The sequence below is a fragment of the Toxotes jaculatrix genome, chromosome 5 (genome assembly GCF_017976425.1).
Source record: "Toxotes jaculatrix isolate fToxJac2 chromosome 5, fToxJac2.pri, whole genome shotgun sequence".
Lineage (NCBI taxonomy): Eukaryota > Metazoa > Chordata > Actinopteri > Toxotidae > Toxotes > Toxotes jaculatrix.
The window spans coordinates 3,937,923-4,082,101 of NC_054398.1; the positions used below are offsets into that span (position 1 = coordinate 3,937,923).

Here is a 144,179-nt window from a genome sequence, read left to right on the forward strand (position 1 = left end):
CCACATCTAATATTTATCATGTGCAGACCTAGATTTAGAAAAGGGAGGAATCTTAGAGATATGAAAGAGGACAACTACTACTTTCTAAACACAGACTTCACTTGACAGATTGTTAATATTAAATGTTGTGTTTGCATTTCAAATGGATCTAGGTTTATTTTAGAAGCTGATAATCGCTTTTAAATTTGCATTTGAAATCATAAATACAGAGACCGGGCCTTAGCCAGGATTTTAGGAATACTGGGCCCCCAGAGGAACCCCATCCCCCTAAGAAATTTCTGTCCAGCAAACCAAAACAGTTCTTCCTATGTTTTGTTTTTCACTGTCAAAATATATTTTCTGTAAATTGTAAATTTTCTCTCCCTATATAACTGGAATATTTATGTTTTTAAGAGTTTTGAAAAAATATCAAAACCTGGCTCTAAAACGTCTCTGTTAGTGTGTAATGTACATTCTTCCTCAAGTCAATAAAACCTTTAAATTCCCTAAAATAATACTGTGCGTACATCCTTTTCTAGGGGTTGAAAAAGGTGTTATAGTTATTTAGCTGGATATTTTAAACTTCTTTCCTCTGATTTTGCATGTACAGCTTTGTATTTATGTACATAGTTGAATGGACTTCTACAGTGTTTCGTACACTTATAGAATCAGAATATTTCATGCTATACAACAGCATTTTTGCATTGATTCTGCTCTTTTCAGCCGCGGTTCAGGCTCTTTATAAAAGTGCTCATTTCATTTTAAACTATACTTACTACCTTTACATATCTATCTATACTACCTCTCTGTTCTGCATTTCCTATCTAATATATTCTCATTTGCCACTTTTGTCATAACACTATATATCCTAGCAGTTTTATGTCCACTTGGTGAAGTTTATATATGGCTATAATCTCCTTTGGTACCATCGAACTGATGAGAAGCCTAGCATACAGTGTGCTCATAGATTTCCAGTTGTCCTCAAAAAAAACGAGGGTAAATATAATTTAGACTGTGACATTCTCTGTACCAAAATTGACATTTTCAATATAATGACGATATCAGGTTTGTTTAAACATAAGGAACACTGTAAATGCAGGTTAGATCCGCTTGGCCTGTGCCTTCTTGCTGCATGTCACTCTGAACTCTCCCTCCGTTTCTTCTGTAACATCCGTGATATTTTACTCTCTGTGTTAGTAACACTGTGAAACAACATGAGCCAGATGATACTGAAATGTGTGCATCCTTCAGGAAGTCAAGCAAGTTTCAGAAACAGTCCTTCATCACAAACGCTGTGAAAGTAAATGGAAGAAAAATGGCATCAGAACAATGTCAAGCAAAGTTTCCCTCCCGCACTACTTGCATAAATCTCTTCGTTAAATCATCTGCTATATACAGTAATACATTTAATCGTTACATATACTGCTCATTCGAGCCCGGCCAGTCTCTTGAACAGTACTACACCATATTCCAGCGATCAAATATTCATCCTTCTTCATCAAGAACAAAATAACCAAAAGTTCCTTATACAGTAGAATACAGTAGACACCTTTCAAGTAAAAGAACTGTTTTTCTAAGAATACTGGTGTGTTCACATAATCGTAACAGGCCTGAGTCAAACCAGAACTGAAATCTCTTCTCATCATATTGTGAATGTTTTTTTTGATCCAAGAGTCAAACAATTTCTGCAGCGACTGCAAAGCTACAACTCACAGACGTGCACGTGAGCAGGATTTCAGCGTGCACGTTTGACCCAGGTCTGCCTAATGGTTAGCAGACAAAAAACTTCATAATCAGATGATCGACAGAACATAGTGACTAATTCTTGTTTTCATCGTTGAGTCTGATGAAGGAAAAAGGTAAATGAAGTAATTCTTTTTAAAAGTACAGAAATGCCATCATAACCACAAACAACTAAGCCGCCATTTCTCTGCTTCAAATAATGTTGTTTTTTTTTTTTGCCTTGAAATAAGGTGAGTGAAAGAGAAACACTCACTACATCTTTTTTTTTGTACAGTAATCCATTGATAATAATCAATGCACAAAAGTAAAAGACAAAAGCACACAAATATCCAAAAACTGAAATTGAGACAGCTCAAGACAAGATTTTTTTTTTTTTCCTTTTTCCTTAGATTTTTTTTTTCCTCACTTAAGTTTAAAATACACATATTAACCAGCTGTAGAAGGTTTACATAGGAATTTGGATTCATCAAAAAAAAGCACAGTTTTAAGTCAGTCCAGCATTCCTGGCTTTACAGTGGACCTCAGGGGCAAGTCCAGGATGGTCCAGTCCCGTCCACTTCAGAGGAGTAGACTACTTGCCATGGCTGGGGGCACTACTGTTCTGATAGCGCAGTGCTGGGTGCCATCATGTGCTGGGCAGATGGCAGTTACCGCGCGATGATTGCTGGGGCAGAGAACTTGTCACACTGCATGTCTCACTGTACTGTACTCACCCTGTTCATCCACACTGCACACACGTGTTTCGTTAGGCAGAGAAGCACAGTACAGCTTCACGCAGCTCATCTCAGCTCAGTTCAGTTCAGCAGTGTGAGGGGCCTCTGGCTGTACAGTGGTGGTCACCACAGAAGAGGCAGTCTACGTAGAGATAGCGACTAAGGGCCCTAAGGGGCCACTAAGGGCCGGTGAGGCCGGGGGCTCAGGGAGCAGAAAGAATATAGAGACAGAGAATTATGGCTGAGCATTTGCATTGGTAAGGTGACTGAAGTGGAGCTTCGACGAGGTGAAAGGGTTTATGGGACAGAGGAGGTCTCGGGGATGAGAGATGCTTTGAGCTGCAGATGAAATGGGGCTGAGACAGGACGGACGGAGGCCAGGTCAGAGGGGAGAGGGACAGCTGGACATAATGTGGGGGACAGAGGGGGTCCACTGATGATGAATGAATCAAACAGGAGGAAGGCGGGGCTCAGATGAGGGAGGGGTGATAAAGCTCCAGAGAATCTTCTGTGAGATGGAGGTCCTCTACCCGTCCAAAGAGACACCTGCAGGAAAAGAGAGTGCGCACATAAGACAGATCTGCCACTAAGTTACACCTTTAGGTTCAATTATCACTCAGCTGTGATTATTTGTGAATCCAGTATAAAGTATAAAGATCTGTTTGACATGTGAATTTGTGCTCTTGACCAACAGCAAACATCCCTTTTGCTGCACCATCCATTTACATTTAACCGTTTGCAGACAGTTATGAGACAGGAGCCAATGGTAAGAGTACATTTGTGTGAGCTTACTTTCCCATTAGTGACTGACCTGGAGATACATGGAGAAAGGTTAGCAGAATTTTTGCAGCATTGCAGCAAATTGTTTTATGCTAAAAAGATAAAAATCTATGGTACCAGTCAAACTGACTTCAGGTACAGCATTGCCTTCCTCTGAGCACCACCTGTCTGTCAGCCTCCAGCAAAGCAAAGCGGCTGATTTAAAGACTATAGTTGTTCATTATTTGTATTTACCTTTTATGACCTATTATCCTTGGTCTTACAAAAACATTAAAAAGCTGTGCTGTGGTGCTACTGACATATGTTTGTTTTAAAATTTGTAGTTTAAACTCTATGAAAATCAGAAAATCAGAAAATCATACTATAACTGCAACACGTGCTGTGTACAGGTTATTAATCAAAGAGGCTATAAATAAAGATATATATCTCCCACATAGTCTTAAGTTGTTGGATCTTTGGATGATTTCTCAACAAGTACCCAGCATCTTTGGTTATAAACATAAACAACATTTGCAGAAAAGATGAGATGTTACACAAAATTCCTTCATCGCCTACAAACGAAACATATAACGACAACATAGAATAGCAGTGCTGAGACGAGCTGACCCACCAAGCTTTCAGGCCGTTTCCACTCAGTGTCACAGGCAGACGACTTCAGCAGATGGTTTCAAGGTGACGTGAATTCTGCAGGGAGAAGAGAAGAACTGCTTCACACACTGAAAGAAAACTCTTAACAGAAAGTGTTCACAGCTCATCATGTCTAGTATTAAACTACATCAAAGTGGCGCTCAGCGTGCATGTGTCTCACTGGTGTGTCGTTCCACTGCCTCGGCAGGTCTTCTGGCTCAGGTGGGTAGGACATCCAGGATGGGCTACGGTATGAGGACGGCGGCGACATGACAAAGTAGTCTGAGTAACCCGGGCGGTTGGCTGATATAGCGTAGACTGCTGTTATTGGGTTTCCTGCGAGATATAAAGATGGATTCAGCCAATTAATGAACTTTAACTTTACAGAGCTCTGTCTCCATCTCAGCAGCCTGTCATTCTGTCTTACCTGAGTAGGTAGTGATGGACTGGTCGACAGTAACAGCAGGGAAGGGGGTCCTGGACAGCGGCAGGTAGGGGGCACCGTTGTGCTGCTGGGCCTGGAGGTCTGAGGCCTCTGACACGCGAGGCTTCAGACTAACATCAGGGGTGGAACTGTCAGTGGAGACGAGGGAAAGATGTTAACCTGATATACTGTCATCAGCAAACCAGGAGACATTTTACAGCAGGTGTTGAATCCAGCAGCACAATGCTGCACTTAAGGCAAAAATCTGGTCACGGCAGAATAAACACATAGTGTACGTATATGTGGAGATTTTTAATCTGCTGAAATGAAAAAAAAAAAATGTTTAAAAGACATTTAGCACTTGTCTGTCCTTTACTGTTCAAACTAACTAGAATTCCTGGAAAAACTTTTAAGCTCAACAAAAATAAATAATCAACTTCGTATTTTCCCATCCTAATTTCACTCCTGACAGTACAGAGAAGGCCTTGAAACAACATTTAAACCTTCATATTGTGAAAAAAAAGATTGAAAATACAACTAATCACACCAAACCACAATAATTAAAACATTCTTAGAGACTTTCTTTCTGGTTTTCTTTCCAGGACATTTTCAGTCCTTGAACTCATCACCTCACCATAATATAGATCGCGGCTGCGTCTGTGTTGCAGATCCGTGTCATGTTTTCTGTGCACACCACAATTTTCCATTTTCAGTGTGACAGGTTTTTTCATTATCTGTTTCCACCTCCTCTACACTGCAGCATCCTCCTCTCCATTGTAGAAGCTCTGGCTACTGCACACACTACACTACACTACACTACACTACACTACACTACAGTGAAGGACCGGCGGACAGAAGATATCATTGCCAGACCTCATGACCATAATGAGCTGCGCCTCACGGTGCACGCTAAAGAGGAATTAACATGCTGCACTCTTCTTCCCCGAGGGCGCAGACGAGCCGATGTATGACAAGCTGTGATTAACTACTAAAACATTTAAGTTCTGGTTCTAATGCAAGAATAATGGTCACACACCCACAGTTCTGATTCAAAATGAAATTAGCAATAATTGGAGCATTATAAAACCAGTATAGCTGTCTCTGTCATAGGTATAAAATCCTAATTATATATAAATAAAATCCTGAATCAGTGGTTTGCTAACATTTTCGCATTTTCCTGCAGAGCATTGAGTTTGTTCCTCTCAGTCTGCAGTACGTTACAGGGTGTTTAGTGATATTTTCTCAGCTCATCCACTAGATGGCGAACATGCTCCTCCGTGCAGCTCAAGCCAGCAGGACAGTCAATCACTCTCTGCAGTGCTAAAGTGCCCAGCAACAGGGTGCACACAGCAGCAGCATTTAAATGAAGAAGGTTCAAACAATGCAGACTAACATATATAGGCCTGAGAGAGAGAAGTGAGAGGCACAGAGAGAGCGAGTGGATGCGGAGGGCAGTGAGTTCAAATGATGCCGATTGATATTCTGATGCTTTTTTTCCCACATCGCACCCGCCTGTGCACGAGTAATTTATATCTTTATCTGATGCAGTGATCAGCCTCAGGGCTGCATTTTGATTGGCTGAGGAGTCATACAGGAATGCTTTTAGATGCATTTCCTGTAGGTTTGATCTCTGCATATAATTAGATTTTGCTACCGGAGTTGGAACAGTTTCTTCAGTCTATATTTTCGCTTTTACAGAGAGTGTTCTCTGTTTTTTTTTATTTTTCATTATTCACATTTTTAAAATAGTTTTTAGGCATATTTTCTCATTCAAGTGTCTGTATTTGTCTATATCCATGTGCGTGTGAGTGGTACCGTCGTAGCGAGGTCCCAGGTGGTGGTCCTGGTCTAGAGGGGATCAGTGGCGGGGGAGAACCAATGCCCATATCAGGAAGCTGAGTGAACCGGAAACCCTGCAGAAGCCACAAACATAATTTATAACTCCATCTGACAAGTATCTGGACTTAACACTATAAATACAAGACACACAATACAACCTTGAGCCAAAGCCAAAGATGAAGGAACAATAAAACAGTGCTGACAAATAAAAGGGACGAGAGAATCAGATGGCTGTCTGATTAAAGAACAACATGGAGGATCTAATGGACACATTCAAGTTCAAGCTGCACAAGACAACTTTATTTGCTGGTGGGTGTTCAGTCCTCAGTCTCTCTTTAATCTCTGTAAAGCTTCTCCCTTGCTGATCAGCTGTTGGCAACACACACAGTGACAGTAGTAACAGCAGCTTTTCTGAATGTCCAAACCCTCTGTGCACGTCTTTGGCTGCAAACACATCAACATTTAAAAGGATGTTCTCTACAGATCACTATTCAATGTGTGGAAAAATCGATATAAAAACCCAAATGTGCATGACCTTGGCAGGTTTCCGGGAGGTTTTATTAACAACCTTCAACTTGGTCTGCATGTTTTTTTACTAGCAATGGATTATGTAATTTAAAGAGGTCAGTGAGAGGTGAACCCACACAGAATCATTATCCAGTGTTTTTTAGTGGCTTTTAGCTCATTGTTTTGGTTTTTACGGCCCGCAGCTTTATTGTTTTGGTTCGCTCTCAGGCCTCTCAGCGGTGCTGTTCTCAGCTGTTTGCAGCGAAAAAGCTTTAAAATCCCACTGTACGCTGCCTACCCTGCACCAGGTGGCTGACAAAGTTAGAGATGAGTTGGTGAACATTGTGGTGCTGCCGCAGCTAAAGAGCCAAATTACTTCTCTCAGGAGTTCGTAGAGAGCAAAACACATTTAAAAGGAGAGTGAATATTGGACTTTTATTTGTCAGGTGGATGCAAACACAACTCCAGATGAAGGCTAATGGTACTCCAGTGGTTTCAACTGACTTTGTAAGCAACAGCATCAACAACAACCTCATCAGGTGATTATATGTCAGTGACATGTTTACAGTTTGATGACTGTCAGTTAATGCAGATTTAAGTACATTATTTTTATTAATACTTCTGTATGTTCTTCTCCAAAATCCTTTGCTTTGAATGGTTTTTATCAAAAAGACAGCGCTGTTCAGTTTTGTAAATATTCCTTGTCCGTTGTCCTCCATTGTATTCAAGTGGAGGCAGATGGACGAGAGACATATCTCAAACCTTGAACAAACAGAGTTACACAGCACTACAGGAAAGTTTTTTGGTACTAGAGCCTTTAACCTCCTCCTGGTGCTTACCGGCTTAGGCAGGCTGCACTGGTGCATGTCCTCATAGCCCGTGCTCCTCTGCCTGCCTCCACAGGGATGGTTCATGGTCCCTGGGGCACTGGTCACCCCGTCGCTGTAGTGGCTGGTGTGGGAGGGGTTGTAAGCGCTGTGGGCATGGTGGTGGTGATGGTGGTGGCTGCTGATGAGAAATGGGGAAAGTTAAGAAAAAAGAAGCAGACGTGTTCAGATAAATGTATTCTGCTTTGTGAAAAACAGCTTGGGAGTGGGCTGAACAAACTTCCACTGAGTTCAAACTGTGATGTCAGGGCACCTCTCTCTTTTCTTTCCCACACAATACTGTAAATCATGCAGATGCGCTAATAAATAAATTGTCTCTGAAAAACACGCATTTACTTGGTTGGAGGGGAAGGTGGGTCGTGGTCCGGAGGTGCCAGGCTGAAGGCGTTGCCTAGCAACATATGCATCTGCGTGCGGACCTCGTCAATGGATGGCTGAGAGCTGAGTGTGGAGGAGTCGGAGCCACGGTGAGCTTTCACCCCCAAGCTACCGTTCCCGGTGCCAGTAGATCCACCACCGTAACCCAGAGAGGTCATCAGACGGTCCACGTTGGTCTCCTCAAACGGTTCTGGTTCGCCCTGTGGCCATAATATGGCAGAAATTAATATCACAAAATTAATAAGAACAGTTTCCGGTACTGAAATCCAGTTTCCAATGTTAAAATAACTAAATTAATGTTCAGTATTAATTCAATTGAATTAAATCAGACAAAACTAATATCTCATTTGGTCAGGTTTTAATTAAAATTATAATAAGATAACAAGATCTGATCATATCATCACAACAGGATTCCACTAAAAGCTGATAAATACTAATATTAAATTATTACCCAGCCCTAACAGTACGGTACGGTACAGACTCACACTTACACAATCCAAAATAGCACGCACGCACACATGAACGCACGCACGCACACACACACAAAGGCAAATCAACTGTGACCCCAAACCAAAAGCCCCAAACATAAACACAGAATACAGAAGGTTAGTTACAGCAACAATCCTAAAGCATGAAAACCAAACTGATAAGATTTACTGTATACCTGCTGAATACATACACACAAACACATGCTCACACACAGTCACACTCTGTTCTCCTTGTGCCATTTCAAACACTTTGGCGCATCCAAAGCTCTTAACTGCTATCGAGCCTCCCATCTGAATCCATGAATAGGCTATAATCATATTCAGAGTCATTGACATTCAGCTAGGTAGCACAGTCGCTGCTGTTACTGTGGTGCAGCAGAGAAGCAGCATTAAGAGAGTTCACTCACACACACACACTCTGCCTGTCCCCGTTTTCCTTCCTCCATCTTTTGCTGTCTTTAAAATGAAGGAATCACTTTTTGTCTAATCGTTTTGTCATGTCCCTCCTCCGTCTTACTTTCTATTTCTTTATCTTTCTGATTGGTGTAGGTTTATAGTTTGAAAGGTAATTTGTTAATCCTCTAGGTGTGAGCTCAGAGCGTCACAGTTACAGTGAAGGAGGGAAAGAAGGGATTAAAGTTATAAATGCTCTCAGCAGATTATTTTATTAGTTTGACAAAGAGGTAGAGCTTTACCTCGTCACCACCTTCATGCGACCTGTGGGGAAAATGAACGATTCATCCAGGGTTTCATCATTTCTCTGGATGAGTCACCTGGTCAGAGGTTGGACCTGAACTTCTCTGTTACAGTTAGTTACAGAATCCAACTTCAGGATTCTTCACAGCTTAGCACGGAAAATTTTAAACCTCATCAACAGTTTTATTTCTCCGGCTTTTTCAAGCCTCTTACATGTTCAGCTGTGCTCTGCTGGCCTTATTTCTGTCTCAGGGTTTTATAACACTGTAAGGAACATTAAAGAGCCACAAGCTGTCCATTCACTCACATCGTAGCCGTTGTTACGGATGCCCCTTCTGGATCTTTCTCTCAGCACCAGCAGGTCCATCTCTGTCTCCACTGGGCTCGGGCTGCTCAGAGACTGTCTGCTCCAATAGGTGGGCTCCCGTGGGTGGGAGTACCTGGTGGACATATGTAAGAAAAAACACTCTTAACACTGTCATTACAGCCCAGGGCCATATGTGCTACTAATGACACTGAAGTTATGTCTGTACTGTGGAGGAGGTGGGGATTTAAAAACAAGGGGAGTTTACAACTGAATGCTGGACATGGTGGGAATTTTAGAGGCTAATTCTGGTATTTTACACTAAATATCTTTAGTTTGGTGTGGATAAAATGTTTAAAAGGAAAAATTGAAAAAGGATTTTAGACTCTAAATAATATTTACAAAAAATATGATTCATCTGTTAAGAGAACAATTAAAATTGGTGCATTTGTTTTGGTCACATACAAAACAACTGTGGAGTAAAGGGTCCTAATTTATTGCTGATCATATCTGCGTATATCATTCAGCATATTTCATCTACACTATATCTGAAAGTAGAATTTTAAAAAAGTTGTTAAAAGATGTGGTACAACACCTGTATGACTTGTATGACCTGTAGACTTTCAGTTTCTTTAAATTTTATTTCATCCTCCTGCCCCCCACTGTACTGCAGATTACCTGCTGTATACTTCTTACACTCGCTTCAACAAAGTTTATTTCTAATTAAAATGTATGTCAAATGATTAAAATGGACAGTGACTTAAAGAAGATTTCATTTCAGACACATAATGAAAAATGGAGTAGATGAAATGATCTTCTTCGATGTAAAACAGTTTTATGATTTAGACAGATTTTTTGCATGAAAACCCTGCAGCTGATTAATAGGTTAGAGTTAGCAGAAAAGCAAATAAGTGCTTTCATTCGCATGAACAGCAGATAAAAGGATTCATGAACTGTGTAAAGGTTGAATATGTTAAACCAGTTAGTGACAAAGAAAAGCACAACAGGCACTTATCTGTATGAACTGTTAAATATTAATGTGCTGACCAAAAATCATCCCTCACTGCTCACTCACTCCTTGTGTTGCCTAGCAACTATGCTCTACAGCTACAGATCAACAGTAGACATATAATATGTGGTGGAAAACCTTTAATTTAGATCTTCATTATTATTGATTTAACAAAAAAAGCATAAATTCATAAAACAATTTCGTAAAAGTAAGATTCATTCTGCCTGACGATATCAGTCAGTTATAAAGCACTTAGTTTAATAGTGTACTCCTTGAATAACGATGAAATGAAATGGAGTAAAAATAGAATCATTTCATCGGCCTCAATAATGAAATTGGACTCTGCTTTGATACTAAAGTCTAATCCTCTAATTTTGGGATTGTCAGACATTTTTACATGACTGCCAGGACATATTCAGTGAGGTTTTGTCCCACGGCAGCCATCGTTTTTGTGACTGATTCTTTTGATTTGTTTAACCATCTGCAGTGTAGTTAAGGCCAAAGAAAGCTCTGATTAGAGACATTCTTAATATTTACTCATCATCATACTCAGATTAAACAATTTCAAGTTTTCCTGCTGTCTGTGGAACCCCATTATCACCTCCTCCCATACCTCTTATGACACCCTGCGAAGGAGGCCCTCTTCTCCTCTGCAGTCATTGGCTCCTTGACCCCGTTGTCGTGCCGACTATGCCTGGTGTCACGGTGACTATAACCGTGGCTGCCGCTCTCAGACAGCGAGAACTCTCCATAGCCCTTCCTCCTGGCCTTCTGACGCAGTTTGTTCCTGTAGTGCTCGATGTCCGACTTCTGCTTCAACCCACCATGGTTTGCCTGAGAACAATAAATTCAAATATTGAATAAAAGTAATCACATTTTTCTGGTGCCATTTGGTTAGAGGGCTGTTTTAGATTTTTGTGATGAATTGCCTAATTTTTGAAACTTTTTTTTTTGTCCTTGCTTTCAGTGTTTTAACAAACATTCCCTGCAGTCCTACAAATCAGAGAATGTCTGCTGCCCTAAACATGATATTTTCTGCTAATGTATATTGATGATGTCTGTAACTCTGTCTTGGCTGTGGAGAAGTGCAGAGAGGCTGAGGTGGAAAAAGGAGGAAGGGGAAGAAAAGAGCGAGAGGTGACAGACTGGGTGGGATGAAAGTGACAGTAAGGGTGAGGTATTAGAGAAGGTTAGGAGGGATAGTGATTGTAGCAGCAACAGCTAAACTCTGCATCAGTGCAAAGTGTCCCAGAGGACATGACATGATAATACGAAAGCTGAGGAGGGGCAGGATAACAGGTGTAATGTAACATAAAGCAGTGGTTCCCCAAACAGCCCTGCCAGATCAATTACTTTCAGCCATTTCATACATTTATCAATCACTTTTAGCCTTTTCATACATTTAACCATTGCTTTTAGCCGACTATTACAACTATTTAACAATTACCTTCATTCAACCATTTATCCATCACTTTTAGCAGCTATTCAGACTCAGTATGTGGTTATATATTTTTTATATTATTATAATAATTGCTATTTTCTTTTAGACTAGCTGAGGTACAAGACAATCTTTCAAAGTATCCCTGGGGTAGAGGCACTCCTGTTTGGAAATCAACAGTTCCAAACATAAAAATGAGCCCAGGAATATGACTGAAAAATACCTACCACGCTACACGACGACCACATGCTCCTGTACTGTAGGTATCTGTGTGAATCACAGCGATGGTGTTCTACGTTTTTCTCTGCCCTATACTGTCAACACCACAGACTCACCTCACAGCTGAGTGTGATAAAGCCTTGAAGGTATGGTGTGTGTACATTATGTATACAATATGTGTAAGTGTGTGTGTAGACTCACATCCCCGTTGACGACCACAGAGTCTTGGCTGTGGGAGGAGGAGGAGGGATAGGAGTAGGTCGGCTGGGCCGTCATGGGTTTAATGGTGATGAGGCGCAAAGAACCTGAATGGTCCTCATACGGGTCTGAGGAGAAAAGGAAGACAAACAGGTTAGTAACAAGCAGACTGAGATCGTTCTTCCAGGAAGCTGTGTGATCATCTTGTAATCATAGGAATTATCACAAATACTGCCAATATCCACATCATTCACATGGCAATCTTGCTCAGTCCTATGAGTGTGATTGTAAACTCAGGGGCTTTCAAACTCAGCCAATCATGGCGATTCTGAGGGTACTGTAAATGGATCAATTTAAACTGTACTGTCCTCTGTTCATGTAAAGAATTAGGACAAGTGCATTTTGGGAAATACACTTGCTTTCTAAAGACTTAGCTTTAGCTTAGGTTCGCTCCAAGGTTGTGAACAGGGGCAGCAAGTCTGACTCTGTCTGAAGGTAACAACACTCATATACCTGCAGCACGTCTGAAGCTCACTCATTAACACATTATACCTCGTTTGTTTAATCTGTACTAAAACTGAAGTGTAAGAACAAGTTATGGCTTTAAGGGCTGGTTATGTGCAGAGCCAGGCAAACTGTTTCCCCCTGTTTCTAGTCTTTATCAGTTGCCATGTACAGATAATATTCAACACAAAGTTTGGTTCTTTTCACTAAATGAAAAAGCGGTTTTGAAAAAAAATGGTTTTGAAGTAAGGTACTGAATAAAGTATAGAGACTCTGGTACCATATTGGCCTTGTTGACAACACCCGGCAATAGCAAATGATAAATGCGCTGAAAAGACTGAAAACAAATAAGAACCTGATGGGATTGAAGAGCAGGTATGAACATTGTGTGTGTGTGTGTGAGACAGAGCTGTACGTCCTCGTGTGTCCTCGTGTACTTTCATGCTTTCATTGGCCTCACCATGCTGTCGTACACTCCTAAACAATGACATTTGCCTCATTTTGTTTCCAAATTAGATCCACTAGTTGTCATGGCAACTGTATAAACCAGAGCAATAACACGTTGGATATTTTGTTTAGGTCCCATTGCTCAGGATTTCTCAAAAAAACACAGCTCTGTGCAGTTTAATGTCGTTTCTCCTGATGATAGAACATCAGCTGTACGTGGCGTGTCCTCTGCTTTCTATATTATATGCAGCTTTCTGTATTAACACGTGTATGTTATCGAAGGGAGCAGCAGATGGGCAGTGTTGTGTTGTGCTGGGTCCACTCTGACTCACTGCCTGACTGACATCATATGGCAGACTGCTTCATTGTAGGGCTACAAACAGTCTGCCATGAACTGAGCTCCAGATCCACACTGTCACCATTCATCCTGGCTGGAGCTCAGCCTGCTTCGTTTGTGTCTGTTCCTGCGCTGACGATCGGAGCGTGACAGTTAAGGTCAGGACAGGTGGCGTCACGGGCAGCAGAGGCCGGGAATCAGATTGGAAAACCACGACAGTACATGTAGATAAAGCGCACTCTGAACACTGGCTGCTGCCACGAAAATGTTCCCACAGTATCTACTACGATCACAACAGATGCCGAACACTGGCCTTTTGTCTTAATCGAACACCTGGCGGTAAATACACTTCCTTTCTGTTTGTGGTTGCTACAGAATACATGTTTGAATTACTGAAATAAAATAGCTTCACACTCAGGAAATTTTTTTGGGTGGGGGGGGGGGGGTTACGGTGACTCAATTGACAATCTGTGTACTGTGACTGTTCACTGCTTTATGTCTGCAGTGATCTACTTATTGCTCACAAGTATGAAGATGAGTTTTTTTTTATTCATGCTGATGTGGATATAAGGATGCTGATGTTGGTTAGTGAAGCATTCTGTTCAGACATTAAAAAAAAAACTTTGCATTTGCATCTTGCAGATTACAGAAGCACCAGCGTCACTGATGTTTAGCTGTACAGAAAAAGGCCAAGGACTGATACGAGGATGAAGATCAATTTGATTTTTACAAGGACCTTTGTTGCAAGTCATCCTCCTCTTCTCTCACCTTTCCTGTTTCTCTGTATGGTAAACTATTAAAGGTGAACTGCTATAAAAAGTGTCTGTAATAAAAATACAGATCTTATATATAATCTTATATATAAGATTTTGGTGGGAAATGAAAAACACTGAATTGAAAACAGTTAAATGTGCTTTCTCCTTGCTGTATAGCAGCCACTTTTATCAGCACCATTCTTGTTAGTATAAAGAAATGAAGCTGAAACGTCACTGAGTCAAAGTTTTTTTTTATATATTCACAATATATAAAAGAACTACCTGTAAAAAAGAATATTCTTTACTGCTCTCATTCACAACTATATGCCTAGTTTAATTTGGACCTATTCCCATATTGGGGTTAAAGAACATGACGTCTGTGACCGTTATTATTTATTTTTACTGAATTTGATTGTATTTTATGTGATTTGTGCGCAGTCATTCTTCCTCTCTGAATTGCTCGTCTATGCTTCTTGTTTGGATTTAAGACTTTTATTAATCTTTCATTTTCTCTAACAGAGCTCCAGTGTATATTCTGTCGTCCTGTCCATCTACGGCTCTCTGTGAACAGTAGTGGGAAAATGAAACAATTACTCATCCTCTCCTCTCCTCCCCTCCTCCGGGCATTCATTCATTCGCTTGCACAAACACTATAAATCACACAAATTACTGTGAACACTGGTTTGCTGATGCAAAAGAGATTGAAAATCACAGCGTCCTAGAATGTCACTGAACAGAGGCAACATCGCAACGTTATCAGCAATCAGAGCAATGTTTATGCAACCAAGTCTGCAGAGCCGGAAAAAGATCTGTATGGTAATCTGTTGAACAAGTCATACTGAAGCTGCAGTACATTGACTGCCACCACTGATAACAGGTGCTGTAGATGACAGAATGTGCAGCCTATAATCCTCGGTCTGAAAACCAATCTTTTCTTGTGTTTGTTTTTTTTTTTTTCTTTCTATTTGTAAACTCTATTCACTCAGCACTGGAGAAGTAGTGGTGCAGATGGTAGAAGTATTCCACGCAACAGGGAATTAAGTAAAACTTTCTTCTTTGAAAAGTGTTGTACACCTAGGTCCTGCATTTTTTTTTAATTTTTCTTTTTTTTTATGTTTTGAAGCAAAGCACTGTTCAAACCAGTGACTTAATAAACTAGTCAAGATGGCATATCCCAAGATTCCCTAACATACCCAAATTATGCCGGGCAGATGTTATCAAAAATGTGTACGCAAGATGGGGAGTTATCCGTATGCTGTCGAGATACAGCTCTAATAAATGGCATTTTATCCTTGAACATACTGTAAATGTAACTTAACTTCTGTGAAGCTTTGAACAGGGGAACATGGGAAATATAAAGACTGAAGCAGTACTCTCTGCACGTTGGACTCACGATGGAAAGTTTAAAAAAACCAAAATCAAAGTCAGTGAGCTGGAACCTAAAAAAAGCTAAAAATACAACACAAGGACAATAAACACTAGCTTGAACACACAATTTGGCAACTCAAAAGTTGTTCTTGTTGAAAAGCATGTAAGCCCTTTATAAAGGCCATCTTACTAAAATGTGATACCCCAGACTATGACCAGTGTAAAAGCAAAATAGTTGATGATGAACTGTTAGCATATAAGAGTGGTGTCATACCTGCTGTGTTGTGTGTTTAAACTGCTTGGGACTGACTAGACAGAGACAACCCAGAACCTCACTATAAAGATGGGGGGACAAAAGTAATCATTTCATTAAAAATTATATTTCTAGCATGTTTTATTCATTGCGCATTCATTTTCTCCCTGGATGAGGATCCTTCTGACTGTCACAGGTTTAACGATGAGTCATTTTTCTAATACATAAACCATATGCTGTGGGCTGTATGGATGTGAATAACACCTAACATGACAGTATTGTGTCACAACCCTTTCCACCCACTTTCCTGTCTTTGCTCTGTGATTCTGCTCCAAAGTAACTTGACGCAATGCTCGAGGAACATCCACCGCCAACTGCTGGCTTTTATCTCTATGCAGCATTTCAGCTTTGCATCCTAAAATGAGGTGAGTCAACTGAAAACACCTGAAAACCTGTAACACAAACACCTGAAACGTCTCTTTTGATTCAGCTAACAGTAGTATCCAGTGTGTGTGTGTGTGTGTGTGTGTGAGTATATGTGTCGTCACTGACAGTTGCATGGTGCAGCAGCAGGCTGAGTCACTGTATATATGAGTTCACTCTTTTTGTTCATGTGCACTTCATTAGCTCTTATTAATTATACTTTCGGTAAAATGTAAGCGTGTTTTATTGCAATGACAGACTTTGCCACAAATCTGTCTGTCTGTATATGTATCTGCGTATCCATATCCATACTTTCTCATTTTATTCTCCCTCAAACACTCCTCGGGGTAATAATCTCATCCTTATTTTTTGTATCTTTTTTCTCTTTTTCTCTCTTCCAAACCCACTCCATCTTTCCTTACTGAGCCCCTCTTCCTCCTCCTCCTCCTCCTCCTCCTCACCATTGGTGCTCCTCTTGTGCAGCTCCTCCTTGCCATTCTTGCTACTGCTGCCGGTCGCCGTCCTACGGGCTGACGAGCTCTTGCTGGCATTCAGCTTCCCTGAGCCGTTACTCGACACCGAGCCGTCCTCCTCGCTTGGCAACCGTCTGTAGTAGCCATGGCAACAGAAAGGAGGTGAGGGAGAGAGGAGAGGGGAGGAGAGAGCTTGTGAGTCTCAGCGTGTACACAAACAGGGCATCTTCTGACAGTTAATGCTGGCAACACACTACCAACTTTATTTTAGTGCCTAAAAACATTAATGGAGCATTTAATGAAATAACACTGGTTCAAAAGTGACAGATATGCTGTGTATTGGTCTATATGTGAGTGTGTGTACGTGCAATGGACAAAAACAAATTAGAGGCTACAACCTCAAAGAAATGTGGAATAACTGAAACCCCAAATTAATGTCACTACAAAATACAACAATGAGATAATATAATCTGAAATTCAAAAATATGATTTGCATTCAAAACCACAGCTTCAGCGTGACTGCCTGTCTTTTTGTTCACGTTTCTTCTTTTTTGTGATTCTTAGTTTTTCTTCTTCACTTCTTCTCTTCCACTTCCTGGGGTTGGCGATTCTGTGTGGTGCCGCTCTTCCTTCCGTCTGATAAACTGTCGGTCCCTGCAGTCATATCCTGAGAGGAGTTCTGAGGGAACCCTGACGCTAGCGTCGGGCAGTAGCACTCCCTAAAGTCATCTGCACTGCCCAAGGGTTTTATTATGAGCGAATGCTAGCTAGCTTGTTAGTACAAAAAGAAACAGCTAAATCTATTCTCATCACAGTTTAAAAACTAGTAAAAACTATGTTAAATGTGCACATTTAAAGCCCTGATTCTCTGCATTCTAACATGAAATAATATCTGTAGATATCTGTAGACTATCCATGATACTTATAAGCCAACTATCTATCACTGTCTGATTCAGGGTAGATGGCACCAAAGGGAACACTCAGATTTCAGTGGGGGGGACTGTGCCACCCTTATCCACCCCTCTGGCTCCGTCCCTGGTGATCAGACCACGAATGAGCACAAACAGTGATGTGATTGTGGCTCAGAAAAGCTAAAACTACCCGATAACCAGGCAAACCATGTAACTCCTGTACTGCTGCACTGTACTGTAAAAGAACTAGGGTACAGGTCTTTTCATATTATGTAATCCTAAAGCACAGGAAATGATGGGAGATACAGGACAAATGTGAAGGACAAGTGAAGCAGCAACAATCCTGATTTTGCTGGGCAGGTAGCTCAACACCCAAGGGCCGTGAAGGAGACAGCTCAGTGTACATGTACGTCACAGGCACGCACACACACACATATATATAAGAGCACAATCCTCTAGAAGTGTCAATAAACTCACACTAAAACATGTCTGAAGGATCTCTGTTCTTGCCTCACAGACACCAGGCCCGTAAACTATGTACAAGACACACACAAATGCGCGCACACACACTCTCACAACCTCGAGGCATGTAAGCCACAGCAGCTACACAACGTGACAGGCCTGTCTACAGGTGGTGTGAGCTGCGCAGATCAGTGAGACCGGACATTACAGAGCCACAGGCAAGGCTAACACGCAGTCGCACAAACACATTTACATACACACACTGTGCAGCCAGAGCAGCGGTCAATAGCTGGACAAGTCACAGTAAAAGTCATGCGGTATTAAGCAAAGAGCCGGAGGGAAAAATATGATGTGCGCTCCATGTAAATGTGTCCGGGAAGGCCAGCGAGAGGAGGAGCAGAATCAATAATCACACTGATGGAAAGTCATATTCATCTCCCTGCTTCTCTTTTTTTTCTTTGTGCCTCACACACTGTAACTCTCTGGAGGGTGCACTGAGCAGAATAAATGTGCTCCCTATGAAACCGTCCTTCCACAGACAAGTGAACAATCTGCGGCTGAAATAATTGCTCCCGTTTTTAACAAAGTTTCACTCATGTTAAGTTTTCAACCAACAAAAGATGATCACATCATTCCGACTGCGTTGAGACAAGACAATGGCACAATCTTCCAAAGCGGCTGATTTGCATTGAGCAAAATTATCTCATATTGTTGGAGACAACTTTGCTTGCGGAATGAAAAATACTAAATTAAAATAAATTATTTTAGCAGAAAAATGATCATCACATTTTAGCAAAACCAAATTTTTGGGGGGAATAATGAATTAATTCATTAATAAGTATCAGTGGGTGTTCAAAACTAAATTATCAAGAAAATAATGGACCTGAAGATTGTGCAGAAAACAAACTATTATTGATTTAGAAATTGGTTCATTATTATAGGAGCAAATTTAATTTCTAATACCAATGTGCACACTCAGCACACTTTATTTAAATTTTGTATGCAGTGGCATAGTACCTACAAAATTTAAATTAGAGTACACCTACCAGTGATGACACAACCCAAAAGTATCTGAAATCTCAGTTTAAACCCCACTATAGAGCAAACCACTGAATATCCAATGTATCCTGTGTATACAGGATAGTGAATGAGTGGGTGAGGGAGCTTTCATCTTGTTTCCTGTCCCAGCCATCTATCCTCACTGTCTTGAGCAGTTGTCCTATCTATCTTATGCGTTCTGATGTAAAACTCCAAGCCTGGTGTTCCTGTGCATTTGAAGAGAGAAAACACTTTAGAAGTCTTGTTCTGTGTTCAGTTACCACTATAAAGTCCAAGGATAATTGCATCCTTTGTTGTTGTGTTGGTCTAAGATTACCCCTCATCCTGTAGCACCGCATGCTGAACTGGTAAAAGGATGAGATGCTGGTTCATTTTCTAATTAGTGTACACCCAGGTGGTAGAATAACCTGTGATACCTCCCTCAAAAACTCCCCACAAGACGTCTGTGTGCGTATACAGTGTACAGGTCGGTAAAGCTGATTATCGCGCTATGGCAGCTCTTCCAGCGTTTTACACTGTCATCATTGTTACACTGAATGGCTCCCTCTGGCATGGCTATAGCCAGGGTTATAAATATACATGTGTTTATCATCCTTGAGAAGCAAAGCACAACTAATCCCACCTCCATTCATTTACGCGTAGTGGACTTTAAAGAGGAGGCTCTGTCTTGTGTGTCAATGAGTGTGTGTGTGTGCTTGTTTTACTATAACCGTGGGGTCCGAAAACTGGAGCCAACTATACTTGCAGGCTCCAACAGCTTTGCAGGACCCAAAATAATGGACTCCACAAGTTTAAATGGCTGTTTGAGGGCTGAGACTTGGTCAGGTTAGAATTAGGTTTAGGTTAGGCATGGTTAAGGTTAGGCTAAGGGGCTAAGGAACACAGTCTGTCATTAAGAGGCCCCGCAAGAATAGTAAGGGAAGAATATGTGTGTGTTTTTTTATGTCCTGGTGGGGACGTCAACCTTCCTGCATGCTAACCCATGGAGACTCTGTCACTGTGGGGACAGAAGACTTGATTTTAGGGTTCAGGTTAGAATTGGGTTTTAGTTAGGGTTAGCATAAGGGTGAAAGTTAGGTTAGGGAGTAGAGAATACACTATGTGACTAAGACGTGTGTGTGTGTGTGTGCGTGTGTGTGTGTGTTTCTGAATTTGCATTTCTGTGAGAGGAGGAATGATGCATTTCATTTACGACTCCAAACATCCTTAAGGAAAGATGTTGCCACTGAATGTGAGTGGGTGGGTGCAGCTTGTAGTGGAGAAATGTCTGGGGATGGAAAAGTTTAAAAATGTGTTTTCATCATTCTGTTCTAAATGTTCTTGCATACAGCAGATTTTAACTCATAATCCTAGTCAAGTCTACTGGGAATACTGTTTTGCAGTTTTACATTTAAAATTGTGTGATCCGTCAGATGTTTCCATATTCATCGCTCATGCATAAGAAAGAGGAGACAGTAACAAAGAGGATTAGTGCAGAAAAGCCAGAAACAGATATGAATATATGTCTATCTTTCTACATCTATACCTAAGTATCTTTATCTCTCTCACTCTCTCTCTATATATATAGTGTTTTTATATAAAGGTAAAAACAGTCAGATGCCTTCTTTTATAGTTTGAAGCCTAATTTTTGCAATACCCCTTCTCCACTTTTGTAATCTTACATTATCCCAGACATAAACACTGTACAACCCAGTACAGTATCCAGTAAACCAGTCTTATCCATTATAGTATCTCAGTGCCTGTGAGGACAAATGACCATCTGTTTAGCTGAAAGTCTGGATCAGATTAGGGTGTTACAGGGGCTTGATTCACTTTTTCATAAAATCAGCATAAAGGTTGGCAGCTGATAACTCATCAGTGTGCTGGAACATTGTCCTATCCTCTAAAAAAAAACCTCTGATAATAAACTTCACTCAATCATGTAACATTCAAATGCTAGTTTTGACCTTCTCGTGCTGTAAAAGAAAAATACCAACACTTGAATCAGTTTTGCTCCTCAACGGACTCGTTATTTTTCTGGCTCAGGAAGACATCAGGCTTATTTCTTCTGAAACCTAAGACAAATTGCTTTGGGTACATTTTCTTGTAGACAATTATCTACACACTACCCAGCGGATTTGTCTTTTTCCCTGAGAGTCAGTTAGGGGTTCAGAACTTGGCAGCAAGAAACCATCTAATTCCATGTCACCCGCATATTTAAAAACGTGTGGGCAAGAGCAGAGACTTGACATTCATTAGTGTGCAGGGTGTGAAAATTCCAGTGCTGGTAATTTTTGCTACTGAGAGGACACAGTTTCTGTCCTCACTGAAAATGACCAGAAAATCATTTTTCGAAAGAGTTTTATTTAACCACAGAATCATCTGGGCTTCAGCAGGTGGATCTAGGTTTGTAATGTCTCCAGTGGGATGCTAAACGGATCCTGACACAGGGAAGTGTCAGATACCAAGCTACCATCAGTGTCTGTTTATTTAAAAAAAAAAAAAAAAAGATTGTATTCAAAAGTGGGTGAGGTCTTTGCAAACAACAAATTATTAAACTGTTCATTAGTAAAATTATTTTCTCTTGCCATTTATACTCCTCTTATTATATATATATGGCTTTATCTGTTCACTAGATACATAAAACAACAGTTATAACATTAAACAGTCCATCCTCCACTCCTACTGAGGCTGATTTTTTCATGTCTCTTCAAAAATCTCACTGAAACTCATCTTGATGAAGAGGCTACAGTGGCTGAGGCTGCTTAAACGGACACTAACGGCTGCTACACACTGCAATATTTATGAATAGAGGTGGATGCCAGACACTCCAGTGTCCAGCTTGTTTTCACATCAAATTATACAGCCAGTTCGATCAGGCCCAGCAGATCTATCATGGGGCCTGGGTCATTTAAACTGCTGATGTGCATCATCCACAGTTATAACACACTCACTCACAGCTGTACCTCACTTACAAAACTTGTTGGCCATTCCTGGCTATTTTTATCGGAAATCTCTTGAGTCAAACCTGCAGTAAATTCTGCCCCAAACCTCGAATAGATCCTGTTCATCAGTGGAAAGAGAGACACAGTCATTTACATTTATATCCTGTTATAATTCACAGTCTCCTCGCTGCTCACAGGAAACCTTTCCAGCCCACAAAGATGTATGTGTCAGACCATGGCTCAGAAAGGTGTTAGGCTGTTAACAGCTCAAAATTACTGTGGCAGTTTCTCTATTCATGCTAAAATGCTCCATGTGGCACCTTGAGGTTCCAATATCCTTTTTTTGTTCCAACACAGCAGCACACAAGTCAGCGTTAAACTCAGCACAGCTCAAATCAGAAGTTCTGAAAACCTGCTACATGTGTTTTCTCCTTGTTAACACTGGACTTATCCTCAGATCATTTCAATCTGTCAGAGTCTGCAGTGCTTACTATTGGCTTCTCTCTGGCTTAACACTGCAAGGCACAAACAAACACGGATATCTGGTCCTGCTGAAAAGCTCGGGGTTTTGTCACTGGCTTGTTCACCGACTGAAACAGCTGCTCGAGGACTTTGTGGGTCCTGTTCATGAGGCTTCCAGCTGGGAACAGTGTGTCTGATCAGTCTGTTAGTTCAACTCTTCACCTGTGCAGAATCACAGGTTATAGATGATGATATGAATAAGTAAGCTCTGACAAAACGTCCACGTTTCTGATGAATTATGTATATTAATGTCAGCGGTGTGATGGAAGTGAGCTCTTCCATTTGCCTGAGTCTCTGACCGGCACCTGTCACAGCTGTTCAAACATCCAACAGCAAACCATCACCTCCAAACTTCCTAACAGTAACATCTTGTCTACAGTCTGTCTATAAATATGCAAACTGGTGTCCTCAGGTGTGTCCACAACAAATTAAAACATTTCACCGAGTTGCTAAAAACTAAAACACAAGTAACAGGTAGGATGTTCAGAGAAAAATCTCTCATAAACGTGGTACAAGTTAAAGGTGCATCTCTATTATTATAATTTTTAATACAAATCTATGATATGAGCATGTGACCTGTGTGTGTACATATCTATGTTATCTGTGTGATATCTAAGCAAACTGCCAGACAGATTGTACATTAGATCTACAGTCAACACCACAGTCATGCTAGAGGCTCTGTGAGGCTGTACTGAACATGCTGACAGTGACAACGCTGACATTCATTTTGCTCTGACGAAAGGCTTCACGTCAAAACGTGTCAGCAGATTTGTCAGCATATTGATTGTAAATGAAATTCACCCAAAAGATCAACACATGAGGCTGTTCTTTTGCTGTTTCTGTCCTCTGGACTGAAATTAAACTGATATAACTGGTTCAAAACAAACAAGCAAGGTCACATTAAATCAAACATGCAAGCAAACCAATGAGTCAGTGACTGTCTTACCCTCCTTTGTGTATGTCAGCAGATGGAGGCCTCTTATTGGCAGTGCCATCCTGGTGGACCTTCTTATCCAATGACATTGACAGTGGAGCATCTCGCACGGGCAGCCCCAACACCAGAGTTTCCTTAGTAACGGAGATGGCCTCGTCACCCGTTCGACCCATGTGCTTCTTGGCGTAGTCGAAGCCCTGGACAGGCTGGGAGAGGAAATGATGACATGTACCAAGAGTCAGAAACACAGGCTCAAAGCAGTTTTTTAGATCAATCCAACAAATAACTGAGAAAGGTCCTTGTTTCTTTTTTTTTTAATTTTCAGTTTGCCTGTTGGATTGATGGAACAAAAGCCAGAATAAAAACAACCAGTGGTTTTCGGGATGTTAAGCACATGCAAACACGACAAAAAGATCATACAGACAAAGCAGTATTCAACAGTATGGCTTTCCATCTTGTTCACATAGCACAGGCTGACGAGAGAGGGAAATACAATACGGCAGTCAACAATAATGAGCATGAGAGATAAATCAGCCACACGCCATGATGCATTATGGAGCATTACAAAGCAAAGCTAATAACAGTTTCACATACTGTGGATGTCACTTCATAAGGAATTTTTGAGAAAATGCTAAATTCCAAATTGTTCTGAAAAAAAGTTTATAAGAATCTTAATATTTTATATTTTATATGAAGAACTACTGTTTAATCAGCCTAAATAACAAAGTGGGATTTAGAGAAATGTGCCCTATAGAGTCATAATATTCACCCCAGCTCTATTAGTATCAGATGTGGTATGGCCAAGAAATGAAAAAAAGAGATAAAAAGTTATGAAAAGCATGATAACAATAAAAAAAAACTGGGCAGATTAAAATTATGATAGTAACTCAGAATTATGAGGTTCTTAATCAAATGTGTGAGAGAGTAAATATGATATAATTTGACTTGCCCCTCGTTGGGTTTTGAGCTGTCAGGGTGGGAAAACTAGGCTGATGCAGCTTTAAATTTGAATTCTGTTTTAAGAAGTGTGTTTTGGGATTTCTCCCAAAGTGTGAATAAATAAAGGTCAGTAAAGCCATGAATGGCACGGGAGCTGTCATGAAGTACAAATACTTAGAATTTAAATTGGGGATTGGTAATAAACTAAAAGCTCTAAAACCTCTTTTTAATACAGCATAAAAAACACTACACGCATGAAGTCTAGTCTAATCCTGATTTCATTAATAGCAAAATCAAAGTGTGAGATTGAGATTTTCAGCTTGTGTTGGAGTGCCGAGCAGCCTGACGTGGCTGAACAGATGTCAAAGTTGCTTACAACTAACATGGTAATTGGATGGACCTCCCGCCCAGTCTTTATCAGCCTCCAAACACCATGGCTGGAATAATGATTAAAAAAAAAAAAAAAAAAAGAATAAATAAATAAAGCTAAACAGCACCTTTGAAGTCAGGGGTTTTGGCATAAAGAGACTGAACATTAAAAAGGCAACAGAAGATGCGTTTTGCTAAAGCCTCCAAGGCCCGGACATGTTCTTTGTATCGTTAAATGCCTTTCAATTTACAGAATGGAGAACAGGAGGAGAAAAAAAAAAAGCGGAGAAAGACCCTTTTTAGGTTACACAACAAAGCATACGAAACCCTGATTTGTTGCCTCTCCTTTTCTATTCTGAGCCGCTCTAAAATGGGACGCCTAATGCATCTGATGATGCATGCTAAATTCTGAATGCATGTGAGGTTAGGCAGCGTGGGCATCCGGCTGTCGGCATTGTTAATAATTTATCAGTCATACACACCACTGTGCCATCAGCTAGCTCCAACACACGTGGCTGCAGACGTGGATGAGTGTTGGGGCAATTGATATATGCTCATTTAGAATAAACACACACACACACAGACACACATTAGAGAGAGAAAGAGTGGGGATAGGTCCTCTCACCATGGCATGAATATATGGATTGAGAGTGTGTATGTGTGTGCCTGCACGCAACCTCTAACCACTGAAGTGATGTATGGTGACAGTTGTGGCTCCTTCGTGTGAAAGATGTATGGAGAGTGCAAACGTTAATTTGCCTATGGCCTCATGCTGTTCACAGGTTGAGAGGGGACTGTAACTTTGTGTGTCTGTGTTTGTGTGTGTGTGTGTGTGTGTGTGCGTGTTTCTGACAAGCGAAGCAAGAGAAGCAAGAGAGGGAGGAGGGAGGTGGTGAATTAAATGTGCTGTTCCAAATATATCCCTCCACCAATCTACACCGTGTGTATGGATTATCGAGGGGCAAACATTAGACGTGGTGGTGTCATGTGTTGAACTGACACGCACTGCACATTGACAGGTAAAGATGCGTCACTCAGTGGCTGATGGGTAAAAGGCTGACATGCGTGGAGACGGTATGGATTCTTAGAAACGACAGAGCTGAGGGCTGTAACCTTGAAAGCGCGCCTGACATTTCACAACCGAGTATTTTACTGCATTGGCTCAAGGTCTTTCTCCTCCTCTGTCTGTTCTTCTCACATCTTAACATATCCTTCCTTCCTAATTCTTTCTGCCTTGTCTTCCCTCCTCCCTTTCTCCCCGTCTCCACCACCATCTCCCCCCTCTCTCCCCCATGTCCACTAACAGCGTGTTGACTTAACAAATGGCCATCTTTCATCTTCTGCGCACAGCTCAGTTTAATGAAGACTTTGGCTACAGACAGGGCTTGTGGTGTGGCATGAGTCTCTGATCGGTTTGTCAGAGATGGATGTTGGTTTTCCCCACAACCATTTATAACACTGACGGAGAAAAGGAGTGGGCGAGGCGGGAGAGAAAGACGGTGAAACGGGGTCATACCATTTCTTTTACTTAAAGATGTCATGTAAAGTGAGCGAGAGCACGACCCTGCTGCACCGCCAAATTATCCACACTCATTTTCCTCGCTCGCACTATCAAACAGAAGCTTCTCCTCTAATTTTAACTCACAGCAACAGCCAACAGCAGCTTGATGAGGTACAGCAGATGGACGAGATATGCTGTATTCCCCCCGTGGCCATATTGATTTAAATTCAGCTCTAGCAGTGCGGATGGCGGAAGTGCACAGAGCAGAGCTGCATGGGAAAAAAACATCCTGAAGAGTGGGTACATTTAAGAAGTAAAATAAGACACGCAGCGGGGCAGACTGGAGTGCACATCGCCATGGTGCTGCACTGATTAGATAAACTCCTCCTGGGGCAGGCTGAGGCATGATGCAGCAAAATGCAAACTACCTTCAGTCCTTTAAATGGCAGCCACAGCATTGTACTTTCATTGGACACCTTAGAAATGAAAAATGGATTGCTTCTACTTTTGCTGATTCCAACCCCATTGTACTCCACGTGGAAGTGGACTGTCTGAGGCTTTCATGCCGACACCAGAAGGCACAGGGGGGAGTGAAAGCCATTTTGAAGAACGTTGCGGCCGCACAGCAGAGTGATGAAGTGAGGTGGACTCTGCAGAATCACTCTTTAATGATTAAACACACACGCACACCTAATTTAAACCGAAGAATTGATCGGCAGCTTTAGCTTGTCTCGCGTGGTGACTGATAGCAGTGTGGGCTGGGAGCAGATCACACACACACACATGCATACACACACATACCCACAGTAGATTAACTTGGTGTAGTTTATTATGTTGCTTAAGTCTGGTTAGTATTCATATGACTTTAACAGAACGTCATGTGCTCGTTATCTGGATTTCTGATCCAGATTAGGAAAAATGTATGTTAATTCTAGGTGTATGCAGAATGCATTAAGGTCAGAGTAGGATCAGACTGGCCAGACCACATCAGAGCTCTGCCAAGTGTAAATACAGTCTGTACAGCTCGACCACATCCTTAGGAAAAAAATTCACCCAGCAAGCAAAAAGGGTCACCCAAGGGCCAGTTTATGGTCTCTCAGAACTAGTTTGTGAGATGTGCCTTCCAGTGGGACATTTGTAACGTTGCATTCTTCTTTTCACATTAAAAGTGCCACACATAGTTATGCAACAATGGAATAAGAGGAATATAGAAAGAAGTACAATGCCTGGTGGCTGTTTCCTCACCTCCACACAGCTGGCTAATCCCAGCGTCACTCATGATATGCACAGGGGCATGGAAGAAATTAGGGTTAAAAAAAATCCACAGTGCTCATTCCATGGAAAAAAAAAACAGCATTGTGAAACTCAGCCAGGGGCATAAAAGCTTCTCAAGTCAAATGAATCAAATCAAGTGGATATCTTCCAACAAAACAGTCTTTTCAGTATGAAATTGCCTTTTGTGTTTGTGTTCCTTCTCTCAGCAAGGCAACACTATCTGTGGGAAACACACAGAGGGAATTTTGTACTGAAAAGACCATAACTCTTGAAGATACAGGAGATGTTGCACAGACTGAGGACTGTAGATTTAGTTCCCCATCTCTTATAGTGGAGTCACTTTAGAAAGAGATCATTCTGCGTGTCTTGGTGATTTAGGGGTCTAAGATGCTGACCATGTAAACGCAGCCTCCCCTGCATGTCATCCCCTCCGTCTCTCTCCTCATTTCCTGTCACATCTTTTATTGTGACTTGTCTAATGTAGACAAGAAGACCCCAAAAAGTACTTCACAGCCAATATTGGCAGCAGATTACGGCAATCAATGCGCTCGGTATACAAGTGAGCATTTGAGCATATAATAATACAGAGTCGAAAAATTTGAACCTATCCTTTAATCAACTACAAATGTTTAACTCCACTTTGCCACACTGCCACAAGCTCTTCCCAAATCCCTTTGTAAAATATTCATCTCATTTGCTCATGCATGCCACTGCTCAGGATTGGGAGAGGGTAAATACCGCTGTGGATAAGAGCAGCGATTGTAGCCTCACGGCACCACTTGTGAAATCTCATATTTCAGGACTCTTTAATATTTGATGCTCTCTCTCTCGTAAAACACAATATAAGTAACATTAAATGTTTACAAATGATAGTGAAAGCAAACAGAACCTCAAAGCTTGGAAACTGAAATGTTAATGTTGAATCATAAGGACATGCAGTAAAGCAGGGACAACACACACAGTTCATGTTTATGTGCAGTATTTTCTGGGCTGTTTACCGTGTTGCTGTGTGTGAGGTATCGCACCGGCTCCTTTACCTGCCAAAAATGTCCCACCTACCCATTCTTCCTTCCACCCATTCACCTTTCCCTTGCCTCACTTTGCCTCCCAAGGGGTGAGGAAAGGCCAGACCAAAATAAACCACAAATCAGCTGACATGCTCCACCACAGCAACAGTAACCACAGGGGCGGCCTCTGCATGGTTCTTTTGTTATTTAAAGCATTTAAGCATTTTATTTCCTGTCGTCTGCTGCCACTGCTTCTCTGCTTCGGATCCATGATAAGGTAGCTTGCACAATCCAGCGGAGAACCTCATATTAAAAAAAAAAGATTTGGATTGCGGGTCTGTGTAGGGTTCCTGCCGAGCCACTGTGGAATGAGAGTGGCTTCGTCTAAGAGGATAAAGCGACTGGCTTGAAAGGGAAAGGCACAGGCAGAGAGGAAGTCGAGGCTGATGACACAGGCTTGAGTCACCTTTTATGGATGCTACAAAATAAAAATAGATTGGTTTGGTTTGCAGGTGTTGAGCTTCCTTCCTGATACTCATGTTTATGAGCGCAGATTAAAAATGACTTCCTCCGTCCGGCAGAATTGAGCTCATTTGCCCGTGTTTTACGAGCACAGCCTCTCCGTGTTAATTCAGTCCATCGACTCAAACAAAAAACAATTTCAATCTTAAGGAACGTGCTTATGAATTTTACATCCTCGTTATACTTTTTTTCTTTTCTCCTTTCCTCATTTCCCCCTCCTCCCTCATCCTATTGATCTCAAATGGCCAATGAGGATGGTGGAATAAGTCATGTCCACAGCACAGTAGCCACATGCAAGACTTTACCCAGTAACAGCCACAGGCAGCACACACAGCAATGAGCAGCCAACAACGCAGGTGCACACCAACTGATCACCCCTGTCAGTATGTCAGGATGAGAAAACAAACCAGTAACTCATTCATTCATTCATTCATTCATTCATTCAATCAATCATTCATTCATTCATTCACTCAGTCAGTCAGTCAGTCAGTAATCCACCCAACCAGTGTCTCAGCGAATACCTGGTGGTGGTAACTGCCCTCCCTTCGGTATGAGGTCTAAACAGAGAGAGGGTCAGAGGGAAAAGGTCAAGGAGGGGTTAATATAAAAAAAAGATGGAATAGAATAGAATAGAATAGAATAGAATAGAATAGAACAACATAGGTATAATTTTTAAAGGAAAAGATGAAAGGAAAATGTCTTTTTATTGCAGTGTGCCTAAATCATATAGTTTTGACCATCACTCCTGATAATAACAATCCACTCAAAACTTCTGAGATCTGGAAAAGCAGGGTTTTCATCTAGATTTCTTTAGAATCTAGAATAAAGAGTCAGAAAAGTCTTATAGTCTTATAATTTTTTTGTTTTATATAAACACAGTTGGATTTGATCACATTCAGAAAATCAGAAAGTTGGTCTTCAGCCATATTCCAGGACTTCCTATGAAATCAAAACATCATACTGCTTCACTTTCAGTTTTCTTACCCAGAGCAGCAATTTTCTTGCTCCATCAGGATATTTGTCAGCAGTACAAAAAACATTGTACAGATATTTGTAGAGATACCTTTTTTTTCCCCTCTACTGCTCAGTTGAGGAGGGAATATTTTTCTGATGGTCAAAGCTTTTAAGCTTTTCTTTGATCTCTAAACAGAAAAAAAAAAAAATCAGCGTATTGGTTTATTAATAGCATTAGGGAGGTTTCCTTTGCTGAGCATCAAATGTTTATGTGAACCGTTTGACCAGAATAAGACCTTAACCAGAGTGTGGTCAATAGGTGGGTTACTCAGTGCATGAGCAGCCAATGACAGGAATTCTCACTAGACTAGGAAGTTTAATCGTGATCTCATATGCGAAACGCATTTCAAGATGATGGGATTCTGAACAAGGCCGAGCCACATCGAGAGCCACTTCAGGACAAACGAGGCTGGCCAGCTTATTGCTTGTTTACCACATTCACTGACTGCAGTGACAGAAGCAGCTGTTGCTCTGGCGTCACGCGCTGCACTGTGTCCAGCAGGACACAGGCCCATTTGAGATGATTGATTTTTCTTTTTTTTATTTAACTTCAAATGAACTAATGTTGAGCGAATGCTGCTATTCTGAAAGGGCCGACATCACCCTGAGGTTCACTTCCAGCACACTGAGCCCTGCCCATTCCTTTCAGCCGATTAGTCTTCACAGCATGCATGATTAGCAATGATCACGGGCTATTGGGCTGAGAGAAAACAAATGAGTAAGGCCCCACACAGATGGCATTCAATTTTTCTGACCTGAAGGAATAACTTAACACAATCGATTTGCTGTGCGACGTGTCACGTATTCAGAACCCGGTTATGTAATCTCAGTTGAAATTTCACAGTAGATTTGGTTTCCGGGATAATGTTAAGGTGAAGCAGTGATGTTTGAACATCGTGGGGTGAGACTTAACACCCCAGGAGGGATTTGTAGAACAAGGAACAAAGAGTAGAAAAGAGGAGAGGAAGAAGGAGAAGAGACGAACTAGGTAATATAAAAAAAAAACAGCAGGTGATAAAGATGGAGTTGGATGACAAAGTTTGAGAGGCTTACCTTGGAGCGAGTTTTGAAGGTCCTGAAGGCGCCAGTTTTGAAGATGACCCTGTTTCTCTTACACAGAATGAAGGCCACCATGCCGATCACCACCATCAACAGGAAGAGAGGCGTCAGAACGGCCATGATCCACAAGTTGCTGGGCGGCGTCTTTACCACAGCTACAAACATGCAAACGTTTTTCATCAGTATATGATTGTGAGTTCAGTCATTCCTGACCTGTGAAGCTTTAGTGACACACTAAGCTTTACAGTTTTGGACAGAGCCAGACTAAGTGTGTCCCCCTTTCCGGTCTTTACAAGCTGCACTAACATCTCCTGGCTGTAGATTCTTGTTTAGGGCACAAACATGAGACTAGTTTTAATGTTTCCATCTAATTTTTGACAAGAAGGCGCATGTGTATTTCCTAAAATGTAAACCTGAAGGTTTTAACTCAAATATCTTCTTACTAACTTTTTTCTTTGAGCCTCTCTGTCACAGAACAGTTTTCCAAAGGGATGTGTTTTCATTATATGGGCTAATGCATTTTGTTGCCACTGAGCCCATAAAGACAAACTAAATGAATTTTACAAGAACACTGTGTTCAGTTTCTGGCCTGAGCACCGAGAGTTAGGAGGAGCTGTGAAGGGCGCTGATAGTAGTTGGTATCTCGCCAGTTTGTTAATTATAGATTCTGGGAAAATGTGAGGGAGAAGCGAGGGAACGCTTTGTCCTCTCCAGCAGCTACAGTGTGAACATCCTGCTGCACAGGTTAATATTCTCTGAAATTAACATTAGATAACACTGTGGAAACACAATCTTTGATTTTGAATTTGAGAATTTGAATTTGTATTGACGCTCCAAAGCTTTATTGGATGCACAGGACATTATGGAAATGTATGGAAATTTATGGAAAACTCAAATGCTAGGGAATGTCACTGTGAGCCGAGACTGTTATGCTTCAGTTCAGCAGATAAACCCTTAAGGGCAGTGAAACTGGGAGAGTTTCTTAACAATGTGGTGTCTCTACAATAGCTGCTGAATGACATCTGTGCTCTGTGAGTTGACTATGACTATAATATGTATGTGAACTACGTCTGTATTTATTGCTAAACACAAAAAAGTTAAGTAAAGAAAGTCTGTAAATGTGTGAGTAAATATGCAAAATAACAAAAAAGGTTCATCTGTTAATTCATTGTCTTATGCATTAATTTAGAAACATTAGCATAATGAATATAATAAACTAGACCTGGATCCTGGCACTGCAGTTCAATGAACAGTTTGACATTCTGGGAAATAAGCTTACTTTCTTTCTTTCTAAGCATCAGATCAGAGGATTGACACTGGTGATATATCTGGACAATAAATGTGTAGGTGGACTCAGCAGTAAATATCATTTGTTACATGCATCCCTCAGTAAGGAAGGGACATACCAAAATGTCAAAATCTTAAAGTCAAGTGGATTTATTATTTTAAGTTAATATTTTCAGTTCTTCAAGTAACACCTTCATCTACAAATATAGAGACAAGATAAATGTTTATTTTCTTATGTAATATACTTAATAGACTAAAATATATATAATATACCATAATACAGCCGGTCATTGACTTACCTATAAAAGCTAAAGTCTGAAAAAAATAACCCAGATGAAGCTTTTTCAAACTTTGGAAAAATTTGGACTTCTCTCAAATCTGTCTCTCATTTCTAATTCTATCAGTCCTCCAGCTTTTGAACCTGCTGATATACGACTTCAAGTTGTAAATTAATTTTTATTTATTTATTTACAAAGCAAAGTGATATTGTGGATAAAACTAAGAAACTATCCACAGCTAATGTTAATGTTATCCCCAGTCTCCTTTCTGTGTTCACTGTCTGGTCAGGCAGGTATAAATATGTCCCCTTTTGTCTTTTTGTCTCTTTGTTTTTTGTGTCCTCAGTTTATAGAACTGCACTACTTTGTTAATCACGGACAGTGACATCTGAGTATATAAAACCCTTCCTTTGCACTGTGTCTCTTGTGCTTGACTTGCTTGGTCCCTCAAACATATCACACAGGACAATGTAATATACAGTCTGACACTGGTACAGTAAGATAACAAGCTTACGTTCAGCCTGCACTTGTACGAAGTATCCCAGAGTCAGAGCCATGGTCTGGGAGTCCAGACTGCTGAGGGTCTTGGCAGCAGTGGTTCCAGTGATGGGTTCTCCATTCAGCTGGGCGTAGTAAGTCATCTCTGCTGGGTTCTTGGGACCAGGAAGTCGACGCATGCTCACCATCTGAGAAAGTAGTAAAGTATCTCAGCCTGATACTGGAATGTTCTTATTGGACTATATAGAAATACACCAGCGATACATAATTCTGGATTCATTTGATCCAAAGAAAGTTTAAGGTTTATTTTAAATATATCAGCACAACGTATCATGTGTGGACAGATTTAATACAAAACCCCTTATCTCCTCAAACCTAAAGATGAAATATCCCTGCTATATCTACAGTGGCCCAATCAAAATTCTGGATTGGCTCGCTTTCTTTGATCATGTCGAGCCATTTGCTGCAAGATAACTGCACTGGGGGAAGACACTCAAGGATAACTGAGTCACTTGAAATCTAAATTTCCTTTCATCATACATCAAACACCTTTTTTTTAATTTGATGAACACATCACACAATTTAATCAAGTCTGGTAATTTGATTTTGTCATAAAAAGAAGGGATGTGTGTGATTAAACGGCTGGATGACTTCTCCCCTGACTACACCCTGTCCTCCCTCTCCGTCTCTGCAGCTACAAAACTGGTCATCTGCGACTTCCCATTAAACATTGCAGGTGTGTAAGGCATAAAGCCCAGGCGGAGTCAATCGTTGCCTTAATTTGCACAGTATGGAACATCAGGCAGGGAGGTGACACATGCAGAAAATAACATACACACAAACCTTTGCACCTCTGAGCTTATGGAGACAAGTCAGTTCAAGAAAATGCATTCCCTAATCTTCATCCCACACCACCACCTCAACTTAAATCCCAGCACGGTCTAACCTTAAAGCACCATCAGTCACAACAAGTCTTATTCATCAAACCATGACAGACAGCAGAGGGCTTCATTCAGTACACAATGAAAATCTACTTGCCAAAACCTGAAATCTGTGTAACATGAATTGTTAAATAAGTATATTTAAATATATTTATGTTTTTTTTTTCTTGAAAACAGGTGATTTATCAATGATGAAAATAGTTACTGATTGATTATCTGTCAATGAATCATTTCAGTGCTAGTTCTCACCATCAGCTTTTGCACTGCGTATGTTTCTTGTTCCTGCGTTCTGTTTCTGACAGCATAATTCATGAGCACTCGTCTGCAGGACATTACTAATATAACAGTTTTCAAAACCGTCCTTGCTCACAAGCAACAACAGGGTGCTGTCCATGGTGTTGAAAGTGGAGCTGTCCAGAGTGTGAACTGATTTCCAAGCATACACCAGCAAGACTGAGGTCCAATCAGGCTAATCATCTGTCTCACCTGATGCCCTCACTGTACATGTGTAAAGTTAGCTCCACACAATCCCATGACATTTCATGTAGCGCCATCATCAGGTCAAATTTAAACTGTGTTTGGTTCATGGTCAACTATATGCAAAACTAATGACAGTACCTTGAGCCTAGCTTGTGCCAGCTAATCATCACCATTTGTACACTGTCACTGTGGGTATGTTAGCATGCTGACACCAGCATTTATCTCAAAGCACTCCTGTGCCTCAGTGCAAACTCACAGAGCTTCTAGCTCTTAGTATTGTTGTATTTTTAATTCAGTTTGTGATGTGTTCTTTATACAGAGCTCGAGAAAAGTCAGGAAATGTTTTACAATTTACAGAAAAAAAAAATCCCACTGGAAACTTTTAATGTCTTCAAAAATCAGGATGACTCTGAAACATACAAATAATTAATTAACCGTGTTGAATTACCTCAAACAAGTTTCAAGTCTTTGCAAGTTGATAAATATAAGTAAAAACTTAGCTCCCCCAGAACGATGACAGTCTAAAAACCTGTGAAACAGCTGGAAGCACAATTAACGTAAAGTAATTTCTGTCACTGTAATTACTAAACCTAATTTTAACTCTAAGTTTAACCTTAGACCTGAGTCCTCACCATAAACACCTCGCAGAAGTGAAGACTGTCTATAATTTTCTTGTTAGCAAAGACGTCATCACTTGGACAGGTGCAAACTGGTACAAAAAAATGAACACAGCCTTACCACCTCCATCATATCAACAACACACAGTGACACAGAAAAATCTCACTCCCACCCACCTGCACGGTGTAGCTGCCTACAGTGGTGGCCCGCCGGGATCGTGCAGCCCGAGAGCCCTGCCTGCCAGCCACCAGGAAGAGCTCAGCCAGTCGCTGCTCCATCAAACTGGCGAAGCTCTGGTAGTTGGCCTCAAGGGAGGAGCTGTCCACATCCTGGATCACTGTGAGGAGAGAGAAGACAGAGGAGGGATTTAGAGGGTAAAGAGGCATTCAGGCAGGCAAAGACGGGCAAAAGAGGAAACCGTTGAGGGGATGGAGGGAGAGGAGGAATGGGGTGGGCATGAAAACACGAGGCAGGAGGAGATCAGAGGGAAGGAAGGAGAAAATGGGTGAGAAGGGGATTTGTGAAGAGAAAGAGAGTGTGAAGACAGAGCAGGTGAGAAAATATGAGAGTGAGATCATTTGATGACAGTGTTGATAGTGAGGAGAAGAAGGGAGGAGAAGAGAAGGGAGAAGGAGAGAGAAACGAGAGACAGGAGATGAGCGGGATATTAGAGGAGACTGTTCATCCACAAACTTCTATTACTGACACTGTGCAGCAACACACAGATCACACACTGTCTATGCCTGCCTCACACACACACCTACACACACACACACACACACTTGTACTTAATCGCAACAGCTGTGTGACCTGTGTACCTGTGTGGCACAATTTTTCTTTAGATCGGTTTATGAAATTTCATTTTAGTTTGGGCCTGTTTATTCTGACGGAGGTGTTTATATGGAGCGTTTTTATTTTATTTTATTTGTGCTTTTAAACCCATTATAAGCAGAATATCAGGCTCCATGTAAACGTACCGATTCACACCCGGCCGTGATGTGATGTGAAGTGATCTCTCCCTCTGCCCCAGTCAGGAAGTTGTGAATTATACATCAATAGGTTTTCCCAGGAACAGAGCAGCTAAAGACACTCTGAGCACAGAAAGCGAGCGAGGGAGCAGGCGAGGGAGCAAGTGAGGGGGGATGTTAAGAGGGGAGGGAGGGATGGTGGGAGGAAAGGAAAATGTAGAGAGTCAATACTATTGTGCTGAATTGCACAACAGTGAGCGCCAGGGCATTTAACTAACTGCTGTTTTGTCCAGTCGATGCGGCTCTTGATTACCACTGATCACCCAGTAGCACTTTTGTCTGTGTGTGTGTGTGTGTGTCTGTGTGCGTGCGTGTGTGTGTGTGCTTGTAAGAGCAATTTTACCTGTTATCACCCAATAGTTCCTGGTTGCCGTAGACGTGTTGAGATTATGGTATTCAAGGGCTGGAGAGAAAAAGAGAGAGGGAGATAAACGTTCAGGTATCTGTAATCTTTACACAGCCTAATTTTAAACTTCCTTATCATCACCTCGTTTGATTTTAGGAAACCAGACCAGTTTTCGATGTAGTTCCTAAACAGAACATGTGGACAAATGTTAAAAAAAAAAAAACTTGAAGAAGAGGAAAGCATGTGTGTACTATTAACATTCCACTGAAACAAAAGCCCTAACCCTAACCACACATGGGGCTGAGGATGCAAACGTCCTGTGCTTTGTTTGTCCACCATCCACCATGACCCCTCTACATCTTCTCTGCAGTACAAAACACAATTTCTTTAATGGAAAAAATGCTGCCAATAAACAATCCACTGACTGACTATATTTCTCTCAAAATGTAGTTGATACGGGAACTATTTGTGTTGGAAACACACTGAATTTTTTTTGTGTATGTGCAGTGAGTCAAAGATTTATTGAACTTTAACGGCCTCGACATCAAAATTTAGAGAAAAAAAAAACTGAATAATAAACTAGATATACCTGTTTTAGTTTCTGTGTTTTAACAGTTCTTAGTCAGGTTTCGACTCGATTAATTTGATTAAAAGCGTCCAGGGAACCAGTGAAGCCATGTAAACGTGACAGCACTTTGTCTGTGTGCTGCAGTGACTTGGCACAGACGATAAAATCAGATTAAACACTCCTTGTCAGGTTTCATTATCAACCTTTACTTTTTTACTGCTCACTGTCTACTTGCACTATCCATCTACACCAGCTCTCCCCCGTTCCTTCAGCCTGCGAGCCGCTGTACCTGTTTCATTCTCTGCCTGTTTACCTGTCAGCCTATTCGTTTCCGAACACGCCTGCTCCTTTCCATCCGACCGACCGCCTCCTTCCGCCTTTATCTAACCATCATCACTCCCTCAGTCCGTCGGCCTCTTTCTGTGCCCTATTCATCTGTCAACCTATCTATCCTTATTTCCCATCTGCCTGTTTCACCATCTGTCTCCACCTAACTCCTCCAAGCTGGCTGTCTGCCGAGAGTTGTGCTTAGCTCCAGTCAATGGTGCTGCAGCAGCGGTGGCTGTTAATACCAGCCAGTGTTTCTGCTCAGCTCTCTGACTGTTTTCCACTCCCTCCCTGATGCATCTGTACGTGAGCACATGAAGTGTTAAGGTTCAGCGTCATTTAGACAATCTGTTCAACGGGCAGACAAATCCAGTGCATTCATTTCATCAGCACACCAGCTGGAAAATTAAGTTGCATAATTCCAAAGAAGAGAGAAAAAAAACATATAAAAAGCTCCTGCACCAATGTAATAATAAGCAAATCTAAGGTGATGGGTTTAAAGGATAAGGCTGCCATTATTCTGTATTTTTCATTATTCTGTGTGTGTGTGTGTGCATATATGTGTGTATATATATATATACACACACACATTTTTCCAGTAAAAATACTCAGTAATTTCCTGCAACAGCTGGACACTGCAGTTTTTAAGCAGAAATTAAACACAAACTAGAGTGAACAGTGCATTTGTTGGTCACTGTTTGTGCTGTTTACTTATGTTCAGTGACAAATCCCTCTAGCAGCAGATTAATTGTGATGGGAGCAAAAGGAGGGTGTAAGGTGGCGCTTAAAGAGCAACAAAGTCTGCACAGGGACAAGGTCAGAGTGGAGGGAGGGTCACTGTTTGTTTCTAAATGACAGCCAGTGCTGTTTTTTTTTTAAAAGCATGATCAGGACCATTCACAGACCTTAATCTAATGTTTTTCACTGCAGCCATGTCGATGAAGGTCACCAAATCCTAACAGAGTACTTATTTTATCCCAAATCATGAACTTTCCCAAAACCTAACCAAGCCAAGATGTATTCATTCTAAAATAAGATCATCTTACTTAATAATAATCTTTACTTTCTTTAACCAGTAACTGTTTTTTTGTTGGTTTTCTGTTATTGAAGTGTATAAATTTGAATTTGCTGGGAACTGACAGAGAGCTGATGTGCTGTTTATCCTCTGAAATACAGATTGTGAATGAATCTCCTTTTCAGTTTGGCACAGAGTTCTCTGCAGTTAAATGATTACGTGCAGTAGACATGGAGGCAGCTGCCCACATAGGTTCCTATGCATATACAGATGGAGAATGTCTTTTAGCACATGAGCAGCAGAAGTGAGCATCCAGTTGTGCTCTTAGTATAACCACAGTCAATGTGTCAGGGCTACTCTCTGATTTGTATTTGAATTCTTCGAACAGCCATATGATTCTATGATCACTTGCTCATTGTGTCATGGTTAGTAAAAGAAGCTGTAAAAGGGGATTTATGGTGATTCCAAGTGGGTTTGGATATGACCAGGTGAAGTGTGATGTTTTGGCCCTTTGGGTGTCGAGAGCACGCACAAATAGATGCTAATCTAATCTCAATAGGCTAAAATTAGCTCATTCAGGAGACATGGACAACAGACCGCCTATGGCATGATTCGGGCGATAGGAGCTGTACAGCTGTTTGCCCTTTTAAAATCTCACAGATGGCGTTAGAGGCCGCAGTGGAACACAAACAGAGCTCGCGCGGCTCATCTTTGGGGTCTACGGTCTTTCACTCATGTTTGTAATGGACGGAGCCAAATAAAACAAACACAATCTCTGTGTGAACTGCTGCGGTAAATAATGTTTACAGTGATTTATGTTTTGTTGTGAAATGTCTTTTTAAGATGACTGATGCATGAGAAACAGGAAAATTGTCCTTTACAAAACAGACGGCTGCTCATGAGGCAGATGATGTAATGACGATAGAAAATGACAACAAATTTAACTGGAGCCACTTGGCCTACACCTCCTGTAGGCAGACTTAGGCCGACCTACAGCGGCACATTACGAGCACTTTACCACAAGTTCTTCTGCCACATTGTGTTTTGTATTTGGAAAAACCAATTAGCAGTATATTTTGTAGCAGATAAGATTGGAGCGTGAGGTTCCTCTTATGTCATATTATGGTCTGACATGCTCCTTTATTTACATAGCACAGTGAATTACCCGCTCTGAGAAGCAGGTCAAACATAAGCGAAGTCATGAATCATGCATTGCCCTGTAGTAGACTCAATGGTTCTCAGTAGTCGGTGTTGTTAAAGGCACCCTACATATGCTATGTAAGTCTGTCTCAGCCCAGCAGCAAACTGCTCCACAGACTGAGCAGGACAACAACTGTTACGTAACAACTATAAAATTAGCATGAAGAAACCGTATTGCTCCTGATGTCCAACTCTGTGGGCAGAAAACAAGCAGCAGTGGACTCATCACCAGAGTCGCTGGGCTGGTTTAGGCCATGTTCTGTCTCCTCTTTAAGCTGCAAATATTTTTGATCCTCCTGTGTAAATACTGACATCCCTCGCCGCTCGCGGTTCTCCATCCTACCTCCAACTGGTCTGGGTAGCCTTTCAAGACTGAAATAAAGCTCTGAGCGCGGTAATCTTTTTTTAGGATTCAAGCTCAGCTCAGTAAACTCTTTCCCTTCCTCCTCACAAAAATACGCAGCGCATGGATGTGGGCACTGTCACTATCCTTCTTACATTTTTAAGTCAGACTTCACACCTTGAGGGTACCGCTAAAGCTAGTTATGAAAAAAAAAACACATGCCTCCCTCACACTTTTCTGGCACATTAGTGGTTTAGGATTTTTGGCTGTACCAATATTTTTATGCAAGACGTACATCAGCATGTTCAAGTCTGTTAGTGTGAGGTTTACCTCGGAGGAATATAACGCGAATGGTGCAAAAAATAAAAAATAAATGACGTAACGGAGGAAGAAAATGAGCTAATACAAGTTAGAGAGATGATGCAAATTTTAACAAAGATTTCTGGCTCTAAAAAAAAAGTCACATTTTGAACTCGAAATGAACACAGACTGTAATGGAGGGAAAATCTTTCCATTTTGTCAGAGTGAGCTGAAATCACACCCATTAGGACACAACGTCAAGTCAGCAGAATGTCATCAGCAATCCTGTTTTGTAATGTACGTGCTTAAATGTCACTTTGGATAAAACTCTTAAAACAGCAGCCACACATAATGTTGTTTTTGATATTGTTGTGGGAATGAGCTCTGGCATGGTGCATCCACTGAAAAAGGTGACGTGTTACTGCAGCGTTCAGCTAAACATTTCACATTGTTGATTTACATTACACATTTCAACCATCAGAGCCCCATTCCTCATCCACAGATAAACTGCCCGTTCATTTTCACTTACAGACCTCTGTGTATGATTACAAATTCATCATAATTGTCCACCGGTGCCTCTGAGAGGATGGCTTGGAGATACATCAACCGAATGAGTACTGAACACCCTGACCGAACTGTGATTTGTTGGCTCGTCACCATTAATTGTGGGTTACACGATGCTAGCCAAGTCTTTGTGAGTCGCCACAAGAGCAAAGCAACTCTTTGTTGCTCTGATTGCTCAGAAATGAGCAATGAGCAAGGAATAAAATGTCCAAGAGCGGTGGAGCTGACTCATGTAGCTGCTGGCTGCTCAGAAAATGCAGACAAGTTGCCAGATGACCTCACTCTGCATATCAATACGTGTAACTTTTCATTGTGTGGTCAGTGCTGTGATCATCAGGCCTGTTAGGATTAAATATAAAGCACTATCAGTGTATGTTTAGAAGTATCAACCTTACATGAAGTGGAAGTCAACACATTAAATTCACCCAAACAACAAAAAACCATATTGTCTCACTGGCACCTGTTCTGTTTGTACAGGTTTTAGGATATCAGCCTGATTTCTGCCCGGGATTTAATTTTTGGTGCTGGTATCACATGAGCTGCTCCTGGTTCCAAACTGCTCCACTGACAAATATTTATTTGCAGTCACTGGGAAAGAAACTTTGTAATGTGACGAACAAAGCTGCGTTAGGAGCTTTGCTGGTGCATTAGGAAAACGAAGACTCCAAGCCAACAAACATGGATGTAAACAATGCAGGATTTAAAACACTCACAAAATCAGCTCTGCAAAGTTTTTATGAGGACGGGACTAAATTCAATATGTTTAACACACAAAAACACTGAACGAAAACTAAACTTTTGTTAATATACAAGAAGTTTTTTAATAAGAATGAATTTGTTAGCTACGCTAGCTAAAAATGACTGCACTTAGGAGTAAGAACATTTGGCTTCTGAATTAGATCGAATGTACTTCAACAAAAAAGATTTCATGATTCCTTGTTTCTAAAATCTCAAATTGTTTATTTGTTCAGAGACACTGAGACTCTGAATTGTGTACATTTAAATAACAGATGGAATAACTGAAGTGCTCTAAAACTTTTGACCGGTAGTGTACGTGGGATCACCACAGCTTTGGACCCTGAGATGTGCTCATGTGGTTTACTTACGCTCAGCGATGACGAGGGGTGGATAGAACAGGAAGTAGCCCACCAGCTCAGCAGTCAGCTGGTTAAGGAGACCGCTGGAGACCGTCCCGTTAAGAACTGCATCCTGATTCTTCACTACGTACACCAGAGCCACTGACGGAGAGCCCGGCTCCTGGGACACACTCTGGATCTGAGGAGGAACACACAAGAAAGACTTTGATATTTTATTCCAATCAACCACTCAAATAAGTCCCTATGTGCCCCATACGATACAATACTGGAATGATTACTCTTTATTTACACCAAACACACAAACAGGCAGCAGTGGGCACATGTATAATTCAGACATTCATACAGAAATATCTGATGGTATCATACGAAATGTCTAAGATGCCCATGAAGAATGCATAACTGAGCTCCAGACACCGTATGACACTCTGAATGAACAATGTTTTTTCTTTCTATAATAAGACCTGTGTGGTGCTCTGAAAATAATGTGACTGAGTCACCATAGTAAAGTGGATGATGATACAAGATACGAGGAATTCCCATCACATTCCACCACCAGTATTAATATTTCAGAGGATGAATTATGAATGGACCCTATATCTGCCTCTGCTTGCTAAGACCTACTTTATGATTATGTTGGTGTGTGCAAGTATATCCTGCAGTCATCAGAGTGCCCTGACAGCCACAGACAAAGAGATGGAAAATGAGAACGAGGGAATGAAGCAGAGAACAAAAGGAGGAAAGAGAACTGAAGGGGTCTACACATAAATCAGTGCTATAGAAGAGTGAGCTTTGAACTGTGATGTGCCTCTATAGTCACTCCCTCCTTTCAGTGTATATTGCTACTAAACTGTCTGACTTTTATGAGATTTTATTGATAAATTACAGAATACTTTCCTGTGCTTTATGTGTTAAATTGTAGTGAAACACTTGCATGATGGAAGAGCAGCAACAGTGTCTCCACAGTGTGGCAGGCGTGTAGCAGGCTGTTTTACTGTAAATGTCCAGAATTTTACAGGATCTTTATTATTCATTTTAGCCAGATTAGCATGCAACGTGCAACTATAACACACTTGGCTGTCTGCATGTTGCACTTTGAACAGTCTGCCATGAAACCATTCAGTACCTCCACAGTGAGCCTGTTGTAGGTCTCCAGCACTTTGTCCTGAGCTTCATCGAAGGCGTTCTCAAGCCTCTGCTCCAACATCTGGACAAAACTGCAGGAGTAGATGTTGTCTGTCGGGCCGACGAACCTCAGCACTGTGGGGTGAGATAGGGATTCATCATTAATGGTTATATATATATATATGTGTGTGGTTTCCAGCACAATCATTTATCACAGTTTTATCTTCACTTGGTTTTTAAACATAGTGAAGATAAACACTGGTAAATGCCAGATGACAATTTTTTAGTTAGCCTCTTAATCAGGAGTGTGCAAGCCCTCTAATACCATATATTTACAGTTTCTTCAGTAGTAATCACTGTCAGTCAATGGTAACAAATACTTTTTGACATCAAGTAACATCCCCACTGTATATTTGTTCTTCTCAAGTACCATCTGCAGGAAGAGAAACTTCATCAAGCTGTATCTGGACTCTGTGTCTCGGGCTGGGTTTTAGGTATTAAAGAAAGTAGCGCTCTAGATAGATGTTGTCTTTGTGACTGATAAACCTTAGCAGACAGAGAAAGAGGATTATCTCCAATGTCTAGAATGAGAACAACTAAAAAGAGTTGTCTGTCAGCATCACACAGCTCTACACCGGGAGGAGCAGGGCAAACAATATTGAGTCCATCAGCAGATTATAGAGGATGTTATTAATGATGTCTCAGTCCTTTTACCGCAGTCGACCTCCATTCTCTCCCCGCACTCTTTCTCCATTTTTTAAAAACCTCTGAAAGGACTGGGATAGGAGAGGTGGAACAATATTCTGACCTAAATTCAAAATGCCGTGGTGCTCATGAGTACGGGCTACATCTCCAAAAAGAAGGCAGAAAAAAAAAAAAGACTGGAGTCTTTTTTTTTTTTTTTCTCTGCCTTCACTGGTCTCCTCTCCTCTTCTCTGAAACACATTGCAGGCACAAACACTGTTGACCCAGTTGGTAATCGTATGCAAATTCTGCTGTGGATGGTAAATTGGCATATACTGTGTATTTATGGTTTATGAGCTGAACAAGACAGAACTGGATTTGTGTTCCTTCTTCAAGTCCCTCCTTCATACACAGCTGCACATTAACATGGGAAGAGTCTTTACTGCTGAATAAATCACACTACAGAAAGAAAAGTGTCATTTGGCCATGAACCACAGTTCAGTCGATATTAAACACAGAGGACACAGCAGCAATTTGTTCTTCTCACTGACTTACACTGATTATTATGATTGTTTGTGATCATTGTGATTGTTAAACCCACTGCAGGATGTCTAGGGTCTGAACATATGCAGCTATGATTGCTCTAATTCAAAGCAGTATCAATTACTTTTTTTGGCCACCTGGAAACACAACATTGTACATTACTGTAGGTAAACCTGTGCAGGGTGTTACTTTAGTACTGTGGATTTTCAACCTTCAGGGGAACCTCGTCTGTCTCCTACCATGTGTCCCCAAAAATTTATATCCACCTAACGTGCATTCCCAAATACATTTTCTAACAAAGATTTGTTATCAGCATACGTGTTGCAAATATTTGTATTGAGCGTAGTAGCGTTAATTGTCCACAACTTTTTTCAAGAGTTTCCCCACAAGATCCTGGAGCTACAGCATAAATGTGTGTTTATACTTATGCACTTGGTTAAGGTTAAGGAGAGGCTGTGGCCTTACATTGTCAAAAAGACACAGTTGGTGCTGCGCATGTTCAATATTTGACCAAAACTTCTTTCTCTTCTTTACCTGAAGCTTAAACCAGCACTCCTCAGGTATTTCTGGCCACTTTGAGGCAGAATATCACACACGTGTCATACTATAGCTTTTAAAGAGATGCAGGCCATGAAACCAAAACAGTGAACTGAATGAACAATGAACTAAAAAACACTAACACACTGGGCTGGGTGACAAATCTTTGAGGATTTCTCTCAACCCTTTCACATTACATGCAGTCATTTGACCATTTGTTTGTATAAAAATATATAAAATCATGAAAAAAAACCCCATACAAGTAGCGACTTTAAAATAGTACATAACACCTCTACCAAAGTGGTGAGTCTAATCTGAACACTGAGGAGCAACATGCATTTACAATTCTTAGTTTAGAAGAGTAATGGGTTTCCAATCTGCACAGGCATCTTTTAAATAACAATTTGTTAAATGCACTGATTTTCCTTTCCTTGTTCCCACAAGACTCGATTTAGATGTGTGTGTGTGTGTGCGTGTGTGTGTGTGGGCGCGCGTGCTTGTTCAGAAATGCGTTTTTTTAAGAGGCTTAAGAGGCTGACTAAATGAATGGACCAATTTGCCTTTGCTCTGCAATCATGGGAGTTTGTATGGGATTTAGGGTATCAGAGAAGAGTAAAGGAGAGCAGACATGTAATCAGAATTTTCTAATTTTGTCTCTGCTCTACTCTTCCCCTGTGTCTCCCTCCCAGTACTCTCATTGCATTTTCTCTCTCTTTGCTCTCCCTCCTCCTCTCTGCGTGTCTCTAACCTCTGCTGTTCTTTAACCGTTAGCACTCCACCCCCGGAATGAAAATCATCAGACCGTCAGCGAGCTTTTTTGTCGGGTTTCGGGTTTGCCATCAGGCTCTTTTTCACCTGTTTTCAGCTGCAGGTGAATGTTCGGAGTGGGCACCCAGGTTGCCACGGGAACCAGGACCGCCTTAACCAATGGGATGTGCTGCCTGATGTCCGACAGCAGCTTGTCAAAACCGTAAACGTTCAGCGCCTCAACCACCAAGGAGGAAATGTAGACAGTTTTGCCACTGGTCACATAGTAACCCAGCGTCACGTTGTGGGGGCTGCAGTCGTCACGTTCCACCTGTGACACACAGACAAAGAAAGGAAACATTCATGTTGAAGCCTTTTCACATTTACATTTTCTACATTTACATCTGTATTCCAAGAAAGGCTGTGTGCATATATCCTAAAAACACAGTGCTGCTGGTGTATCTAGACGATCTGTGACCTTGTTTCAAAGCACACACACTGCAAAGAACCAGACAAACAGTATCAGAGAAGAAATCAGAGATACCAGCTGAAACAAGCTCAGAAGACAACACAAGAGACGAGGAACAAAGCATCCTTTCCTCATACATGTAGTATTTGAGCTTTGGGTTTAGAATACAAATGCGTCAGACAATGAATATTTATAATCTTTGTTGTTTTTTTTGTTTTTTTGAGCCAAATCTGCCTCGAGGGCATATTTTAGCTTGAGCCTTCAACAGTCATAAATCTGACTAACTATGTGCTGGAAAAACGCGTACAGACGACAATCAGTGGTGAGTCAAAGCTTGTATTTCTGGAGCTATAAACCGCCCACCTTCCTCTACCCTCTACCTTCAACCACTCTGAGCAGCTGTGGCTGCTGTTACTATGGCTCTTCTCCCTTTCCTCTCGTCTCCTCTGCGAGCGTTAGCTGGCTGCCCTCCGGATAGATTTTTTTTTTCTCAAAAAAACACATCCCTCTTAGTGAAACTGTATCTCATTACCTCTCCCCCTCCTTTGCTCTCCTCCTGTCTTTGTGCAAACTGAAATTAAACAAAACTCACCATGTTTTATCAAACTATACCTACCTGCCATCTATTTAAGTCACTCTCTGTTGCAAGCCCTTGCCAAAGCCTTAGCCCCAGTTTTTCAAGCAGCCTTTTAGTTTTTAATTATACTCAGCGACACATTCTTTTATTCCAACAACCCATCTTTGGGTTTTGCATTTCATTATAAAATAAAAAGAGAGCATTCAGATCTTTCATGTTAAGTCTTAACTCAAATAGAACGAGCGAGGCATAAATTTTAACAGTTTCCTTTGGGTTTTTTTTTATGTGCTGCGTGTTTTATGTCCTGACTGTAAGGGATGTTATATCATGTGTTGTTATTCCAAGAGCCTCTTGGGTCTCCATTCAGAAAACACAGTGATTGATTTTGTATTTTCATGAAAACGAATGTTGTGAAAAGGTCAATAAAGTTTTGATTTTAGGTAACACTTCAGATTAACCTCATATATTTACCTTGTATTAGGCAGGATATAAACAACTAATAAATAAATGAATTAATCAATTATTATAAATGTAGTTAAAGCTAATGAGGATATATGATTATATGTATTATCAGGACATATGAGAATAAATATTTATACACTGTTACAAATATACTGTTATCACACAATTATCAACAGTTATGGATGCTTCATAAGGCAAAAAGGACTGTTGACAAATATAAACCGTCCTCATATCTGTTTACAGCGACACTGTCATGTGTCATGGCATGTTACAAACAAACCTATATTAATTGTTTATAAGCCACTTATAAATGCTAAACAGTAGGATTAAAATATTTGCTTGCACCATGAAATGCTGCTATCTTTTTTATTTTTTTATTTCACGTTTGCTTTGAAAACCTGAAAAGGAGTGTTGTATGGAATATGACCTTGCCCTCTGCTGTCACTTCTTTTTCCTTGCCGGCCCTTGAAAGCTGTAAAACTGGCATATTTTGCAAGCAATTATGGTTAACCACATTGTACAATGATGCATCACATTAATTACTGCTGCTTGCTAATTTCATGCTGTTTGACAACCCCTGTCCCCACCGAAGCCAATATTTGTGCAACAACAATGCCTCAAAACGCTGCTTACATATCATGGCTTTTAAAGCTCTGGCCAATTTTATATCTTGTTGATGTTTCTGCTGTCTCTCAACAGACTGATCCAGATTGCCAAATAATAGTCTGTGTATGTTATCTGATGGAGAGAATGAGAAAAGAGGTGTATGTGTGCGTGTGTGTGTGTGTGCGTGTGTGTGTGGCAGGATGCAGGGGGTAGATGAAAGTGGACTGGAGCTTAGAGACACTGAGTCACTCCCGGTGCAGGCTCACAAACAACTGGATAAAAATAGAAAAAGCAAGCAGATGAAGACAGAAGACAGACAGACAGTGAGATGAAGAGCGGCAGGTGGACAGACAGAGAGGCAGGCAGGCACGACAGGCAGACCAAAAGACAGGCAAGACAGACAGGTTGGCAGAAAATCAATCGACTTAAACTGAGGGAGCAATCAAATGGGGAGTAAGAGGAGGGGAGAAATTCACATAATGTAAATATTGAAAAATATGAAGGAAGAGGGCTGGGGAGCGATCGTTTGAGAGAGATAAGAGACACAGAAGAAGAAATAGAAGTAGACTCAGGTGAAAAGGAACATAATGAGAGGTTGGACAAATCAAAACAAAGACAAAAACCATGAGCACAGAGCAGTAGAACAGAAAGATCACTTGACTTCAGTGCAGTGATGCAGGAAAAAAAAAAATCATTTATTCTAGATTTATTTGCCATTACCACGTGTGAGTGTGTCTGTAAGAGAGAGAGAGTGTATGAGTATGTGCATAACAACCTCTCTAAGCAAACACTGCCTTACTGTTCAACAGGTAATTTCTATTCAGACCTGAGCACAGTCTGCATTAGTCACCTCTCTGTGTTCGTCTCTAGCACCGTTCAGATGAGTCCTTGTGAGGTGAATAAGCAGAAACTAATGAATACAGTAGGATATTATAAAATGACGGTACCCTCAAGAATAGAAGAAGAGCCAACACTGTGCCAAAATGAAAATGCAAAGATTGGAGTTTTCTCTCATTAGCATCAGACAGAAAAGCACTTCTGCATCTAATTTACATGTGAAACATATAGACCTGATGTAGCTGCTACTGAGAATACTGAACACAAAAATACAACGGGTGTACTATAAGAAAGTTAATCTACTGTCTAAACTCTCTGTAGATGATGTGTATCTAATGTGTCTATTTGTAATGAGGCAACTTTGTATTCAAAGACAAAATGCAATGACCTTCCTATAAGCCACTAACCTGCATTCAGAAGCTACTGACCTCTATAGACCTGCATTAACTTGCCACTGAGCCGTGTTTACCAGCCCCAGCTTGTGGTTACGAGCCTCTGACATGTGTATACTAGCCACTGCTAGCCCTGGGCATGTAGTCTCTGGTCACTGTTTACGTTGAAGTATTTTTCAGGGTCATAAGTCAGTAAAAGTTGGATCATGCACTGATGTAAATTAACCTTATCTAGGTTTTACTTAGCTGAGAAATCCTGATGAACTTGCACCATGCTCCTGGCCACTGACCCATATTTGTTGGCAACTGCATTATGCTTATCAGCTGCTGACATAAATCTACTAGCCACAGATCTGTTTATAACCCACTGACCTGTGATTAGTTACTTCTGTCCTGTCTTTATTAACTACTCACCTGATTGCTAGTCACGGACCTCTGATTACAAGCCAGTGAGCTGCGTTCACTAGCCAGTGAACTCGTAAGACAGACTGACCTGTGCGTAGGCAGTGGAGTCGTTCAAGGCTCTCTGCAGGGCATGGCTCAGTCCTTTGGAGAGATTCTGCTTAAGGATCAGGTCCAGACGGTTCCTGCGCAGCTCAATGGACAAAACTGTGGAGGAAGACATGTTTAAAACTAAAGCTTAGTGACTGTGTTCATGATTGGATTGTTAATATTCTGTGATAACTAGCAACCATTTCTGCTTGTACCACAGATTTAAACTCACTTTGACCACATCTATAGCCAAAAAAAAGCAGTGCCACATCTTAGTGATGCCCTGTAGGATATAGGGACTTAATGTCTCACTCAAAAACATTTAAAATGCATTTCCAGTTTAAACCTTCTGCTGAGCCAACGAAGCTACAGGAAAATTAACTGGTACAGGAAACGCGTCCTCCACCTTTTGGAAACACATGGGACTACAGTTATACACAGAGGTTTACAATAAATCACAATTCAATCCCCACACATTTATTACCATTTTTATTTTTGTTAATCACTGGCACAAACATGTCACTAATAAAGCTTTTGACTTCTGTTGAATTTCCTGCCAACTAGCAGTAAAAACAAGGAACATGAATTTAATGGCTTGCATGTGGACATTGCTTCAGTGTTCATCAGTTCAAGCCAACATGCTTTACTTTTGATTGTCTGCCAAAACTAAAGGAAAGTGATAGCCAATAACTACCAGTCATAGAAATATAAATATAAAAATAATAAAATAAATTACACAGTCCCCCTTGCTTGGGTCTGTATCACAACAAATATACAACAACAGAAATTTAAAACAATAAAAATTAAAGTGCGAAAAAAAAAAAAAAAATCCAACCAGAACCAATTATACTGAATACAGAAGAGAAGACAATATACAAAAGCTGTGACAACATTCTCCACTATGGATAATCAGTCCTGAGTCCAGTCCTGCTGTGTGTCCTCCACCTCCACTTCTTTGTGGTCCTTCGCTTCATCCTTATGAAGTCCTCTGTGGCTGTGTCATCAAATTTCATGACTCCATCTGCATGAGTAGAAAAAGACAAATTATTAGAAATATGCAAAGGCAATCTGCAGTCATACTGTACTGCTCTCACCACGCGTACCCTTACGCACAAATACGGTGACTACAGAAATACATTAAACAGGACATTACGCAAAATGTAATGCGGCTAGCAAACAAACTCCACTAAACAATGCTAACAACACTACACAATAAAAATACCACTTTCAAAACTACACACACACAATACTTACAGACTGTACGTTCACTGGTTGAAACGTGTGCAACCACACTAACCAACTTTACGAGCCCACTTCTATGTTACTGACCGAACTTACTGACAAGCAACAAAACGAAGCGGAGCGGCAAAGATGCGAATTGTAATATTAACAGAAAGAGCGCTCACTCTGTCGCCGTTTCCAAAAACTAAGAAAAGTACAGAACACTCACTCTGATACAATTTCCATGAACCAAAGGAAAATACACATTTTACATTTTATACTTTTTAAACACTTTTAACTCATGAACTTTAAATATTATTTGTAACCCTTAAAGACAGCACACGTACACCAAGTCCCCATATTTGTAAGCAAAAATATGTTGCCTATGCATCCACTACCAATACTGGATTAATACATCTACATCGCCACCTGCCTATATCTTCGTGGCTGGCTAGCATGTAAAAAGCAATCCCCGCCGTGAGCGAGCCGCTAGATACAAGGTTCGCAGCTTGTTCTTTTCGCTAGCTTAGCGAATTTAGCTTAGGCTAGCTACCAGCCTAGCTCTGGTTAGTGAGTCGTGACTTAGCGACCGAACAATGCTTGTTCACATTAAAGCTTCAGCTAACGTGAATATTTTAGGCACGGTCGTTTTCAAAAGTAATTCCAATTCCATTTTAACTATGGCCAATGGTTAGCTAACGTTAGCTGATGGGATGACATGCAATGCCAACTGTAGCCACAGCAGGTTTAGGTAGATTAGAACAAGCAAGAACAGCTAACACTATGAATACATAAATTAACATAAAATGAACAAACATGACCAACTTACTTTCAACTTCGTGGAAAACGGTGATTCTTGATGTACGCTGAACAGAGCCGAGCGGCCACTTGCTTCCACAGAGAGGAAATCCGACACGGAGAGACTGTTGATGAAATTCAAAAAATCGCGCCAAAAGCTTGGCGTGTTGCCTCGGCCAATCAGAGTGCCGTTTACTGGTTGGCTTATGACGACGTGCTGCTTCAGCCAATCAGAGTGGCGTTGACTGGTTGAAATCATAAGAGCTATAAAATCAAGGCTCCTGTGTACCATGGAATTATTTTCTGAAGCCTAATTTCCAACAAGTTGCATTTCCGAATAAGTAAATGAATAAAAACATAAACAAATAATAAATAAATAATTACTAACGAATAATCTATATTCCTATTCATTAATCATGTTGATAACAACAATGTTGATATTTGTCATTAAGACAATTACATTTCTTAATAATGTCAATTTCCTGCACGTGTCTTAGACGTCCACGTGACGTCCAAAAAAGTTACCTAGTCCGACGTTCAAATGTTTAACTGCATATTAACGTCCAAATGGGGTCGTGGTTAAACGTCCAAATATCGGACCTAGTTTGCACGTCGTGTAAATGTCCAGAACTGGTCATGGACCGACGGACGCAATATAAACATGATCTGCATGTCCATCAGACGTCTAATGTTTAGTGGGTTGGTGACTGTGGAAACCTGATGCCCATCTCTTAGTTATACTATATCATTTCTGGCAAATGCAATCAAAGGCTACCGTCTCCAGCTTCTTATCAATCTAATTGTTTACACTCAAGGAAAATCTGCCCTTGCTATTGAGCAAGTTTTAATTAATCTGAGTGCATGCAATTACAGCTCGGTCACACAGTACATTGTGCCTAAGCTTCTGAAATGGTATTTCATGCGTAGGCTATTCATCATTACTTTGTGACCATTTTTCCACAAGAATGGCTAAAGCCTGCATGAACATAAAGTCGAGAGTGTTGTAGGTAATTTGATAAGGGACATGCAGAACCCGAAGTGATAGTAAAGTGTCTTTTACGAGAATGACCTTGATGTCTTAGCCCTTCATCCAGCTCTGTTTACCTTCCTTTCTTTGTTTCCCCCACATCTAAAATAATCATAATAATTTAATCATTTTGGGGAAATACATCATTATTTTGAGTAAGAGAGTGATAATAAATTAATGTCTCGTACCTGTTCTGACCCAATACTTCTCAGTCACGTTGCATGGTAGAGGACCTTCCTCTGCAGTGGTACTGGATGGAGGCTCTGTGGTCGTGGTAGGAGGTGGTGTAGTGCGGCCTGGGATGAACACAGTGGTGGCAGGTACCTTTGTTGTTGTGGTTGTACTTGTTGTAGTAGTAGTAGTAGTGGTGGAGGTGGTGGTGGCAGCAGTAGTAGTAGTGGCAGGTGTCGTAGTAGTGGTAGTGGGAGAAGGTGTAGTGGTGGTGGTGGTTGGGGGTTCAGTGGTGGTGGTGGTAGGGGCGGGTGTGGTTGTTGTGGTTGTTGTAGGCTGAGTTGTAGCTTCTGTGGTCGGTCTGAGGCTCGTCGTTTGCTGCGTGGTTGTTGCTGCAGTGATGTTTGGTGGTGACGTTGCAGCACTCACAGTGGTCGCTGCCCGCGTCGTCACCTCATTGGCAGTCACAGTAAGAGTGGTCGTTGAGGGCGTTGTCGTGGTTACTGTTGTCAGCTGAAGGCTGTCGCTGGTCACAGTGGCCTGGCTTATGGTTTTTGAAGCCGTGGTGGACTCTGGTGGTGTTTGTGCTCTTGCTGTGCTAGTTAATGGTACAGTTGACGTGGTGGTGGGGGACAGAGGGGTCTTTATGGTGGTACTTGATGTGGTTGTCTGCCGTGAGGTGTTTCTGGTGCGCACGGGCACGGTGGTGTTCCATTGGTGGGTGGAGAAAGGGCTGGTGACATTGGCAGGAAGTGTAATGTCATGGTCTCCCACTGTGGACAGGAGTGACTCAGGGACAGTGGGGAGGTCCCAGGCTGGCAGGCTGCTCACTGAGTCCTCTGCAGGGAGGAAAACATTTGGAGAATAGAAACATTAAAGGAAACGAAACGACCAACGAAAAGACCAAAACCAGATATGTCAAGCTTTGCATCCAAAGCTTGACATATCTTATTCCTCTGTACCACAGAGCTCCATTTGACATATGACATAGAAATCCTATATCAATGTGTAAAACCAGGAAAGCATGTTACTGTCAGGGGTCCATGTAAATTATCTCTAGACAAAACACTGATATGACACATGTTAATGAGAGGTGTAAACGAGTCTGAAGTGAACAAGGGAGAGGCAGTCGATGCTTTCAGACTGAAAGAGAGCCGAATTCCCTCTTATGCCTCTTGTCCCCTTCCATCACCACATATGTGTGTTGTATTATAACAGTGACGTGACAGGAAATAATGGGGAAGGAGATATTAGCTTGTGATCATTCTTGTGGTGGAAGTTAACACACTTATGGAGGAACTGCAGTGTTGAGGATGTCACTGTTATTGAGATGATGTCCTGACAGGAAGTGAGGAAACAATGGAGGTGATGGAATAGGACAGAATCATGGATGTATTGAGAAAGCTGGATGCAGCACTGCCACTGAATATCCTTTGTAGCCAAAAAAGTATTTCCCCCAGTGGCAACGTTATAAAAGAGATGTCCATAAAACCTGACAGGACACCTACAATGGCAATTAAGATCTGTGACTATGCATGCTACAGAAAGAAGCTACTTAACTGAGAATGCTAACAATTGCAGTTTAATCAATTCCTTGCACTTCTGCTCTTGTGTTTTTGGTTTTTGAAATGCTAAAAAAAAAGACACAAGCCTACAAACATACCAAATGCAGACTTTAGCTCCTATTACAGTCCCATACACATTGTTTCAACATGTTGAGAAATAAAAGCTTGACAAGACCGTAGCTTAATTAGATGGTGAAAAGTCACAAGCTGCAATATATTTAAATAACAACCCAGCACCATACCTAAACTGATGCTGCTGTTGCTGACGGAGGAGTTGCTGTTGACAGCAACCTGAGAGACGCTGTCTGATCCTGCTGGCTGACTGTCTCTGTTACTGGGTGGGGTGGAGGAAGAGGAAGGCAAAGGGGATGCTTTTGTCGTAGAGGTGGTGGAGGAGGAAGAGGATGACGCCTTGGATGACGATGAAGAGGAGCTTTTGGTCCAAGCAGCTTTAGACAGCAGTCCTAAAGGTTTTCCCACCGCTGGTGCCTGCAGCTCTGCTGTCTCTGCCAGCATGGTGAGGACTGATGAAAAAGCTGCTTGCTCTCTTTGGCCCTCTCCATGCAGCCTCTGCTGCCCCAGCCAGGCAGCCGGGTCCCTGGGCAGGTTTGGCAGGTCGCCCCCCTCCCTATTTGCTGGCCTCCATTCAGCCCCAACTTCAGCCCATGCACCGGTTCCCGTCATAATCCCAGTCTCTGCAAAGACTTTGCCACCTGCTCCAGCGCGCACTCCTGTTTCTGTTTCAGTCCAAACCGCCGTTCTGGCCTCAGCAAACACTTTGCCCTCCGACCAAGCTCCAGGACTGACGCCAGTCCCATCCGTCGCATCGCCGTCTTTAGCCCCGGCCCTGTCTCCAATCACGGGGGTGGCTGAGAGGTTGGAGGGCGCCCCAGAGGCCAGAGGCAATACTGCCCGCCTCACTGACTCATGATGACCTCCCTCAGCTGTGGAAACATAGAGACAGAGGGAGAAGGAGAAAGGGGTGGATGAAATAAAAGCAGAAATAGTATTTAATTAGGAGATCTGGAAAGCAGTAAGATTGTGAGCAGTCTTTGACTCTTCAATCCCATAGTGACTTCTTTGGAAATTCATCCATAATGTACCATTATATGCAGAAACACACACACAGCTGTAGTCCTCAAATCATTAGTTCTCATAATGCCACCACAAGTGTCCACCTGCCGGGAGATTTAAAACATCTCTGCTCACTCTCACACACACAGTCATCGTGAGAGAGCACACACACTTCTCTTCTGCCCTCTGGCTAATACACACATAAGAATACTCTTCCTCTTTCTCCCCTCTGTCTCACACACACTCATCTGAAGGGATTAAAAAAAAAAAAAGCTTTAAAAGTGCAACTGTGGAAAAATAGTAATAATGTCTAAAGTAGGTCACTTATGTTTTTAGAGGATAAAGCAGAGGGAATTAATTTAGATGTTTCAGGGTGCATAAATTAGGACACACATACACACACATATACACACAAACACCCTAATCAGATGTGATTTCACAGATACTAATCTAATCTGTTAGGTTAGCCATGCTAGCCCATGGATTTATAATTCCTAGAACATACACAACCACTCAGGCTTGGGCTCGGCTCACAGCTCAGACTGAAATATATTTCCAGAGCAAAGTTCGGTGTCAGTTATTTGTCAGTAATGACAGCGATTGTGACAGATGCATGGAAACAGAGCAGCAAAGATAGCATCCCGTCAAAGCATTTCGCTTCAGCCATTATCTCCATTCTGAGAACTGTCTTCATCTCCTCTGCAGCCTCAACAAAGCCCGAACGTTTGGCAGACTGAGGCGATTACCCTGCTAATACGTTCAGTCTCAAAGGCACCTTGCCGTAGTGGAATTGAAAGATGAGAAAAAGCAGGACTGACCATCTGACTGGCTCGCTGGCCGCCTCACTGGGTGACACGGTTTGTTGCGTCTGCTCATTTGTTCTGAGGAAGAAAGGTTTGGCTCTGGCGTGACTCCAGGCCGACGTTGAGTTTCTTTTGTTTTCCACGTGAGAGGGAGGCAAATGTTGGGCAAAGTGTTTTTTTGTTTTGTTTTGTTTTTTTGTTAAGCGCACTCTCATTTCAGCCTGCAAATGTGTTAAGTGTGCATGTCTGTCACACACTTCCCACACTCCCCACGTCTCTGAGGAGGATTGGTTAATTAAAAGAGTGATTCTGAGCAAGAGCGGCTTTACAGGACCAGCTCTGGGCTTAGCTGCTGTGTATCCTCCGGGCCCCTGCTATAAAGCCTTTCAACCACCACGCTATTAACTGCCACCACTGAGCAATCTGTTCCTTGTTATAGGACGTGGTATCATAAATGTCATTAAAAAAATGAAATTAATCCGTTGACAATTTATATTTCAGCTTCTTCAGGGTCTATGTTGTGTGTTCATGCCAGCATCCGGAGCTCCATTAGTCAGTTTGAGAGAGGAGAAAACAACAAAGCTAGAAATGGCAGGGGCGATGATTCTGGTACCACAGGGAGAGTCACATGCTCGTTAAACTTAGCTGAAAAGTCATCTTTCTTTTTGTTCCAATTCATCTCATCCAAAACCACGACAGCTTTTCAGCATGTAGTGTTTCACTGGCTCTGAACAGATGGCAGTGTCAAAGGGGGATAAATGCTGATAGCAAGCTCCGCCTGAAAGCAAAGATTCCCTGCTAATATGCATTTAACTCATTTTGAAAAATTATGCATATGTTTAAAGAAAGATTGTTCTGTTAAATACTGCAACAGCACTTTCATGTATTAGCTAAAACTTTGGACAAAGTGTGGATATCTCACCCACGGATAAAGACCCCTGCTCATACAGATAAGCCGTATGTATAAAAAGCCTTCAATAAAAGCTGCACTGAAATTACCGTACATAGCAATTACCTAACAATACAAAAATAGCAGGCACTGTTATTTTAGACCAATGAGATATTAAAGCTACACTAATAAATATATATTGTTTATATATATAAACAATGGGTCAAAAAAATCTGTTATATTAAAGGAGTCGCTTGTTGTGATGATCCTACAGAGCGTTATCACCCAATACTGCAGCACCCTTCAGTTATACAGACCATTTTAGCATCTTTTAGCTTTTTTTCTGGTACACAAATTCTACTCTACGTCACAAAGCCACAGCAGAGTCATCCGGGAACACAAGGGAAGAGGACCCAAATGCAAAAAAACCCCAAGACGGGCAGATGAGTAAACTAAAAGTCTTTTAATAAAACCAAAATCACTGGAAGAGTCCAGGGTCTGGGAACAAAACTTAAACAACTAAAAATCATCCACTCAGGAACAAAACTAAACGAAAATACAAAAGTGCTTACTTGAAAACAAAAGGAAGCTAAGTCCACAAGTGGGAAAACGCAAGGCACAGGTATGTGAATGAACACGAGGACCTTACGAGGCAGAGGAGGCAAGGAAGAAGCACACACGGGAATCAACACAGGGAACCAACGCAGGTAAAGACATGGGCAGACTCGGGTACAGACACAGACGAACTGACAAAGACACAGGGAAACAACAAGACTTAAACACATGAGGAAATGGGCAACAGGTGACACCAATTAGACCGGGGCAGACAATCACAAAAGGCGGGAAACTAGACAAAGACAGGAAGTAGAACAAGACAAGATACACAGGGGGTATGACTTCAAAATAAAACAGGAACTAACAAAACTTAAACTAAACAATAGTCCAAAAAGGTTAAACTGTCCACACAAGTGTTCAAAACAAAACAAAAGGGTTCGGAGGGTTCATGACACTCTACTCGCTGGCAAAAAAAAAAAAAAAACCAAAGAAATGCAGCTTTAAGTAATTTTTCTAATATTGAGTATGGTGGTAAAAAGCAAAAACAGGAGTTCATTTTAATGGAATAATGGATGGATGAATGGATGAATGGAGGGATGAATGAGTGGATCAAGGAGTAGTGGGATAGATGGGAGGACTGTACCATATGCATAACTGTTAGCAGTGTTTTGAGTGTTTTCTCCTCCAACAGTTCACCACCTGCTCTGGCTGAGAGCAACATATGTGATTACCATCAGACCTCTGACAAAACGCTAGGCAAGAAGAACCTCCACTGAGAACAAATATGGACAGGATGGACGGATGGATGGACGGGTTGATGGATGGTGGAACAGAAAGTGCGGATTAAAGATGGATAAATGTGGATCAGAGCAGAACTGGTCTCCTTTATCTGTCTGGACAAAACACACAGGACATTTTTGTTTATTTCCATGTCAGAACATTCAGCTTATAGCAGATTACGAGAATCATCACATGGAAATGGTGCACAAAGCACTACTGGCCATTTACAAGGCTTTAGACCAATGTCATGTTATGTGCTGACTATAGTGCCTTGCCAGCTGGCACTGTGTCAGCTGATGCCCTGCCGAATCTGTGTAGATGCCAACCCTGTAAAGCCTTGCCAGGTCACTACAAGCTTTATGAGTATTCAGACTAGATGTTTTCCAGGTGTGATAATACAATGGTCAATGTGTACGGGCTATGGCCATGGTTTTGCCCTCCTCAGTTGTGTGTTGGGGCTGTGGGCCAAGCAGAGTTGATCCATGCTGCAACCCTGACTGTGAGCAGGACAGGTGGTTAGGAAGTGTGAGATGGTATCGAGCCAACTGGTCTTCAGCTCAGAGGAGCTCAGAGAGAAAAGTAAGGAGGGGGAGCCTGGTTAGCTGAACCTGCCAACTAGCCAACTGGTGGCAAGTTGTCATTATAGTAATTATTAAAGGACCAGATGAAATATATCCCATGCTTTAGTCTCAGTCTTACAGCTGCACATGATCTACAACAAGGAAAACTGTACTGTCACCTCCTTTGTCCAGTTGTGGTCACTGGCAGAAAGCACAGTGAGCTGTCATTTTATGTCGGTAGAGATGTGACCACACCCAACACCAAAATATGTATTTGCAAGATCTTTAGCCACTGACATATTTTGACAAATATTGGCTTATGACCTAGTGATCTTCGGGCTGTGTTCCTTTCCAAGAGCCGTTCAAACGAGCGGCTCATTGTTCTTTTTTTGTTTTTGGCTGGACCCCAACAGCAAGGCAAGCCAGACAGACTGACCGCCTGTTACTCAGGGTGAACATGAGAACTACATTCGTGTTCTGAGACTGGGCTAACTGGCCAATCACAACCAAGTGAGTTTTTTTTCATGCCAATTAGTTTAAACGAGTGAGTTTTCCCCCTTTAAAAACTTGTTTTAAATAAAGCCTTTGTGGTTTGAGTGGGAGTGCTGGTAGCAAGTCAAAGCGGTGATATACTCGTGATGCGATACGAGACTCAGTGGGAGTAAGGATGGTCTCAAGCCAGTAGATTTTGTCCAACAGAGTGAGGCCCGTCCAACAGGATGGACATGTAACCATTTCCTGGAACTATTCAGGGCATCCATCTGTCTGTGTGGTGGCGAGAAAAGGAAACAATTTGGATGAATTGACGAATGGATGCATGGTCAGGTAAAAAGATCAATGGAGGGTAGTGGAAGGGGGATAACTAAAGAAATACACCGCTACACTGAAAAATACATTAGTTTTGTGGGTTCTTTAGTCTTTAGTCTTCATTACTCTGACCTTTTTAAGTTTCCCCATTCCAACAGATTAGTGTGACCAGGACTGTTGCTTTGACAGGATCTGATAGCACTAAAATAACCCAGGGCATGTGTGAATCTGTGTATGTGTGTGTGTGAGAGAGAAAGAGAACAAAACTGCAGTCAGGACCCAAAACAAGCTGATGTATGAAGTACATATCATAACATTACATGGATCCTATCTAAAACACTGTGTCTCCAGCAGGTTCTCTCACCGTGTGGCAACAAACCTGAGAAGTTTGATATTCTCTGACGGGTTTACAGTGAATATAATTTAGGAAAGTGTGCCATTTTTTCTCAGTAATACCCAGAAGAGATGCCAGAATGTGAGAAAAAGTGCCTGACAACAACGTCTACCCATTGTGTGAACTGACAGCAACAGAAAATCATATCAACTAAGCAGTGAATAGAAAGGGGAAGTACATTTTTAGCTTTAACAATTACAGTTGCAAGAAAAAGCATGTGAACCCTTTGGAATTTCCTGGATATCTGCATAAATTTGTCATAAAATGTGATCTGATCTTCAGCTAAGTCAAGAGTACTGACAAATATAATGTGCCTAAAATAATAACACAAAGCTAATTGGAGTCAGGTGTTAGCATACCTGGAGTCTTGTTAAGAAAATGATAAATTTAAGCAGATATCCAGATTCCAAAGGGTTCACATGCTTTTTCGTGCAACTGTATATAAAGTCTGAAAATAGGTCATTTCGAGATAATATCATTTTTTACTTAGGATAACTTTTTTCTTAAGTGTTCTACAAAGACAAACCAAGGTGTAGTAACTGCCATACCCTGTCACAGCCAATTTATTTATATGGATGGATTGATGGACAGACAAACGGATGGATGGAAAAGCTTCCGGCGAAAGGTGAAGCACCTGAGTTTCTCTAAATTGCATCACCGGTTTGAAAGGAACACACACATTCGCATGCTGTTCTGACTATAACTGTGAGCACACTCACTGACTTAATGAATTTCCTAACCCCCTTACCCTAACCGTAATCCTCAGAAATAAATGCCTAACTCTAAATCTGACCCTAACCTTAATCTTAATCTAATTCTGAAGGTGTGAGGATCAGCCGAAAAGTCCTCACCATGTAGAAAGGTTTTATTTTCTGCTTTTCTGCTTTTGTGTGTGTGTGTGTGTGTGTGTGTGTGTGTGTGTCTGTGTGTGTGTGTGTGTGTGTGTGTGTCTGTGTGTGTGTGTGTGTGTGTGTGTGTGTGTGTGGTTTTTGGATGGGGGTGGGGGAGAACAAAAAGTCACAAAATGTCAAGCTGAAATGCCATTTTCACAGCTGTTTAAGTCGAACATTCTGGGCGTTTGGGTCAATTCAGAGCTAAACATAAAAGAATAGCTGTGTCAAGTTGAGTCATGCAGTTATTGAAAATGGTTAAAATGACAGAAAATGCAGGGAATAGTGTCTCCTCTTTCGCCTCTCTGGTTTCAGGCATTTTTCACGAACAAATTCAGAACCTGAGAGCCTTTTGAACATCCATGTTCAGTTTCTACTTCAGCGTAACAAGGCTTTGATAGCCTAATATCCTCCAAATCAAAGAGCAAAAGAAAGAAAAAGAGAGAAGCCTTACAATACGCTGATCATCAGAGATCCCAGCTTATACCTCTACACATTAAAGAAACTTGCTAGCTTTCAACATAGAACAAACTAATGCTATCCAAATGCCAGGTCAGTCAGTAGATGAAAAGGAACAATGCAGAGACTGAACCTATTTGAGGTAACAGTAAATCAACAGCCCCTTTTCAGCTTGACAGCAGGGCTGCTTCTGCTGCTGGGTCTCCACGGCAACCGCAGGGATGCTGTCACCAGGGTAACCATTACCACAGATAAAGAAGAAAACAGAGTGTTCTGTGCTTATGTGACGTCTGTCCTGTCTGTCGTGCATCGCCCTCAAATACAGCTGTAACGACAAGAAGCTGCAGGAAGGCGGTATGACGCTATCAAAACAAACACTGCATCAATTTCACGCAACAACTTTCGACTTTGCAAGTGAGCAGAGCACAAAATGAATTCGTGTCATTTAATAAATGGGGAGAAAATTACGCTGACAAGGGTTTTATGGACCAAAAAAAAAAGGAAAAAAAAAATCTGCTGATAAACGGAAGCAAACACGTTTCAGATAAAGCCGAGCCTATAGTCGCATCAGTGCCCTGCATTTACACAGCTTAGGATGAGAAGCAGCATTAGACTGTATTTTTAATGACGGGATGAAAACACATGTGAGGGCTTAACGCACTGTGGCAACAGTTCAAAGATAAATGATAAATGGGCCCATAAATTGTTTATAAATCTATGATAATAAAATTATGATCACTGGGGAATTAAAGGCATTAGCTGGCTAAATGAACAAGGGACACAGCTGAGACAGGACAGACAAAAACTAAATGTCTGCTTTCATTTGAAATTACTGGCACAGTCTGTAAAAATAGGAAATATTTCAATGTAATATAGATGAAGTGTGTTATTAGGAAGGGTGAGGTGAGGAAAACAAAACTAATAATAGTAGGTGCCAGCTGTAGATTATATTTAGGCCTCAGGCTGTATGGCTGTCTGTTTGATGTGAGTGAGATTTCACTGCTTTCTTGACTGGACAAGCTGCTCTGCTACAGTGAAGAACAACAACAATACAACAACAACAACAACAACAACAAAAAAACCCAACAGACTAACTACACCACCTCAGCTCATGGTAATCAGATCACTGGGTTCACGATTTCAGTGTGTGATTAGAGATACAACTTAAATGTAATCCAAATGCAACTGCACTGCACACACAGCAAACTGCAGTATGTATCGACTGCATTTATCACATCACGTGTTACCACGTTTGATGTATTCCTGACCTTGGAAAATCCACTTAGCTTCGTGCTTCCAGAGATAAACCCAAAGGACTTAACATGAAAAAAACACATCATAGATTTTTTTTTTTTTTTTTTTAATTTCAAAAGAGTGAAGAAAGTTGTCTGGATTAATGATATAGAACAGACTCAGACAAACATCTGAACTGTATACTGATGACCACAATCCATACAACAGGGTCATACAAGGACTGTGGCACCTAATTAAAATAATTCCTCCAGTATGCTTGACTCACCTCGACTGAACCTGCAGTAACACTGTAAATGAGCTGCAGAGAAAAACCTCTTTGTTGCATGTCCTCATCTTCTCTCATACTGCACAGCATACTGGTATACCAAAGGCATCGAGACATATGTTCAAATTCAGCCCCAGTTTTAGTTGGAAAAAAAGCTGATAATTTCCTTCTATACTAACAATAACGAGCAGAACTGGCAAACATATGCAAACGTTCCTGATTTTAAAGTACACTATCTCTATCCTTCCAGATGAGAGTGTATAAGAGGGCTGTGGACACACTCTGCAAACTGAAAGACACCTGTAAGATGGTAGGACAATATATTATATTATTAAGTTTCATCAGAAAGATTAAGAGAGCAGACCGAAATAGATAAACTGATATGTTATCACGCACCGCAAGAGAAGCTCAACAAAATACAAACTGCAGCTGAAGTGGTTCAGGTCTTTTTAAGGTAGAGCAGCACTGCTGGAGGTCGGAATGAATACAGCTGCCAAACAGCTAATGGCAGATCATTATTACACTGCATTTCTGAAATGTCAGAAAGTTGGCAGCAAAGTAACAATGATATCACCTTGCAGGCTGCTGGAAACAGCCAGGTGCCTAACAGGAAGTAAAATAATACAGGGCAGTCTGTTGGGATATCTGTTATTGCTTGGTTGGAATCTGTCTGCCTGGCTGACTGCCCCTGTGCTGCTTTGCTTCTTCTATCTGGCATCTGGTATTGTCTGGCAGTATTTAGACGGCCTGGCTGTAGTTACTCAGTTAGTTAGCTGTCTAGTTAAGGCGATGAGGTGCAGTGTGCTCATCAGCTGTGGGCTGCTCGCTGCAGAGAAAGACAGACCAGATAACCGAGAGAAGGAGGCCGCCCAACAACAGGCCACTGAGTGGGTAATCAGTTGGTGCTTTCACTGAAGGCTTATTAGGTCATAGAGTAATTAATAGTCCCCAGAAGACTTCTTCCCATATTGATTATCATTGCATGTAGTTTTTTTTTTTCATCTATTTCCAGGACATTAAGTTGTATCAGAGAATTATTTAAATCGTGCTTCATGACACAAAACTGACATCGAACCATTTCTCATTTCACTGAAGTGAACAAGGGTTTGTTTCATTTCTATGAGCACGCAGTTTTATATTCTGTAAACTTTACCAGGAGAAACCGAGACATTTATCTGTCTCAGTGACCCATTTTGTGTACTGGATGCCAGGAAGTACTGTATACCAAATAAGATAAATGAATGTCATCGTTGTGACAAACAAGAAACTTCTCATTCTGAATGTCACAATATATTATTGGACTAAAGGAGATGTATTCTTCTCTGACCAGTAAGAACTAATTTGGACAGACTGTTGTACCCTTTTTTTTTTTAAATTAAATTACATATGAACATCTTGTGCTTACAAGCCAGTGGATGTTTGGAAACAATGCGTACCTGTACACAAAAATGAAATCACAACCTAAACAGCCTTAATGTTTCAGAGGAGTTTACCTTTAGGATTGAGTTTGATGATTACGTAAGCTCACACCCTCTGCCTCATGAAAGAGGCTGAGACAGAATGCAAATATTACACATTAAAACACACACACATGCAAGGAGGTAAAAATATTAGTAAGGCAATAAGTAAGCAGTCATGCAATAATTAAGACAAACACACACAGGAAGGCGAGCAGAAGGCAAGCATGACGCCTCATCTGTGCTGCTCTGTCGCAGAGTCCCATGTGACTGGCTAACGCAGTCATGTGACTAGCTCTGGGGCACTCGGTAGGTCAGCCAGTCTAGCATAAACAGAGCTGGGGAGACATCCTGGGCTGCTGCGACGTGCACGTACACATATACGCGCATGAGCACACAGACCTTAATTGACACGCGCACTGCCAACACACACGCAAACACACACACACACACAAGCCAGCAGACATTTATTCAGAGGCGCAGAAGAAGACTCCAGCACAGGAACAGTCGGGCACTCACAAATACTCAGACAGACTCACATTTTCATGGAGCAAAAATAGACACACACTCCATCTCCCCTTTCTGTCTTTATACACAGATATAAACAGACACATACACAAAACACCACTCTACCTCCACTTATTCCTGTGGCTTTCTGTCTGTCACACACACACACACACACACACACACATTGTACACACACCATAGTGGTGTCAACCACAGCAGTGCCGTGACCATCTGGGAGCTGAGTCAGACATAAAGACTGAACAAGGCCAGGTCAAAACCTAGTGTATGGCTGGACCATGTCCTCAAAGTGTGAAATTCATGAAGTAGTAGGAAACTCTTGCGTAACTGTTGGAACAATTACTTTCGATGGAAAGTCGCTAAAGCCTGCTCCTAAAGTTGCTAAATGTTGCTTGATGATGTAATATGCTAATTAGCATGCTCATGACGCAAAGTTGTCCAATTTGCATTCTGCTTGGTCTCAACTGGTTTCAGCCCTTTATCTGTTTGACTCTCTCCTCCTCTCTGTGCTGACACATACGGTATTTTAATGCGGCTGAAATTCCCAATAAAGCTGTTCTCACTTACGTGTTTTTCTGTTTCTGTTGTCAGACGATGGAACGAGTATGAAACAGTGACTGAAACCTGCGGTCACTCCAAGTCATTTCCTGGGTTTATCACCGCAACATCATCTGACAAAATCACCACACGTACAAGTTCCACGGCTGTTGCTGTGATGTAAAACGATCAGTCAGGGAAACAGTTAGAGGCTCATTTACATCTATGAGGTGTGCCGGAGGAGGGAAAGCCCGACCTCACACTTATGAGGCCATACTGGGAACTCTCTAATACAAAACGTAGCCAAGGTTCGTCAAAAAAAATCCCTAGATTTGTTACTTGGTGCTATTTAAAAAAAAAAACAACAACAGGCGCTAAAGGGGTCTGTAAGTTTACTGACAAAGAGCTAAGTTGGCACCGCTGCCTGAAACCCCCCCCCCCCCCCCGATGAATAGAAACTGCACCCATTGATTCTGAAAGAACAATGAATAACGGGGATATTCCAACACTGTCGACCAGGCTGTAACTTCACTCACTCACTCAGTCAATGACAGACGTTCGTGTACAAACACAAACACCGAGTGTAAGGCTTAAAGTTTGTTCCATGTTCAAATTGTGGTTTGATAGGTCTGAAACATTTATCAAAAAATAGTTTGGATTACGCTCAAACCTTTCAGGAGACCAGAGAGATGAAATGCAGAGAGCGTATTGATGGATAGGCAGGAACAACAACTCTGGGAAGCTACTACAAAAAAAAAAAACCCTGAAAGCAGCTTGACTTGAACACGTTTGATAGCATCATCTCCAATCTCCAGCAGGGTTTTAGATTAGTTGTAGCTGTGTACAGACAAGCTCAGGCTGAGCTGAAGCTGTGAAGCAGAGAGGCGACAGATTCTGCATACATTCCTAAACAGTTCCCTCCCAGCTGGCTGGTGCTAATGCTGGTTCTGTGTTCAACAACCTCCCATCTGGCCAGTGTTGTAGCTGTGGCTGCTGTGTGTGATGACCACCTGAAACACTCACCGCCGTGTGTGGCAAACAGCGGGGAGAATCTTTAACATTATGGCTCGTTATCTGTTTCTTCATCAGACCTTTTCAAACACGGTGTCTCACTGTTGAGATCCTGTATCCTGCTCCAAAGACATTAAAAGAACTGCAGAGGGAAACACTTCATAGACCACTACACAGCCTGTTGCTTTATGTATATTAAAATATGTGACGATGAGGACAATGAAAGAGACCTTTTGTTTTACACGTAAGTTGTTCATTTTCTTGAACCAAAAAGAAGCCCGAAAAAAATAAAACAAACGTCTTGTTGTTTTCTCATTTTAAACAACCTTTCATTACAGAGCCTGACAGTTTACTGTTCATCCTGAAAACAGCGGCAAGCAGAACAATCTCCATTCAAAATAATAATCTCTCAAGGTCCGCTTAGGTCCAGTTCATTCATGACCTTGGAAAAGGCAAAACTCTTATGCCAACATGGATGAAAAGGCCTAAATGTGCTCAGAATAGAGGAAGGTTTGATGAAGACTGTGTGATACGGTCAAAAGTTCCAGAACAAGTCATTAAGTGGCTTGAGTACAGAACATCTTAATATTTTCAGGTATTCACTTATTTTTACTTAAATACACAATTTGGACAGTTTTAAAGTATATAGTTGTTAGTATGTAAGTATACACACACACACACACACACACACACACAGACACACACAGATACTAAAGATACTAAAGATAATTCCATCCTAAGGAGAGAATAAGAAAAAAATCTTGGATTGAAATTCCAAATTGATGGTTTCTACACATCGGTATTTCTGCTGAATATTTACTTACTATTTTATTACAGGGTTGCCATGTATCCATCCTCATATCTTAAAAGTCTATAAACCTCAATTTCAACCAACACAGATAGAAGCAACCATAACTCAAGTGTCCATGTTTGCTGTTATTCATTGGTTTTTGGAGACTTGCCCCGTGGCCATCACCACCACCTCGCACCACACGCAGCTGTGGAGGCTCACAAATCGCTGCTTGCTGGTGTGATTGCCTATAATCCTGGGCATCATGGGGCCTTCACACTCCGTGCCTAGAGCATATTTCCCCAGCAGGAGGGGCTGGATGGTGTCGAAAGCATTTGGAGAAACCAAAAAAACAATTCTGAGGCATCTCATTCAAATGGCGGTATGGCTCATGGAGCAAGGAAATTATGGACTATCACCATGGACACGAGTCTGCAGGCAAACCACAGGCGATCAAAGGAAACTTTTAAAAGAGGTGTAAGCTCATCCAAGACCAGTTTTTCAAAAGTTACCAATACTGGTTCATGGCCACTGGCGACTGCGTCACCTTTTCATTTTTATTCTACACCTCTCCTATTTATTAGTCTCAGCTGGTTTCAGCCCTTTATCTGCTTTCAGAAATAAAGAAATAAAGAGGGAATGGTTTGGCATGAAGTTAGATGCTAAAAAACAGAGTGGCTAAAGCAGAGTGGTCCATGGCTCAGGTGGGATTCAACAGTCACAGAGACAGAGGCAACAATATTATTATTATCCAGCAGGTGAGGATGTTCACCTGGACAGCGACCTTCATAAACAGTGAGAGATTAGTGAACTTTTGAACTTGCCATGCCAAAATATGCCAATAAAATCTAAAGCAAGCATCTGCAGCCAACTACTGTGAAACTATAATCAAGGACAGTGCTGCCTCACCCACACGCACACAAACACACAGAGACACAAAGAGCAGGGGCTTGGCTCTGGCTCTGTCACAGCTTTCACTTTTACTATTCCATTATTATTTAACCGTGTGTTGGGCACATCCATTTTGAATTTCATCTTCTCAACCACAGCTAAAAAGCCCTCGTCTTGTGCAATACGGCACCGTGGCATCATCCCCTCTTCATCGTGGAAATGTTATCCACATTGCTGCAGAAAATGGGAGCAGCAAAGGTCAATTGATTCTCTCTATCTAACGTGTCCTAATCCGCTCCCCACACTCGTCTTTCTGCATCGCGAGGAAACGCTGCACCGTGGGTCAGAAGCATCAGAGTTTGGTACTAAAAGCTGAAAGCTAAATAAACTAAGACACGCAAGTTTGTGTTTAGCTGTATTTTCCTAAACAACACCGCTCTGCACATTTCCGTTTTGCTTTCAGCTCAAATTGTGTTGAGGTGATTAAGCACTGCAGCTCGGTGACTGCAGAGCAGCAAGCCGGTAAATACAGAGAAGCCTAATGAAGGTTCAGGATGAAGGATTTCACCTATTTTCTCATGAGCATTAAGTGATGTCAGCTTCAATTATGCTAATTTAACTTTTATGTATTGGCTGTAATAGCTGTTAAAATTCACACCACTTGGCCCCTGGAAATTACACAATTAAATATTGGTCTTCAGTATTGGTGTCACTTTTCCACTGAGTTCATACGCACATTTTTTTTTTTTTAAATCAAGCTCAGCTGCATCATCTGCGCCGATGATGAAATTCTGCATTTTAATACTGCACTTTAAACAATTAGGGATTACGGTTTTGCTAAGCTGAGTACTTCCTGTCTTCTTTTTTTTTTTTCTTTTTTTAATAAATAAGATGCATCTAGTGAAATTGCCCACCACAGACACACACACATGCATGCCCACACACACACTCACATGTAGTGTGTGTCTGCCTCACACTGAACTCCGGAGCCTTTAGCTCATGTGGAGCAACACACAGGGGGACAAAAACTATTACATCATCTGCCTAAATCCATTTACTCCAGTGCACGCACACACACACACACACACAGAGACACACACACAGACACAGACACACACACACACACACCACAGGCAGAGCTACACATGCAGTGACAGGGACAAAAACACATTCAGACATAAACACATAAAATTGTAGCAGCAGACAAGTACAGACACACACACACACCCACACACACACAGACACACACACACACACACACAGACACAGACACAGACACTCACAGACACAGACACACGCACACACACGAACAAGCAGAGCCAAGTGGACCACTCACACACAACAGGAGCACAGATACACTAACAGAGAACAAGTCACAGAACAAGAAACACACCCAAATTTAAGAAACACACACACACACACACACACACACACCAGCTCAGATCCCATCTCTCGCTTCATTTCCCTCAGCCAACCTGGTGCTGCTGCTGAGGCCTCGCCTGCACGACAGCAGCTCTATGATGACAGATGATGACGGATAGCTGTGGAGGTGTTCGTTTGAGTGCGCTGTACGTTTGTGTGGAGGCGTGTGTATGAAATATAGAGTAAGGTGAACAGATGAATGACGGTTTGTTTCTCCAATTATTTCAAAGCCTTCGTCTTTTTTTAGCCTTTACCTTGACTCAGCAACATTCCTCATTTATTCAAGGATTATTTATTGAATGTCAGTGTGGACTTTCAGTAAATAAACATTGTTGTTCCAATGAGAGGTGTCCCACTGACACAGCACAGGCACAGCCATACAACCGGCACAGACACACACCCACAAATGACAACGGCCAAAATGATTGTAGTTACAGGCAGAAATTTATCTGCCAAAGACATCGACGAGCATCTGAGAGAAAAAGGTGGTTGGGCGTGGCCCTTCTGTTGACTCAGGTAAGCCAACAATACCGACTGTTTGCCTCCTGGATCTTCCTCCCAAATCATAAAGTTTGGATTTTAGCCACTTGGGCAGCGTAGAGCAGGTGGCTTTCAGATGGTCTAAGTTTTGTGTACAGAGTTTAGAAAGAGGACTTGATGTCCACTGCAAGCGCCAACCTGTGTTCATCCAGAGGCTCTGAGATAATTTATCACAACCCCATCACGAAAAGATGTGAATTTAAAAAAAAAAAAAAGGATTTCAGCAAATGTAACATAACCAAAGTGTAATCAGGATGGAATTAAAGCAGAAAGCTGGTGCCATGTGCAAAAAGCTGAAATTCAACTGGCTGTAGAGCAGAGAGAAGATTTTTTAATGAACACACTCTGCAGTTTGACATAAAAGAAAGGAGGATGGAGAAAATAGAGCGATTTTTGAAGCAGAACAGAGAACTTGGTACCACTAACTAAGGAGGAAAGAGGAGCCCAGTGTATCATGGGTCAGCGCGGCTCCCTTCTGTGGATCCTCTGAAAGTGTATTTGTCAGGACCAGGACCAATCCCTGAGGCTCAACAAAGCAGCTGCACCGTGCTGTTCACACTGAACGAGCGGAGCGGTAAAAAGAGAGGCAGAGGAGAGAAATATAACCGACATGTTCTTCAAAGCTTTAGCAAAAATCACGGGATTCATAACTCATGTGTCGACCCCATGCAAATGTACAAAATATCCAAAAGTTCAATCTGAATAGAAAGAAAGAAGTTTCCGAAGTTTCAGCAGTGACCCGAGACCTTTCTGCTCCACTGGTCAGTTGGTTGATCACATTTCTGAGAGAAAAATCAAAAACTGGAAAGACTCCAACCCAGTGCACAGCTATGAATATATCCAGGCTGTACTATTGATTGTTAGTGTTGTTTGCTGCATATTTGCATTTGAAACAGTGTTGTCCTGGGGATATAAGAGTTTGTAGATTCGCTATAAACTTCTGTTCCCTAAGGGAAAATTAGAAAGGTCATCAACAGCTGAAAGTTGTTGATGTTAAATCTTTGTCACATCTTTTGTTTAAACACTTCTCCAGGAAGTTGAAGGATTTAAAACTGCTATAATCACTATTTTATGTTAAAAACTGATAAAACTACAGTTCATATACGAGAGTGGCAGTGGGGCTGGTAACAACCCCACAGATGATTATCACCCAATGGAACAGTTCCCCTCACCTCAAGATGTTTTAGTATCTTTCAGCTTATTGTTTTGGTTTTATTGCTCACAACTTACCTGGCTGGGTCTCTGAAAATCCACTATACGCTACCTGCCTAGTATCAAACAGCAGACACACAAAGTTAGCAATTAGCTGGTGAATACTATGAAGCATTCAGCAGCTAAAGAGCCACAAATTTTCCTCAGACCAAAACAGAGCTTTAAAAAAGACACTGTATGTTTTATTCTAAAAGTCATCAGGTAGACAGAAACATAGCATCAAATGATCGGTAAATAAATAGGTAAATGTTTGCTAAGAAGTTCAGTATGTCAACTATAGAAGATGATATTAATTGTAAACAGTATTGTGTTTACAGCTTGTTGTTGCTGCTCCCAGGTGGCCAAAAAAAAAATCAGAAAATGCAGATTTAACAAACCATCACTGGCAAGATTTTCAGAGTTTGGAGCCATTCCTGTCTATATGACAGCCCACTGCGCTGCCCTGTTTGCCCAAATTACAGTCTGTTGCTGGATATGGTCACTGGTGGGAAATCTTTTCCACCCACACAAAACAACAAATCCAATCTGTCTACCGAACACGGAGAGGGGAGAAACTGGACTCCATTACCTTCAACGTACCCTGTAGTCTAAATGTACTGTTCGCTGTTCATTGTTCTCCATGACGTGAAAGCAGCAGAAGCATCGCTGACCAGCTGAGGCAGAAAACACAAACAGCCGAGCTGCAGCTGATAAAACCAACAACAGAATTAACAAACAGAGTAATGGAGTTCAAATTAATTCTTCGGATACTGGGCTGTGATATCTAACTGCATTTGAAGAAGACAGTGAGCAGGGTTGATGGATGAAGCTTTAGCTGTTAGTTCTGTTTTTTTTTTCCCTGTCAGTGGACACCCCAAAATATCTTAGTGGCTTTTACTTGTGTTCTACATTCACACAACAGCACACACTGCAGTTTGTTTTATTTTTAGATTTCAATTTTCAACCCTGGTAAAGGTATAACGGAGAGCCTCAGACTGTTAGATTAAGTAGTGTCTGTTTTTGGAGCAGAGATCTGTCACTGGGGGAGAATTCAGTCCAGTTTTATTGTACGAGGACAGCAACAGCAAAGCCATACAATCATAAAACAGTCTGAGAGGCTCGGTTTCTCCTCACCGACGGAAGGTGCTTCAATTTTGTCTCGCCAATACAAACAGTGACAGTGTTTCATAAATAATGTAAAATAATGTAAAATAATGTGAAAACGATTTATTACAACTAAAATCAGTCCTCATAATTTTACTTCCGTACCAGCAAAGGTACCAGCAAACACTCTGTTTAAATCTGCATTCATGTTTTATTAGCCACTTAGGGGCAGTGCAACAAGCTGTAAACCAAAGCAGTGTGCTGTGGTGAATACGTTAGCTGAAGGTTTTCTGTTTGAGTAACATTAGCTTTCCTTAAGAGTTGTATTTTCTCCTCCGCCTGATGAATGTAAGTGTGAATGTGAGTTGGTGTCCACCGCCTGAGAAAACTGTAAAGTGATAGATGGTGTGAGCGAAAGCACTAAAGTTGCAGAACGTAAAACCAAAACAGTTCCCTCATAGACACTTAAACGCTCCATCAACCTCTCTGCGGGTTCTTCACTATGAGTGATTCCAGTCACATGACACATCATCGTCATTTGATCCACGATAAATATAAAAATATGAATTAGTGCTCATCATGCAGAAGAATGGCTGCATTAATAGTGTGATATTATTGGATTATTATTAACGATGCTTTAGTGCGTGAGCACAGATTTACTGTTATAGCAGGTGAAGATGGAACAACAGACTGATGAGGTTTAATCTACAACTGTGCATCACATTATATAAGTGTATGACACACTTTTTATAAAGCGGCATGAAGTGGAAATACTCAAGTACTTCAAATCTGTATTAAGTATAGTGCTTCAGTATATTTACTTAGTTATTTTCCACTCCTGAGAACATAAGTATGAAGTAAGTTAAACTATAATTGAACAAAATCACAGAAACTTACGTGGCCAGATCAAAACAGATTATGTTCAGAGAGTTGACTTGAAGTTTCATTTCAAAGTTTATTCTTCTAGATAACATCAGTGTAATTTTACTAGTTGGTGCATTGTTCAAACTGTACATCTTAGTGTGCGTTTCTGTGTGAATACCAATGATGTTGCTATAATGTAGAACTTATTTCTACCACATGAGAGATTAAGGTTACAGTTTTATATGCAGAGCAGATGCAGCATGTTTGAAATCCTTTGAAAATACAGTCACGTCAGGATCAGGTTGTGTTTTCACACAACTGTCGCGTGTTTGTCAGCGGGGAACTCAAGTTTTTCTAAAAATGTGAAAAATTGTCAAATTATTGAAGACAGCCATTTCCTCTGAAGAATGTCAGAAAGGAGGACAGGCCTCTTTGTAGTGTGACGCTCAAACACACACACAACACACACACACACGTAAGTGCGCACATTAACACACACAGTAAGTTCAAAGCCTTAATTCGCTTATGAATTTCTATTAGCTCAAGCACGCCCTCAAAAAAGAACACATCACACGCTCATGTCGTCACACGAGTGCACACTCATACACACTCAGACACTCACTTGCTCACTCAGACACACACACACACACACGCTTATGTGAAAGCATAATCATAGTGAATTGTTCTGGCACTTTGACTGATGATTTTTAAACATTGCACGAGTGTGTGTGTGTGTGTGTGTGTGAGTCTGTACACAGTATGTGTGGTTGTGTGTGAAGCAGTATTGACTCTCCAGTAAAACACATGCCAAAACAGCTGCAGGATGCACCATGTGACTGTGCATAAGCCAATGAGTGAACGGAGTGAATGTGATTGGCCCTGAGCAGCCTGATGTGTGTTTGCCCTTACTGTGTCCCCTGTGGTGTGGGTATTAGTGTGTGTTTTATACACATATGGTGTGAGGACAAAGTGCCATTTCATTACTGACAGTAGAAATCACAGACATTAATCTGATTGAGCGCCGTCCTCATAATCCTCAATCTGAATCATACCAGTCGCTGCCTCCACCCACTGACGACGAGACGATGAAGACGGCGGTGTTGATGAAAATAAAGTCTCTGTACTTATTTAAGCTGCAGTAAAGAGAATAGTGCCTACACTAATTAGTCTTCCACCCCTTGTGTAACTGTCTGAACCATGAAAACATGCATATATATACACACAAAGCAGAGCTCAACATCTTCACCGACAGTTTTGCCAGTTATAAAACATCACAGACTTCTACAGTCTCTTAAAAATAAAAAATAAAAGTGATTTTATCGCAGAGAACAACGGCCGCACTTTCCTTCAATCCGTAAGTATAAAAAACACAAATCTTATGGCTCTCAGTCCTCAAAGTCAGGCCCTGGCTTCATAAAGCCTCTGCAGCGAACTACCTCTGATCTTCACAGTGAATTTCACACAGCCATCTGAACCAGCTGGTGCACCGGTCTTAAACATGTCTCTCTCTCGCAAACTCTAGAATCTAATCTGCGTTGTTAAGTGCACGGGCATCTCACAGCTTCCTAACACCTAAACTAGGTCTTGAACAGCATGTCTGATTATGCACGGTTATGAATATTTTATGCAGATTTTTTTTTTTTTTTTTCTCTGGGCTGGTAAATAGACATCAGAGTGTGTGGGGAGGTCAGGACCGTGCGAGTTGACTTTGATTTACCCAGGGGGAATAATTACCTCCCTCATCGAAAGCAATTGTTCCGTTTACACAGCAATGCAACTTCAGTTCACTAGACAGACATAATGAGGAAAATAAGCTGCCATGTGGAAATGGATTCTCTTAATTGCAGCTGATTTTATGACTTTCATTGTAACCACAAATGAAGACTTGAAATTCATGCAGAGGAATGTATTATATCTTTTAAACGATTCTGTTGTCACTTAAGCACGAGATTATTTCTGACTATTACTCTTTGTCTGCCGTCCAGACATTTAGCAGCTTGCATTGCCCTGGTTTTGAAGGCACTTTGGTTTAGCCTCTGTTTATATGCGCTGAGTGTGCAGGATAATAGCTCAAAATCCCGGCTGAGGTCAAAATCATGATAAGCCGTTTATTTGCATCTTCATATTCCCATCAAAAAACGAGCAAAGAGAATTTTCAAATATCACTATGGAAGCAGAAAAGACATCCTGCAATAAACATGGGGGGAAAAAAAGTTTTAAGAAAAGTTCACTGTGTGAATACCAATATTATTACTATAATGTATAACAAACTATTCAATCTCAACAAGATTATTAATATAATTTCATTTCTTTGTGTAAGGTTTGGACACAATTTCCACCAGATTAGAAAAAAGAAGAAGAAAACAGAAAGTTTGTTCAATCCCCAGCCTCCTTCCTAAGGGGGTATGACAAAGCCATGCTGCCTTTGAGGAGTGACTACATAACATGCAGAGCCACAAGCCGTCACTGGTCAACGCATTTTAAACAGGTCGTTTCAACAAATGACTGTCATGCTTCTGGTGAGAACAGTCTGCATTATGGAAAGAACCGAGGATCAAAGTTTAACCAGTGAATACGTCTGTAATGCATCTTTACAACAGGGAGTTTGAGTAATAATTTTACTGTGTACATGTTGGCTGCTTGTGTTTCTGGCCTCATCAGACTTCTTTTTAAAGATTTTCCCAGATCTCAGCAATTAGCCTGGTGAATACAATTTTATTTTCAGAGATAAATAATACAAAAATAAGTCCCAAGCCTCTTTTTCACTGCGGCTTAGGCGATAACAAGAGTGGGAAAAAAATGCAGCTGATACACACACACAACTGTGACTTCAAGGCCACATGACACATCAGACACTCAAACGGAAAGACACTCGGACAGACGGGTGCACACAAACACGCGGACACACAAGCAGAGCGGTGAGCGGTGGGGTAAAGGAGGGAGGTGAGCAGCTGCAGTGATACATGGTAAGTTGAAGGAGAGGAGGCCAAGCAGGTATAAATCCTCCTCTCTCCCAGTCCACCCTGAAGAAGCAGAGGCTGATTAAATTTTCATCCTGTCTCTCGCTTTCTTTTCCTCTCCCCCGTTTTCTTTTCTTTTTCAGATGCTACAGTAGCAATAAATCTCTGCTGCCTGTCTGTTTGCCCGTTTGAAGGCTGAAACAACCTCCTGTGGGTACGAGGAACTCATCTAGCTAACAAAAAAAAAAAAAGCTTCTACCTTACAAGTTTCATCTGAACAAATTGATTCTTCTCACAGTCGTCACAAAGCTGGATCGCATTCTCTGTGTCCTGGAAGATTTCGGAAGCAGCTGAATTTGAATTGAATCGTGAAACAACTTGGGACTGGGCTCGAGCGGATGATACGAACACTTCTTGGAGACAGGACGGCAGAGCGAACGTCGGCGCAGTGGAGGCTTTTGATAGCACGCTACACAATCGGTGCGATTGCATAAAAGCCTTGCAAGAACAGCAGGGAGTTCAGACAAAAGCAATGCACCTCGTTTTTATTTCACTTCATTTCAGAGACAGAAGAAAAACAAATCTTCTTCTTCACAGATCCTGAAGCTGAAAGAAAATTCTGCTTTTATAGGCGATAGGCTTTAACTAAGGCTAACTCCAGACTCTGAAGAGAGAAGGACTGAGCCTTTCTTCAGCTTCAGCTACCTTGAAGACTGAAATCTCTGGTTTTCATTTCTCTGAACAGGCACTGCCACGACAGCGGTGATGATGAGTAGTGCTAATGACAGCGATGAGGACTGCGGTGCTGCTATCGAGTGACTGTGACACTTTTAACTTGCCCCATGCTTCTCTGACTACTGCTGTCTGTCAGCGCTGTAATTCAGGTGTCCACACATCCATCCCGCCTGCTCCGGAGGGAAATTTCCAATTCCAGGGTCGGCACTTTATCCCCTCAGTTGTCATCATCAGGGACAGTGTGTGTGTGTTCTCCATCATGAGAGCGATTCATCATTTGTTGCCTGTACATTGGGTTCACCACCTCGTGAACATCATCTCATGATGGGGTCACGCCAAAAATCCTTTTTTCGTCAATTCAGTCACGCAACGAGACAGAACTAAAAGCACAAAGCCCCGCGAGCGCCGAACAATTCTGTCATCTCGCTGTTATGAAATTGATTTTTCTGACCTTGAAAAATCACTAGAATCAAATGGAAATAATTTTCCATTAGCGCCGTTTCAGCTACGACATAATGGCTGACATGTCACATTCAGAACATCAGCTAAATTCCCTCAGATTTTCCTTCTGATCATCAAATTTCTCGGGAATGTGTTTATGTTTTTCAGATGTTTTTTTTTAAATAAATTAATGAACAGTATCTGTAAGTATATCACCCTTTGAAAGCTATGCATTTTCAAAGTTGGTGATTTAATAAAATTTCACTTTGCTGTGGATCCAGAATTTAATCCTGCCTTTCATCATCTCACACAGCTGATTACACCGCTCCTCAGGTTGAAGGTGGGTGGAGCTCTGCTGGGAATCGCGTGAGGTGAACTCGCTCAGTGCAGGTGTTACTAATAGCTTTAACGATGAGCCAGCATGCACAACGCCACGGCTCTAAAACTGAAGCAGCTTCCTGGGATTCAGACATCATTAAATGCGTTATTTACACCCGTGCTTCACTCACTGTGACGTGAAAACGTCTTCGGTTGAGAAAGGTGTGGAAGAAGGCTAAATGTGTCTCATGTCCCGGTCCAAGAAGAGCAACGAAGCTGATAAGAGAGTCAGGGAGATGTCAATCAAGCACAACAGTCACGCCCACACACACAGTTCTCAGAAGGGGTCTGATCAGGCAACATAACCAAGGCGCAGTCCAAACAGTCCCATCCACATAAGCATTGTTTTACAAAAAAAAAATATATCAGCCAACAAAAACAAGCTGTCAAGATAATGCCAAACCAACAGGTGGCGATATAACCCCTGTAACTATAAAGCCACGTTGGCCAATCAGAAGCCTGAAAAAAAGACACCATCTCCGTAGCTCATTCTGACTTGTATTCCTCAGTATAACTGTACATTTATACACTCTGAACATCACAAACAACATTTCTGAACATCTTTCGCCTGGAAGGAGGTTTTGCAGAAGTTGCCTGAACACAACTCTCTGCTAACAATGTCATATGTCTCATTTTGTAGATGCAAAAATGAATGAGTGAATGAGGGATGAGCTCTGCACACAGACACAGTGTACACATATATTAAAGGTAACTATATATAGATACATGGTTTTCACAGCACTGCAGCGGTATCCTCCTCAGTGGAGGTGATAAAATTTGTCATCCACCCTTACAGTCTCTAAATTTAGACCACGGGTCACCTGTTCCGCTCTGAACGTCCAGTATCCAGACAAAACACAGACAAAACAAACACACACGTTCGGTTTAAAACTGGAGAGAACAGCAGAATATTCTCTAATTCTATCATCAATGGTTGGATATCTCTAAACCTCTGTAAATAACACCCCAAACTACCAGCACTGCTGGATAGTGCTGATGGTAAAGTGAGAAATTCTACATTTTTTGTTTGTGTAATTAGTGTGAATCACTCTTTTCCTTTGTTACACGCAGTGCAGGGGTTCACTGGTCTACATGCTGCACCTTTCTCTCATTACACAACATCTGGAGGTAAGTAATATATACATGCTGTATACACATACAGCACACACACACACAGATGTCTGTAGATTACTGCAAGAAGCTAAGTACCCTTCTGCGTGTCGAGGCCCATACTGTGAATTGTCTATGGGCTTCACAAACCGCTTTGCATGACACCAAACAAACTCCATACTGTGTACCGTGTGCACACATGAATGAGCTCTCGACATGAGAAGTGTTCTCATGTAAAGATGCTTTGTACATCAAAGTGCTTCGCAGATGAGACAGCTGGAAAATAATTAACCTCCCTAAAACACACCGACGAGGGAAACACGCAACCTCTCAGAGTCCCAGCAGATTAGAAAAATACAAAAGTGTGGATAATTAGGATTATAAAATCAATTTATCCAAAAAGAGCTACTGCCTGCCCTGTATGATTTGTAACAGGGCCCTGCCAAGCATAATTTAATGCAGAAGCTGGGGAAATACAGTATTTACGATCTGCACGCGAAGCCTCCCTCGCTCTCTCGATACTCTCTCAGTACTCCTCACTCAAACATACACACACACACATATGTATTCCAGAAATAGATGATTAACTCCAGAGTGCAGCAGAAAGAATCTGTCAGTTACTGAGTGTTGCATTGAGTGTGTGTGTGTGTGCGTTCATGCCATTACGTGCGTAATAGAGGGGAAAAGGCTAAGGTGCGCTCAAATAACAACACTGTCAGAGACGTTCAGCCTGGTAACACAGGGGCTCGCACCAGAGCTGCAACTCAAACTCAGCTGCGTTCATCACATCGCTGGAGTTTAATTTACTTGTATAATAAAGACGCTTGTCTCTGTTTCTGCCTGGCAACAGTGAGTCGACAGCCCTGCCAGTAGAGACGCTTAACATGACAGCAAGCATCACAACACAGTCTACATGCTGTGAAGAAGAGTCTCCGAGGACTGACGACACCATGAGAAAAAAGGTGTAAAAAAAAAAAAGCAATGAGCATTTTATTGTGACAAATCTCTTTCTCTGATGAACTGATGTCGATTATATCCAGTCTCCACTGTCTTCAACTGTCAGAATATTCTCATGATTCTGGTTTAAATCTGGGTCATATGTAAAACCCAAACTTCCACCAGATTCCTCTTTTTTTTTTTTTTTTTGGGGATGATGAGCTCCACCAGTGCATAATCAGAGCAGCACAGAGAAGCACAGCCAAGCAGAGAGATGCAAAACGAGCCACTGCTGCTTTAACGCTGAGAACATGTGCAGGGATGATGCAGTGCTCGGCCCCCCCCCCCATCCTGCCTCAGGGGCCGCATGCAGGATCTTTGGCCTTGGATCGATTCCAGCCAGAATCCTCTTAGATGTGCTGCTGCACCTCTGATCACCTGAGCTCTTCAAACACAGCAAAAAAAAAAAAAAAAAAAAACCCAGAGCGGAGCTGTGACAATATGATGACGCAAAGAGGGAGACAGCTGATGTCTGAGCATGAGCAGCTGCCGTAAATTAAAGGTACAATATGAAACCTTTATCCTTGAGGCGGTAACAGTATTGACAGTCCTGTCCTCCTCCCGTCCTGCCAGGTTTCTGCTCCAGCTCTTGTCAGATGCAGCCTTGTCTACATTAAAAAAGCAGCACTGACCCTCGCTGTGTTTAAAACATTTAGCTTTACTTGAATCTCTGCTGTTGTTTCCATGTGTTTACAGCTCCGCATCAGCTACAGACTCACTATGTCAACCTGCCTTAAAAGCTAAGGCTCACATTATTCTACCATTTCTCATTTTCAACAAATCCCATGAAAATACCAAAAACGGTGCAATAGTCCAACTCAGTACTGTCTCACCTTCCTACCCTGTCTGTAGCACTCAGCCACAAAACTGTTTGTCCTGTAAATCTTTAAACAGAAGACAGAAAAAGTTCAGTGTCACACCCTCCACCTCTGCCTTGTCTGTGGTGTCTCTCCATCGTTGTGTGTGAGTGTGATTATCCGAGTGGAGTCAGACTAGAGCTCCACCGGCTGCACCAATCTGTAATCAAGACGTCTACAAATACCCGGCTCTGACACCACCTCCTGCCATTCTAAAATATATTTTGCTCCTTGTCTGTTATTCTTTGACTGAACCTGTTCTCTCCCTGCAGTCCAGCTCACCAGCTCCTCCTCCTGTCACACCTGCTCCTCCGCCCTGGGCCCCGCTCCGCTCCGCTCCGTTTAGCTTCCTATTCTTCAGACACTCTGCTCAGCTCAGCCCTAGCTTTTGTCCCCGCTCAGCACAACCAGCACCAGCCCAGTCCCCCCACACTCCCAGCCTCCACCCTGGCTCATTCCTGGCTCAAATCCCAATCCTTTGACCCAGCAATAAATATTCTTCAATTCCACTCCAGTCTCCGTGCCTTCCTGTGTTTTACAATTGGGTTCACTCGCCAAGCCTTAACACTCAGTAATTTCCTAAACAGCTGGAGCCGCATTTATAAATCTGTGCGTAGGATCCATATCAAAAGTTCAACTGCACACAAAAGCCAGAAAAGGTGTACTCCAAAAAATAAAACCAGATTTATAAAGCTGTGCACATTCACGCCTCTTCCCTTTATCAATCCCACTCAACTTGTAAATGTGTGCACTTTGACAAGCCTCTGCCCAAAACAACACAGTTAACCATAAATGGTCAATGCAAATCTCTCTTGAATAACTCCAAGTGCAGCATAAAGGTGTTTCTGTGATTGTCACAGTTGATGAGTGCAGGTGGTTGAGAGGTGTCAGGTAAGGTGCTGGAGAAGACAGGGTGTGTGACAGACCTGCTGTGTGAGCTCTGAGACACAGAGCTGAAACATGTCCCTGACAGAGTGTGGTCACTGAGGTCACTTTGTACAAAACTCTATCTGAAAACAAAGTGGTTGGAGAAATACTCACAAATTAGAAGTTTCTGTTAAAAATCAAACAATGTTTTTTTTTTTTATCCTCCAGTTTTATAAAGAAATTTCATGATTATTTTATCAGTTAATGTGGTTGTGATTATAAGCATTCAGGATATTCATGGTTCATTTTGGGTAAAGACGAGTCAGACTCTCCATAACCTGCCACCCAGTGGATCCTGGCATCATATTTGCCATTTGAGCCGCGTGGCGGTGTGAGTGGACCGAGTGTGAGCCTCATGTGGTTCTGAGGGTTTGGGAATGTGATGAGGTGCACGCCGGTTTAATAATAAGTTAATAATGAATCACAGATATAAATGGTTCAGATGTGAGTTTGCCTGTATATTTTAAAATAGAAAGGTGCTTGTGGAATAAACAGTGTCGTACTACAAGCACGCACACACACACACACACACACAACACTGCAGGCCTGAATGTTTATTACGTTGTAGATAAATTATTATCGGTTTAATATGAAGAGAATTAAACTTTAAGAAAGATCATGATGAAATCTTGCTTCACCACCTGAGTCACCAGTTTCCTCTGTCTACAAACTGTTTGCACGCCCGGGCCAGATTTCCTGTACAGGTGCGCTCATTCCAGCTTTTCGAGTGGAGGCAGCGTCTCCATCTTATCATCTCTCCAGCCCTGTTGCGTGCGTACGCAGTGGTTATAAATTAGGCCCCTGGGCTCTGCAGTTTTTTTGGCAAACGTTACTCAAACGAGTAAATATTGCATTTTTGTGGACTAATGCACATTTAATGCTGTGGTGACTGTTCATTTCAGCAGGACAGTGTAAACTGCACTTACTCAAAGTGTGTGTGTGTGTGTTCATTGTAATGAACCAATCAGATCCACACAGAGGCTAATTGATGTGAATTGGTGTGTTTTGAATGGTTTTTGGACAACAGTGGAGACACAGCAGAAAGACAGTTCTTTGAAATCTTAAATATAGTTTCAATCCACACAATCAGCACTCAGTCTATGTTACGCTGCAGGTAGCCATGGCAACCATAAGCTATACAGTCAGTTTCACTGTTTTGTTTTCTTGGGTCAGCGGATACAGAAATGTCCTGAAATAGAAAATAACTGAACGAACACGTGTGCTTTTGCTGTGTCCATTATTTTTATGAAAACAAACTTGGCATCGTCTTGCGTATTAATGCCAACATTATTACCTATGGATCATGAATGCTGGCTGTATGTTGGCTGTATCAGGGGATGAGAAACATCACTGGGTCCCAGTATGCTCCCTGCTTTATATTCCAATGTTTGGTAACATACTCTTCTTAATACATTTTAAGCGATGCGGTTTGACACAAGATAAATTGAGCAGAAGAAAACAGTGGCTTTGGGAACCCTTTGGATCAAATCTTGGAAATGTTATTTACTTCAGCGCTGAAGAGAACAGAGCGTGTGCTGCCATTCATTCTGTTTGTCAGAGTTTCTGAACCGATGAACTGAGCGATCGTGTATGAGCGAGAAATCCTTATGAAGCCAAGTAACTGACATCAAATAAAGCAGGTTGTAGCACAGCGAGCGTTCTCATCTGTCAACCATCATCAGAGTTTCCAGAGGTATCAAGTCTGACAGTCGCCATGCATTAAACACGAGCACTGTGCTTAAGTGCACCATGAACCTGGTGGAATTCACCACAATTATGAGTAAAATCTACTACAACTTGGCACATGCAGGAGCTTTTGTCTGATTCCTCCATTTAAGGCCAAGAAAACAAATAAATATGTCATCTTATGCTCAGCTTGTAGATGAATCATCATTCCAAGTATCATGAAAATCATCAAGCGGTGCATCATTTTTGGTTTTTGAAAATCCTGACCTTTTACTTACAGCACCTGCATCACAGCAACCAGCCATTTTCAAACACCGAAACATGGCCAGAAGCCTGAGTTTTGTCAAATCTGAACCGTTATTTGACAAACTCTTTTGTTAGTTTAAAATTTTGACCTCTACAACTGATGCCGCTATCAGGCAAATATTATTTTTATGATGGCACACATGGGATGCATCAGCTTTCTCTAAAATCCACATGGTGTCTAAGGCCTGGTATCAAACTAAAACACATCTTTGGGCCTGACCAGAATGTGTCTGTGGAACTGTACTTATAGAAAATCACTAACTGTTAAATACCAACTCTAGCATGCATATGTTTGAAGGCTCATCAGATGACAGAGATTCATAAAACTGAGAAAGGATTTCACAGTTATACACATTTATCATCATGTCCTCCGTCTCTACAATTGAGAGGAAAATTACAGGGTTAATGCCACAAAGCTACAAGGCAGGATTTGCGGTTAGTGAGGTAACTGTCCTTAATCCGGATAACTGTTAAACCTCACTGTCAACAGTTTTTATAGGGGCTATTTCTTTGCTAGAAAAAAAAAAGCTTCAAAAACATTCATTAACCCCTGTTGCACTGGGATAATGGCAGAAATCTCATACACCTTAAAACCTAAACTATCTGCACGGGTAGAGAACATTAGAGCTGAGAGAGAAGATTTGTTCTTATTGGAATTTGGGTGAACTGGCCCTTTAACAGTGGTGTCCATTATGATTAAAAAGTAGTCTTCTTACAGATTTATAGGCAAAGGTATGAAAACTAAAGACAGTCCGCCATCTTGCCACTTGCTCATGTTAATTTTGAACAAATTAGGCACTGGCTTCTGTCCAATCTCTTAATCTTCCTTTATACCTCAGAGCCCTCTGAACACTACTGGTAAATCTAAATTACAGCACGAATGCTGGCATGGTACTGGTTACCTGAGAACTGTTTGTAAATGTGTCTGGTACAGAAAAAGGGTGAAAAAGGGCCACATGCACTAAGGATGCTCAAGTCTAAGACAACAACAGCATGTGGTGAATGACCAGAAAAACCAGATGTTTAGCAGCTGGAAGCAGAAGGTCTGAGTTCAGCTGAAACCCCACAAATTTCTCCACTGCATCAGAGAGTGTTATATCTCCACCGGTGTGTCATCTGATGCTGATTATGAGGCAACAGACTCCAACCTGGCACTTACTCAGACGTTATTTCAATCCCTGACTGACAAACACAGACACAGTGAGAAAAGTACGAGATGCAGATCTGTTCCCATGGTAACACGGACCAATAGATCTCAGCTATTGACTGAGGATGGAGATCTCTGTAGACCTATTAAAGAAAACATCTACACACACGCTCTGTACGTGCCCGCAGACACACATACACATCCATAAATCACACTCACACACACACCACCAGCTGGGCATCAGCCCCCAAAACATCTCTTTTTTTGTTATAAATGGAGATGGAAGACACGGACATGCGATGGGAATGTTTTCCCTCTAAAAAAGACCTGAAACAGCTGAATGCTTAAGTAACCAGGTAAGCGAGAGAGAGTCAAATCTCCCAGAGCCATGCTATGAAAACGTTTGCTTTTAAGACGCATAGCAGGAAGATATAAAAGAGGATATTTAAAGAGTGAGTAGGACAATTTGCTCAGCTTTAACTGGGGAGGCTGGAAAGATAAACTGTCTTTTTCCAAATACTCCAGCGATCTTCTCCACATCCTGGATTTCTGCTCTCTCATCCTCAAATCTGCGCTTTAACAAGCGGGTCTGTATTTCTCACATCTGTGCTTATCACAGAGGCACAGTCTTTCTTTATTACACCCAAATAACACCTGGAGGACGGATGGCGTGTGTCAAGAAGAGGAGGCAGCGCTTCATTATTTTCCAAAATGAAAGTTAATAAGAGGTTGCCAAGGTGGCACCGAGAGAGCGTCTACTACATCTGACTCTCTGAACTCTGAGTGAGCAAGTCGGCCAATCAATCACTTAATTAACCATCAGAACATAAAACAGCGGCGAGCCAACAGAGCAGCCGGTAAATCATTCAGCAATTTAATCAGAAACAGAAAAAGGCCATTTGTTCTGGTTTCGTCCACCAATTACTCAACTGTAGGAAAATGGGGATGACTGCGAAGACATGTTATTTTTCATAGTGATCTGGGACTTCTGAGTGTTTGAGCGCCATTTGTTTCAGCGGGACATTTTGCTGGGTGACACCAATTGTGTTGACCAAAGAAGGCACTGTTTGTCACCCCATAAATGCCAATCATCACAATGGATGGAAGCACAGCCTCCCTCATTTATTCACTGAGATCGTGAGACGTTTAAAGTGTCTCCTAATTAACAGATGAATGATTTAATACAAAGAACGATTTCATTGAGACCTGAGATGCACTTATCTCCTCATTGCCAGCACATATTTCAAAGTGTTACTTTCAAAAATAATTATTAGCAAACATGATGAAGAATATTGACGGTTTGAACTGTGATGTCGGTCTGATGTATGTTAGGATATAAAACCGTGGTAAAGAGGTGAAGCTTTTATCTTCTTTTTCTGTCCTTTGTGTGCATTAATTACATTTTGACAGCTGAAGTACTGAGCATACAGACTTGATTTTTGGTCTTTTGGTTTTCATCAGATCCTTTTAATAGAGAAACGTAAAATAAAATCAGTATTTAGAAAACTTCTGCAGCACCTTGCCTTATACTGAAAACCTTCCACAGCTGTCTGTGAACTATCCTCAGTCAATTTTCTTTGAAAGAGACAGAAGATTTGACTTTAAAGTCTGACTCATTTATGTCTGAGTGGCGATTATCCCCAAAACTCTATAACTATCTTAGAGTTAAAATGATCTGCATGGCCACCAGGGTTAAGAGGAGAAAGGAGAAAGATGTTTGTCATTAAGTGGACTGACTATAGGTTTTGGACCTACAACTGGATTCCTAACAAATCTCAAATGCATTTATATCTACATTACTTTGTTTGTATATGTATATCAGTTGTATTTATACTAAATTATCATCTATATAGATTTCTTTCAAGAAACTGTCAAAAAATAATAATAATCGTAAACCTCAGTATGTGTAGTCAAGGCCGGCTCCAAGGTTTAACCAACTCAAAATGAATTGCAAATGAGGAAGTGACGGATGGAGGTTGGTTGGAGTTGAGGTTTATGATGCAAAGAAGCCCACTGAGGAATCTTCCAGTGTTTTAAAACACAAACAAATAAGGATTACAGTCAGCTTCACGTTTAAAACGTGTGAAATATGTCCCCTTATTAAAACCTGTGTCCTCTCAAACACTGCTTCAAACACAAAAATATGAAAACACCTACTCAAAAGCATAAACTGTGGTTTTGTTGTCATTATTCCATAAATATCTTTACAAAGACTAAATGAATTCCTGGTCTTCTTAAAGAGCAGGAGTCAAAGCAACATGACTGAAATATATCTTTGCTGCTATTTTTATGTTTTCCTCGGATGGCTGTGAGGAGACCGTGAATTATTTATCCGTACCGACTATGAAAACGTCCCCTATGGATCTTGTTCGAAGCTGATGACCTCGGGGCTCAATTCTCTATGAATGAATAAAAAGTTTCCTCCTTAATGCAAAGAAGCGGCCGCGGTGAGAGTGATGTGGCGGCGCAGCGCAGCGCTGCGCTGCGGTCCGCCGTGCGCTCCGGCTGCGTGTTTGGGGACGTGACATCGGTTCGGGCCTGGGAGCTAATACACCGATGGTTTAAATACAAAATAAACATATACAAAACACAGTCAGACCAATCGGTCAAATTAATAAGAGTATATAGACTATGAGAATAATAACAAATCCCTCAAGGATCACCAGAGCAGCTCCAGATGCATCAAAATGACTGCCGTCGTACACAACACAGCTGTTGTTTTTACTGGTGAACACTTCCATCTAACAAAGTCTGGTGACATATTCAACGCGCTCACCTGCCCCTAAAGAGGCTAATAAAGATCTACATTAATAATGAGATCAATCAAGACAGCTTAAGACTGGAATGGGAGTCGGAGCAGTGAGCCTCAGCCGGGCTGCTGGTCATGTGTTGTTTGTGGTTTATTTGTATGATTATAATAAATAAAGAGCCACTCTCACAGGCTGGACAATAACACAGCATCCGTGTCTTACCGTCAGCGGCCAAGGAGCTCTGCATCATCAGCATCAGTACCGCGCCGATGGTCACAAACCACCGGGCCATCATCTCATTCAGCGCCCGTGTCCTCTTCCCGTTTCTCGGCGCGCACACGGCCACCATCCCCGCATCCAGGATCCATGATGTCGGGGAGGAAGAGCAGGGGTCTTCTTTATCATTTATCCCTCCGACCCCGGGGCCACTGCTGCCGCTGCTGGAGAGGAGCGCATGTTTGGGAGCCATTGGTCAACCGATTAATCCTGAGTGGAAAACATCTAACGGCGCTGCTGTGGTGAAAGGCATCCGATCAACCTGCCCCCGGTGCGGACAAGCAGGGCTCCGCTCTCCATGAGCCTGCTGGAGGCTGTGAAGGTTGATAAAGAAACAGATTTTTTTTTTCTTTAATGTGTTTCACTGTGTGTGTTTCTGTGTGTAAGCGCGCTGTGTGAAGTCTGATGTCCCTACTGCTACCGAAGAGCGCTCTCCATCTCTGCTGGCAGCTGCATCAATGCGCTGTCTGTTTCCTTCAGAATAAAAGCGTCGGATTTCTCTAGAGGTGAATTTGACTCGACTTGTGACTGTAACAGAAAGACATAGGTTTATGTAACAGCCTATATGGCACTGACTCTTTTCATGATACCCATAAAGTCAGATGTCAGGTGAGAAAGTAAGGAGCTGAGCAGGATACTGGATTATTTGTTGTCAACGACCCATGGTTCCTACTCAGATATAGGCTCGAATGTTTTGTGAATTTCCCCTAAGGAATGCATAAAATATCTATCTATCTAACAGTAATAACCTAAATTAACCTAAATTTATTTTTAACCTAAATTAATCAAAACAATTTAAACAAGGGTTACAATAGGTATAACTTGTAAATGTAGAAAACACAGATATAAGCTATGTCCTGTACTAATAAATTGGCCACAGAAATAATTTTGCTTTGTATTTTTATTATTATTTTTTTCTCAATGTTAATACAGAGTCTATTTACTGAAGAACATTAACTCTGTGGAAAGACAAATGCATAGCTTTCATTTTTTATGAGTCACCTGCCTAACTTCCGGTCTTGCGTCTAACTTCACGCAGCTTCCAGCAGGTAGAAACCGCTTGCGTGTTTGGTGTAATTATGGTTAATAATGACAGGATTAGGCTGGTCCAACGGTCCTCAATTATCCCACCTCTGAGAACGGAGATGGGATACGAGACTGCTCTTTATTCCCTCTTTAATGGACCGCGAGCGAAGCCCCCGCTGCATCATTACTGGACCGAAAATCAAGGCAGGCGGTGACGCCAGCGCTGCGCCGCTGTTAGACGATGCGTTTTTGGCAGATCTGAGTTCAGCAGGAGGCAGGCGGCCCCTGGTGGGAGCTGGGGTCAGTGTCACTCTGCCTGTGCGCGGCCACCAAAACAGGACGGACAACCACACCGAGGAAAACACCACCCATCATTAGACCTGTTCCCATTGTGCCCAATTAACTGTAAAAGAGATAATGGAGGAATCATGGTTTTGCTGCTGGAGCACTCTCCAGGACCCTGCATCTGTAAACACTGGGTTATGTCATCAAAAACCATTAGCCTAAACCTGCACAGGGGAGGGGGGATTATGGGAAACTATTAGCAGCTTGTTAGCTTAAATCTTAAATTACAAAAGCAAAACATGTTAGCCTACCACCAACTTTTGACCACCAAGTTGACCAAATGCAGAACAGCACAGGATGATTTTATTTTCAGTCATCACGACAGTAAAGAAATGTATACATGAGATTTCTTGGTCTGTAAAGCACTGACTCCCGCAGCTACAAACATTTCACTTACACTACACCATCTATGTTTCTTTAGTAGTATCATCGTGGGATTATTATAAACTACTGTACTTGAAGTCTCTGTAAACTTGCTTTTATGTAGCGTGACCACAAGTGTGCAGTATAGAGTAGTGTATGGTTTGCACTGAGCAGAGACATCTTCACTCTGTCTGCACACACACTAAAGTAGCTTGAGAGAATGTTTACTTGTTCATATATCACACAGTGTTGCCTATAAACACCTCTGTGATCTATTTGTTCTGTAATAAAATGTCTGTGATACTTTACATCATTACAGGCGCTACAGACGTTTCTTCTCCTTTGGTTCGACAAAACAGTTGTACCCGCTTCTGAGCAACCCAGAATTCTCAAAACATAATTGGGCCCCATCTTTAACTCAGTGTAACAAACAACTTGATGGGCCAATGATCTATGATTAACACAATTAGAGGCTTTGGAAGCATCAATAAAAAACACATGACTTTTTATATCTATATTTGTTCACAGCGTCCTTTACACACAAGTCAGTGCCATGTTCAGCTTTAAAATCAAACTTGTTATCTGTGGAGTTAATAAACTCTTTTAATCTGTCTGACTGTCCTTAATGACTGGCACTAAATGACTAACTGTCTGACTGCTAACACTGTCTGGTAACAAGCCATAAAATCATAAAGAAGAGCAGCTATCCTCATACCGCCATACTTACCACCATATTTATCACCACTTCTTTTGTTAGCTTGTTTATAGCTCAGTACACCCCGGGAGACATGACCATCAAATCATTACTCTCAGTAATGATTCAGTAACAAAGCCAACAGCAGTGGTGGAGGAAGTACTGAAGCTTAGTACATAAGCAAAAGTACAAATATCTCACAAAACGTCTACTCAAGTGAAAGTGAAAGTACTACATCAAGAATCTTACTTAAGTAAAAGTACTAAGTACTTACTTTTAAATTTACTTTAAAGTATTTTTTAAGTAAAAGTACTCACACAATGGGATGTCTCACTGTTAGGGCTGTGCCTGTTTTTTAAAAAATACTTTATTGATCCCTCCTGGGGTAATTACTATGCATTTAACCACACCAAGTGAACGATACACACAGGCAAGCATGCACATGCACGAAAGACGCTGGGGCAGGGGGCCGCCTAGTGAGGCGCTCGGGGAGTTGGGGTGAATCGGTGCCTTGCTCAGGGGCACCACAGCCATGGTCGCAGAGGCAGAGGCATAGACTGTAAAAAATACATGGACATAGCGCCCGTGACGTCACCCATTAGTTTCGGGGTGACCAAACCATGGGCATTTGAGCTGCGCCATCTTGGATTTTAGTGGGAGTGTACTTTCCATATTTGGCGAAGAGGCGGTTACTCTACGGGTCAGCCGGGGTCAGCCGGCCGAGAACCCGGCCACTTAGCTCGGAGCAACCGAGCTAGCCTAAGGCTAATCAGCTAGGCTAACAAGCTAAGAGGCAGCTACACGCAGCTACATCCACCACACGACAGTCCCCAAGTCCAACAGCGTTCCTAGCATTAGCTGCTCCGGTCCTCTATCTGTATCAGCAGCGACCATAAATCGGCAATTAAGTCATAAGCCAGCGGCAAAATATGCTAATACATGCTAATTAGTGCAAACACCCAGGTAAAATAGTGAGAAATTTACTTACCGAAAAAACTGCGACACAGACTCCTTCGACGGTCGGTTAGTACAGTCCACACTACGACAAGCCATACTGTCACAAAAACCTATCCCAACACTGACAAACAAACACGGTCACTGCAGCCCCTGTCAGCCGTTGGAGGTAGCCGGAGGCCTCTGGATGTACACCCCCCGCCCCCCCCGTTTTCACAGAGGTGGAAACTATCAATAGACACGAAAAACAAAAAATGTACCAGGCAGTAAATATGTATTTTTATGCTGTAAAGTTGGCTATTTTAACATGGGGGTCAATTGAGAATTGCTCACTTCTGGAGCCAGCCCCCAGCAGCAGCCGAGGAACTGCAGCTTTTTGAACGCGGAAGTGATCCTCACTGCTGAAACCTACAACTCCCCCCTTGGGCAGGGGAGGTGCGTCTCCTTCACCAGCACCGTATCCGTTTTGTTTTGTTTTTTTTTTTTGCGCTTGGTCGAGGGATCGAACCCGCGACCCTCAGATCTCAGGCCGGTCCAAAGTCCAAAGCCGCACTCTTAACGTACTGTGCCCCCAAATTTTGATAAAGAATGTAGATATACTGATTTATGCCTCTGCTCATGTTACCGCTCACAAGCAACAATACATTACCTGCTTAAATACGGCCAAAGATGGCTGTCTGATTCTGAGCCGGAGGGCTCAGGCTCACGCTCAGCCGGCGTTCATGTTTATGTTGCCGCTCGTTTCTTCTCGCCGGAATCAGGCAAGTCCACCGGCTCCTGCTGCTACCATATGCGCGCTCTGCCATCATTGGAGGTAATAAAGCCACGTGATAGGTTGGCAATGGCAAACGACGCCTCAACGCAAGCACGGCATAAATTGTAGAAATGTAGTGGAGTAGAAAGTACAGATAATTGCTGCAAAATGTAATGGAATAAAATTAAAAGTATGCATTATTATTTTTTCTTAAGTACAGATACGTAAAAAAAAATACTTAAGTACGTTAACGAAGTACAAATTCTTTACATTCCACCACTGGTAACTAGACAATTCCCCTGCGGGAAATCGCTGGAGTGGTGCATTGCGCTATCCTCTGTGTGTTTTTTTGTGTGTCTGTGTGAGTCTCTGTGAGTGTGAGTGAAAGAAAGAGCATAAGGCATAATACTACATTTCTCTGTTGAACTGGTGCTTTAAAAGCACAAATGTTACCTCGTGATATAAAGTAAACCAGGGAAGGAGCAATAAATTGTGGAATTGTTCTTTAATTCATAGACGTGAATGACTAAGCCATATTAGCAAATTTATACTGTATTCTATTTCCCACAGTCCTTACAGCTGCTGGGCATGTACGTCTAGAGCTGTAAATGTTAATGAGTTGTCTATAAATGGATTTTGGTTCTCCACCAGATAAGTGGTCAAAGTGTCCACTGGAGACATCTTCCTGACGAATTCAAGAGTCACATGAAAAGACAAAGAAAGATCATCCTGGAGGAGGAGTCATACAGTGGCAAGATAAGGATTTTCTGCACTACCTGGCACACTACAAACGGAAAATTAAAGTTTTGATAGATGAAACAGCACTGATCTATAAAATGGACAGACTGTAATCATTATACTCAGAAGGTTTTACCTACATTTTTATTGTGTGTTAATTGAAAAGGCAGATTAGGCTAAATTTCAAAGGTTTAGTGAGCGTGAACGTAACACAGATCGTTTTGCACCGTGCAATGCACCACTCTCGCGATTCTCTGTGTTCAGCACTGTTTATACCTCTGGATAGCACAGGCACATGTTCAGCATTTATTGACATAGCAACAGGTATGCGATGAGTTGTTGCTGCCACATACAGAATGCTCACACGCTCCAATGGAGCTTGCATATCAGCTTTACTCCAGCCATGGCGCAGTGTGCCAGGCCTGACTGATGTGTATGTTTACAAAAGCACTTTACTTGACAGTATGAAATTGTTATGTTGACAGAACTTAGTCACATTATTGGTAAATAAGTTCCTGTCTTTCCCCAGTGATATATATACACCAGAGGAAGTCTGTCAGCATAAAATGTACCTTTTCAGATGAAACAAAGAGGCAGAGTAACATGAGCCCTTTACATCTTAAGCACTGAGCAATAGTGTTCGTCTGATAAATTAGTTCATAGCAGATGTACTGGTACCAGCACAGGTGAGGTGGCCAATAAGTAACAAGAAACTACAGTTAAAGATGTATTAGAGAAGAAGCACTGACAGGTTTACTTTTCAATTACAAAATTTCAGAGTTATTAAACATATCGGTCACAGTTCTTAAAAAATAATTTAAGGGATCCTCATTAAAATGTGTTTCTTAAAAAAACAATCTGTCTAACATTAATAACTGTTACAGGTTGTTCATCTTTTTGAAGCTGATATAAAGCTGTATTTCTTTCTTTGTTCAGAAATATAATCATCACTGTATTGAAACTTTAAGAGGTCACTTTAGACACTACGATGCCCTTTATTGTAGCCACACACTGAATGACTGATGTGGCTGACTCATGTAAGTAAAGAGCTACAGAGAAAAAAACCTTATTTGTAAATGTCATAAATATCCATATGAATCAGCATATTTGTCCACTGATGCTAGATGCCAGTAAATGTTTGCTGGTTCACAATCAACACCCAATACCTGACTTCTGTATCAACAAAGACGACAAACAGTGAATGAAGCAAAAGATTTTTTTTTTTTTTTTTTAAATTCAAAGTGAATCTTGACATAGTACACCATCAACTCATAATTTGACACTCACCAATAAGAGTCACCAAGAAGGACCCGCTTTTTGTGACAAAGTACATAAGGCTTGGTCACACTGAAACTCACTGAGAACTAGAGGGGAGGGGGAAAGAAAACAAACGCAAACTGGTAAGACACATTATTACATCCAAACAATTATCATTTTCCCAGTCCTCATATTGTTTTATATTGCACAGTGCAGTTGCTACATGTCAAACTAGTGTAGCATTTAAGGAAAAAAAAAAATCATAAAAAAAAATCATAAAGCCACACAAATCTACACATACTGAGAACATGAACAGTTTCAATTTAGCAATCATGTCTACATGTTTGTGTCTAAATACAATAAAGGTCAACATGATAATTAGATAGCTGTGGTACAAAATCTACCTACAACGTGTCTTAGGAGTCGAATTTCACACATTTTTTTATTTTTCAGCCCAGTACCCAAATGAGATGACCCTTTTTTGGTAGGTTGGTAGTTTTTAACATGTGGGGGCCCAATAAAAGCAGGCCTGGGACCTAAACACTCATCTCCGGGAGCCAAATACCGAAGGATCGAATAGTTATTTACTGTCATTTGTTAACAGGGACTGGTTTTTAATGCCTGATAAAGGCACTCAAGTTGCTGAAAGCTCAAATTTGCCCTCATGTTTTAAGGGTATCTGAAGAGTACTTAGGCCTGCTTTGTGACTTAAGGCTGCTGGGCCCCCCGTGTGCTTGTTGAGCTTTGGATCTGGGTCTGTGTGACCCTCTGGTGACTTTGATGATGCAACGGTAAGTGTAAAGCTGCAGGGAGGTGGGATTATCTAACCTACACAATCAGCCCAATGAGGTGAGGGGTCACGGTGCCCTGCATCACTGAGAGGTGGAACATGTGTTCATCTCATCACAGGTGCTGAGCTGACGCAAAGAATGGAGATGCGGGGAATCGACGAGAGAGGCAGCACACCACAGGGTTAACAAATGATGCCAGTTAAGTACAGGTTACTGTGCCACGACACACACCCACGGGTTATAATTCTACACTGCACTCCAAGCTGAACAGTGCGCATCCTCTCGTTTGTTTAAGGATCATCAACACAGTAACACATTTAGACAAACACACAAAATAAACCCATTACTTAAGCAAAAAAGCAAAACCATAACAAAGCAGTACAATGAGTAGATGAGGATGGGACGACTTTGGACCGAAGACTTTCAGTATGATTGATGGATAAAGCATTTTGAAAGAGCCCCTGACTGAAACACATGGTGACGTCTACCAATGGTAATAGCTGCATACAAGAACTATCAAACATCCCAATCACAAACTGAGAGAGAAAAACGCTGTGTAGCCATCAGAAACACAACAAACAACTCATCATCTGCAAACCAAAAACATATGTCTCGAGTTCCACAAATACATTCACGGTGTGAGAATAAAGCTCTGCATTTGTGTGTTTTCAGGCCCTATGTTTCTGAGTACTGCACGGTGTTCTTGGTGAGCAACAACAAGACGTTCCCTGACACGTACTTTCTTAGGATTCTGTAAAAAAGAGAGATTGTTTTCAGACCTCATCTTAGTCGTACAAACAACTTTGGGGTTTTGTGATGTGAACACAGGAACTGATCCCCTTAGGAGGAGTCAGTCAACAAATTTCTTAGACTGCTTTGATATCAATGCGAGACGTCATCTTTCAGCCACTTTGTTTGAAGAAAGGCACTAGTTGTACAGTACGAAGAGTTGCAAATACAGTCCAGTAACGGAAATAAAAGCCATGTCATCAGAGGAAAAACTAGAAAAACAATAATACATCAATGACACACCAGTTACAGAATCCAAGAGTGAACCCAGCCTACATTTGAAATACTGATTCTAAATACACGCACAAAAAAAAAGAACACACACACACACGCACACCAAAAAGCAACAGAATAAAAAAAAAGAAAAGAAAACTCATACCTTCCATTTACAGCAGTTTACAATCACTTCAAAACAACAAAGCCAATATACAGAGGCACTAGCATATAGGGATAGCAATCAATATACTCTATGATCAAAATAAAACCCACTTCTATTGTATCTAGTTGTCAGAACTACAATACAAAAGAGAGAATGCAGGATAGAATGAGATTAATCCTCTAAATTCACAGCTACGAAGTGGCAGATAATCAGTACATAGCAGCTTATTATCTATACATTCCAAATACAATTTGCCAAAGATAGCTCAGAAAAATAAAACCTCAACCTCATCTTTAAAATAGAGATCTCACAATATATTCCAATGCTGATAACTGCAACAGTATGCTGGAGGTGAAAGGAGAAATCGTTTCGACCATGCTTCAGAAATGATTAATGAACAGTCTTTGGTGCTGATTGGAGTAAAATACCAGTTGATATGAAGACAGGTAAAGACGAAGCTCTACTTCACACTGGAAATCAAAAACACAAAACCCAAAAAAAAAGAAAAACAAATCAAGGCTATGCATCCACCCTGAAGGAATGTATCAAAACTGACAACAGGCTTCAATACATGGACAAAAGGTTCATCTCACACAAATATCTGAAACAATTACCAGTACACCTCTAACACTCAATAGCCCAGCGATGATACTGTAAGCTGATAGGTTATTTCAAACACTGACAAGCATTTAAAAGTAAAAACATAAAACAATCTTATTTTTATTAGTCTACGCCACTCCCAAAATTCTAAAACAGAAAATGCATTACTGCAAGTCTAACCTAAATGCAAAATAATAAAAACACAGCAACCCAGAGGCTATCTAGATTGTATTGCAGTTACAGTAAACAGTGACAATACTGTTATGAATTAAGTACTTATAGTGAATAGAAATCGATTATCAAAATATCAAATCACTCTTTATGTACATAAAAAGCTCATTCAGTCAAAGCCCTAAAATGTGCAGCCTCTAGCTAAAGTAAATCCATACTCTGAGTTAGAAAGCAAACTGAAGTCCAACATTTGCCAAATATTAAAACATAACCACAAGCATTACCCTCGTATTTATCCAATAAGCCCGTCGTAATCAGAGTCTGAAGGTTAAGTGCCGCAAGCCCATTTAAATTTACAATCTATAAGCTCCTGAAGTAACGTCAAAGACTCTGGTTTTAAGGCACTAGGAGACGGCGGCAGCAGCAACGTCTGCCTGAAACAAAGACAGGAGCATTGGATCCTGGTTAATACAGACTGGGATGGCTTAACAAACAGATCTGACCGGCTAGCACATGCTACAAGGCAACAAAGATAAAGGGAAGGGGAGGCTGAGCCATCTGACAGCAACAACAGCAAATGATTTCCAGCCTCTAATCAGATCATATTCTCTGAACACTACTGAACAACAAATGACAGGAGGTAATGTGCAAAGGACACATTCTTAATTCCAATTTCCTTATCACTGTCATTTATGAATTCATGCACTCTTGCAGTGCTCTCCAGTAAATCTTTGCAGTCTTAATCAATCATCGTTTCCTCCGCTGGCTGACATGATTTCGCAGGAAGTCTTTCATATCTGAAGTTGCTCTTGACTTTTGACTTGAACCTCCAGATTACAGAGGCTGTAAATTTCTCTGTCCTCGAAACACCATAAAACATTATCTTCAGCATGACTTTTGTGTTTCTTTCTCAATCCCCTGTGACACACACATTGTTATCCATCCTCCTCTTGTTAACCATATTTTCGTATTCCTCATCTTCATCATCACAAGTGTCCGTTTTGTGCTCTGCTGCTCGCTCTACCAGCCCAGGTCGCAGCCCCAGTCCATTTTCCTTTGCCCCTCCTCACCAGAAGGTACTGCTGCAGCCCCGTCCTGGTCCTCAGATGTAAGAGAACTGGGGGTGGTGGCTGAGCTTGGTGGGGCTCAGAGGGAAGCCTGTGTAGGCAGCCGGGGAGGCCATGTAAGGGTGAGGAGGGGGTGGCGGAGGCGGGAAGGGAGGCTTGAACTGGTGGGGGTGGTGACCATAGCTGGGCTGGTGGTGCGGGTGGATGGTAGGGGAGGGGAGGAGCCTGTGTGGGTGGGGAGCGGCATGTCCAGGGTGGTGGGGGTGGGCGCTGATGCCCAGGGTTACCTGGTGAACTATAGCGCCTCCTTGGGGGTGGGAGAGGCTGTAGCTGTGCTGGAGGAGAGGGGGAGGAGGAGGGCGAGAGGGCAGGATGGGGTGGGGGTGGGGGTGGTGGGCGGTGGTGAGGGGGCCGCTGGGAGGGTATGACAGCAGGGTGTGCGTGGGCAGGCCCTGGGTGTGTGTATGCGGAGCGGCCGAAGTGTGCGTGGGGCTGCCGTGCGGCAGGTGTGTGAAGGTGTGTGTGTGGACAGTAGGGGGAATGTAGGCGTGCGGTCGCAGTGGCCCATAGTTGCCGTTCCACTCTTTGTTGCTGTGGTTTGAACCGTAAGGCACCTGACAGAGAGAGAGAGAGAGAGAGAGAGAGAGAGAGAGAGAGAGAGAGAGAGAGAGAGAGAGAGAGAGAGAATGAACAAACAATGACAATCTGTTCAAAACAGTCTGTTCAATATAGATCAATGTTTTCTTGCTAAGAGCTACTTCAGAAGATTGACTCTCATGTCTGTTCAGTATGAAGAAGCTGGAGCAGCTGCTCAGCTTAGCTTAGCTAGCGCAGCTCTGTCCGAAGGTAATGAAACTGACATAACAACACTTTGAAATCTCACTGATCAGCACTACTTATTTTAAAATCAGTTCAAAATAAAATGTCATCATGTGAGCTGGTGGGCAGACTGTGTTACCTTTGAACAGAACCAGTCCACTCACTTCCTCCTGCTTCCAGGAGGCTACTGGCTCTAGCTTCATATTTACCATTCAGAAATTAGAGCTGTTTGAATCTTCTCACCTAACACTCTGAATTATCCCTTTAAAGTCTCTGCCTGGTGTTTGGAAAAAGAAACTTTCATCTCGACAGGAAAACGTAGACAAAGCACACAAACCCTCCATGTTTCAGGGACTGACAGGAGACCAGCATGTTGCTGATCATATCAACTGTAACACTCTCCAACCTTCATTTACCTTCATTTACCTTCATTCACTTTTAAGTTATCAATGGTAACACGTTTTATCTCCGGAGAGTTTGCAAACTCAATCTGTCTGCTTCTAACAGCTCCCACTACGTAGCCCTTGGGTTTAAACTTGCTGCAGTGCCTACACTGATTTTGCACTTATGTAAGCTAATTAAAACACCTATTCTTAAGTAACACAGCCCCCATTATTTTCAAATCAAAAGTATTGCAAAATAATTAAAATAATAAATACAAACTTTCTCCATAAGATAAAAAGGGATCTCTGCTGAATAACTCAGGAGACTAGTTTCATCTTCCTGTCCTACAGTTTTTATGTCCTGGAGCTTTGCTGCAAACCAGACGTTATCTCATTACTATTCCCCAGTAGATTTTGAAGGATTCAGCCCTCCCACACATGAAACAGAGAAAGGAAAACAACCAAACTAACCTGCCCAAAGGCCAGAGGGGCCTGATGCTGCCCTGTTACCTTCTGCTGCCGGGACAGGTGGGGGGCGGATGGGAGGAGGGGGGCAGAGGAGGGAGTGCTCTGTTGTCCTATGAGACTGCAGCGCCCTTTGGAGCGGGACCAGGACTCTGAGGCTGGGACGGAGAGAAGACAGAAGTGAGTCAGGAAAGGAGGTATCCACTGCAAAAATAGACGGCAGGTTTCATCCGCATGACCTGAAAGACTGAAGCAGTGATGCAGAGCAACAGCTACCAAGACTTCAAACAACAACCACGCATGCATACCAAAGAGAAAATAGATCCAGACAGGCCATACAGTGACTGAAGAAAATAAGTTTACCTGGCAGCATTTAAAGGACACTGAGAGCATGAGGAAAAAGATTCTCTGGTCTAATGAGACAAAAACGGAACTCTTTGAGCAGAACCCCAAGCTTTATGTTGGGCGAACACCAGGTATTGCTCATCACCTGGCTAATACCATCCCTACAGTGAAGAGTGGCGGTGGCAGCATCATGCTGTGGTGGCTGATTTTTAACACATTTGCAATTATGGGTTATAAAGTGTAGACTGGTGGGCAAAAAACATTTTCAGTTAGAAGTTAAATCCAGGTTTTGTATCTGAAAAGGTTTGATGCCACCAAGGCTTTGACATCTGATTACCACTAACTAGTGGGATAGTTTCATCTTATTTATTTATCTTTGAGAATAAAGGCTGCGTATGTTAACATGATTTGATCAAAATGCCCCAAACCCACCAATAAACATATTAAACTGTTTCAGCAGTGTTACATTCGTGTAAAGTGAAGCTGAATGTGCATTAATAAGGCCAATGTGCCCTCATGTGAATTTCAAATATGACAGAATCTAATATCTGGGTAGCTGTGGTGACCTTTAGGATGAACAACTGCAACATGAATCAATTTGAATTATAAAGAGGAACAAGCACTGGATCATGTGCAGAGTAGCAGATAAAGGCTATACCGACAGGTTAAAGAGCAGCGTGTGATGGAACTGGCTCTATTTGGTCTAAGCACACTACCAAAACCAAAATATTTGGTGATACTTGAGAAATGCAAATTTAACACTGGAAAGCAATGAATTGTTTTTCTGAATGCTGATATAAGACAATTAATGTAGTGGCACCAAACTGCAGCTAAAATGAAAGTTTCTCAGAGGACTGTGCAGTGCACAGTAGAAAGATTTTCACAGACAACTAAACATAAATGTGAAGAGATAATTAGAGAAGCTCAGCCTTAATAGTTGAGTTAACACTGCCGACAATTATTATCATTATTATTATTATCATTAGCATTATTATTAAGGTCTGACACAGACCAATCAACAATAACACACACAATGGGCAAGGTGCCAAAATTCGAGGTGACGCTCCACAGCAGCGAGGAATGGCCGCTCTAACTTGCTAATTTGAGCATCGACATGAAAACCAGGATGTTCCGTGCAGCATGTCCCGGGTGTTTCAGTGGGATTGTGAACACAAGAAAATCACCTGCTTCACGTGAAACGTCTGATTTTGTGGTGTAGAGGAACGGGGATTTTATGGGCTAGGTGTGACTGTAGTTCCTGCTGCTATCGAACGATCAAACGTGTCTCTCACATTTAAACAGGTGAGAATCTCCCATAAAACACGGCTCCATAAAACTGGACAACAACATCCATAAAGTTTGGGAAAGAGAAAGGAAGAGATTGTCGGCACTCAGAACAGGCACCTGAGGAGCAAAGTTGATCCATGGGCTCTGATCTGCATCAGTTTAACATTCTCTCAGCCATTAATCAAAATTTACAGCTGGGGAGAACAGATAAGCGGAACTGGTCTCAGATCAGGGCCTTAGGGCAACTTTTGTTGCAAGGCAAGAACCAGCAGAGAAAACACAGGCCCTGACCAATACCAGATGAAATGCATCCACCTTTCCCCCCACTGCTAGGAACCTACAGACTCGTGTTCAGAAAATATGCTGACTGTACTCCAGTTGAAGTAAACTCTCCCTGTTCTTCCACTACTGTAAAAAAAAAAAAAAAAAAAAGGAAAACAATTCTGGATCATTGATGCAGGATTAACTTGTTGTTGTCAAATAAGGAGGGATTTTAGATACTCAACGAGCAATTAAGATACTCTCTTAAAGACTTTGGTTTAAGGGATTAACAAGAAAAAACGTTGGATGATTTCACTTAATGCTCAAAATCCACCATCAGCCAAAATGACAGCTCAGATGAGGAGAGCTTCCATCATTTCACTCTATTTGCACAGTGAGCAGAATTTGCTTTGCCCTGGGATATCTGCTTCACTGAAGCTTTCACTAGAGGCTGACAAATTTCAAAAGATGCGCACATGTAGACATATCTAAAAGACAGTGTTTACGGACAACCACACCAGCTCTGCTGTCCAAAGATTTTTAGCTTTCATCCTTGGAAACTTTTCTGAAGAAAGCTGCTGCTTCAATGGAGGGAAAGCCATGAAAGAATAATCACAGGAAATGTTAGCATTGCCTGCTATGGATGCATCTCTGAGGTATTAGACTGCAACGGCCAGTTCTCTGCTGGTGTCTCTTGATCACCTGTTAAAGCCTCTATGGCCCACTAGGGGGCGGTAAGCCCCTACTGCTTCCATATGACCTGCAAAGCAGACACCACCAAAGCACAGGTGACAGCCCACATGACAGGTGGCAAGAGGTGGCACATTTACGGCAACAAAATTCTCTAGGTGTTCGTATACAAACAGTACTTTCATGAAAGCATCAAATACTCTTTGCTTGCGATGAAAGAAAAGATTAAAATTCAATAAAACACACTCCTTAAATATTAGTATGTTATAAAAAGATAAGGACTTGTACAAGAATCAGAGGTCATAAAGTACACATGTGCACTGACCTGTTCTCTGGAGACGCTCCTCTGTCCCCTGACTGTTGTTGTTCTGCACTCTCATTGGTGGGACCACCATTGTCCTGACACCACGGGGACTCCTGCCCTGCACTGCAGGGGAAGGCAGCGGTGCTACCATGGAAGCCAAAGGTGGGCGGTTGTTGTGGTTACTGTTGTCAAGGTAACGGTAGTGGCTATTGCCACGCGGAGAGGTTGAAGTGTCAGACGTGGGGGAACCTTCCACTGTCTCGCAGCCGCTCTCGTGGCCATCATCCTCAGACATGCTGAATACAGAAGCAAAAAAAAAAAAAAAAACAATTAACTGGCTGGAACTAGAGTATTTCTATTTTATTTCTATTTGGCTAAAAGGACACACAGCCACAAATGAGTACCTGTTAGGTCTCTTGCATGGTGAAACAGAGGGGCTGGACTGAAGTGAGTTGGAGGCAAAAGAGTTGGTGCTGAGGCTGCTGTCAGGGCTGCTGAGGGAACACACTCTCTCCATGGACACACTGGTGTTTCTGCATGCCTCACACACACACTCCTCTTTACACCTACAGACAGAAATGCGCAGGTTCGTGTTTCTCGGGCTGTATCTGTATTCCACATTTTGCTCACAGCCTGTTACAAAGGCTCATTCAGCTACTGAAAGCTAACAGGTCCTCTGATTTTAATAATCATATGCTTTGATGTTACTCACTCGCTCAGGCGGCACCTCTGAGGATCTTCATCCTCGTCCTCTCCGTCAGTCAGTTCACTGCGGATGCTGATCACACTGGGAGCAGGGCTTGGTGTGTCACCCATCAGGACTGCCACGTCTCGCTGCTGTTGACTGGACAGGTCCAGCTGTCTGTTACCATTTGGCACCATCTCTTTGAAGCAGCTCACTTCCTCCTCTTCTGCATCATCTTCCTCCTCATCTGTGTTCTGAACTTCCAGTTGCCTGGTTTCCACCAGAGGCACCTCCCTCTGGGGCTGCTCCCTTCCTGGCATGGCCTGTCCAACAACAACAGCCATCTTGGGGGTCCGACATGCTGATATGTGGATGTTATTGGAGTGGGACAGGTTCCTTTCAACACAAAGGTTGACATATTAGCAATAAATAAAACGGCAGAGCAGTTTAACTTTAAAGACATGTCAAAGATGCAGAATCTCACCTGTTGTGACTGTGTCTGTTCCTTTTATTGGCTGGCTGGGGCCACACAACATGAGCTATGCCAATGTTGATTGGCTGATGGGCAGAGAGTGCTGGCATCTGATTTGTCAGGAGAGGCTGCTGAAGCACCGAACTGTAGTGGTTGCTGTGGGGACGCACTTTCCTGTAATGTAAGAAGATGTAAAACGTAAAATGAGAGAAACACAATACTGCTTCGTACATTTAACTCTAGCAGGAGTCTAACTGTGGTCACCAGACCAGATGTTTTGTTTATATTAGATCTAGGAAATCATGTTACAACAGAGAGAGCAGTGCATGTATACACCCGGAATGCAACAAAAACATTTTGACTAGTGGCAAGTTGACTAGTCTTAAGCTAGGGAATTTCCCAGACTCAGAGTTTGGTGACTCACCCCCAGTCGCCGATCCTTTGTGGGCCAGCTGTGGTGTCGTTGGTTAGGGAGGACGGGGGTGGTGGAGGGGGGTGAGAGGGAGGTGGACCCACTGGAGCCATCTGCTGCCAGGCTGCTGGGACGAGGAGCTGCTGCCCCCGGTTGGACCAGGCCTGCTACAGGGAGAGAGAAGGAAAATCAGGGACGATGTGTGATCACCTGCTGAAGCCCCATCAGTGTGATCTCTTATCTGCTCTCCCAGACCTAGTCCTGACCCTGGGTTCAGAAGCTGCGTCTGGAATTCAAAATCTTGCTCAGGGAAACATCAGCTGAGTGGCCATGGGTTGACCATGTTGACCTTCCTACACTACACAGTCCCTATTGCTCCAAATGTTGCCTTTGACATGTCTCTGTCACTACATCTAAAAACATTTCTACTTATTGTTACTGTTAGCTCTTGCATGCTAACAGTTTGTCTCCTGTCCTGCAAAATACTGTTAGAAAGAAGGAAGTGTGTTGAGGGGCCTCAACACGGTGTTACTACACATGTCGAGAGAAGCCATGTTTGAATCCGTGTCTTACCTGAGCTATTACACCAGGTCTCACTGTCAGGGGTTGTATGGGAGGGGCCTGAGTTACCATGGGAACAGAAAACCCTGCTGGCTGATTAAGGTTACCTTTGGGGAAAAAAAAGCATAAGACAACCCATATGTCATTCACACAGCTGAAAAAGGTTGTGGCTAAATTTAATTAGTCACTTCAGTTAGCCACTTCATACTGGAACAGACTGAGTAATCTTTAGAGCAGTCTGAATACCTTGCATGGTGGGAGGACAAAGAAGAAGGGCAGGTGGGAACGAGTCACTGCACCCAAACTGACCGTTCCCGGTAGTTAGAGCTATCCCTGGGTGCAACACTGAGGGAGCTGACTGGGTTATAGCCTGCATTAGAAAAGAGCACAACGAGGCCGAGACAGGAGAGATGAGGTGTCCGGCAGAAAAGTGAACACAGAGGAGAAAAGGAGGAATGCAATACGAGACAAAAACAAAGTACAGACATGACAAGATGAGTAACTCTTGAGCAAAATGACTGGCAGTGTCACACGTGTCACCAAGACCAAGGCCGCTCGTTTGAAATGATATGTTGTGGCACTTTCTCTCCAGAAGAGGGCGACATTAGGTCAACAGTGCCGAGACAGTTCACAGAAACATTATGTAACCGAGAATTACACATAATTATGGCTGTTTATTTATTTATGTTCTGTGTCCTGGAAAAACGTGGGGTGTCCCCAACGAGACAACGTGTAGTGGCATAATTTTCAACTGAAATAATCCGTCCACTGCCATGTTGAATGACACGTCATAACTTTAAAGACTCAGTGGCATTACTAGTGGTTAAAAAAAACTGACACTGATTTAGAAGATTACTGATGCACTGACTAATATGGAAGCTAAACATGTCCTGGTGCAGGAAGACAGAAGAAGCGCTATTAGCAAATACACACACACACACACACACACAGAGCTCCAGTATCTGACCTGAGTGTGGACTGGTATGTTGCTGTAGCCCAAGGGGAGACCAGAGGAGGCAGCGGGGGCCACAGGAGGTCTTGAGAAATGAATGGTGTTCTGGTTGAGAGCGTCAAAAACTGCATTGGTGGGCCGGCTGTGGCACATGTCCATGATGCGGAAAGATGACTGCACACTGGAGAGCAGAGGAGTTGTCGTTGAGTGAGCAGGAAACGAGTTCAGACTACACTCGACCATAACATATTTATGCCTTTCATTTGTACATTATTTGTTAGTACAGAAAAGAAAAACAAAACAGCTAGGAAACAAAAAAAAAATATGCAAGCCAACACATTTTATGTGAGTGTCAGCTATGGCAGCCTTACTGGTTACTATGTGGGTAGTCCAGCAGATGAGTCATAGTGAGGAAGGGGTGAATGAGGACATTTGAGGGAACGGTCCTGTCCTCAGCATCGATCAGCAGCATGCTCTTCAGCAGAGACACAAACTCCCTCCTGTCTGCCTTCTCTGCTTGCATGTCACTGTTATCAGGACTCAGCACCAAGTTCACCTGATGGATGGAAGCGGTGCGGCACACGGAGAGAAAACACGGCATATGAAACTCCCACACAGGACAACAGTTCATGTCACGCTTAATTAAGAAACACAGAAGCATGTGAACCCATCAGCTGATGAGTGTTTTACAGCCCATCCACTAGGTTCCAATATGTCTGAGATGTGAGCACCAAGTCGTCTTGTATTTGTAAAAACATTAGTTCCTAAACTTGGCCTGAAAATGTTTGGTAGCCCTGAACATGAACTGCACTCCGGCTGTACTCACGTGTGCTATGTCATCCAGACAGCTGAAGATGTACTTTCTGGCCTCTTTGGATTTAAGCCCCGTCTCTTTCTCATGCTCTTCTGTCGTCTGGAGGAAGGACACAAGTATTAAGGTGAAGAATCTAAAGTATGTAGCTGGAGTGTGTCAAGATTTTTGTTTTAAACGCGCTTTTGCGGCTCTGTGTGTTGAACACTACGCCTGGATCTGTCGAGTTTAAACAATAAGGAATTAAAGGTCACAGTATTAGATCAAATAAATACAGCCAGCGGGAACAAACGACGTGTTCCCATGGAAATCTGTGTGGTCAAAATGCTGGACAGGGCATGTACAGATAAATATTAGGCTCGCATTCATTTAAAATTAATTTGGAGTCAGCTTGGCAGGTAGTCTAAACAGAGTTTCACATTTCCTTGAGCTTTCTTCGGGGTGTGCAGGCTTTGTCCTGTTTTGAAAAGCTTATGCAGCTGTTTCCTATTGGGAATGCACTGCCACTCCATTTTTTTCTGACTGCAAGACTGTACAATGAACAGCTTGTGGTTTTTTTTTTTCCCCCAGGTTAAATCTTATCTTCCCAGTGTATCTGTGTGTGTCTCCCTATCACCACTGGCAGCAGTGACGATCATCTGTGGTTGACAGGAGGATGTGTGCATTGTTTGCAGGTCTTTCGCAGGTTTACATATAGAATGCATGTTATATATGTGTGTCTATGTGTGTGATTTGCATGCAGGTACTTTTAGTCTCCAGGAGGCGTAGGGAGAGTCTGATTCTTTGGAGAAGAAACGAGAGGTCTTGGTCCCCTTGTTGAGCAGCTGCTCGGCAGGCAGGCCCTGAGTCTGAGAGATGTACCGGATCTGTGCAGAGAGCGACAGGAAACAGAGAGGGGGAGAGGCAGAGGAAGGGAGAGGGCAAAAGAGAAAATTAACAAGAAAAGTCAAAAACAAATTCAAGTGTTGTGGGAAGAAGGGAAAGGAGACATGGGGAAAGTGTGGGAGAAGATGAAAAACAGAATGAGGAGAAGAGGTGGAGCGGGAAAAGGCTGACAACGGCTTATATCACAACCACTTAGCTGAAAACAAGATCAGTGACTCGAATGTAATTTAACTCATTTTGCCCAGTGGCTGAAAATACAGTCTTTAGCTCAGCTGATGCACTGTAACCATGTATAAAGCTGAACTTTAGGTCAGCAACTTATTAACGTCAAGGTATTTGACATTAGGCATTTGAGCAGTACTGGTTAACTGATGTGAATTTTTTTAAGGCTGATCATGAGATCACCATCTTCAGGTTTCAGTTATTGTCACTGACTAACATCGCCTGTCTGATATTTAAGATCGGTGGTTTAACGGCAGCCAAACATGCATTAGACTAGTTTTGAAAAAACTAAAGAATGAAATACTTTATCTACAACATGTAAACCTATGTTATACTCTGAGGCTTGGATTTTCTCCAACAGCTGTAAGGTCCTTGTTATCTAATACGGCACATGAAGTTCCTCCACTTCAACCTTTACTGCACTGCCAAACTGACATAGTTCAAGCACTTCACAGGCCCCAGGCGGATGCAGCAAATAAGCCAAACACACAGAAAAGGGAGTGAGAGGTCATTAACATTTGTCAGCAAATTTTAGCACAACAAATAATGTCATGCACTGCAGATTCACTTTATGATGAGAGTGCTTTTAACCCCTGAATTGCTTAGGAAAATTACTCCTTACTGAGATTGGCCTAAGACACAGCACTTTAGCATAAATTAAAAGAAGTATCTTCAAAGCTTCATGTCTTCAATTTTCTTATTGGAACTGAAGAGTCAGACTGAAATGTCTCAATCTGTGATATAAATCTTATGACTGCCGCCTGCATTAAACCAGTGACGGTAAGCAGCACCACATTAACTCTGTCTCACACACACATCGCAAAACCTTCTCGCCTGACACAGACAGTAAAATCTACTGAGAGAGAGAATATGACGCAACTAAAACATGACATTTCATATAACATGTTTTCATTGGAGGTTCCAAACATGACCTCTTCATGGCTCAGCTGGACTGATTCACTGACCATAAAAATGCCTTTCTATTGATCTGTACCTTTTTTTTTTTTTATCATTTGCTAGTTTTTCAGTTCAAGTATTAAGGCCTAGCCTGCACGGTTTGATTTGTTAAGTTCTAAAACAACTAAAACATATTCCTGGTATACTACCATGAAGTGAACCATCTGTACATTTCCCAGATGTGCGCTGGTTTTCTTCCGAGAATTCACCAGACAACTTTCTGGTCTGCCCCATCTTGATTACCCCTCTCAAAATACCACGGTACTCCAGAAATCGGTTGATTGGTTTTACAGTGTGTATGTGTGTGTGCGCACATGAGCACACGTGCACATGTCTACAGCCCAGAACAAACACACTGACTGGCCAGAACCTGCTGATGGTGCACTGAACACTCATCACAGTGTGTGTGTGTGTGTGCGCACATGTCTACCATCAGGCTTATGTTTATAAATACATTTTGCTGTGTAGAGTGGAACTGCAGTGAGCCTTGGCACAGCACTGCATGCTTTTGGGGGATCAATGTGCACACGTGTGTGCGAGTGTGTGTCCTGGCATGGCCCAGTGATACAACAGAGCTGTCACTGCTCGGTGAAGCTCTATCAGCCCCAATCTCTGACTGATGACTGAATAAACTGCTAGTGACACGTCGCCAAAAAAAAAAAAGAAAACCCTCTGAAAACAGATCGGTGCACAGGCATTAAAACAGGGTCTCACCAAACAAGCTATCAATTCTTTACAAAAAATACTAATGAAGAAGAATGTTTGGTGCTGGCATGTACGATGGAAATGCAGCCAATTTCAAACATTTAGTTTGGCAACGAAGGCCAAATAAGTTTTGGAGAACTTTGTAGATGCCCTTAAAAGGTCAAATATCATTTTCTACCAACATAATAAATGCCAAGACACGACAATACAATGACTGGCTTGATTCTGGTCTTCACAGAGCTGCCTACAGTCAAACACAGGGTAATCCTGTACTGGTCTGTGAATGTGATGTGGGCCTTTTCCCATGCTCCCTCTCCCTCGCCGGGGGACTCCATTTAGAGTCCCAGTAGTGTAGTTCAGACCGCACAACCCTGTGGGAAGATCATCACACATTGCCAAGAACAATTTCCTGATTCACTCAGCCCAGATTAGTATTAGGTGGATTTCATGCTGGATTTGTTGGACTTCAGTCATACAGCAAGAGAGAGATCAGGAAGCAACAACAAATAAAGGTTTAACTGTGTAATGAACGTACTGTTGAGTTTTGGCTACACAGGCAAACACAGAGGCAAAAATTCTAAACAGAAAAATGTAATTTCTTTCAGTTTACTGTGTCCTCTTCACTGTCTCCCCCTCAGCAAGGGGATTTATCTTTAGGGTCTCTCCTTCAGCGAGGGAGGGAGGGAGGGAGGGTGTGTGTGTGTGTGTGTGTGTGTGTGAGGAATGTTACCTGGTCATACTCCAGCGCTCCGGGGTAGAGAGGCCAACCCAAGAAGAGCTCAGCTATCACACAGCCCAGCGACCACATGTCTATGGCCTCACAAAATGGCAGGCCCAAAATAATCTCTGGTGCCCTACAGAGAGAAAAGAGAGGCAGAAAAGGTTATGTCTGGAGCTGGTCACCACGTATAATCAAAAAAAAAAACGGTCACGCTGTCACGCTGCCCGGAGGACAACATGTCTACAACTTCACAAGAGTGGGAGTGTTGGGATCTAGGATGCCGTTTTTTGTCGGATGGATTGAGCTGAAAAAGAAAGGCGAACAGAAAAATGTGTCCGCTGAACAAAAAAGGTATAACAGATTCATGAGTGGTGCAAACCCTGTCCGCCATTTAAAATCAATACTAGCAGTGATTCTAACTTTAAAGTAAATACTTTTACAACCCCACATAGTGTTACCTGCATAGAGAACTTAAGGCAGCTAGACACTTTGCGCAACTTCATGGCCACCTGACCACAAACATGTCAGCAATGGCAAAGCATATTTCAAAAGCACTACATCAAATCCATCACTGTCAAATGTAAATCCAACAGCTGAAGCATGTCAGGGAGCTGCCAGGTGAAAACACATAATGTAGCAGGACGATATGTTACCTAATTAGTGCTGACTATTAAAAGCATAATTACAAACAAGTAGTGGCAAATACAGGAAGCTAATATTCAGCTGCACTTATGTTGTTCTTTTTGATTAATACTGAATAATAATACCAATGTATTCATTCATTCAAGTTACACTGAGACACCAACAGGAGGTATTTGGTATTTAGAAACATTTTCAACACAATGCAACACCAACACATTCTGCAGCCTCAGCAATAACCACATACCTTCGTCAACACACAACAAAAACTGCCTAGGTCCCAGATGGTGCTTTCTGAAGGAAGTGAAGGTGTTTAGGGACTAACTTTGGAACTGGTATGTTTAAAAAGGTCATGGTTAAGTTACCACCTTTGACTCATTTCCACTCATCTCATCATCTTGGGTTGGTTTAACATCTTATATAACCTTATTCCACTTCTGCAAATATATCTGATTTAAAAGAAATTGAGTTAAAAACTGAGTAAAGCTTGAGAAAAAAACTGAACATTACACTCATATGACGTGCACACAATGTTTCAGCAACAAAGAACTAAATCTCTTCCCACGGAGGGACTTTGCCACTTATGTAATTCAAACGGGACTAGTAATCTTGCAGCAGTAGTGTGAGGTAGCATATGAAAACAATGGGCTATTAAGCCTGGACACAGCAGCTGAGCAACAGTGCTGCAAATAGCAACCACTGTGGTGATGACCACAAGGGAAATGACTGTTGCCAAGCAACAACCGGACACAAGACCATAATTTAACAGTATTACAGGTGATAAATGGGGCCACTGCTCAGCATTCTGTGTGTTTATAGCTGTGAACAAATGTGTGTTTCTATATGTGCATTTACGCATGCGTGCAAACACTCAATTGAAGCTGTCACATCTATCACTTTCACAGCACAGGCTGTGCTTTCTGCCCTCTTTGGCCTGGAGGAGGAAATTACATTTTGCTATTTCCTATTGCTCCTTCAAGAGGAAGGAGTCATGTTATGTAATACCAAAAAGAGCCTTGGGGGGAGGGGGGGGGGGGGCTGAGACACTGATTGTGGTCTTTGGAGTTTTAAGTGAGTTTTAAGTGCTGCAATCAGCCGGGGTTGATTTGCCCAAAGACAACATTACATTTCAGTTAAAATACCTTTAAACACTATCAAAGGAAAATACTATGAGAAATGTTGATCATGTGAATTCATTCACTTACTCATTTACAGAGAAAAGAAAAAAACAAGTGCCACAGGTGAACAAACTACACAGTTGCAAAACATGCGTCTCCTGTTGACCCCGGGCCAATCAACGCCCCTTTTTAACTGCATTTTAGGTACCGAGTTATGGATGGTAGAGAGTCTTCTACAGCTCAATCAGGGCAACACAAAAATCTTGGTCATTGGTACTGTGACACTAAGCTGTTAGCTCTTAATGGTCTTTGTCCTAAATTCTAGAAGCCTCAGGTCTTCTGGTAGTGGCCTTTTAAGCGTAAGTAAGAACTAAACCCAACGGTGAGGCGATCGTGGGGTGGGATTTGCGTGTAGACCTGATATTGCTTTTCTTACACAGCTTTCAGCACCTCTTAACTTACGCTATTAGGCAACTGCTCAGGATTACAAAAATAAAAAACCAATGTACCAAACTGACTTAAGAAGAGGAAACAGAGATGGGAAGGTTCTGGTTTTGAATGTGCTTTAGTATCACATCTACGGTTTTTGCTGTTGCTTAATGTTTGCGGTACAGATGAAAACAGAGAAAGGGACAAGTCTTACAGCAAGATTTGACCAAGTCTTGCGTCTGCAATAACCTTCTTGGTTTCACTGTTATCTGGTTTTCAGTATTGTTTACTTGTACGCCTGTTGCTGCCGTCCTAGCCAGCTTTCCCCTGAAAAAAGAGGTTGCTAGCCTCGGTGGGATTTTTCTGGTTAAATAAATAAATACTAAACTAAAAAAATATTGTCCACAGGCTGCAACAAACACGGGCTCAGGGTACAGCTGTCCATTACAGACCTATGGCAAAAATAAACAAACATGTACACACACATAGCTGGGGGAAAGGGGATTAAAGGGGACCAAAAAAAAAAAAAAAAAAAAAACCTAAAGAGGACCCTGTTTGTATATGTGTGTGCTGCTGCTCACAGCTATACTGCCAGACTCATAAAAGCGGCAGCAACGGCCCCAGCTTTCCAGAGCCGTAACAGCTCATCACATAACACACGTTCAACACACCCGCGCGCACACACACACACACCCACAGGTGTTTGGCAGCCAGACCAGGTTCCAGAACTAACTAGTCACACTAGAGAGCAGCAGTTACAACAAGAACAAACACCACATACTGTAAGGCAACACACTGCTGCAACAGAAATCATTATGGATAAACACACCTTAGGCAGTATCCAAGTGTGTTTATGCCATTCGGAGTGATGTTAAACATGATGAGATAGGACACGGAACAGGACACGTGAACCCTGTGCTTCTACACCTGTACACAGAGCTTATCCATGATGATCAGATATCGATATTGAGTTACATGACAATGAACAAGCATGTTTAACAACCAGAGAAGCACTGACTAAAAACACAAGTGGCATGTGATTACTTTCCGTAACATTTTCAAAATGTTTGCACAGTCCTTTCCTGGTAAAACATGCAACGCCGTCTGCATTCATACTGCTGCTCTTTAAGGGTACCAAGCTGATCTCTAGTTTCAAGGCTATCAATGACTAAAACCACCTGACTACAAAGTACTTCCACATAAAAGAAGTCTGCAATCCAGGAAATATGGGTGGAGGACTTGGTCATATGGCGAGAGTCAATGAGGCGGCAACAAACAAAGAAATCAATAACAAACCAATAAAATGAAAGCTGTAAGCCCACAGCACATCCCACAGTGACTGCAAGGAAACGTCACCAGTCTGTAATACAATCAGGCCTATTCTGCTCCCGAACCCACGGTTCAAACACTCTGACACTTAATGACTAATTTAATACCCCAGTATGCCTTAAAGGCAGAAAAAAAAGGGTAAATACAAATAGTCTTCTCTCTGTAACACTGAACCAGGTAAAAACTTATTAAAGGGAAAGAGGAGAGAGAGGAGGGCTACTATCATGCATACACATACACACACGAGAAAAAGAAAAACACACAAAGCAAGATGTTAAATACATACACTGCATAATGTGTGAAGTATTATTTGTTATGTAATAATTAGCTCTATCTGCAGGTATGGGCACCACCAGCAAACTGGGACAGACAACATGAATCCACAAACACTGCTACATGTCTTTTCCACTGTTCTACTTCCCAAATCAATAAAAAGTCCCCAGCTGTGTTGGGGAATCCTATTCTAGCCTTGTTTTTTTTCTGAAACTGTGGAGTGAAACTGACAGTGTGGGTCCGTCAGCAAAACTGGCCCAAGGTTACTTGTCAGGGCCTAGTCAGGATCTGCCTTTCCTGTTCCCTCCAAAGAGAACCTGGCAAAGACACGCACCTCTGAATATCTGCATCACACAGCTGAACAGATGTGTGCAGCATGTACAACCGCGACGCAACTGGGAGCTAGTGTAAAAGAGCACCTACTGTGTGTGACAACGAAATCACACCTAGACGAAAGAAGCCTGACACAAGCTGCCCAAATCTGTAAGCATGCTAAGATGATAGCCGTCCCTCCTTCCACCTGATCTGCTTATCTGAATTATTCACATAGCCCAGTGCTCCATTTTCATTGTGGGAGGTTGTTTTACGTCACCGGCCCCCGCAGGACTGAACAGCCACCTCACCAGGCCCTGCTGTGTCATGCTGCCATGGCAACAACACATTAGAGCATGACAGGAACCGAACAGCTTCTGCCAGAGCTGTGTCTATCTGCAAGAGTTAAGCATACGAAATCAACAGAGTTCAAGTTCATATTGCCACCTCTTCTGCAGCTGCGTGGCTGCAGGTGCCTTTCTATGCACAAACAAAGTCCATTCAACAAAACACACTGTTTCATTAGACTGTGTGTGAAATGCATCTACAGAAGAAAACAATTTATGGCAGTATAAAACCTGGCTAACTTGAAAAGGCATTCACTTGAGGACACTTCAGTGTGTAGACAGGACAATCCAGGATTGAAAACACCACCCTGCAGTTACTGGACACGTGAACATCAGCTGAAGGAATCTGAGATCAAAACTGGAATTTTGATTTCACATCGAGCCTTTAAATGAGCGCCGAGACAACCTTATATTTAAGTGACTTTTGCATGAAAGCCACATTTCTGACTATGCCACTAACTACGGTTCTGGAAAATCCAGGGAAAATCCCAGAGTTGTTTAAAAAAAAAAAAAAAAAAAACCCCACTGTGGTCAGGCCAGCATTTATTAACAGTTTCACTATGGCAACAATACAGTGCAGCCATTATACAATATGAGCACTGGAGAGGAGGAGACACTGTGTTCTGCAAACCACAATACTGATGAAGAAATTCACTTTCTCTCTCTCTCTCTCTCTCTCTCACACACACACACACACACACACACACACACACACACACACACACACACACACACACACACACACACACACACACACACACACACACACACACACACCACAAGTGAGACAGACACACAGCTCTGGGGCTCAATCATATAGATAAGAAAACATGTACACTGGTAACTTCTCCCTATGAACACAAATATTTACCTAACTCTGCTAACACGCAGGCCTTCCAGTGCACACTGCACCAAGCAAACTACAAATGCATATGCACTACCAGTCGACGCCATGGCTAAACCAACTCCCACACACACACAAACACACAGTGGAAAGGAGACAGGATGGGAGGCAAATAAAGAGAAAAGATGGAGGAACAGAAGTGCTGGTGTATCACCTTCCATTATTTGGTAAAAGGCACAAAAACAGATGTTTTTTACAAAGCAAGACGTCATCAAAAGAGCAGTCTGACACTGTTGCACACTGCTGATGGCCACAGGAAAAAATGGCCACGTTACACTTCAGAAGATTTCAGGTCAATATAGCTTTGTGGCTCAAGCAGGTGAAGTTACCAATATTGACAGCCCTTGAAGCCCTTTATCACATCTGAATTGAGTTTTTGTGAAGCATGTTAGGGTACACTGTGTAGCCTACATGAAGGATCCAGCCTTGGCCGCTGTTGCATGGACAGGGGCACACATATGAGCACACCCAGAAACACACAGGAATGTCTGAATGTTTTTTCCTGGATCTAAATGTGGATTTTCACATACCACATTCTTCCCTGGCCTTCTGTGTCCTGAGTGACCTTCCTGAAATTCAGTGCCTGCCCGTTTTAACTGTACTATGATCTCAGCGTTGCGGACACTGTTCAAAGACAAAACACGCACACAAACACACATGAGCGCTCACTCATACACACTTAACCAGGTCAAGTGAGAGCAAAGCCTTCGTGTTATGCAACAGCCACAGCTCCACTCTCCTCCTCACCTCTTAAGAGAGAGGGGAGGGGGCTAGAAAGTGGCTCGCTTTTGCTAAAACAGAGAATTTGCATCCAGGGTTAACGCTGGCATTTTGGTGCTCTTACATTTTGGTCTGAAGGAATCTGTTTCAGGACAGGAAGCCCACAGTTCTGGGTCCCAACTTTTTCACCAGAAGTTAACACTTGAGATAACTGCTGAGAAACTGCTGTGTTCCTTACAGGACAATAAAATAAGCACTGCAGAGAGTGAAATGGTGGGTGTGTGCAGTGCATTAGTTGCAGCCATACCCAGTAACTCAACAGCATTTGTCATAGATTGCACAATGTTTGAAGAGTTTGTAATAGTTTACCCAACCCGACCGACCTACTTGCTGAAACTTGTGTACAAAATTGACAACCTGCTGTCCTGTAGTTGATAAAAAGGAAACACTCTGCCTATGGAAACAAGCTTGGACGTCATTAAATGTGTCACCCACCACTAACTTCCACAAGCCAACAAGACCGTGATGATTCATCAAATATTTACAGTCAATTTCAAACCAGAGACCAGGCTTTGATGTTGAACAGATGTTCCACTTTGAACAATCTGTAATTTTTTTTTTTTTTTTTAAACACAGCAGGTAATTAATGTATCATGTGGCATAATGTGAGATTACAGCTTAATAACTTAATAAAGTTCATTTGCACAATAACGTCTGGAAGTTCACAATCCTGGCTGCGTTTCATAAGCACCTTCTCCTTCTCACCCTAGCCTAAGAGACATGCCAAATATTTCATGACGCTGTTCCTCATATAAACATTTCAGTTCCTCTGCATGTTACGTAAGACCAGCCGAGTTTAGGGCGTGGCGCTCTGAACATGGGTCAGACATGTATGCATGCGCCCAAAAAGGCATATGTGCACAGAAGAATAAGGGAGGACAAAAAAAAGAAAGACAGAAAAAGTGAAAGGGGGGTGGGGTGGGGGTTGCGCATGCCGTGGAGTTCCCAGTGTGCAGGTTAATACAGATCACGTCACATTACATAAGAACAGAGAGGGCCTAAACATATAAAGCTGGGGCAAAGCTTTGCTAAGCCCAGTGGGAAACACACACACACACACATAAACAACCATTACCCTCGGGACTAAGTCAGCTCACTGTGCATAACATGGTGACAAATTACATGACATTTCACTTCAAGACTTCTCCAATCCTCCTCAGAAATATTCCACCCTGTTAATCTCGTTTTTTAACACTGTCCCACTTGAAACCAGCTGAGTTTCTCTCTGTGGTGAGCAGCTCTGACTTTCTTTCAACTTTTTCTGGTTTCCCTCTTAGCAAAAGTGACTGGTAGTCAAAATGAAATCCATTTCACTTTCACCTGACACAGAGCTTCCTTTGTGTCAGTGATGGAATTTGACTTATAGCTTATCGTAAATGGCTCAAACGCCTACCCGACGAACCACTGACTGTTGATGCAATGCTAATTCATCACTTCAATGCTTGAGCCAGAAAAAGGTCAGAGCCTGCTAATAAAACTAGCTAGCTTAAAAAGCTGAACAAAGCCATTAATTGGCCTTTCAAACGATGAATTTCTGAAATAAATAGCAATATCTTAATGAATGATGGGCTTTCCATAGATTTAGGTGAAGGCCCTCACCTGTAGTATCTGGACTGCAGGTAAGTGGAGCACACAGCCTTGGAGACATGGCTGGCTGAGCCAAAGTCGATGACCTTGACTCTGTAGGGCTGCCTGGAGGGGTCCACCAGCATGATGTTCTCTGGCTTCAGGTCGGCGTGGATCAAACCCAGAGACTTTAGCTTCTTTAAGGCTGTTGCCACCTGCATAGATTGACCAAAAAAACAGTATATGAGCCCAGCAGAAAGCTATGTGTATAGCTAGGTTATGTCTGTGTATGACTGCAACCAAGGTGGCTTTACCTGCTGTAGAATAGGCCTGATGATTTTGAGTGGAAGTGGGCTGAACTTGTTCTGTTTCAGGAAGTCATAGAGGTTTTGCTCCAGCATCTCAAACACCAGGCAGGTGTGGCTGCGATGCTGAAAGCACTCCAGAGCGCGCACCACATTGTGCTCATCTGCGTTCTCACTGCTCAACCGGGCCAGGATCTCCACCTGGGGATTAAGGGAGAAGTATAACAAAGGTTCAGTTCGGATCATCAAGTGCAAGAAAAAAAGAAGAAAAAAAAAAACAGAAGAAAACTAGAGACATCAGACACTGTCTGTCTCGTAATTAAAAAACAGAAGCAGTGTTTCTGTTGCCATGTGCTGGTGTGATGTCCAAAGAAAACTGAAGTCACAAACAACTAGGGGCACCATTCCAACAGACTCTTCAGTTAATCTACAATTTCAACTGTAACACGGACCATGATTACTGTACACAACAAAAACACACAAATCCTCACCTCAATCTGTCCCTGACGTGCATAGGATGGATGGTTCTTCAGTATTTTTACAGCCACTACTTCATTCGTTCCCCTCTTCCAGCACTTCACCACCTGACCAAAGGTGCCACGACCCAGAAACTCTAAGACCTCGTAGCTGTTCTTCAAGGAACACAGGACCTCATGCTGAACCAACTGGTAGTCGCCATCTCCTGATCCAGCTCTGGAGACTGTAGCTCCTGCCACTGCCTCAGTACTACCGTTACGCCTGATTTCGGTCCCGTCAACCCCGATTCCCATGCCAGTCACTCCATCAACCGTGCTCTGTTGAGCTGGCAGTGTTCCTCCGCCCCCTACTCTGACAGTGTCTGCATTGTTCCCAGTGCTGGTTTGCAACATGGCCACAGGGGGAGGAAGTGAAGGTAGGGCAGATACCTCCTCCACTATCTGCATGTTTCCAATGCAGTTGTTCTCCCGCGGTTGTTCTCTATTTTCACCTGCCTTCAGTTCACATCTCTGGGTGGCGCCTGTGTCTAGAAGGCTAACGTATCCCCCTCTCGCTTGTACTCTTCTGCTTCGGCCCTCTTCCTCCTCTGCTCTGATACAGGCCCTCCTCAGCAGCCCACAGTCCAAGCCTCCTCCTGATGGAGTTCCACCGCTGTTCCTGCGAGGTCTCACTTCCTGTAGGCCTCTGCTCTGCTCCTGATCCTGGATCCCAGCTGGATCTTCTCTTTGAAGCTCAAAGCTCTCCTCTCTCTGTAATCCCGCTGTCTGCGCTGCCCACTCCTCCCTGTCTTCAAGCTGCAATCCCCTGTGCCGTCTTCCTGAATCAGCACCGGCTGAGGATGGGATAACGTTGTTGGGAAAGGCAATTCCGTAGTTGACTCCGATCACGTAGGTCTTGGGTGGGGGTCGGTGCTGAAAGGCTCTGCTGGTGTTATTACTGCGGTGGGCTTCGCCTGTGTGTCTGCTGGTACCACTTCTGCTGGTTCCTAAGGCACTTGTTTGAGCTGAGTGCAGGTGTGATGGGTAGACCAAGACTTGTGAGGCCATACCTAAAACAGGAGATACATAAAACACAAGCCACCCGTACCACTTAGTAAATGTTATGGCAAAGCTGGCACAGTTAGACGGTGTGTTTAGGTATTTGAACCTGTCAACATTATTATGTGAATGAGTCATGTGCACAAAGAAATGAAGTGGTGAACAGAAAAATAGCACCTTCCCTGTCACCATCCCCCTGAGCAAGGCCACAGCCTAAATAAAGCAATCATAAAAGCTGCCAAAGCGAATACGCATCTAAGCCATCATGTCACCCTTAGTGGAAAGAGGAACCGGTCAACTGTAATGGGAGATGGGGGAAGCCCGTTGCATTGCTGGCCTGTCCCTGCATGAAAAACTGGAGGGTCAGTTTCACACAAAGTAGAACAGCAAAGCAAGCAGTGCCTCAGGGGGGAAATGATATACCAAGAAGCATGATGAGTGTCGCTTAACGCTGATATTTTACAGATATACCTATCACACAGAAATGACTGTTGACTGATCTCAATGACTGATAAACCTTTCTGCCTGGGAAATTACTGAAATATATGAATATATGAAATACGCACATTAGTGTTGTCATCGTTACTTCTTGTGATGGCCACCAAGAAATATCCTCAATTTTAATATGCTTCAAATCAAAACCTAAGTTAATCCACCGTTGAAGAACATTCATCTGAAGAGAGCACACTGCGAGCTCGAGTGGTTGCTGCTTCAGTTTATGGTTTGTGCAATGCTGCAGTTCAACTGATACACTGCAGCGACCACTCACGGAGATACAATCATCCGAGCCTCATTTGACTCTGCCTCATGTCATGCAATTTACATTCAAAACCCCAGACCACAGAACGGAGTTTCTTGTTTACATTTCAAGTTGAATTTACGCCTACGTTCAATGTAGTCGTCAACCATATTTACATCTACTTTCAAAGGTGACACACATCTGACACAAAGTTGCTCTGACAGAAATCTAGTTTATGATGTATTTAATATGCATGTTCTGTAAATGTGAACCAAACCTGAACTTAAAAAAACAAAAAAAAAGTTATTCCATGTGGTGCTTACAGATTCAATACTATTTCCACTCCAATTTGAAATTCTACTTTTAAATTTCTTTTCAAGTGTTTTTTTTTAGGAACATTCCTTTCCTTGCAGCAAGTCATGACACCATGATAACAGGCAGAAAACAGCAGAGGCCAAGCCTGTGAGCCACGCATCCCAAACAGAGGCATACATTATGCCTGGCTGAGTTCACACTCATGAGTCAGATGATTCCAGTTTTAAGGCTACGTCGCACATTAAACACACTTGTGAAGTTGGCTCTCGTAAGCACAAAGTTTTGTTCAACAAGTAAGGCCTGCTGAGGGCCTGTGGCCTTCCTCCCTACTCATGCTGTCACACACAGGCTCAGACAAGCAGAGGGGTGTGCCTCAGCGTCAAGATTACAATACAACGCACTTCACTTCCCATGACTAGTAGGGCTTGTGATTTTTAACAGATACACTGCTGCTGACAGAGATTAACAACCACTGTTATGAGCAAGAAACTTATGACCAAACTTTTCTTTCAAACAGGGAAAAACTCTGGATGTGAAAATACGGGGATTCCAGTGTAGTTACAGCAATATTACTCAAAATCTGCTTCCAGAAAGCAGCTTGGAGGTGGTAAGAGAGTATTCAAGGAAGATAACAATATTTTTCCACTGATAAGTAAAGATCAGTGTATACACTGAATAAAGAAGGTAGTTTCTGTCAGAAACTACCTTCTTTATTCACCACCCACAGCTGACAGCCTGACAAATATTAATAATAGCCTGATGATGCAACTGACAAAACTTGTTTGCAATAAAAGAAAAGACCCAGCACCATATGGCTGGTGTGACTGCCGTGATCTGATTTCACTCTGCGTATGTCTGCCAAGGTGCCATACCCATCAGTTTTTGAGGGACACTTGGACAGACACAGCTGTGATGCCTCCTGCTCTATCCTCTCACTGCCAAACTAGGTAGCCTGATATCCCACAGGGCAACAAGATCCAAGCCTGAAATGGAGAGTCATGACACACAGAGGTGTGTGTGTGTGCTTGTGTGTTTGTGGTGTGTTTTGCAGTTGTACAAGAATGCCAGCTGTACACACAATTTGTTACTGATCAATCTAAGAGACAGTTAGCATATGGGAGGAGTGGTTGGTGTGGGTTGGTGTGTGTGGGTGTGTGTGTGTATGAGAGTGTGTACGTGTGTGTTTGGGGGAAGGGCAACTCCAGCCAAGACACCTGTTGAAACTTATGTCGTAAGTGACAAGCAGATAAATAATGGGTTTGTTACTCTGTGTATATGTAAACATACTTAAGAACCAAAATGGCCAATTTATATTTTACAGTGAGCCAAAAGCTGCGTGCTGTCTTATCTCTTTACCTAATAAGTTCAATCTAAGTAAATATTTACAAGGTAACATTAACATCTCACAAAACACAGAGCTAAAGTTTCTCAAAATCTAAACACAGGCGCATGCTATGCACAGACCTTTGAACTGAACCAACTATAAAGTCATTAGCTTTGACTAACTCGCTTTCGCTACTAACACTTGCCAAAGGGAACAAACTGAAGTTGGCTAGCTCAACAGTTAGCTAACTAGCTAGCTACGAAGCGAAGTCCTATCAACGTTAAATTCATTAAACAGCCAAACCACAGCAAGACGCAGAAGATGTCGTTGACAGTTAGTCTGGCCTGATAAGGTGACATACCTTCAGTAAGACCAGGAAATTTTATCACCCAGAGCGTCAAGGAACAGGCTAGCAACGAGGACCCGCACCACAGTCAAATCCTGCAACGATGCTGCTGTTGCTGCTGCCATCTTGTTCAACGACGAGGAGAGACCGAGCGACTTTTCGCACATTTGAAGCTCCAACTGACACAAACAACTCGATCTTACGAAAGCCAGTCACGACCCATGGTTTCGACGGCCGTCTGAGGTTTCGCCGAACGCCGCTCTCGAGCCTACTCAGGACGAGGATCCGTGTTTCTAAACTTTTTCATGTCAATACGCCTCGTCCCCGACGCGGATAGCCGCTGGCTGCTAGCTGCTGCTGCTGGTTCGGTAGCTTGTTGCTTCTCCGCATGTGTGGAATGTTGGGGAGGGGAGGGGGGGGAGAGAGAGAGAGAGAGAGAGAGAGAGAGAGAGCGCTATAAATGTCACACTGTAAAAACATTACACTTCCATGATATGTTACTCCATCAGATAAATTTAGAGATGTTCTAATTAAAACCTTTTCTGAACTTTATTTAAAATTCCTAGTTTATTTACTGCACTCAAAAAATCTTTGAGTGACTGGATACATAAAACATGACTGGATGAAGTTCCCAGGTTCACTTCATGTCAGTCAGCTTTGGTAATTTGACTATTGCAAATTCACGAGGGTATTTGCAAGACTAAAATAGTGGCATTGTGCTGGTATATATTATACTTATGAATAAAATTGCACAAAAGTTGGTCCCAGACAGTCCATTCTGTCCAAGTGTAATTCTGCCAGCATTCATTTTATTATTTACACCTGTGCTTTTCCCGCTGTGGCAAAATGTCTAAAAAGGGTTCATTCCATTATACGGGTAACAAATGTATGAAGACATGCATGTTGGGAGAAATATTCTTGCCATTATTCTAAAAGTCAAATCATATTATCACATGCCAGTAAAGCACAGGGCCCCACCACTAAACAAGAATTTAACAAATGTCTCTCTGGATCTATCACTGAATAGAGTATACACAGTAAACACATGGCTAAACTGGGCCAGTTTCACCTTTTAACTGGGATTCACAAAAGGTCATTCAAATTCCACTCATAAACAAACCAAATCAGGAGGGCAGAGAGGTGCGACTGTCAGCTAGTCACTGAGCTCACAGACAAACCTACTACTGTGTATTATGACATGATAAAAACATAATCAAATTAGCTGGTGAACATCTACTTTTACAAACTTCATGGTTATTCACGACAGGATGCTACATGTCAGCAGCACAACAAAATGCAACACGTCTTTAAACGCACAACAGTGACGAATTCTCCACCATTTGTTGTGTTTACTTTTCTAATTGTGTCTATTTTCTTCTTATCATGTTGTTACACTTTGCATTGTTATAATTGTTATACGGTTCTCTTTGCAGACAAGCTCAAATACATAAAAAGGTAAAAAAAATCTTAAGACATTACATTGGCACATACTGTATCTAGATGTTACATAGTGATCCAAGAATTTTCCATTATTTCAGGCCCATAATGCTGCCAATAAAACTCATTAATTTAAAAATGAGTGGAGTGGAAGCATGGTAACAATTCACAAGTGTGCTTAACATTGTGTTTCTATTATGTCATTAATACAGCTCCCAATTGCATCGGATTGTTAACTGAAGTTATGGCTCCACCTGTCTTCCCATATGTGTATTCCACACTGACAGCTTAAATGAAATTATAGTGACTGGTCCTTTTAGTCATTTTTATGTAACACTCAATGTTACACTGATAGTTAGGTCAGCACTAAATTATTTTCTATCTGAAGTGGTTACTTTATAAGCCTACAAGGTCGCAATCGTAAAATTATCTAGACGTTTATTTCAATAAAAAGGTGATGAAGAATCGTATTACCTAGTTTCACATGGTTTTAAATGGTTTTCTCTCTGGGACAAAGTCTTGCTTTAAGATGTAGCAGGTAAAAATTGACTCAGCTGTTTGGGACAAACAATGCTTTATTGGCATGTTGGATGAACATTCAAAGGCAAATATCAGTGGAGTTGATGTGTTGTCAATGAACATGTGTTATTCATTTGGGGAACAAGCGATGTCTTTATGCCTGGAGGGGTCAGGAAATGTTACAGCCGCTGTAACCGTCCTGTGGCAAGTGTGTAAAATCTGCATTAGAAATGTCAGACCCAAAAGCAAAATGTTCGTCAAAAGTAAATGTTCTAAACATCTTATAAACTTATAAACCATCGGGAGTGTTATAAATAAGTTAACTTAATTTAAAAAACTAAGTTACAATTAAACAGTTCAAGTTGGTCCATAACACCAGTCTGGTGTCCCATCAGCACAACTTATTCTGGTCTGGTCACGTTCATCTGAAAGTATCTTATTTGTGTACATACAGTGGATATAAAAAGTCCACACACCCGTTATGTTCTTATTTTTGTGTGGCAGAGTTTAAAAAGCTGAAGATACACTGCAGTGGTGATTCACAAATTATGGACTGCACTACTCATTTTTAGACCGACTTTTTATGAATTCAATGATAACATTTAGACACTGGTCATGGTCTCTGCTGCACTGCAAATCTTTTAATCACTTATGAGTCAGTACAAATACTCAGGCCCTCAGAGAGACTTTCAACATCCATGTTTAAGGCCACCGGGGTTTTAAGCTACGGTCTGTTAAATAAATGGTTAAAATTTTGGGAAATGTACTTATTTGCTTTCTTTCCAAGAACTAGACGAGAAGATCAGTTCCATTGTCTGTACACAACGAACGAAGCGACAGTCAGGAGTCAGTTAGCTTTGCTTAGTATAAAGGCGGGACATGGCCAAACAGCTAACCTGATCCTGTCCAAAGATTTTAAAAATAAATAAATAATAAAAATATTGGCATGCCACCACCTCTTTAACTCACTTATCAATACATTCACGGAAATGTAGAGATAACTAGTTGTTTTGTGAAAGATGCGGAGCTCTGTTAGTCTGATAAGCCCGAATAAGAATTATTTGATTTAAAACCTGAAAAAAAAAAAGAAAAATAAACGGCGTAAAGAGTCTTTGTATCCACTGTCAAAGTATTTCCCTACAGTTGTAGAATAAAAGCCAGCATGCAGTCATCTGTTGTCTTGTTTGTTCTTTTTAACCTGTATGTGCTATATAACTACCTATCCTTTCTGAGCATCCATTAAACTCTGTCAATAGCATAGAGTCTGAAAATTGTCATCTACTGAAAGCTGTTATTGAATGCTCGGAGAGAATTTGTATTTATCAAATGTCCAACTGTAGGGAATCAGTCTCGGTCAAAAATTTAATGAGCAGTGTCTGTCTGGTCCTACTTTCTTCATAAGAAAAGAATGTTCTTAACCTAGGAAACGACTTTAATCTCTGAACTCTCTCTGAACACAACTCTCAAATACCATGATCCTTCCAAAGACATAATAAGTAATTAAACCACTCATTTTCACGAATGCAGCTGGTTTTTCCAATGCTTCACTCTGAGCGGTGAGGAACATTATTGTATCTGAGATGCTGCTGAGCAATCAAAGCTAAGCTTTATTACTGCCAAAGTACCTGGTTGTAAATTTGTGCGGGGACAGAGAAGATTACAACATTCATATCTAATGTGTTAATTAGCCTTAGATTTGCTTGTGGTTTGATTTTTAACCTTTTGACAGAACGAAGCTTGTTGTCTTCCTGTTCGCAGAGTTTACACTACGCTAAGCAAATCCACTGCTGGCTATGGCTATTTATTTTCCAGACAGACATGAAAGTGGTACTTATGTTCTCATCTAATTCTCAGTTTGGAAGCTAATAAACATTTTCCCCGAAATGTCGAAATATTCTTTTAACAAGCTCACTGTCATCAAACGTTTCAGAGACATGTAGGTACATTCCACAGAGGAGAGATCCTTTATGGAATGTACCTGCATGTCTCTGCCTGAACGCCATCTCCTGGTAACTCCTGACAGGTTGGGACACCTCTGTGACTCTCCTAAATATGGGCAGAGATAGGGGCTTTTTCCTGGGTTAGGAAGGTTGATAAAACACTTCTAGGCCCAAAAGCAAAATAAATACGCTTTGCTCTGAAAATTGTTGACCAGTGAGGACTGATTTCCCGAGACACTTGATATAAGATGGCCTCCATCCCTGTCTGGTAGACTTAATCTTTATTTAGATATCTTAGAATTTACTTCGTTCTTTTGTTAGTTATATACTGTACTTAGCCGTAGTTTTTTTGTAGAAAGAAATATGTTTATACTATACTGCAAATGATGGTAACCATAATACTAAGTCTTGTTTTAGCATTTGTACTAAAACATAGGTATTGAATTGGCACGGGTATCAAACTGCTGGATGATACCCAACCCCACTAACAATACTGAAAATAAGTTTATGCAAGATAACTATTGCGAGGTCACAGTTACGAGGCCTGAGATTTATCAAATAAGCAACACTGTGAGTTAATGCAACTGAGATGACAGCCAGTGTTTTGTTTTTTTTTATTATGTCGGTTTGAGGTGCACGCTCTAGGAAGGTGGCTTTTCTCTGCTGATGACAGATGAGCATCCTCAACTCTTTTCTCTAAATCTTAAATGTTACTAGTGAGGGTACATTGCAAAACTACAGACCACTTTCCACATCACTCTTATTCCACGCTGCAGTGTTTACATCTCCGTGCCGGGACTCTCTCCTGCTGTCAGTATTTTCTGGAGAATTTTTTGGTAGAAGGGGGAGAAGACCAGCTTGTTGAAGTTGACGAGCCGACTGAAGTGAACAGCGAGCTCCTTCAGCTCCCTGCTGACTGGAGCCAGACCTCCTGGGAGCGGAGGAGGGGTCTTATGTTGACTGGACTCCAGGGAAGCCAGGAGGTAGGTCTGAACCCTAGAGTCTGACAGGAGAGGAGAGGAGAGGAATTCTCTGTCATTGCCAAAAAAAATCTGTACATAAACCCCACAGTCAACCACATGCTGTTGGCTGTGCTCCTAACCCTAAGCCATCATAGGTGTCAGTGATTTTACCCATCAGCTTGCGGACTGTGTTGTCTGGACGGACGGTGGCAGAGATTTGTCCCTTTAAAATGCTCTTTCGTTCAGCAGAGAATGGAGAGTAGCCGTGTTGGCTCAGACACTGACTTAGCTCGACACACAGTTTCTCTCCGATGGTCGCTAAGGCCTCCTGTGCACTGAAAGACCTTAGGACAGGCAAGAGGAAGTTATGTAAGTGTAGCAACACAAATGGGTAAGGTAACCCTCACAACCAGCAAAGGTGTCCGGTGTTATTAAACATACAGTATGTGCGATTGTTTACAACAGGAGTGAGTGTGTACTCACGGTGTGTACATGTCCGCAAGCATGGCGTTGACAGTGTTTTTAAGAGTGTCCATCAGCCCCGGCAGGCCCGAGATGGCCTCCCCTGTTGTAGTGTAGACGATGAGGAGAACAGAGGAGAGCAGAACTAACCGATCAGCCTCCTGCTGCATCTCCTGGAACCGAACCTGATCCATCAACACCGTCTACAGGGAGGAGGAGACGAGGGATTCGTTTTACAGAGGCAGATACAAACACAAGAGATGAGAGGAAAAAATCAGTGGAGAACAAGATAAATAACTGAGAGAGAGACCCAGTGATAGGCTTCAGGATTGAGGGAGTGTACCTCTGGGAAGGGGTCTGAGGCGTGGTCCCACTTCAGCAGGCGTAAATAGGCATGGTTATGGACATTAAGCGGGAGGAGTGATGGAGGCTCACATGAGGCAGCACTGGAACCATCCACCTCAGCCTCTCTCAGGCATTTCACCGTATCCTCAAGCCACTTCTCAGTGTAGTCTAAGGCATCTAAAGAACAAAGGATCATTTTACTGTGTGTCATTACTCATCACTACTTACAGTGCATTTGTGTTGTTTTCTTTATTACTCAGCATGTTAAAATTGCTGTATAGATTTTTAAATAAACCAGATTGTACTGTATATCAGTTGCTGCAACAATTACGTTCGCTGTCTTTTAATAATTTCAGTTATTTTTCTGATCAATTGATTGCTTTGTCTTTCAAATGTCAGAAAATGGTGAAATTCACCCAAAGCCAAAGGTTAGGATGTGTTCTGCTTGGTTATTTGTGTTCAAGCTATCAAAGATACCAACCCACAACCAGCCCAACGATATTAAATTTACAGTGAGTAAGCAGTAATTCCTCATATTTCAGATGCTGGAACCAACAATGTTTAGCTTTTTTTATTTATTGATAAACCATTTAAACAATTAATCAAAAGAATAGAAAATGGGGTTGATCAGAGCAGAGTTTGTGATTCAGATTTCAAAGTGCAGCATTTAAGGGGGGAGTAGCACAAATGGATAGAGGAAGTTCTTACAATGCAGACATACACAGGACTGACTGTTATCTTTGCTTTACATTAGATGCAAGCACATAAATAAACAATGGATGGCTAATTTAGTCGATGAAAGCCTCCTTACTTGGTTGTTTCTCCAGAAACTCCTGGAATTTGTTCCTCTCATACTCCACAGACTGCTGCATCAGATGAGGCCTGATGCTGCTCAGAGCAAAGTTAGCCATGTCCACCTTCATCAGGTCCAGAACTGAGAATATAGCCCTTAGAGGGGGAAAAACAGAAAAATAAAGAAACTGGGAAAACACAAATACGACACTTAGTAAGGTCCCACTGAGTCGCAGTTCTACTTTTACTGTAGTTTACTCTCATTAAACCTGTATTAAAACTGGGGACCAGCTAGTTTGTCTCTTATCAACATCAATGTCAGTTAACGTCACTCCAGAACAATCTGATTTCTGCTCTGTAATGGACTGGAATGAAATTACACACTCTAAAAATAAAATAAGGCCTGGAACATGTAGAGCTAATAATAGCTCCTCTCTTGCCTCTTGGCTTACTTCAGAAGAGGCACAATATCTGTGATCTCCTTTAGCTTATTGATGTCCTCGTCTCTGCAGGGGGCGCACAGCGAGCCCATCATCCCAACGATGAACTGGGAAAGACGACCGATGTCGAGAGTTCCATTCTCAGCCTGCTGCTGGATTAGAGGCAGGTCCAGAACCTCCTCGATACGGGAGCGCTGGGGACCATGGCCCAGGAGCAAGAAAGACAGTAGTGTCTGGATAAGCAGAGACAGATTGGAGACAGAATGAGTAAAAGTAGGGAGGGATGGATATCATATCATATCAAATGTCCAAGTTGGGTAAAGTCCTGCTTCTGTGACCTTTTTAAAAGTACAGACTTCTACAGGATCATATTTGAAGAGTGAAGGTTGCAACACTCTGGAAGGTCATCAAGATCAGATCGTTTCCTAAATAAAAGGAACCGCACCCCACCTCTTTGATCTCAGCGAGCAGTTTGATGGCGTGTCCGTAAGATGGCGGTTCCTCCTTCAACTGTGTTTCCAAACAATCCCAGAATGCTTTGTGCATAATCTCCTTCACTCTGCGTTCCAAACTGTACAGGGGCAGAGGAAGCACTGTTACTGTTACAGGAGCAAAGAACTCACTCAAACATAAGGACTCAAGTGACAGTAACAGTACTGTCAGATCAGATTCTCACCTTCCCTCAGGAAGCTCCGCAGGTTTGACTTGAAAAGCCTGGTTGACCATTATTTCATGAGCCAAAGCCATGTTGGTGACTCTTTCAGCCGTCTCCATCAGCTCCTCCACAGAGACAAATCTGGGGGGACTGGCTGTGAGAGAGGGAAAAATCCATCTTTAAAACCTTTTTTTATTCCATCAAAATTACAGACATCAGTTTGCACTTAACTCCAAAAGCTAGAAAGCAGAAACTGTTGCCCCGCCAACAAACTGGATTAAAAAACAATCTGAGTACATTATTTTCTTTACTTCCAAGTGGATTTAGCGTGAATGTAGTGCAAGCACTCACATACCAAACAGAGGATGTGTTAATCCCCTCTAGTCATCCTGCTGTCAGGGTATCCACAAAGCACTCTGTTCAGCACACCTGCCTCAAAGCAAAGCCTCTATTCTCAAGTATCGTCCAATTTATATCTCTGAGCATGAACAAGAAGTCACACTTTCCCACACACACTTGTAATGTCTTCATCTGCCAAGCAGAAAAAGTTGGGAAAACACAATAAAAGTCAAAGTGGACTGAAAAATATTCCTGCGCTAAACATCTCATTTGGATGTAATTAGAGATGACTGTACAAAAAGAATGTCTACTCTCAGTTGCACTGCTCCAAATATTCTAGACCTCATGGACAGGGAGTTATTTGTCAGAGGGTGAGGGCCGTGTCTGACATGTTACAAGCCAAGCACCCTGAAGTCTGAAGTCCATTAATGTGGTGTGTCCTGGTATAACAACTGAGTGACCACTCTGAAAATCACGGTCACTGATAGAAATTATTGCAAACCACGTTGTCTTTATTTGTACACGTTGCCACAAAACCATACCTGTTCTTATTAGCTGTCAGGCCAGAGTTGGACATTTTAGAGAGTGATGATAAGATGAGAATTAGAGGAGCTGTGTTATTGAAGAGTTGAGAAAGGCAAGCTCTGCAGACAGGAAGAATTTATTTGCCAAACCCCTGAAGGAACGTGTTTGTGAAGCTGGTATTTTCCCTTCCTAGAACATTCATGTTTCTTCTCATCTGAACAAAAGAACGATTGTTTGTGTTCCCATCTCTAAGTCCATATTTGCGTTAATAAAGAACTGCTAAAGAGAGACAGGGGAACTGAGCTGGCAAGTTGCAGTATGTGATAAGGAGCAGACTGGATCCCAACTGAAGCCAAGGACTTGACAGCTGTGCACAGCAAGTCCAGGTCTAAAATACAGTATGAACAACAGCTGTGAAACTTAAGCTCTATGATGTTAACCCAGGATGTTTCTCTTTGAGGAGATATTTTCACATACAGTTTTATGAAAAGGTTTGGGCACAACAAATCACGCATTTTGTTGATTTTGAAGAGAAAAAAGAATTGAGAGAATTTATCAGATGTGGAATTGACATCAGCTAAAGAGTAACTCATTTTCAATAAGCGTCTGCTGCAAGGGTTATAGTTACTTTTCACGTCACAAACCTTCGCATACAACTGTATGCAGGTGTTCTCTGTTTATCTCGCAGCTAATGCTCACACACTCACAGGTTTATAAGAGTCCAACCTTCAATAACACAGTTCAGCAAAGGCTTAAAAGGTCACACCAGTGGGGAGCTGTGCCTTCTATTCCCACCTCTAAAGACATGTAGGTTAGTCAAACTGGAGACCCTCAGTCATCTCTCTGTGCGCACGGTTGGATGCATGCATGTTTTTTACTTACTATACTGTTAGTTAAAGCCCGTTCCTCACCTTGTGGGGTGTTCCCTCTGTGTGGGCTCGGAGTATTTGCCCGGACCCTAGAGCTCGCTGTCTCCTCGGAAGCATCCTGCGCCCTCTCCTCCTTCGACTCCTTGTCTCCACCACCCTCAAGGTGATCTGCCTCCTTTGGCATGCTAGAGTCTGCAGGATAACACAAGACCGGTTAACACTGAAATCTGCAGGTACTTCAAACACTTTTAATTGTTGAAAGTCTGTCCAAGGTTTGATGAGCACAGTGAAATGGTATGTAACAGCTGTGACTGGGATTTATTCTAGCTAGGCATGGAGTACTTCTACATTAGTGAACAGTGTTTGTAATGTGGTGGGATTTCATGTTTACAGTCCAAACAGAGGGAGAGATGCGGGTTTGTTGTTGTTATTTACAGATGACGACATCACCTAGACAGGTAGAGGAGGGGGGAGAGGAGTCAGTGTGTCAGTGCGATGCTAAGCCTGAGGCGGAGAACACGACAGAGGTAAACACAACAAAGCCTCATGGTACTGTGACGGTCCTCACAGCCTCATCTGCGGCAACGTTACTAACCTTGTAAGCCGGCAGCCCCGAGGAAAGAGGAGGGTGAGCCGTGGAGCTCAGCTTATCAAGCGTTAGCTTTGGTCTGCGTGAGCACGCCTGTCAACAACAATAACACAGCCTGGTGACACAGCTGCTCGCTCATAACCCAGTCACGGCGAAGTTATCACTGTGGCAAATTTATTCACAAGCTCATCGCTGCCAGACACCGTCTTCAGCAGAGGGAGGGCATCGTTTCATCCCGGAAAAACTCGAGCTAATTTACCGTCGCAGCCCTCGTCTGAAGGGTCGCTGCTAACCAAGACACTCTTCCTGTTTTGGGTGGGGTTAACGTGACGTAACAGTCGAGCCCCCTCCCGCGCGCGCACACACACAAACACATTTTTCTTGGGGTCCGAGGCCAGACTGGAAGGTGCTAGAAAACCTTTGGTAATTGATGTGAATGTTCAAAGACTATCCCCCCATATTCACTACTCACTGGGTCACAAAGTCTCACACTACTGGGGCAACAAAAACTACGTCAACTGACCGCGTGGTGGCGCTATGAGACAACTTCACTTTTTGGTCAGCAACTTCTGAACTGAAGTTAGAATTACCTCTTTCCTCCCTTCTATTCTATTCCATTTGTTTTACTTTAACCCTTATTTCCATAAAAAAAAATACATGTTCAAGCTTAACCACAAGGATATTTATGTTCTATATTTCTATTTAGGAGAAACACAGCCAAGAATATTTCAACTGTTTATTTATTTTGTTCAATAACAAAGAAAATACACACACACAAGTGCAATTATGTCAATCTTTCCCTTATGCATCTTTACATGTATCTAAGATTTGATGTCTTCTTTTAAGTCAGTCAGTCTAACTGACCAACAATGTAAAAGAACTCCTCTGAAGCTAATGGTGAAACTGACATGATGATATCAGAGACACAGGCTATGTGTAATATCATTAATTTAAAGCACACTAACAGCAGAGTCACCAAAGTACTGGTTAAATATCTCTGGGTGGGCTAGGTAAAACTGTCTGAGTAGGCGCTTTCTCTCCTTGGCTGAGACCTTTGTGTCCATGTGGATGCTGTTTAGCAGAGCCCACAGTTCCTGGTTGGTGGTCTTCTTGGTAGAGTCAGCGTAAGTCTTGCTGGAAACCTGCTGACATAAAGTAGAGCCTGAATGGCAGAAAGACAACAGAGAAAAAGACAGGATTAACATGGAGGGAACTCAGGATAACATGTTAAGATGCCATACACATATTTCCATTCACACTTTAAAGAAGCAGCAACTGAGTACATATTGTACTTACACATATATTGTCACGTCACAAATACAAATCCAGAAGTACAGAACAACATTACAATTAATGTGTCTCTGGCCACCTGATGAACATCAGTCCAATACTGACTCTCCTTTCAGCTGGCAGTGAACAAGAACTGATCGTAACTTTTCACTTCAGGCAAAAGTGACAACATCTTACAGGAGATGCTTTTAAGGATCCCCCTGCTTCACAAAAATGTTCAACAACAAAAGACACTGTACAAAGAAAAATTTCACATGTTGAAGAAATTTGGGCTCTTCTCCTTCAGTAATTCCAGACTTTTGGAAACAGTGTAGTATTAAGCAATAAATCATGATAGAAACAAATTATATTGGTTTTCTTTTTGCTTTTTTTTAAATTGTGACATCTGTTACTAGACACATGGTGGTATTGCATGGTATTTAAATTTAAATAATACACATCTATAAATGCAACACGGACACAAAAAGCCATAATGATCGGTGAAATCCTCGATGGCTGAGTGGATCCAAAACCTCAAGCACAGATGTGAAATTTTTATTTTTATCTCTGAGCTGTTCCAGGCTATAAAAAGTGTCATGTTGGTGTGAATTAGAGCTTACTGTGATAGGGTGAAAAGTATTTTTGTTTCCTAAATAGATACCATATTTCTCATGGAATGAAATTTGCAGCTGTTACAACAGCAACAGCTACAACCCAGCGTGATGGTAAGATTCCTAAAGTACTATGCAACAACATAAACTGACTTTTAACACTCTCAAATTTTATGGAGAATGATGTTTTGATCGATTATCAATGTGTATTGTGTTGGACACTGCTGTGTGCTGGATTACTGCTCATTACTACCACTCACTACAAGTCATTATTATTATAGTCGTTTACCAGTCAAGTCAGGCTGCTTCCCCTGTACAAGGCTGGCCAGCTTGTCACTCACTCCTTTGTGCAGAGCCCCTGGTATCTGGAGCAAAGAGAAAAACATCTTTGTGCCAAATGATTTAATGGCAGAAAATGGTTTGTCGATGAAATTACGTTTGAAGAATTGGCAGGCTTTTCCATTCAAACTCCCATTTATCCTTTTCCCCAAAGCCCTTATTCATGCTGTGACAGCAATTTTTAAACTATGTTTGGCAAATCAGTTTGAGCAATTTGTTTACGAAACACTGAGTTACATCACAACTGAATGTCAAAGCTCGAACAAGCACCAAACAGTGTATTCTGACACTGTTCCTTCACCTTGAAGATTTCCTTTATGTTGCTGAGCATGAAGACCACAATCAGGTCCTCTTTCTCCTTTGAAAGAGCTTTGCTGTGGACGATCGCTCTGGAGAAAGACCTCTTCACTGCTAATCTGTTTTCCATCTAAAGGTTCAACAGAAACAAAAAGAAAACAGGCAGCTGTGGAGGTGAAGTTCACTTTTACATGCTGCTTCTCAAGGGACCGCATCGCACTGATGACTTCCAGTGTCCAGAAGCTCTTCCTCTTTTAATATCCAATGTAAGATTTAGTCAGCAGCTCTCACCTCCTTATCCAGTTTTATGCCTTGTGGATCAGCTGCCAGAGACATGAATGTAAGCAGCCTGCACAGCTCGTCTCTGCAGCTGGGTGGCAGCAACTTCAAGCACAGCTGCAGAGCTTCAAGAGCCTTATCCAACTTACCATTCACTGGGAAGGCAAGAGAGAGAGAGAGAGACAAATATAAGTGAAACTTAACCTGGACCCCTGGTTCACTTCCAGTCGAACGATGTGAATCTAAATAAGTGACAAAATCCGCTTTTGTCGTGACAAAGCCACAAACCTAGTTCTTACCCAGCAGGTCGGTGATGGCTGTGTAGATGTCAGTCATGCGCTGCGGCAGCAGTGGAGGTCTGTCTGTGTGGCTGTAGTGTTTCACCAGGGTCCTGTACAGCAGCAGCTTACACTGGGCCAAACCACTTTGGGAGAGATGAGGCTCATCACTGTTGTAGCCTGGTGTGAGTACAGGAATCAGAGACTGCATTAGAGCCAGTGCATTACATACGGCAAATAAATTTAAAAAAGAATACTGCATGTAGTCAGCTTAAGAAAAGAAAACAACCCCCTGAAGCTGAATAAACAAAAATACAGTCACACAGAATAAAATCCTGACTCAAACAGGAATGAGTGATGCCCTACACCGACACCCATCCAAACATCTGCCTCTGTCTAGGGTGCTGCTACCAGCTGGGTCTTGGTCAGAGTTCTCCTGATCTTGAGGGAAACAGAGTGGCAGCTCCCTGCTCAGCTCCACCACAGGCTGATCAGAGAGGAAGTCCAGGCAGTCCAGAGCTGCACAGAGCCATTCATCCTCCCTGAACGTGTACAAGGAAAAATGTCATTAGATTCAAATAAATACACTATACTGCTGTCAAATTAGTGATAAGGATAATTTCCACCTGGTGCTGCTCAAAAAGACATTTAGTTAGTTAAACATTCTGGGAGATGAGGATGCTTATTCACTTTCTTCCTGAGAGTAACAGTAGGAGATGGCAGGTACAGGTACAAGCTGCCATACACTGCCTCAGTTTTGAACCTTTAACCACTGATACATGCTTAGTAACATTCATTCAACAGTCAAAACTGTTGCCAAACATACTGAGTCTCCCTGAAGGCCTTGAGGATCTGTCGGTCCAGGTGGTTGCTGCTGAAGATCAGGTCTGTGTTACTGTGAGCCAGCAGGTGTGATGGAGGTGGAGACGATGGGGTCTGGCTGCATTGAAGCACCCCTTCCAGGAGGGGGAGCTCCACCAGGTTTAGCAGCCTGAGCAGGGTCTGCTCTTGCCACACCTCATCTACCACTGCGGAGAGGAGTGAGACCAAAAATTAAAAAAAAAAAAACACTGTATGACTGTATGTTCTTCTAATCCAGGAGACAAAAACATGAACACATTATTTTCTCTTCGTCTCGTCCCTTTGTTAATGTTTAACAGTTTACACTAACACTTCACCTGTTGGACACCTGCTGCAATTTTTATGAAATGTATTTAGTCACTATATCAGTCAGACTCAGCAACTCAAAGGAACTTTCAGGCATTAAGACACATTCCCAGTGCATGAAGGGACAGGTTCACCCCTCATGACCCTTTGTGTAAAACAGAAAAAAACATACTTTTATTTGCTACATCAATAAAACAAATCTGCCCCCATCTACACCAAAATCTCCACCGTGCTTTAAGGAGGAAAAAAATGGCACAAGGTGATGAATCACATGTGATGCCATAAATGACCAACCTGATTGTGGTAACACAGAGTCAGTCTGCACTCTGCTGGGACTCAGACTCAGATTGTCCACCACAGCCTCCAGTGACAGGCTGGCAGTGACATGAGTGTCCAGCTGGTTTGTTTTTGTGGATGTCTGAGTGAATTTGACAGGCGTGGTCATGTGAACATGAGACGCAGTGGGACATGTCTGCTCTTCCTGCCTGAGGAGCAAAACATAGACAGCAGAGAGCTCATGCTGGGAAGCATTTTGAGCCTTCTAGTAGAGGTTAGACTGTACGATACTGAACTGATAAAGATTTGACTTGTAGTGATCTATATCATTTATAGTGGCAGCTTTCCTTTTAATATCTCTGTTTAAATTAGACCATTGCGGGCAATGTTGCAAATCAGGGAACAGGACTGTGTCATGGCAACACTGGTTTTACAGAATTACACATTTAACAACATTATACCACAGAGTGTTCTTACACACAATTTTGCAAGTACACTACTCTTCACGCACCTTCACTGAAGTCAACCATAAGACTTTTGGAAAGGATAATTTGAAAGCTCATTCAATCCAATCAATCCCAATTTGCAGATTGTAAGAAACACTTCCAAATTACATATAAACTATGTGATGTTATCTATGTACTTTTTGATGGAATATGTGGCACCTAAACTAAAGAAGAACAGTTCATGAAGCTGTGTAGATATACACAGCTTCATGAACTGTTCTTCTTTAGTTTACAGTTCATGAAGCTGTGTAGATATACATGGTTCAAAGTATCTAACACAGTAAGTCTACCAAAAACCCTGTCTCTCTGCAGTAACAGTATTTAGTTTTGACATAGTGTTGCTGGATTATAGAATGCATTATATTGACAGGCATTTCATAACATTTTGTGAGCCTCAATGTATTGAAAACCATTACACATGAAAAAAAACCTGTCTGAGGGAGCACTGCAGAAGAGTTTCTGGATCCCATTCACAGGCAAACCTCTCTCCAGCTCATCAACCGAAGGCATGTGAGCATTTCCAAACCTGTGTGCAACATTTAAAAGGCAGATAGAAGTCTACTGTGTTAACACATTCACTGCCCATATGGATGACAGCTACAAAGTGTGTGTGTGTGTGTGTCTAACCTGTAAAGAGCGCTCTTGCTGTCCTGAAAGTCATCCTGCTTCTTGTCTTTCCCAAACACTTTGGTTTCCACTGCCTCAAACACATCGCAGTCCAACAGAGCCTGGCACACACACACCACTTTGTCCCGTGTCACGTTGGTACCTTCAGTTTTAATCAAACATAAGGTCTGAATGGCAACATGCTGAATGTCTTTGGTGTCATAAATAAAAAGAGAGAACAATGAGAGGATGATTTGGGCCTTGTAAAATCCCCAGATGACCCAATTATTTGATATAAAAGTTGAGGAAATACCACAGAATTCTTCCATTAATAAAATTCATTGTTTGACACACACACACCCTCTAAGCCTTTGACATGGTTAATATATTCTGTCAGCACATCAACAGCCTCTGAGCCCAGGAAACAGTCACTGTGAGACTTGAGGTTTACTCGTCTGCGCTTCACCGTCACAGATGACCTGAGGTGGGAGATAAGGCCACTCCACAGGGGGCAAGACTGCAGAGGCTTACTGACCACTCCACGAGCTAAGAGACAGTCACAGAGAAACACGAGCCAAGGAAAACACACTCAGTCACTGTCTTCTTATTTTACAGGCGACCTGTGCAGAGCTGGAGTACACATAAATGATACAAGACAATTTGACTTTAAAAAATATATTTGTGCGTTTGTTTGTTTTTTGCTCATCGTGAAACATTTTCAGATGCACGAGCAGGCCTCCACGAGCTGCACAAATCACAGCACCTTGCTGAAACGCGTCTTTAATTAACTCACCTTGAGGACGCGCACATAGTTTCTCTGCAAGGTTCAACGCCGCAGCTCTTTCCTTTATTGAAGCCATGTTGGCCCAGTAATGGGAAATCAGTCAGGGAAGCACTTCTCTAAAACAAAAACAAAACAAAAGGGTGGACAAGCACAAACCACGTCCACGTTCCATTAGTATATATCATAGACATGGACGTAACACCCGTGACGTCACCTACTGGTTTCGGGGAGTCGGTTTTGTGACCAAACCATGGGCTGCGCCATCTTGGATTTTAGTGGGAGTGTACTTTCCATATTTGGCGAAGAGCCGGTTACTCTACGGGTCAGCCGGCCGCGATCCCGCCCACTTAGCTCGGAGCAATATTTAATATTTACCGGCTTTCACCGCTGCCTCCATCCACTATCCACTTACAGTTACAGCAGCACACAAACAACATCAGCCGCTTACTGGCGGAGCTGCTCTGTCCAGGCAATGTCGGACTTTTTAAACAGAAAAATGAGACGAAATAAAATTGTAGCCTAGTGTTCCCGCAATAAACGGACTCTGAGAGCACGGAACACACCGCAACAGCGTTCCTAACATTAGCTGCTCCGGTCCTCTATCTGTATCAGCAGCGACCATAAATCGGCAATTAAGTCATAAGCCAGCGGCAAAATATGCTAATACATGCTAATTAGTGCAAACATCCAGGTAAAATAGTGAGAAATTTACTTACCGAAAAAACTGTAACACAGACTCCTTCAACGGTCGGTTAGTACAGTCTACACTACAACAAGCCATATTGTCACAAAAACCTATCCGAAAATTGGCAAACAAACACGGACACTGCAGCCCCTGTCAACCGCTGGAGGCCTCTGGATGTAGCCGCCTAGCCCAGCCGATGCTAGGCTAGTGCCTGTCTATGGAGCTGTCACTCAGCGTAATCATGCCCTAATTTATATAAAACACAGTGTTCACGGAGGTGGACACTATCAATAGAGACCAAAAACAAAAAATGTACCAGGCTGTAAATGTGTTTTTTTTTAGGCTGTAAAGTTGGTTATTTTAACATGGGGGTCAATGGAGAATTGCTCACTTCTGGAGCCAGCCCCCAGCGGCAGCCGAGGGACTGAAGCTTTTTGAACGCGGAAGTGATCCTCACTGCTGAAACCTACAACTCCCTCCTTGGTGTATGTGCCATTTTCAATTTACACCGCTAGATGGCACCAATCACTAAATCAGACAGAACTCACTTCTCTGACACTGGAGTTTAATTCTGCTTCTCACCTTTTACTGTTAAGTCCCACGGTGTTGACTTGACTTGAGAGTAGCAAACAGGCTGAAACACATGCTAAAGAAAGGGACATAGATCTGACATTGATCTCCAAAGGAAAATTTTGTGTTTTCTAAGACTCACAGATGGGAGCATTGCTGTTAGAAGGGATGCAGCGGGCATATATGTCAAAGGATGAGAATAAACGATAGTTTTTTTTTTTTTTGTTATCACTATATTTCAACATATTCACACCTCTGTCAATTGAGTCTGCACAGTGCCTCGTTTCTTTGGTTCTTAGCACAATAAATGATAAAAGATTTAGATCAATTATAGTATTGATTGGTGTCCTCTGTGTATTGACTATTTTAACCACATAATTTGTACTTTGTGTTTTTGCACAATGTTCATTTCCATCTGTCCATCAAATGTGCTCAGTGTCAGTCTTCCTCTGATCCCCTGAGGGCCTTGGACACCAGAGGGCGCCGTTGTGCATCACTTCGGCTGGTGACCCATGTTTGTCTTGCTCGCAGGGAGAATCACCAAAGGTAATATTTACCAACAAACCGCAATTTTTACCAGACTGATTCACTTAAAATGAGCAACAGTTTGATTTCCAGTGAAATTATCATTTTCAAAACAGCATGTCTTAGAATTAATGGACAAACTACATTATTGTTTTTTTTTTTTTATTCATGGCATCAAATTGGACATTCATGCTAGCTAACATTGCTTTTATAGGTTAGCTTTTAGCTTTTAGTTTATTTAGCAATGGTCTGCACTAAGTCTGGTGTTAATGGACTGTGATTTAACTTTTCATGAATTTCGTACATAATTTGTTTAATTTAAGTCAAAGTTAAAAGCCTAACACTATATCAGATTTATTTGAAATGTAATGATTTCTAACTGGAAACTGGGTTCATTAGCTAAAACTGTTGGCACATAATGTTCAGAAAATTTAAAGCAGGACAATGTTATCGATGTAATGTTAGTTTGGAAACTCTGAGGATGAATTTAAACTCACAAAGGAGACTAAAGCAACTTTAGCTTACAGTTAACTTTCCAGATAACTTCTCTAAAAAAATTAAAAACACATCACCCCTCATAAAGAAGAAGTTATCAATTATAAAGATCTTTCTACTTTGCCCTTAGCTGCAATATGATCAGTGAATGGGGCAGTGGAATGTGAGTAAGTCTTCACTGATAAATAGTCGAACACCCACCAACATCATAAGACTCCAGTGTGCGGTGTCATGGACATTTTTAGGAAAAGCAAAGTAGTTTAGGTCTGTATTGTTGTTAGCTGCACTGTGATTACATGTATTACACTCTCAGTGCCTTGGGTCAACTTTCTTTCCTCAGTGCATTAAACCGTTACTAACATAACTCACCCAAAGGTAATACAGACGTCATGTTGTTTGATAGAAACGTTCCCATTTAATGGATGGCAGGTCATTTAATTTCTCTTTTCATGGCTTAGAGACAGTGGCTAATACCTGCTCAACTGAATCACAGATGAAGCAAATAAAGGCATTGTGGTTTACTCCCTCACTCACAGCCACGCACACATTCACGCTGTGCACATAAGACACACGTGCACCATCGCTTTGACACACTAACACACGTTCGCACATCCCCTCCCTCCTCAGCCTGGGGTCACAGTGTCATTTTATGATAGTAGCCAATTCTAGCAGGGATCATTTAATTCTCCAACATGATTGATACCGGCGCAGGTTAAATGGGAGAAAAAAGGTCTGTTCTATTAAGAGATCAGTGGCTAGTGGAGACCTCCCACTTAAATAGTCATATTTTCCAGTTGGTGTGTGTTTGCGTGAATGCAGTGTGTGCGTCAGTCACTTTCTTGGTTATGTTGAGGGGACAGAGACAGTTGCAGAGGACCATCCACAGGTCAAATTAAATAACCTAGATAATTTAAAAAGCATTGACAGTGCAATTTGTCCATTCAGTGTTATTGCTCTGACCCCTATTAGTGTCAATGGGCTGGTTCATTTTAACCTAGATGGCTTATCAAGGTTTTATCTTCTCTCTGCAATGGAAGTGGTGTAAAACAAAGAAAGAAAAAACCCTAATGGTCATTGTGAAGCCGTCAGGTTAGATTGTAGTGATTGAGAAACATTACGAGGCTTTAATGTGCCAGCCTATTATTTCTAATAAAATCATTTAGCAGTAAAAATTGCAGATGAGGAAGTAATTATAAGCGTATAAGTGGAAAAGCAGAGTGTTACTGCTTATTAAACAGCCTATTCTATTAACCTTTTTCAGCTAAGTGTTTTTTTTTCTTGATTAACAGGCAGCAGAAGCCCGGTGAGACCTTGGCCTGCCCTGAAACAACCCGATGGATCTCGGTGCAGACTCTGGGACACTCACCCCCAACAACACTGTAAGTTACGACTTACATCAGACATCAGACATCTGACATCAGAAGACAAAGCAAATAACGTTCATCAACTGATTTGATTATTCATTTTAAGTTTAGATTAAAAAGTTTTTTTCTGAGAAACAAATCATATTTTCTTTGTGTTTCTTGGTATATGGTAAATATATGGTAAATAAACACTGTTCACCCTTTCTTATTACATGCAAGAAGTAAAGAACATGCTCTTTGTCTTACAGTCTCCTCAACTTTTTTCATGTCTTGCCAAAAATGATGTATTTCTTCTGGCTTTGGTAGGTATTTGAGAAGCTAATTTCGAAGCTTTCATTTTTCTTATTTAGGTAGGAGGACCTCCGTTGGAGCTGGAGCTGTCTCTGTCCAGCGCCCGCTGTCAAACAGAAAGTGGAGGCACCATCTTACTGCAGTTGTTGGAATTTAAAACCCATCTGCTTGAGGCTGTGGAGGAGCTGCATATTCGGAAGGTATCGTAGCAACTGTAACCGTTTTTTCTCCATGTGTGGCTGTTTACATTAATACAGCATTTTAAAAAAAATCTCTTTTCTTCTCTATTGTTGTGAAGGTATAACACAACCCTGTCTGCCTACTGCACAATGTTCAGAGTTTCTGATGTTGGTGCTCCTAATGTGATAACAGGTGTTTGGCTGTTTTTTTTTAAATACTTGGTCTTTTGATGTCACCAGCTAACGCAGTGATCACCAACCCCCTGTAGATTGTAATCCTTTGTGATTTTCTCCTCTTTTATATGAATGATTTTTAGACATTGAAGGTGATCAAATTTACCAATGATTCACAAGAAAACAGAATTTAAATTAACTACATTTTTAATAGCAGAAATATAGCGTTAGAGTTTTTCTATCTTGCTTCTCATCTCACAACCTCTAAGATTTATTTTGTGGCCCCTGATTGAAGTTTGACTCCAGCTTGGGATCCACCAATCTAAAGAATTAAATATAATGTATTTACTCATATTTGTTCATACAGTTACTGAAACTGAGCTATAAAGAAGATCGTTTTAAAAGAAATGACAAAATATGAGTATTGTTTTCAGCATTGCTTACTTCCTGTGTTCCTCTGCGTCACATCAGTGTTTACTGAGTAGAGCTTAGACACTAATGGCTCTGCATTTGGTTAAAGAGCAGAGTAATTTCATAGAAGTCGTAGGGGAGTCGGTAGTGTCCTTAGAGGAAGCCAGCTGCCCCCTTTGGCTATCTGGACAAGAGCCAGCTGGATTTGATGTAGCCTTTGTCAAAATGGGGGGACACACAAGCCATTTGGCCTCTGACCAATAAGTAGAAAGTAAATTTGTTTGTAAAAGTAACAAAAATAAATAACGGTTTGTGCCCTCCAGCAAGAGCTCTCAACCTGACAACACATCATGAGTGTGTTTAAAGGTTAGAGGAGCAAAAATGGGATGCTGGTCGTTTGTTGCCGTTTAGTTTTTATTGTTATAGCCATGTTAACTGGGACACAAACATAAGATGGTATATGTGTCTGATCCTCCTCACTGCTGTTATCAGAGTAGCACTTTGTAGTTGTGTCATTCACTGGGTGGAGAGGTTAAGAAGAGAGAGGATGTCATGATGGTGCCGGACATTCCTGAGCAGGTCAAATTCCAATGCTTTTTTTTTTTTTTTCCTTTTAATATGGTACGGCCCACCGCTTTAGTCGGTGATACCGCGGTGCACTGGTAAACTTAACCCTAAATGGGAAAACCCTACATGCAGGAAGACACATTGCTAAAAGTGAAATGAGTGCACACGAAACCCAGAGTGGTCCGGGAATCGTTTTGCAATATTCAAATAAATACCAGTTATTCTAAGTGAGATGTAAATGAAGGCAACTTTGTGACCTGTTACAGTAACATGTATGATGGGAAACTTTAGGACAAACTGTTTCTAACTTCTTCCAAATAAACTATCAAACACACCATCACATTTTTATGCCCAGATACTTTTCTCTTTCTTTTTTTTTTAATGCCCCATAAAAAGCATCCATTCAGAACAGCAGTAAAACAGTAAAGAGATGAAAAGCCATGACAAATATATGATGTAAGCACTCATG

General features: G+C 42.0%; 4 protein-coding genes across 7 annotated transcripts; all 4 read right to left on the reverse strand.

Annotated features, from left to right (window-relative positions):
- Window positions 1-3,869: 3,869 nt before the first annotated feature.
- Window positions 3,870-88,251, reverse strand: kiaa1549la (KIAA1549-like a). Its single transcript, XM_041037673.1, has 23 exons — window positions 88,005-88,251; window positions 54,670-55,371; window positions 52,880-53,701; window positions 49,647-49,762; window positions 45,919-46,141; window positions 43,301-43,434; window positions 42,187-42,355; window positions 36,761-36,820; window positions 35,566-35,726; window positions 33,367-33,538; window positions 31,282-31,442; window positions 29,736-29,771; window positions 23,614-23,807; window positions 16,778-16,923; window positions 12,233-12,357; window positions 10,988-11,208; window positions 9,369-9,501; window positions 7,836-8,077; window positions 7,452-7,620; window positions 6,082-6,179; window positions 4,270-4,415; window positions 4,024-4,178; window positions 3,870-3,899 (listed from the first exon to the last, which is right to left on the reverse strand). Exons 1-23 carry the CDS (start codon window positions 88,249-88,251, stop codon window positions 3,870-3,872), a joined length of 4,662 nt encoding a protein of 1,553 aa, XP_040893607.1.
- Window positions 88,252-93,677: 5,426 nt separating this feature from the next.
- Window positions 93,678-122,518, reverse strand: LOC121181656 (homeodomain-interacting protein kinase 3-like). The gene is made up of 18 exons (XM_041037674.1): window positions 122,179-122,518; window positions 118,417-119,450; window positions 117,935-118,126; window positions 117,654-117,835; window positions 109,933-110,056; window positions 107,180-107,299; window positions 106,449-106,535; window positions 105,994-106,178; window positions 105,638-105,803; window positions 104,917-105,040; window positions 104,683-104,777; window positions 104,122-104,276; window positions 103,710-103,871; window positions 103,253-103,621; window positions 102,945-103,106; window positions 102,562-102,836; window positions 99,660-99,811; window positions 93,678-98,600 (listed from the first exon to the last, which is right to left on the reverse strand). The coding sequence occupies exons 2-18, from the start codon at window positions 119,446-119,448 to the stop codon at window positions 98,022-98,024; spliced, it is 4,161 nt and encodes a 1,386-aa protein (XP_040893608.1). The 5' UTR covers window positions 119,449-119,450; window positions 122,179-122,518; the 3' UTR covers window positions 93,678-98,021.
- A 1,645-nt stretch (window positions 122,519-124,163) lies between these two features.
- Window positions 124,164-132,325, reverse strand: tcp11l1 (t-complex 11, testis-specific-like 1). The gene is made up of 10 exons (XM_041037723.1): window positions 132,044-132,325; window positions 131,491-131,640; window positions 129,737-129,869; window positions 129,511-129,631; window positions 129,073-129,293; window positions 128,640-128,776; window positions 127,827-128,005; window positions 127,505-127,686; window positions 127,193-127,365; window positions 124,164-127,062 (listed from the first exon to the last, which is right to left on the reverse strand). The coding sequence occupies exons 2-10, from the start codon at window positions 131,630-131,632 to the stop codon at window positions 126,839-126,841; spliced, it is 1,512 nt and encodes a 503-aa protein (XP_040893657.1). The 5' UTR covers window positions 131,633-131,640; window positions 132,044-132,325; the 3' UTR covers window positions 124,164-126,838.
- A 516-nt stretch (window positions 132,326-132,841) lies between these two features.
- LOC121181669 (DEP domain-containing protein 7-like) lies at window positions 132,842-140,481 on the reverse strand. 4 transcript variants are annotated; one of them, XM_041037710.1, is made up of 13 exons: window positions 139,717-140,481; window positions 138,459-138,565; window positions 138,026-138,211; window positions 137,687-137,876; window positions 137,490-137,585; window positions 136,572-136,762; window positions 135,937-136,138; window positions 135,477-135,652; window positions 135,132-135,290; window positions 134,845-134,987; window positions 134,558-134,683; window positions 134,207-134,282; window positions 132,842-133,199 (listed from the first exon to the last, which is right to left on the reverse strand). In XM_041037710.1, the coding sequence occupies exons 2-13, from the start codon at window positions 138,523-138,525 to the stop codon at window positions 132,988-132,990; spliced, it is 1,824 nt and encodes a 607-aa protein (XP_040893644.1). In that variant the 5' UTR covers window positions 138,526-138,565; window positions 139,717-140,481; the 3' UTR covers window positions 132,842-132,987. The 4 variants fall into 4 exon arrangements, with proteins under 4 accessions (XP_040893644.1, XP_040893647.1, XP_040893646.1 ...); XM_041037713.1 differs by lacking the exon at window positions 139,717-140,481 and having other exon boundaries at window positions 135,522-135,652; window positions 137,687-137,828; window positions 138,459-138,670; XM_041037712.1 differs by lacking the exon at window positions 139,717-140,481 and having other exon boundaries at window positions 137,687-137,828; window positions 138,459-138,670.
- Window positions 140,482-144,179: the final 3,698 nt, after the last annotated feature.

Excerpts from the sequence above, each read along its gene's own strand:
- kiaa1549la (XM_041037673.1), bottom strand. The coding sequence starts at position 88,251 with ATGGCTCCCAAACATGCGCTCCTCTCCAGCAGCGGCAGCAGTGGCCCC. Across the intron at positions 49,763-52,879 it reads GAAGTATTGGGTCAGAACAG|TTTTGTCCATTGAGCTGCGC; the intron begins GTACGAGACATT and ends CTTCCTCCACAG. Across the intron at positions 4,416-6,081 it reads CCTGGGACCTCGCTACGACG|TTCCACCCCTGATGTTAGTC; the intron begins GTACCACTCACA and ends CTCCACTGACAG.
- LOC121181656 (XM_041037674.1), bottom strand. The coding sequence starts at position 119,448 with ATGGCCTCACAAGTCTTGGTCTACCCATCACACCTGCACTCAGCTCAA. Across the intron at positions 105,041-105,637 it reads ACATACCAGTCCACACTCAG|GCTATAACCCAGTCAGCTCC; the intron begins GTCAGATACTGG and ends TTTCTAATGCAG. Across the intron at positions 99,812-102,561 it reads GGAGCGTCTCCAGAGAACAG|CCTCAGAGTCCTGGTCCCGC; the intron begins GTCAGTGCACAT and ends TCTCCGTCCCAG.
- tcp11l1 (XM_041037723.1), bottom strand. The coding sequence starts at position 131,632 with ATGCCAAAGGAGGCAGATCACCTTGAGGGTGGTGGAGACAAGGAGTCG. Across the intron at positions 129,870-131,490 it reads CAGAGGGAACACCCCACAAG|CCAGTCCCCCCAGATTTGTC; the intron begins GTGAGGAACGGG and ends CCTCTCTCACAG. Across the intron at positions 127,063-127,192 it reads CACAGTCCGCAAGCTGATGG|ACTCTAGGGTTCAGACCTAC; the intron begins GTAAAATCACTG and ends CTCTCCTGTCAG.
- LOC121181669 (XM_041037710.1), bottom strand. The coding sequence starts at position 138,525 with ATGGCTTCAATAAAGGAAAGAGCTGCGGCGTTGAACCTTGCAGAGAAA. Across the intron at positions 135,653-135,936 it reads AAGGCCTTCAGGGAGACTCA|GGAGGATGAATGGCTCTGTG; the intron begins GTATGTTTGGCA and ends GTACACGTTCAG. Across the intron at positions 134,283-134,557 it reads ACATAAAGGAAATCTTCAAG|ATACCAGGGGCTCTGCACAA; the intron begins GTGAAGGAACAG and ends TCTTTGCTCCAG.